Consider the following 144,179-nt stretch of genomic DNA (forward strand, 5'->3'; position numbering starts at 1 on the left):
TAAAAAACTTAAAGAATGAGTGTTATTCCATGTTTTATTATTGCCAACAAACCCCATGAACAGACCAAAACCAACAATGTGTTAGTCTGTTAGCCTCTCAGCCCCAAACCCATTGGTTCCTACTGAAGATGTAAATCTTTCAAAATGGCTTACAAATATCCAGTTGTATTATTTTAAAGGCTCAGTCATTTCCTGCTGCTCACTGTAGTTACTCAAACAGGAGGAAATAGAGCATTTGTTAGGGACTATTTTCAGCCTGCGGATTTCGGTGCTCTGGACAGCAGGACGGTGAATATGAATGGACTTATAACAAATGGCCCCACTCATGCTAGCTCCTTTAATTGCATTACTTACTGCGGATGTCTGGAACCCAAGAAACACCGTTTTGTGAAATGTGATCTCCCTCTCTAGCATCGATAAAGCAATGTCACTTTTTGGTGACAGTGGTTGTTTGGTTCATTATTGATGAGTAGGATTATGATGAGAAAGCCTCATAATTTGCAGAAATAATTAAGTAGTCTAAATGTATTGGGGGAAAACTATAAATGATGTAATTCACTGGTGTCAAACTCAAGGCCCGCGGGCCGAATCTGGCCCGCCACGTCATTTTAGGCTTGAAAGCCATGAAATCGCGGACCCGGTCGTCGCGGACCCGTTTTCAATCGTCATGGGCAAAAAATTAAATCTTGTGCTTTTATTTTTAACGGAATTTTTAATGCAGCAGAGTGCCGTTTATTCAATTCAATTCCTTGCATATTCATGTATTGTGCTGTAACTCTGTTATGTTATTCATTCTGGTCACATGACATATATTGCTTCTGTCCATCCGGGGAGAGGGATCCTCCTCTGTTGCTCTCCTGAAGGGTTCTTCCTCTTTTCCCCATGAAAGTTTTTTTTCTGTTTTTTGGGGAGTTTTTCCTGACACACATGATGACAGAGACATTAAACTGACAGAACATTTTAAATGTGGTAATTAGTGAACGACAGGTAGAAATGACAAGCTCTTATTCTCTCTTATATGGGCCATGATGCAGAATAAAAAGGGAAACTGTAAATTCTGAAAAGTCATGATAAGATGTTTTATGACATTAAAGGGTCAAAATTTGAATATTAGAAACTTTAAATTGCACTTCCATAGAGTTCCATGAAGAAGAGATATCCTGACTCCCTAGTATGAGTCTTTCTCCAAAACATTGCTTCATCTCCCATAATGCATTATTTTATATTGGACCCGGCCTGATAAGCACCAAAATCTTTCGAACATATATCCAACTTGTAAACACCAAGACCAAAAACAACTGTTTTTAAAGGCTGAGTAGCACTAACCAGTTATATTATAAACTGGCTTTTGTCTTGGCGAGTGCCCCTAAAAACAACAGGAGCTGTGTGTGGATCACTGATGTGTCTTTGAACAAGAGCTCTATGGCACAAAAGAAGAAGATCATCAGGCTTTGATACACACACAACAGCTGTTCGTAGCCCGATTCCTTGTTGGTCTAGATCGGCACAAGGGGTTTGTTGACAAGAAGAACAGCAGCCATCCGATCCCTTTAGAAGGCTTAATGGAGGACTCCACATGAGCACCTGCAGGACGAGGTGAGGGGAGATGGAGGCTGCATCACAACATCCCTCCTCTCTACTTTCTTTCTCAGTAGACACACTGTGTATACACACACACACACACACACACACACACACACACACACACACAGAAGTGGCAGCTCTGGGTCAGATAAATGTGAATGCACGTTCAGACCAACGCAACCAAACACACATTAGAAAGACAAAAACAAAGTCAGAAGTGGGAAGACAAAAGGCGTAAACAGACCAGCAGGGTGATGTTTAGCTGAATAAAGAGTCCATGGTGGTCCACACAGTCACTCCATTCTCTCTGTAACATTAATCTCATCTGTACGGTGGCCATTCTCCAGCTGAATCGGTGCATGTACAGCAGGTTTAGGTGGGCCAATCTATTAAATGCTTTGAATTTCTTGACTTTTTTCCCCAGTTCAAGCATGATTTGAATCTCCTATATGTACACATGTTTCTTCATAAGAGGCCTGTGCATGAGGCCCAAAACGTCCAAGATGCCCCCTTTTGACTCTGATTCATCTTCGCTGCGTCGTACCGTTTGTCACACCACAGCAGAAAAGGAAGGGTTCCATCTTTGGTCACAAAAAGAGCAAATGAAACACAATGTGAAGGAAGGAAGGAAGAGTGTCACAGCACGAAAAAAAGACTGTTCCATTTTTCAACAAAAAAGAAGAAGAAAATAAAGTTAAATCCAGTGATTGGCGAGGACACTAAGAGGGGGACCTGGACATCTTGATCAAAGGAAGTATACGACACCGAAGGCTTCAGGGGAAGATGTAGAAGGAAGGTCAGTGGAAGCTCTCCTCCTCCTCCTCCTCCTTCTCCTCCTCCTCCTGGTCGTCCTCACAGTAGCGTTGAAGCAGGCGGTGCAGGTGCTGCTGCAGGGCGTCGGGCTGCCGGGTGTCTGGGTGGTCCAGGCGCTCCAGGTGCACGTGCTTCCCCCGGCCGTCCCGCACCACGGTCCTTTTCTGGGTTCGCGACTTACGCATCTGGCTTCTGCAGGAACAAGAAAGAAGAGTCAGGCCCCTCCAGGATAACTCAGAAGGACGTGAGACTGACCAGATCTGGTCCTCCATACTGGTCTTCCCCAGTGGTCACTATCTGTGCTGCCAATATTAACATTACATCACAAAATCAAATTACATAAAATGTCATTTTACGTACAATACAAAACTCAAATAGATTTTATATAATTACATGGTTAAATAACATAATTACTGCTGGAGTGAAAATTAGTTGACAAAAATGATACAGACAAAATGTATGGAAAGCAGTATTATCAAATAAAACACTTATTGGTAAAAACGGCGTCGTAATTCTACCTGATTTCTCTTGACAATTGACAGAAAATTGTCTGTTTAATTTTAAACAATAAATGCAATTTGGATTTTGAATTTAATTTCATATCATTTGATTTAATGTGATATTAAATGATATTTAAATATCATTTAATATCACTATTATGAAATTTCAGTTTGATAATTTGATTTTAATATTGGCAGCTGTGGTCTTCTATACAATCCTCTCTATGTAAACTCTTCACCCACTGACCTGTTTCCATGCTCCATCACCTATTTGTCATTTGTCAAATTCAGAAGATAAAAGGAGACTTCTGCCATTTACACATGTGACCAGGTTATGTTTCCAAAGTCTCTAATCGGTCAGAACTTGAACACAAACCAACAACTGTGTCTAAATTCAATATTTAAAATCTTCTTCAAGTTTGGCTAGTTATCAGTTGTGAAAAAAATTGCATTTGTCAACTTTTTTATTAAGACATGATACGGCAGCAACACCCAGATCTCAGCAAAAAGGCTGGTTTAAAATTAAAACTACAATAGCCTTATGTAACGTTAGAGTGCATTCACGCCATGCTTCCACGGTTAAGCTTGCTAACTGCACACCAGTCTCTTTGTGTCATTTCTACATTCTACATTCCCATGCTGCTGTCCGACCTTTTAACCACAGAACCGTCGTCCTGCACAATCTCTTTCTCTACTACATGAGGCAGGAGCACTTTCCCAAAGCCCCCAGCATAACTCAATGCCTGGAGGGGAAAGAACGAGGGAGGAGAGACAGATCACAAGGCGGAAAGAGGAGAGACACGGGAAGTCTGACATAAAGATCAAGTCATCACAAAACATAGCAGCATTTAGTGAGCGCACTTGTAAAGATAGGCTGATTTTGGTCTCCAGTAGACGATCTCCAAAACACAGAGCACATTTTTTAAATCGACTTTTCATAGAATTACATTTTTATTCATTGTTGGACACACTGACCTTCTCAAAGTCCTGTCTGGCTGAGGGGAGATCTGCAGCCAATGAAGGGTCTCCCATCTGCTTCTCCATCCTCTCGCCTCTGACCACCGTTGTCTTTACAACCTTGCTGACCTTTCGACCTTGCACTGGCTCCACCTCAAACTCTGATGCTGTGGCAGCTCCCAAGGCCACAGGCTCCGAAAAGGTCAACTGGAGAGAAGACGAGAAGATGTCAAAGCACCGCCGACTATGTACTATGTAGAGTGCACCGAGTACTTTTATGTTGTATCGAGTGTTGTCATTTGGGCCAAACTTCAATCTACCTTTATCGCCCGATATCAGCAAAACGGTTTATATTCTCTCACAAGTGTGCTTTGTATTAGCACGTATTTGTTCGTTAGCTCAAAACACCAAACTGCGGTATTGAACCAAGTAACCTGCATGTAAGCATTGCCATTGAGAGGATGTTAGCATGCTGATGTTAGCATTTAGCTCGAAGCACCGCTGTGCTTACATGCAACCACACAGATTCTATGTGTTTGCGAGGTAATGCGAGTCTCTTTAAATTATACGGAGAATTAAGCAGCTGAATACAGATGAAATGATTAGCACACATTAAAAATACAAATATTTTGTGATGAATTCAGCAATTCAGTTAAAGTGAAAAATGTTAGCAACAATGCTGCTGTCCAACCTCTTAACCACAGAATGTTTGCTAATTAGCAACGTTAGCTAGTTAGTTTTTTGGTAGAACCTTTAAATGCATGGGATTGCCCATATGTCTCAGGTCTTCTGTAATGGATGGCATTTCCCTTTGTTTCACTATCAGGTGACATCTTGGAATCCTCAGTGGGCAGTTTTTTTTATTTTCTGGTCACAGCATTGCATTTTTTATTTTTGTCAGTAGTAGGTATTTTCAAACTTAATACAACTCTTGAATGCAGCAAAATAATTCTCTTCATGATCAACATATAACAAATACTAGATGCAGTAACACATTGTCAAGGATTATTAGCAAAAAAATATTTTCAAGATTATGGTTCAAATAATGGAAACCAAGTAATGATGTTATGATTAAAGTGGTGCTGCTTTGAAATGATATGAAGGTAGAAAGTAGATGACAGACCTCTTTTTGATCTCCCTCACTGTGAAGCACGGTTCTCTTTACCACCCTGGAGACGGCGTCTCCCTCCTCAATCTGCACCGTCTCCTGGTGTGAGCCCTCAAAGGTCACTTCCTGTGTCTCCATGCCATCTGCTGACACGTATTTATGAATCACTTTCCGAGTGATCTGGTGGGCGAAGCAGGGAGGTGTTCATTAACTTTGCTGTTAAAACTGTAAACTGGTAAACATCTTCCATCATGCAGGAATAGCAGTGCGATTTTAAGTGTTAATGCTGGATATCTTTGAATGAAACCTTACTTTCTTAACTACCATGTTGCCATGCTCATCTGTGTACTTCTCCTCTGTGACAGTGTGTGTTGGGATATCAGGTAGGTTATCCGCCTGTAAAAAGACAAAACACATACCATCAGTTCACTATTAAACTATGTTTTTTTGCTTGAGAAAAAGTATTTCAAACAGCATGTGATATAAAACACTCGTATGACCACTAGATCTACGGTCTATTTTAAAGCCCCTTCAGGTGTAACTTTGATGCATCTATAAAATCGTTCAAATCATTCTGATGGCATAGATTTGTTTAGTTTTTTGTAAAAAGGCGTTTCTCGTATTGCTGTCTTACAGTCTCTTTATTGACACTACCACTAGGGGTTGCCAGAATAACAGAATATACAACATTAGACTTTGGGGCTTTAATTTCTTTAACCGGACAAAGAAAATGACATAGATGTGAAAAAAGGTAAAAGCAGCTGAGTGTGAAGAAACAATTAAACAACAACAACAACAACCAAAGTTGTTCAAAAGACCTTTTCCACACCGCAGAAAGCAACTGTTGTACCAAGCAAGTAAGGGACATTCTGTACAATTTGATTAACCCGATGAGCACTAAACCCTGCACCACTCCACAGCACTGGGGATGCACAGCCAGCAGCTGATGCTTTTACCTGAATGATAACTCTGCGTCGGACCACCCTGGTGGTCAGCACCTCCTCCTCTGAGCTATCAGAAGACAGCAACCCTAGCTCCTCTGCTATCTCCTGGGAGAGCGCATACAACCAGCAAGGATCAGCGTATCAGGTCTACACAGTGTCATACAGCACACTCCTGCAGACAGCAGCTGTCCCTTCTTTTCTCTGAAACTCACTTTTTATTATTCACGTGCCAAAAAGGTATTTACAGACAAATGAAATGTAAAAATACATGTACGGCTGTACACAATAGTGATGTGAGATGAAGAGAAGGCACAGTTATACAAAAAAAATGTACAACTGAAATAAACGTGCAAGGATGGGAAACAGTGTGCGAAAGAATGAGGTGTCCTGACAGACACCTCATTCAAATGAGGTGATCATTATTTTATCTTGATCTATACTTTGAAGATCTGTTGAAACTTTGATAAATGATGAGCAGCACAGGGACAGTGAACAGACCGCTTGTGCATTTGCATTATATCACTTACATTTAGTTTTCAGTTAAATAACCCTATAGCATTTGTCTGTACTGCTTAGCTTATAGCATATCTGATATAGGGTCGGGTTGCAAATTGGAATTTATTTAGAGATAGTTGAGGATAACAGCTGGATTGGGTCCAGCTGTGCCTGCCGGGTTTGCACAACTCTGGACAGGAGGCAAAAAAACCGTCCCCGATGTAAAACCCGATGCAGTTAGCCAACATGATTATCCCAGGAGCTACTTTTTGTGTTTACTTAGAGTCAGACGAGTGCTTGAATTCCCACATTTAAAAATAATTTGCAAAGCTCTAGGAGGCTAGTGCATCTATTATTCTGTTTGAGTCCTTGTTACTCTAAATCTCTACAATGGACTTCACAAATGCAAAGTTAGCATGACCTATAGACTCACAACAATAACATTTACGGGAAATATGCCCTGTCAAGATATACAGTTTTTTTCATTTCCTTTATACTTTGAAGGATGTGTGGCTGAAGACAATCTACTTTATTTTTCACAGCACTTGACCCGCCGATTGTCAAATAGTATTTTCGCACACTGATCGGAACAACACTAAGGAGAAATCAAAAGATGCAAACAGGTGCAAGTGTGAACAAAGAATCATATAAGAAAATTAGTTCTGCACAGCAGCTTGTAAATGTCACCAATGCTGACTTAAAAATGAGGAACTGCAAATACATCACACCCCCAATGGCAACCGCTTTTTCACCTACTGATGACATCACATTGTTAATTTGTTGTTATTTCCTTGAAAGTTTAGACACTCATGCACTCAAAAGCACTCATCAGCCTCATTAAAGTTAAGTGCCAATTGGCTTAGTTTATCTTCTGAGTCTTAAATGCACTACCACAGCAACAAGTCTGGCCAGGCTTGAAAAAAAGCCAGTGCAGCACTCTGCTCATGCTCAACCTCAACCCCTTACCCTTCCCGGGAAGTCATCATCATCATAATACCCTGCCTGATCTCTTGACGGCAACTCCTCACACAAGGGGATGTTGGCCTCTGTTTGACCCTCCTGTGACCCCTCCGTATCACACACAAATTCACTGAGACTTTCACTGCTAGAAGAAAAGCGCTTGTAATCTTGCACTTGGAGGAAAGGATGAGCAGTGTACTGAGGGTTTCCTTTCAGGAAGCCACGATCAGGGCTACTCCCAGGCATCGGGGACGGGGGTTCAGAAATATGATAGGTAATATCATGCTCCAGTTTCACTTCTTCTGATTCAGAGAAGGCTTGTCTGCACTCGAAGAACTCCACATCTGAGTCAGAGTGCTGTGGAGATTCCAATCTTTTACTGTGTTCCTTTGTTTGGACCTCTGGATCCTCGGACTCAAATTCAGAGACTGTTTTCTCACATTCTGAGAGGACTCTGGTAAAGTCTGGTGAAAATTCTAAATTTTCAGCATTTTCAGACTCTCTCTTAGTGGTGGCTTCAGTCACAACCTGAGATGAAATTGAGTCACTGAGCACTGGAGACTCTGGACTCAAATAATTCAAAGAGGCTTGGCTGCATTGAGAAACTCTCAGCGTTTGGTGTCCTAAAAATACGGCTTCATAATCTGGTGGTGCCAAAAACTGAGTTGACATGGGGGAAAAAAGCTCACTGGGCTGCGCTTTGTTACGGGAGAACTCTCTCTCTGGGTGCCCTTGTGATAAGCCCAACAGTAAATATGATATATTCTCAGACGCAGGTAGAATTGGAGTAACTGCTCTGTGGGTTGTGTATGAGTTTGGGTCATACACCTCAATGTCTGTTTGTAACTGTGTTTCCTCTGGCGTCTGAGTAGGAGCCTGTAAGGGAATATCAACATGATCTAAATAAGTTTGCAAAAATACAAATAAATCTGTGTATAGGTTGGCATGCACCATTACAATGATCTCAACATTTCACAAGGCTAGTGTCACTGTGAAATTATTTTTTCCCATACAGACAATATCTCATTTCAGGTTAGGACAATATTGTGAAGCCATGACATGCAACTTTTAAAAGGAATTCGTGTCAGATGAAAAAATAAGAACTAAAGGACATTTCGTAAAGTACAGACACATTTTATGCAGCTGCACTCCATTTGGTTATGAGTTCATCAAAGCCGTTATTTGCTTTATCTAAGTGACATGTTAATACATTTGGCCAAAACAAAAGGGAGTCTTTGCTTGATTGTCATGCTCTCAGTCTTACCCTTTGTGAAACTGTCTTCTTCTTTAATTCTCCAGAACTGATGTTTGGGATCTTTGTCACCTTTCTTTTTGCATCTTGAACTGGTGATGGTTTCACAAGTAAGTCTTTCTGAAAGTCTTCCTCACAAACCGCTGTTTGTAAAGTTGAGATACTTTCAGCTTGATATCCATGATTCATCCATTCGTATGGCAACACTTCTGATTGCAGTCCCGTCATTTTTTGACAATCAGGATTGACATGTCCTTTCTTAGATTTTGTCTCACTAGTTTGAATTAATAATGATGACTCAGCCAATGGCCATTTGTTAGGTAATGAAAATGACTGACCAGGTAATAAAGGATATGTCACATAACTCAAAAGTTCAGTACCTTCACAACAAAAGCCTAACTCCTCTTCTGACTCCACAGTTTGAGGGCTCAGTGGCCTTGGGCTATCATCAATCCAACAATCAATAGGTAGAGCAATAAACTCAGAGTCTGATGACAGAGACACTGGTGAAGATGATCTATCAACAAGGGGAGCATCCATAAAATAAGAAGACAATATTCTCATAAAATCTGGTACTGGTGAGTCAGGCAATAGTTGACTGAACTCATTGACGGATGAAATGGATTCACGTGAAGATGGTCTATCGGTCTCAGTGTCTCTTGATGACGTGACCATAAGCTCGCACTCTGAATCTGAACCAATTGATTCAGGTGATGATGACCTATGTGTAGGCGTGAACTCCAATAATACTGTAAACTGAGGGATGGGAGAGTCGGGAGAAAGTGACCTGTTCTCATTGAACTCAGGCATTGATTCTGGAGATGATGCTCTTTTGTCAGCCATTTGCATGACAGATTCAAGCGACATTGGTCTGTATTCAGGCAGTGGCTGAGAAGACAACACCCTTTCTCTCTCTTTCTCATATTCTGACAGTGCACATACTGTAGATGATGGCCTGCATTCTACAAATTGAGATTCCAAATTTCCGAATGCCACATAATCTAAATCTGATGGTACATTTTCAGGTGGCAATGATGCTGATCTCAGGAACGATACACATTCTGGCATTGCTATAGTAAATTCAGGTAAAGGGGAATCTGGGGAGAGTGGTCTAAACTCACTGACTGATGTAACAGATTCTGGTGATGATGCTCTTGATTTTATCACCATGACTGAACTGGGGGATATGGGTCTAAAGTCTATCATGGATTCTGGTGAATAGCGTAGATAATCATCCTCTGTGTCAGCTACTGATACTGCCACCCAACCAGCATCAGACTCAGTTTGTGCCTCAGGGACAGGTATTTCAAAGGTGTACTTAGCCTGTCTGTATGGAGCTGCCACTGAACACACAACATGTTCAATCACTGGTAATGGTGAAACAGGTACATCAGGTATTACTTGTACACTTGAAGTGCAAAGATAGCTATCATCAGCTGTGTCTGTTGAAGCAAATGTATGTGTTTCCTCTAGAGGTAGTACTTTGGCAGTGACATTATGCTCATTTGTATCTTTTACTTTAGTATCTTGATCCTCATCTTGAACACTCATCTCATGTTCTATCGTGCTAGCAATTAATTCCATAAACCCTGTTTTACTTCTGAAAGTTCCTCCTGTGTACTGAGGATCATGCGTTTGAGAAATTAGCTTACACAGCTCTGCATCATGATTTAGATTGTTTTCAGCTGAGATGACCGCTGATTTCTCAGGTAAGCTAGGTGCCATTGTTGTTGATGAAACAATGGCATTGATGGTTGCTTCATTGGCAGTGTCAACTTTTAATTCAGTTATTGATGATTTGGGTGGCAAAAGTATTTTTTCCTTATTTGATTCAAAATACTTTTGTAAAGACGACCTTTCTTCTGCACCAAACAGTTCTAAAGATTGTGACAAATCATCTGAACCAGGAAATTCAATGTGTGATATATCTCTCACAGTCATGACGTTTTCTTCAAATGTCTTTGTAAAATCAGATATTGGCGATTTAGATGGCAAAGGTTTGTATTCTGGTATGATTTCAACTGATTGTGGCCTCTCTTGTATTTCTGATTCTACTGATTTGGGAGAATCTGGTCTATCATCGATACCATAAGTCAAAGACATTAAAACGTCACTCAAAGCATACTCAATATCTGATTCAGAGGATTCAGAGCAGGGTGATCTACAACCAACATTCCCAATAACACAGTCAGGCACTATTGGCCTGTACTCAGGTATGGGTGAGTCTGGTGGCAGAGCCTGGTATTCATCTCCAGATGCCCCTGAGCCAGGTGAAGATGGTCTGTTGTCATAAACTAATGATCCAATGCTCAAAACAACGTATTCTACATCTGAACAGGTTGACTCGGGGGATGCTGACCTACGTCCACAAATAGTTTCAGGTAATCCAAACAATGGCTGCATGAAGTCAGGTAAAGGTGAATCAGGTGAAAGCCTGATTGATGCTCGAGATTCAAGAGATGAAGGTCTATTTTCCAAGAATGTTGCGAAAGAAAATTCTATTTCCAAATCTGACAACACTGATTCAGAACAAGACCTCAAGTCCATATGTGATATGGTTGACTCTTGTAGGGCCTGTGTAAATTCAGGAATGGGTGAGTCTGGCGAAAGAGGTCTACATTCATCGTTGGATGCCCTTGAACCCGGAGATGCTGCTCTGTCCTCAAAAAGCCAAGGGATATACAAATCTGTCTCTAAATCCTCATCTGAATATACTGATTCAGGTGATGTGCATCTGTATTTCACTCCCAACATAGTGGTTTCACTCATGGTGTACTGGGGTAGCGGAGAGTCAGGAGACAAACATCTAAGATCAGAGTCAGACACCCCTGATTGACAGGATCCTGCTCTGTTTTCACAATCAAACATCTGTGAAATAAAAGGAGCATATTCTAGTTCTGAAGTATCGGATTCAGGTGACCATGACCTGTAAGCATGAAACTCAGGATCTGTCTCTAGCAAAGCCTGACTGAAGTCAGGTACAGGGGAATCCGGAGAAAGTCTCCTGTATTCACTTGGAGATGTCAAGGACTCAGGAGAAGATCGATCTTGTAGAACAGTTGGGAAAGAAAACTCAAATTTCTCATCAAAGTCGGAAAACACTGATTCAGGTGAACAAGACCTTAACTCTATATGTGATATGGCTGACTCTTGTAGGGCCTGTGTAAATTTAGGAATGGGTGAGTCTGGCGAAAGAGGTCTACATTCATCGTTGGATGCCCTTGAACCCGGAGATGCTGCTCTGTCCTCAAAAAGCCAAGGGATATACAAATCTGTCTCTAAATCCTCATCTGAATATACTGATTCAGGTGATGTGCATCTGTATTTCACTCCCAACATAGTGGTTTCACTCATGGTGTACTGGGGTAGCGGAGAGTCAGGAGACAAACATCTAAGATTAGAGTCAGACACCCCTGATTGACAGGATCCTGCTCTGTTTTCACAATCAAACATCTGTGAAATAAAAGGAGCATATTCTAGTTCTGAAGTATCGGATTCAGGTGACCATGACCTGTAAGCATGAAACTCAGGATCCGTCTCTAGCAAAGCCTGACTGAAGTCAGGTACAGGGGAATCCGGAGAAAGTCTCCTGTATTCACTTGGAGATGTCAAGGACTCAGGAGAAGATCGATCTTGTAGAACAGTTGGGAAAGAAAACTCAAATTTCTCATCAAAGTCGGAAAACACTGATTCAGGTGAACAAGACCTTAACTCTATATGTGATATGGCTGACTCTTGTAGGGCCTGTGTAAATTTAGGAATGGGTGAGTCTGGCGAAAGAGGTCTACATTCATCGTTGGATGCCCTTGAACCAGGAGATGCTGCTCTGTCCTCAAAAAGCCAAGGGATATACAAATCTGTCTCTAAATCCTCATCTGAATGTACTGATTCAGGTGATGTGCATCTGTATTTCACTCCCAACATAGTGGTTTCACTCATGGTGTACTGGGGTAGCGGAGAGTCAGGAGACAAACATCTAAGATCAAAGTCAGACACCCCTGATTGACAGGATCCTGCTCTGTTTTCACAATCAAACATCTGTGAAATAAAAGGAGCATATTCTAGTTCTGAAGTATCGGATTCAGGTGACCATGACCTGTAAGCATGAAACTCAGGATCTGTCTCTAGCAAAGCCTGACTGAAGTCAGGTACAGGGGAATCTGGAGAAAGTCTCCTGTATTCACTTGGAGATGTCAAGGACTCAGGAGAAGATCGATCTTGTAGGACAGTTGGCAAAAAAAACTCAAATTTCTCATCAAAATCGGACAATACTGATACAGGTGAACAAGACCTCAAGTACATATGCGATACGGTGGACTCTTGTAGTGCCTGTGTAAATTCAGGAATGGGTGAGTCTGGCGAAAGAGGTCTAAATTCATTCAGAGAGCAAATTGATTCAGGAGAGGATGATCTGAAATGTGGCATTAACATCATTGATGCAGGTGAGAAAGGGCTATATTCTAATACTGATTCTGGTGAGAGTGGCCTCATATTCATTTCGAATGTAATGGAATCAGGAGAATCTAGTCTGTCTTGAATGCAAAATTCTGAAGAAAAATATCCTGATGAATCATTGAGAGCCGAAGCACCGGATTCAGATGAGCAAGATCTATATCCATCAACTAAAGCAAGAGAGCTCTGTAACTCTCGCCTGAAGTTAGGTCCTGGTGAGTCATGAAAGAAACGCTTTTGTTTGCTCAGTGATCCTTCTGATTTAGGAGATGATGACATCGACTTTGTCGTCAAAGCAGCAACATCAAATTGCTCAAGTTCTGTATCTGACATACGTTTGGAAGACTGTGCCCTGGGATTTTCCACTGGAGATTCAAGAAGTAAGACAGAAGGTTTGGGAATCAGTGAATCTGGACACAAAGGTCTATACTCATTCACAGAGTTTCCTGTCTCCTGCAAATCCGACCTCTTTGGGAACTTCAGGGCTTCGGGGGAGAGAGCTCTATAATCTGCCCCAAGATCAGGTGGCGTTGCCCTACTTGTCACTCCTGTATGTGAATCAAGGTGAATGCATTCTTTACTTGTCTCCTCATATTCAAACACTCTACTTACAAAGGCTTCTCCTAAATAATGGGGGTCATATAGTTGACATATCAACTGGTTTGCTCGAATTGTTGCGCAGGCCTTTGCCGATTGCTTTTCTTCAAGCATGGAAACAGCTGATTCAGTTATCAGTACCTCAGGTGATACAACCCTGTAGTCTGACACTAGGCTCTCTTCCTCCTCAATCTTTGTTTGCATTGCTTGTAGAACATCTGCATCAGAGGAATGTGCAATGTCCAACTTCACACCACCCTCTAACTTTTCCTCTTTCACCCATGAATCCTCCAGGACATACTCAATTCTTGTTCCAGCATACTCAGAAACACCGGTTTTACTGCAAACAGTTTTCCCAACAAAGTGAGGATCATGTATTTGAGAAATGAGCTTCCAAAGTTCAGCATCATAAACAAGTCTATATACTGGTACCCTTATTGCTTTAAGAAGTATGGTTTGACTACTACCACCCAATGGTCTCTCTGTGGTCTCCAATACGTGTGGTTCCGGTGAGTCAGGTCTCTGTTCGCAAATACTTATGTCAACACTTGATTGTGTATATTTGTCTTCAGAAACCACTGACTCAGGAGAGGAGGCTCTATGACCAATGACTGAAACTGATTCAGTCAGATCTGTTTTAAATTCTGGTTTTGGCAAGTCACCTCTATAGTCATCTGCAGAAACTACTGAATCAGGTGAGGACGGTCTAATTTCACAGCACAACTGAGGCAGATACATAACCCCATACTCTAAATCTGAAAAAACTGAGAAAGGTGATGAGGATCTTGCCAGTGTGGTCCCAGCAACACATTCTGGTAAACCCTGTCCAAACACAGGAATGGGTGACTCAGGTGATAGTGCCCTGTATATGTTAACAGATGTTACTGAGTCAGGAGATGCTGGTCTGTCCTCAATAAGAAATGAAATGTTTAAATCAGTCTCCAGATCCAGATCTGACCATCCTGACTCTGTTGACACTGATCTGTGATAAACTGGAGATGGTCCAGAGAAAGAGGAAAAATACATAGGTATAGGGGAATCTGGCATTACAGCTTGCAGACTATCCACAGATCTCCCTGAGTGGGAGGAATCTGGTCTAAGTGCATCTGGTGCAAACAGCGATTGTGGTGTCATGGGTCTATATTCTGCTTCAGAATCAAATGAAAGTGATCTTTGGTCATTTTGGTATTGCAAATCGGCAGCTTTATCTTCATCTGTCGCATCTGACCTTGTATGATAAGACTCTATTCTTGTTTCAGCAAACTGAAACACTCCTGATTTATTAATGAAGGTTTCTCCTACATACTGTGGGTCACAAATTTGAGCGATCAGTTTCCGTAGTTCTGCACCATATGCTAAACTATAGACTGGCACTGAATATTCTGTTAAAGATAAAGGTATATGATGCTGAGGTGTAGAAACTGATTCTTGTTGAAACTGTTGATCTTCAGGGCAATTTATAGTCAAAGCCAATGAGAATGGTAGATCATCAGATGCAGTTTCTGGAGACAAAGGACGTGACAGAGCTTTAACAGATCCTCGTGGGGGTACATATGTAACTATTAACTTAGGTGATTCTGTTTGATCTTTTGTAACATTCTGTACAAGTTCATAATCAGTTTTGACTGATTCCTTAGATTTGTTCTTTCTCGGCGACTTTGTCTTTCCAGTTAAGTGATTGTTAATTTCCTTCTTTGAAATTCCCTCAAACAACTCATTAGATAATTCTTCTTTAATTGTAGTTGACAAAACAGTAACTCCTGCTGATGGTGTGACACGGATTTGGTCAGACTGACGACCATCAGGTATAACTGTTTGTATCTTGGGACCTTCATTTTCATTATGTTTTATAAGATTGTCCTCAGATTTTGACAAAGTATTGATAGAACCTTTTTCTTGAGTTTTTGATTTTTCTAAATCAACAGTGATGCTTGTTTTTGTTTTAAACTGCTTTTCAGCACATACCTCTTCCACAACAATTGCAGCTTGTGTCATGTACTCCTCAAGAGGCAGCCCAGTTACAAGATTGGGCCTATAATCACTTACATAACCACTAAAACAAGGAGATAAAGCCCTATTCTCAAAAGATGAAAGCAATGGCATGGCCTCATACTCTGTATCTGACAAGACAGAATCTGGTGATGATGAACGATATTTTTTTGTAACAGCATGATGCACAGACGGTGTACATTGTGGTATGGGATAATCTGGGGACATATATTCCTTACATGTCTCTGATTCAGGAGAGGATGCTCTAATGTCGAACATTACCGACTGTGGAGACATTGTTCTGTTGCCAGGCACTGACTTTGGTGAACGTGGTCTTCCTTCAATACCAGACATAGATAAGATGACCCAATCATCATCATCCGTAGCAACTGGTTCCACTGGTGATGGTAGTGTGTTCTGTGTATCAGATACCAATGGTTCAGGTGATTTCATTCCATAATCAGCTGTCTCTGCAATTTCAATTGATTCAGGGGAGAGTGGCCTATGACTAACGACAGGTAAAACAGTTTCAGATTCATCTCTAGATGCAGCTGCAGCTGGTGATAAAGCTCTACCTTCATGATTAACTAAGACTTGAGACATGGAGTTATATTCTATATTCAGGCTCACCAACTTAGGTGAAGTGGATCTCTCCCCTACCAGTACGATAACTGAGTCAGGCGAGCTGAGACTGAATCCAGGTATGGGTGAATCAGGTGACAATGCTTTATATTCATTTACAGATCCTACAGATTCTGGGGATGATGACCTCTTTTCAAACGAATTTGATAAAAAATGTGTAGTTTTAAATTCCAAATCTGATGACACCAACTCAGGTGGTGATGATCTACATTGACAAGTGGTAAAAGACTCTGACCTCGGGGAGTCCGGTGGAAGGCAACATTGTGCATTGATATTGCCACTAGATTCAGGAGATGATGATCTTATTTCATGGAAATAAGAAGACAAAGTCACATGTTCAGGGGATGTAAAAAAACACTGCATTGTTTCCAAAATGGCAGACTCAGGTGACGATGCACTGTCTTCTATGTCAACAGTGAATGATTGAGATGAGATGGATCTCTCACCACTACAATCGCTGCCAGGTGATACTGGACTTCCAAATGGTCTTTTGTTTGAAACCATTGGTGTCAAAGGCCTTTCCTCTGCTTCTGATGTTAAGAGCATATAAGTATTTGGCACACTCAGTAATGGTTGTACTGGGGCAGAAGCCTCAACATCACCACTTTCCCATGGAAAAATAGGTGGCGGTAGGGGAGACAAGGGCCTAAACTGAGGTATTGGAGAATCGTATGCAAGAACATTCAGCTCATTTACTGACGATGCTGATATAGGTGATGTGGCCCTACTCTCTGTCAGTAATATTGCTTCATCAGTCACACATTCAGGTGAAGATGATCTACTATAAACTAAGCTATGAAGTTCACAAATGGTTGTATCTGTGAATTCTGGTAAACATGATCTGGATGCTTTAATGTCAGGTTCAATCTCGACAGAGACTGCAAACTCATTTTCATTCTGTCTGAATGACAGTGTTTTCTCAAAGCTATATTCTGCTCCCAATATACCTGGCATAGCATTATCTACTGAATGAACATCTAGCTGTTCCAAATTTGAGTTATGTGACACCTGAATGAAGGCCGTTGAGCTTATGAGCTCTGGCATTTGAGACATTAAACCTGGATTGGTACAACTGACATCACAGGGACCTGCTAATGCCTGAGTGGCAGTGTCGATTTGATTCATGCCATTAAGGGATTTTACATTAAGGTCGCGTGAAATTGAGACATGGGAAACGTCAATCTCAAGCAAAGAGTTTGAAACATCTTCATCAATATTTGTGTGTCTAGCAGCTCCCTCAACCTCATCTGTTCTGACTCTAGCCTGTGTTGGGTCTTCAGAAAATGTATCCATAGGCACCAGAGACAAATCCTCACTATCTGAATCCATCAACTCAAAATCATATCCATACAATACTTTATAGAGTCGATGTGAAACTTCATCTATGTGTCTTCTGGCCATTTGTTTGGTCAGCATGGATTTTGTCACAGCATTAGTGTTACCAGAAGGAGGCCCAGAAGTAGGCGGAGTAGACAGTTGTTCACTTGTAGGTTTTGTTGAGCAAATCTTTTCAGGGATCTCATCGGTTTCCATAAACTCCATAGACAGTTTCCAGAAGTCTTGCTCAGCTTGATCACACTCAATCAAGCTATCCCCAAAATCGGTCATAGACAATGGTCGACTCTTGCATACATCTGTTGGAGAACTATTGGATGACTCTCGCCATGGTGACAAATAATGAGTATTGTATTCAGAATGGGTGGTTTGTAGACACTCCAAGCTCCACTCTTCTCCCCCATCTGGCCCCCCATATCCAGCAGCCCCATCATCCTCATCATCATCATCATCATCATCACATGGTTCAATAGTGGGGTAAGGCGGTGTGATAATCTGGGCGTCTAACATGGGTCCCCCTTTGATCACAGGGTCTATCACATGGGATCGGAGGTTGTAGGGAGAGGTGCGGTACAATGTGAAGAAAGGACTTACTTGTTGAAAACTGCCTGTTTGTACCGTGTCTGTCAATTCCTCGTATACTCTATGTGATGAGCTGTAAAAGAAAATACAATAGTCAATATTTGGGGCAGCTGTAGCTCAGGGGGATGAGTGGTCGTCCAGTAACAACGAGGTACCCGGCTCGATCTCCAGTCCCCCCCAGCTCAAATGTCGAAGTGTCCCTGAGCAAGACATTGAACCCCTAGCTGCTCCCCGGGCGCCTCACAGGCAGCCCACTGTTCCTTAACCAAGGATGGGTCAAATGCAGAGAAGAATTTCCCCAAGGGGATTAATAGAGGATCATTTCAATTTCAGTCACAGGATAGCTGACGAATTGATAAATAAATAGAAGCCGATAAGTCATACATCTAGTCAGAATGAAAAAGGAAGAATAAAAGAACTTTCAAGAAAAATCTGAAATGCTTCTTTTGAAAGAATATCTAAACCGACTAATGCTGACATTTGCATGTAGGTTTTTGTAGGTTTATGTGTTAGAGTGTATTTATTAATTATAGCCTGCAAACTGAAGTCAGCAGTTGCACTTTTTTCTATGGATGTTTGTTTGATAGGTCATTCGGCAATCTGAGGTGCAGTGCAACCCCGTATCCATGCTTGTAGATGATTAGAAACAGAAAAGTGAATGTAGCTATGGTCACACAAATTAAATTGTCCAGGTAACTTTTAACTTACTATGTTGTTTCCATCTCTTTTTGTAGTTTCTCTTTCTGGGCATTTCTAAGAAGGCCAGTTGCTGTGGAATCTGTTTCAGGTCGTCCCACTGTCTCGTGAAGTGATGACAAACTGGTGGACAGGTCCTCTGCTGACACCATGGGTACCTCTAGTCCTGAGCCTGGACTCCTACGTGCAGCCTCTGTACGCCTACCTGGCCTGGGGCTGTCAATGTCTTCATGAAGGGCAGAGAAACCTGACAAAGGATACAGTGCAGGCATACAGTATGAGTTGATATATCTGTTTGGTAAAAAAAACTCTGCTTCAAGTTAACATTGGCTTGTGTACCTTCACTATGATCCAATGCTATGGTCCGCTCTATTTCTGCATATGTATGTGATGATGTCTCCTCCTGAGTGGACTTGATTATCTTAGTTTCAATGAGGTGAACTATGTCCATTCGGTTGATCTTAGTCAGTCTTTTGATCAGTGTTGATTCTGTTGAAGCAGAAAACAGACTTCAAATTTCCACACTACATTTTAAAAAGAGCTTCTATTTTGTTAGTTACTAGAATTATTTATCTTAACATGTTACTAACCTGTGGAATGCTTTTCCTCACTCTCTGCCCAGAGTTTCAAAAGGGCATGGCTTTGGTCTTGCAGTGAGTTTGGGTTTTCAATCCTTATCAGGTTAATCCTCTCCTCACTGAAGTCCAGTTCTCGTGCTAACTCTGTCGAGAAAAAGAAGATATCATTATTATAATGATTATGATTGAAATGTTTAAAATTATCTTTCTTACTGTATATCTGATGTATTTTTGATAGCTTGACCCCAGCTACTAAGGTGTGACTCACCAGTCCAGCTGAAGCCCAGGTGGTCGGCTATAATGGCCAACCGTTGCTCTTTTCTCTCTGCCTCATCCTGTGGATCTACTGCAAATACCACCAGACAGCCATGAGCGGTCAGAGCCGCAAGTTATATTACATCACTAAGTCACATTCACAAATGGTATCCGAAAAAAAATATTCACTGGCTTTCTTAAATCTTGTAGTACTGACAGTTTGTTTGGTTAACTTATGATAGATCTTGTAGTAGGACTATGATTGAGAAACATTTCAATTATTAGAAAATAAATGACATTACATGTGATTTTTTTAAATAATGAATTACTGTTTAATGTTTAAAAATGTTTTAGTCACTAAGTTGTTTTCACAAGTTCCATAAAGCCTTTAAGTCAATCTTGAGATTTTCAACACACATAGAGGGAAAGAGAGACGTCATAACACACACAAACACACCTCAAAAGACACAACCACATGTATTATTCAACTACAAAGGGACTTAACTACAAGAGACAGAGAGGCAGCACCTTTACAGGTACAGTGTACTAATGTGGCACAAGAGATAGAGAATAGCCCCTTAAACTGGGGATACCTTGACTTTGGACTTTATCATCTGGGATTCGCTGCATCTGTGTCTCCACAGGGTTGTCCCACATTGGTCTAATAGAAAAGACGTCTCCTGAGGGCGGGAACTGCATCTCCGGGAAAGTTTCTCTTTCTATGATTGATGGATCAATGAGACTGCTCTCATCATCTGAGTTGGCGGCTGCAACCTCTTGTTCTTTCTCGGTCTCTGCCTGTGCCAATCTTGCCACAAGTTTTGCTGCTTCATCGCTGATCTCTTCAAAGAACTCAATGGACTGCTCACTTTTCTCTTTAGTGAGTGTTGATGAATGAGATGACTGACCACTTTTACCTCGGACTGGCAATCTGGACTGGAAGCTTTTAGATTTTGCTGACTCAGAACTCAATGGGCGACCTTTTTCTTTTTTAGCAGATGGCCTGTCAGACTCCCCCTCACAGAAGCTCTTGGCTTTGGAAGATGGTGTCTTGGTTTTGATATCCACAGAGGGACCTGTGTCTGTCTCAGATTTTCTCCTTGAATCCTTTTTCACAGGTACCTTCAGTTTTTTGTCTTTGGTAGATTCAGCATGTTTCACAATAGTCTCAGTCTTGGGAGTGCTAGCCTTAATGGGAATTCTGGATTTAGATTCAGAAATGAAGGAGGCCTCTTTTTTAAGATTGGTTGAAGAGTTTGCATGAGATTGAGAGGGAATTCTGGATTTACCCCGACCTTGATGAGCAGACTTAGCTTGTGTTTTGACTGGAGTCTTTTTACCACTAGTGGGAGCACTTTGTTTGGACTTGCCTGTTGGTTTGGGCGCTTCTATCACTGACTGTGGTTCTTCTGGAGATGAATCAGAGGACTCTTGGCCCTGCTCAGAGTAAACTGATCTAGTGACTGTAGTTTCGGCTGTCTGTACAGTTGTTATCATTTGGTCAGGGGAACTTTTGTCTAAATCTAAACATCCTTTGTTTACATTTTTGTCTAGACCTTCAGGGGATGTCTGATCTTTCTGTGTAGGTTTGGCTGAAGCGGAAATGCCCATTTTAGGGATTTTAGATTTGGAGGCATCAGCTTTAGAGGTTTGCTGATCACCTTCGGGTGGGGACTGAAGCTTAGAATCAGTTGCTTTGTTTGCTCTCTCAGTTTCCTCAGTCTCCTCAGTCTTAACCTCTAGTGTTAGATTGAGGCCAACTTCAGGTTCTGCTGCTGATCTCATACTTTCTTGCCTGGCCTCTTCTAAGAGAGGCTCATCTAAAGGCTGTTCACCTATCTGGAAAAAGGCAAATCCACCCCCCTCTTCCTCATAGCTCCTCTTAGTCATGTCAATAGCACCACTTCGGGTCATCTCAAAAAGCTTCCCTTCTTGGAATAGAAAAGGGTTGGGCTCACTGGTAGGAGTGCTCTCTTCTGTTGGGGTTCTGACAGGTGTTGTGTCTGGAGTTGCTTGCAGAGACTGACGGTCCACCACCAGATTCAGTATCTTCTGTTCCTCCTCTTTTACACGAGCTGCAAAAGCGGCATCATCCTCCCGCATGGCAGACCATGAGTCAGTTTCTACCCTTGCAGTGACTCCTTTTGACTCAGTTCTGGGAGGCTCCAGTGCCTCATCATCCTCCTCTGTGTCATCATATATGCAGACCTCCGGTTTGAACATTTCCTTAGTTTGACCTGTGGCAACAGCTGCACTGCATCCCGCCTTCAGTGCTCTTGGAGGGTCCTTTTTATCTCCTTTCACCTCATCTGTTACATTGCTAACTTGTTTTAGCTTAACACTTAGCTCTTGACCATCATTATCATCTCCTTTGTTGTCTCTTGACTTCCTTAAACTCTCCTCCTTTTGCTCATCAGTCCTGTTTTCAGTGTATTTTACAAGAGCCTTTTTGGCAGTACAGTCTTGATCCGCTTTTACAGATGGTGGCACTATTTGCTCCTGTGCAGTTTCCAGTTTGGATTTTGAATTGGTCTGGACTGAGACAGAGTGAGGCCCCTCTGAACTAACAGTGGCTGTTCTTGTTGTGCTCTTGACCTCTCTGCTGTGGGGTCCATCATGCAAACCTGCTGAAAAAGGAGAGGGAGGTTGTACTTTAATATCGGGATCAACAAAAAGAGCTAACTCTGAATCTCCAGTGGGTCTATTGAGTCCACATTCCCTTTGTGAAAGCTTCTCACTTGTGTGCTCTATTGTTTCATAGCTGTCATCCCCTAGTTTGGCATTTGCTGTGTGAAACAAATCTTTTCTAGAGTTCTTTTTGCTCCTTGCGTCTTGTTCCATTTCATCAAATGTTTTTATTTTGGCTGCCATCTTAAACATCTCTTCCTCTGGAGTGATTTTTCTTTTAGCTTCGTAGCTGTCTGAGGTATCCTCTTCTTCTTGGTCTTCAGGGATGACAGCCGGTTTGGATGGAACAGAAAGGAATGTATAGTCGGGGGGTTTGGGGTTTACCTCATAACTTACCTCTTCAGAACTGGGAGTATCAGGGGAGAGGGGACTCTTACCGGAACTTGTCATCTGAGATGTCTGCTCACAACTGTCATCATCAGCATTAGCCTCATGGTCTCGAAGCAGCCTACCACGGAAAGCATCTTGGGGGAAGTCTGTAGCTTTGGAGGGATCTGGATGGCTAGAGAATTTACACGGTGGACCTAGAGTTGATTGGAAGGATGGGTGGCTTTTTTGCTCTACAGGGCTACTCTCTAAGGAGTCATGGGGGGGTGATTCCTTGGTTGGGCTAGGTTCAATGGAATCTGGGGACTTATGGGAGGAGTTTTCTTCCATGAGAGGACTACCCTCTAGAGAGTCTCTGTGGCTTATTGTCAACGACTCATCAGCTAAAGGACTGAGAGAATCTGGGTCTTGTTTTAAAGGCAGCTCTAAGCTTTCATGACGCCGAGAAGAGGATATAGAGGCAGGAGAACCAACTAAAGACAATTCTAGCTGATGATCAGGGCTCTCGTCATCACTAAGAAAAGTTTCTACAGTCTCTGAAATTCTCTTTGTAAGCTTTTGAGGTTTAGATGGCTTAGACTCACTCCTCCTAACAGATATGGACTCACTTGTAGTGTGATCATCTGCAGCCTCGCTGGAAGAAACAGGGAGAGTCAATTCTGTAGATGGTTGGTCACCAGTTGTCCCTATACCAGAGTGTCCAGACTTCTCTGTTTCTATAAATTCTTTTTTGACTATTGTACCAGTTGCTGACAAAGTTGCAGAGGTCTGCTGTCCAGTTTTGGGAGAAAGACACAGACTGTCTGGGCTTGTGTCTGGAGAGGCAAGACCCTCATGTTTTTCACTGTCCTCAGAGCTCAAATGAGGGGTACCATCTCCAGAGCTGGCACTTAAGGAGTCTGCCACACCCTCATGTTTTAAGCTATCAGAGCTATCATCAAGACCACCATTTCCAAAGTCTGTAGTTTCCATTAGCTCAGAATTAGCTGACTTGGTTTCTATCTCTCTGTCTTGCTGAGTGGTCTCTTTCTTGCGAGGTTTGGAATCCAAAGATACTTCTCGTTCTTGAGAGACACGTGGGGTTATTGCTTTGGTCATGGATTTTGACTGGATGGTGTCTGATCTTGTGGTTTTCTCTGTTTTTGACGTAGACGATATTTTGAGCTCGAATAGACCAGACTTTCTTTTAGAGGGGTCCTGTCCTGTTTGGAATGCTTGCATCAGCTCTTTAACTGACATAGTCTCCTCAAGTTTTTCAGATTCAGCTTTCGGGGATTCCGTGGGACCCTGTTTTGATTTAGGGCTTTCTTTGGCTTTTGGAGAGGGTTTGCTCATAATAGGCAATTGTGAGGCCTTGCTTCCAGGGACCTTTTTGCTTTTTTGCTCTGCCTCCACTTTCTGTTGTAAGGCTTTGACTTTGTCCTTTATTGATCCAATGGGAGTTTCTTCAACAACTGGGGATACAGGTGATGCTGGGCCAGGAGCTGGCAATCTCAGAAGAGCACCTGCCACTGTTGATTCTTCTGCCTGCCCCTGGTCCTTCCCCTTCCTTCTGACTGGCTTAGCAGCTGTTTTGTCATGCACCTTGGTTGGGGTAGTTGGCTTTGCACTTTTGTGTAGTACAACATCAGTGAATTTTTCTTGGACAGCTGGCTCTTTTTTAACTTTTATTTTGGAGCTTACTGGTGCATCCAGGAGGTATTCTTTAAGGTCACCACTGTCCTTTATTGCTTTAGGTCTTGGAGCCCTGTTAGTTCTGCTTTCACGTAAGACAGGCTCTTGAGTTTCTAAGGCTGCCATCTTTTTGGCTACCTCTATCTCACTGTCCGAGAGGAGAACCCACTCCTCGACCATCCTAGCTGCTTTTGCTGCTTCTCCTGCTGCCACACCCTCATATGTTCCACTCCTCAGTATCTCACTGACTTTTTCTAGGTCCTCTTTGACTTTCTCTAAGTCCTTCTCCATAATTTCTAACGGCTCTCCAGAAACATCCTCAGTCCCTTTCTCTAGACCAGACCTTCCTAAAGAAGGGGATTTCTCTGTGGAGTCTGCAGTCAAGATGGCAGTCATTTTGATCAAATCTTGTTTCATCTCTGACACGTCGGATAGAAGGTCTGGTTCTCGAATCAGCTCTGATTTCAGGACTGATGTCGGCATCTCTTCATCTTCCATTTGGAAGAAGAACAAGTAAGGAATAAAGAAAATCAAAAATTCAAATGAAAGGAGACAGACATTGGAGAATGTGGTCAGGACAAGATTGGAGCACACTGCAGGGATCATAGGACAACAAATTCACAAAGGGTTTTACATCAGGGTATCAGAGGAATTGGGTGTATACTGTCATATGTCTCTGGGGAACTGTGGAAAAGCAAGAGCTAAATAATATCAATGGAAAAGGATATGAGCAGGAAATAACTTGCATATACACTCAGCTCACCCATACTCACAAGACACAACTATAAAACAAAACAAAAATACATAAAACAATGATTGAACAACCATGTAACCAAGAAACTAAACAGTACAATAGAGAACAAAGGAAACAAAGAAACAACATCAAGACATCTCAAGATTGCTCGGATGTATGACAAATGTCAATGTGATAACAGGCAAAAATGGCTTGAAAACAACTCAGATTTCTAGTTGTGTCTATCAAAGAAAGCCAGTGATACAAAATATAATGCTTTGCCATGCTTTTCATTGTATGCAAAGCAGATCATGTTTCAGGCGGAAAGAGGGTCTCTGGAATACTATATAATCTTGAATAGGGAGGAATAATATTCGAAATCCATTTGCCCTCCATTCAGAAATAGAACTATAATGCTATATAATGAAAACTGAAATAACAAAAACACAACATTCCAAAATCAGCACATCAGCAAAAGAAGAAATTAACTCTCATAAACACGACATAGAATACAGACATACAAGCACACACATACACATTTATGTAAGGCAAGTTATTTCCATGCAAAGCAAAGGGAAGTGCTGATGGAAAGGTCTTGGTGAAGTGTACATGGAGTAAATGTTCAGTGTAGTGATTTAATCTGCAATTAGTAGATGATAGGTGCTCATGATCAAGGGATGCTTATTAAAATGTCTTCATTCAGTAATGTGGTGAGTTTTTGGCCCATTACAAAACAATTTGTTTAAGTAAATTGTATTTGTTTCTATTTTTGTGTTTTACTCATTACTACATGAACAAGATCAAGCAGGGTAGAAAGGGAAGGATTAAAAAGGGGTGAAGAGGTTTACTATTAGCTTTACAAGAGGACTACAACTGCCTCTAATCTCCTGGAACTTGGTGCTCTCGCAATAACTAGCACCTGGTTTCAGGAACTCAGAGCCTAAGCACAAGCAAAAAAATTTAGGAATTTGGATGACGAGAGGTACTCGCACAACCTTGGCACAGTATGGCACAAGAGAGGCAGCAGCAGTATGAACACATTATTAGGAGGAGGAAGGCTGCATCAGCAGCTGAAGTTCAGAGGCCTGTACTACGAAGCAGGGTTTGGGAGAGGTAACTTCAGGGTAAACCCTGGATATACAGTCCTACAAAGGTGGTTCAATTCTTACTTGGTAAGTTCTGCTGCACACCTAATATGCTCTGTAGCAGGTGATGTTTGCGATAAGAGATCAACGCTTATAAACACTATAAAATAACTGACCCATCTAGAGCACACGGTCTGACTATAATTCCATGTGTCTATTCCATTTCCTTGATGTGTTGCAGATGTTCTTATGGTTAAGTCCAAAAGTCAACATTTATGGAAAAAGATTGATGTAAACATTTTCAAACAGAATTGTATCTTATGAAATATTATCCTTCAGTCCATATTTCTTGATGTTTAATCTAACAACACAACAGAAATAAATACATTTTAAATATGAATTTGAATATGGTAAAATCTATCAATCTAAGTATCCCAGAAGTGGTTGTGAAATACATTATTGGTAAGAGTCTCGTCTCGACTGCCTTAATATCATCCAAAGTTGCAATTGAAAAAATGTATATCCAAATACCTGAAAGGATTTGTTTGTTTTTTTGAGAGGTCTGATTTTGTACTCAAAGACACACAAAAATTTGTTCTTGAGGTGCGTGCGGGTAAAACTCCCAATACAAGTAGGCAAATTAGATTGCGCTGCCTGAGCGGCACACCAGTTGTGTCACTCCACCCACCTCAACACAAACAGGTTTAAAAACATCACCGCAGAATGAATGCATTTACTTTTTAACTCTTTCTCCAAATGTCAGATCTCAGATTGTGAGGGGGAAAGAGTTAAATGGAAGACAATCAGGCAGGTGTGAGATTTTGAAAAAAAGGAAAATAAAATATGAGTTCAGCTTCAGGAGAAACATAACTTTGACATGAGGAGTTTGTGTGACAGGACAATAATACATGAAGCTTAAAGGACTTTGAAAAGATGTATATAGTCTATGATTTAGCTAAAGGCTACGCTGGTCAGTGGATTAATCTGGTTATTCCTCTACACACTATGTTTAACACCATCTGATTAATCACTCACACAATATCATTGTTAATGTCATATTAGTTTGATCAATAAAGGCATGCAGTATTATTATAGATACAAACTATTTTAGTACACCTTATAGAGTGGAATGAAATTAAAAAAAATGTCTTACATTTCTGTAGTGTTCTGCCGGTCTGGAAAATAACATGAAAAATGGACCACAGTTAGTCTTGTTTCATCCACTCATATATGCTGAATATTCTAAAACTACTTCTACTATTACAGCTGCTACTTTAGAAAAATAACTCAGGACACACATAACACACCAGCAAAAATGAGCTATGCCAATGACAAATCATAATCTAGTATACTACAAAAAATATACAAAATAGATCTAAAATATAATATTTGACTACTTGTGAACATGTCCTATATTTAGTCCTCATGACAAGACATTGGACAGGATTGCGGAGCTAGTTAGTAGAGGGAGGGGGAAGCAGTGGCTGCTTTTACCTCTTCCTCTTGGTCTGAATCGGATTCCTTTTTGGAGCAAGAAGCAGCGTGAAGCAGAAAGATGTGCACATAGAAACAACAGCAACATCAACGGGAGAAAGAAGACAGTGGGCAATGTATGGTTACCAAAGCAACAACGACAATAAGTCAGTGTGATTTCATGGAGAGCTCGAGAGGTCTTTAAAGCTGCACTACACAAAGATTCTGGATATAAAACCATCATCCATGTAGCCTCAATTTGTTTCCAGCATGAAGCATCAGCAACTTGCCAACACAATGCATAACATCTGGGATTTTAAGTTAATTACATTTAGTTTTCTTCTGATTTGATTAAAGGCCACCGCCTGTAATGTTGAAGATGGCTCACTGGGTAGAAGGCACCTTTTAACAACACTATAAAGCAATAATGTTGGGTGCTTATAGAATCAGCAGTTAACTACTTGGGATGTCAAACACTTATAAACTAAATAAGTTATTAGTATTATTATTAGTATTTCAGTGTTACAGAGAAAATGACAAGATGAAAAATAAATATTTAATTGAAGTGCTTTTTGTGAACTAACAAGAATACAAAGCTTCTTCTTTTGAGTCAAACAGCCGTGTAGCGCCCTCCTTACCTTGCAGTATGCTGGGAGGGTGATATTGAGGTTGCAAATGGCATTTTGGGTGAGTGATCTGTAGTTCTTGGGTTCTTTCATAAAGGACAGACGGCCACACGGCTCCTGAGTGTTGTCTCTGATCTGCAAAAATCAATCAATTCAGCATTACTCAGTCAACTATTGGTTAGGGAAAATCTCATCTGATTAGAGCGTTTTATGCAATTAGAAGAATATCATATCATGAATTATTGTTGACACTTGCTTAAAACCTTGGTGGTTGTTTCTTTGTTTCATATAAAGAATAGCGCTCACTTTGATGAAGAGTGCTAGTCTGTTCTCCTTAAAGGCAAAGAAGCTGAATAGATGGTGCTGCCCACTTTTGGTGAGTGGAACAAGGTTTCCAAAGCAGTCTGCATAGATAGGTTTGCCTTCTAGGACCTGAGAAATATAACAAGTAGACGTATTAACAGCAGACAACCAACAAAACATTCAACTGTCAATTCCTATTTTTAAACCATGGTGTATCACTTTGTCTCCTCCATGTAGTAGAGCACCCATTTTCTCCAGAAATATAACGTTGACCATTGAATATACCCTAAAATAAAATATCAATGTCTTAATTTCCAAAGTCAAAGGTTTTATAACCATGCCATTTACATTTGAATGATATTTCTATTCATTTCGTTCACAGCGTACATGCATTAACGAGGATTCAACTATCCACAAGCACAACTACCAGTGTTATGCAGATGACAGATCGATGCCCTGCTGAAAATCTGTGAAGAAGGCAACTTTCGTCACCGTTCATCTTATTTCTCAAAAATCAAGAATGTGATGTCTCAAAACCTTCTGACAATTATAGCAAATCAGTTAATTGTGGTTGGTCCTTCCCCAAGTTAATTTCCACTCAACAGAGTAGTATCAATATCAAACCTGCAGAAACTATGAAATAATCTTTGACAGTAATCTCTCGATTGACTGAGTCGTCCAATCAGGTTACAAAATCAGGTTTTGAGAGGGTTATTTAAGCCTCTATATCACAACTTTGCATTATTCCAGTTCATTGTGTTCAAGGTGAAGCCAAAACACAATATATTAGCTGGTATGAAATGCAGATTATATACTTTTTAAGTGGAGTGAGCTACACCTGCAATCAATGTACTTGGGAAATGGATTTATTCTTGTTTAGCGCTTTTCTAATCCTATGACCACTCAAAGTGCTCGAACCATCGATCCTCACCTCCACATCTCGGCTGCGGGCCACCTCCGTGAAGTTCTCCTGCTGCTCCAGAGTTTTGTCAATTTTGTCGTCTGTCATGCAGAAGCACCGCAGTCGGGCCTCAATGGGATCGTGGGTCTTGGCAAAGATGACAAACTTGGCCATGTAAGGGACACAGATAATCTCTCGGTAGACCTGAGTGGAGAAATTGACAGATTCCTGGATTTGCCGACAGTCTATCAGCCAGAATCTAGAAAGCAGAAGAAGTTTGGAAATAACCAGTTAAGTTAGGTCTGAAGCTCTTTTAATCAGTAATACATTTAGTTGTCCCACACATTTTTGTTTTACCTTGCAGACACGTTGGTGGTGAAGGAGACGCAGTCATTAATGAATGTTAACGGAGTGGTTCCTGTTATGTCCTCCCATTGAGCAGGTGTTGTTCCACCTGCACATGGACACAAACCCAAGATTGACATATTAGAATGTGAGCATTTGTACGGTTGGTCTATTCACAGCTCGGTGTGTGTATTTGCAGGAGTTCTCTAACCTGTGATACTACAAAGCAGTCGTAAGGTGGGAGTGTCTCCTCCAAAGCCATTAAGGACCAGGTCTGAGTTGCTTTTGGGGACAGGGATGGTCATGGTGATGGGTTTATGGAACTTCCTCCTGCGAGGCTCCAGAGTGACAATGGGGCTGAACGTGGCCTTGTTCCCCAGGATCTTCCTCACTACATCCACACTCACTGGCTGGGACTAGGAGAGAAGAGAAGAGTATACAACGACCTTACTTTTTGTTGTTATTAAACCCTACACATGGGTGATGCCTCAGCTAAGGCAATATACTGAGGATGATCTCCTGATTTAAATGTTGGCTGCAGTGAACTTTGAATGAGGGTTGTCAAGCTATCACATTTAACACCCATCTCATCTAACGTTTCGGGCAAGGGCATTTTTATCCACATGGGATGGTATTGCTCCTTTAAGCAGAAAATAGTATGGACCATCTCCACCTTGACAAACAAAACTCTTCCAATGGATTCCAGACGCAAGCAGTGAGGCTATAGGGATAATAATGATGCTACATTGTCAGTTTGTTGATCCACCACTTCTAGCTAGACTGAAATTGTCTCTAAATATCCATCATCAGTATGAATCCTAAGGACTTTGCTTATCTTTTGACTTTTTATCACCACCAGCAAGTCAGATCACTTATTGACTGCAGTATCTACAAGATGGATTAGCATAGATGGAATGAAAGAAGACAGCCAAATGTAACAACTTTCTTGATCTCTTGACTATTTATCTGGAACCACCAGCAAGTTTTTGATTTAGAGTGACATTTCTTAACAACTATGAGATTAGCTGACATACAATTTAGTCCAGACATTCATGTTACCCAGAGGTTTAGTTGTAATGACGATGATCACCTGATATTCATCTAGCATCGTCCACTGGTTAAACTTTTATATTCTGTCTACTTTTTTAAATGTGGGATGGTTAGAAACCCAAGCATGTATGATATTCGAGAGATACAAAAACAGGTAATAGTACAGTAATCAAATGGTTCCATAGACTTTACTGATGCTTTTGTAAAATACCTGCAGTCCAACCCTGATCCTCTTGGTTAGAGCACCCTCAGGAAAAACTGCTTGTACTTGGGGCACAACAGTGCTGCTCAGGACACCTCCTTCAGGACCAATCAGATTACTATCTTGCTTGGTCCGTGACACCACCGCAAAGTATTGTGGGAAATCTCTCGTGATGATTCGGCAAATGCGCTTCCTCTCCAGCTCCTCTAGCGTGTCTAGCTCTGGTGGAGGGGGGCAGAAAAGGACATGTGTCAGGGACAATAAAGTAAGAATACATTTATTCTTGTTATGTCTGCTTTTCCAGAGTCATGGTGCAATCTACTGTTACACCATCAGAGACTGACCCTCGTCCATGCCGTTGAGTATCTGGTTGAGTTCCTCTTGAGTGTGTTCACAGTGATGCTCCTTCCAGCTTTCTCCAGTCTCACTCCTCAGAATCACCAGCTCCCTCTCTTTCCCCCGAAGGGCAGCAAAGTGGGGGATCTCCACAATCACAGGACTGGAGGGGTAGTAGAGGCCAGGTACAGTAGTGTGAATAAGTACAGCATGTCATGGATGATAACAATGTGTGCATAAGTGCATTTGGGCATGGTCTAATTAACATTTTACTTTTACTTCATTTAATATTGTAGTCAGGACCATTATTTGTCAAATACTTTAGATTTTTTTGTCTTTTAAATTGTGCTTGATACATTTTACAAAGGTCAGCGTTGTTTCTATTTCCTTCAGTACTACACACAATAGTTATGGATATAACTAAAGTTATGTAATTACTGGATGACTTTCCATCATACAGGTATCAACAGAGTCATTGGTTAAACAAAGACGATGTAAGCAACCTGTTAAGAACCTGATAGCCAGCAGTTGTCTCTTCATCTTTTTGCCTTTCTGTGCAAATTAAGATACAGCTAGAATTAACACTTTACTTCATTTCCTGCCTTTGTATGTTTTCCCGCCTTTGTAATTGTCTGCCTGATTGAATCCTCCTGTGTCTAATCACCTACACCTCCTCAGTCTATTTAAACCATGTGTTCCCCTGTCTCTGTGTTGGTTTGTCTGCTTTGCTTCCTGCCATGTTCCCTGCCATGCTTCCTGCTATGTTCCCTGCTTTTCCCCCTGCCAGGCTTCCTGCTATGTTCCCTGCCATGCATCCTGCTATGTTCTCTGCTTTCTTCCCTGCCATGCTTCCTGCTATGTTCCCTGCTATGTCCCTGGCATGCTTCATACTGTGTTCCCAGCCATGCTTCCTGCTATGTTCCCTGCCATGCCTCCTGCTATGTTCCCTGCCATGCTTCCTGATTTGTTCCCTGCCATGCTTCCAGCTATGTTCCCTGCCATGCTTCCTGATTTGTTCCCTGCCATGCTTCCAGCTATGTTCCCTGCTTTCTTCCCTTCCATGCTCCCTGCTTTGTTCCCCCCCCATGCTTCCTGCTATGTTCCCTGCTTTGTTCCCTGCCATGCTTCCTCTTATGTTCCCTGCTATTGGAAACATAGCAGTTTTTTTTATTTTCCAGTTACTAGTTTTTGGACTCCCCTGCTCTCTAAATTGTGTTTGTTTTGGACATTTCTTGTTCAGTAAAAAAATGTTCACTGTGTATTATCCCTCTGATCCCAAGTGTCTAACTGCATTTGGGGCCATCTCCTGTTGTCTTTTTGCCCCCCGTGGCACTTGCATAACACAGTTGATCTTTAAGAGAACAAGACAAACAAGACTGTGTATTGATTATTTGGTCTGACTTTAGAACTGCTTAAGTGCTCTGGTTGCATCAGCCATGCAAGTATGCAATCCCGGTGGATTAACTGGTGGAGTTTACTTTGTAGAACTGAGGTAACAGTGATCTTGGTTACTCACCACAATGTAAAATGCTAGTACAAACAAGAAGTGCATATGGTCATATTTTAGTGAGTGTTTTGAACATATCCTACTCCTGAACAGCAGAGAAGTGGATCGTGCTGCTTTGAAAACTATAGTATTGTAACCACTTTTGTCAAAATGCTCACAATGTTTTTGTAGATTGACTATATTCTATTTTTAAGTATTGAACTGTCACTTTAATACTTACCTGATATGCATAATCACGACAAACTAGCTACAACACCTATATATTACAGGCATGCTACAGGTACAATCTAACATGGGACAAACACAGCTATAAAACCTAACTGATAATATTTTCACGTGACATTTTGAGGGTCCTTTGGCCTGACAGTAGATGATACTAGATGATAATAGATGTATTTCTAATGTTGCCATTTGTATGCTATATCAAAGCTAGCACTTGCCAGCTTTGCACTTTGGTTGCCCCAAGTGGTGGCAAGAGAAACCTCAATATCTAGAACTCATTTAGTGGGTGTATGTCCTTAGACATAACTTATTTTTTCTTTCCAAGTTCTGGCTCAAATGGTGAAAAAGTAGCAAAGCATTCAACATGTTTAAGCGTTGTAGTTGTAGTAGCTTTCAAGATTGTAATTTTCCAATCTAAAATCATATCAAGGAAAATGGCCCAACAAGAGCATGCGTGACTTAGTTACACTACCATTTTGGGAAATTAGCCTGATCGTCAACTTAACATTTACATGAAAGACAGAAAAAAACTGCGAATCTCATCATATTGTCAAATTTCACCTGGTTCCCGAGCTACTTGAGTCAGCTACTCAAAGGCCCACACACCATTAAAATGTCACACAAAAATGTAAAATAAATCTTCTAACAGACATTTTTTAAAACAGCAAGCAAGAAAACATAAACTCAAAAATAGGGAAGGCTCAGCAAAGAGGGGGATTACAGAAAATAGAAACAGCAAAGTGAAGTCGCAGTAATGTGATATCGAGAGGGCCATAAGTAGCAGATGAGGTGGGGTACAAGACACCAGCGCAAACACAACAACACAATAACTTATGGACAAAATGTCATCAAATGGAAGGGTTTGTAACACTGAGACTGGCATCCATAGATTGTTTCATATGAAAAAATAATATTTTTTCCCACCATACCCGAGGAATTTTGTCCCCGGTGGACCGAGCTGGAGGATTCTGCTAACCAAACTCTCTCCCTCATTAAGAGGTGGAGGGGCAGTGGGGAGGTGGAGTTTACTGTGTGATCGACCAAGCGTCCAGACGCAGCAGTGAGGAAGAAAGAGCACACACAATGTTTTGGATGGCTGCAAAATAGAAACCTTGGGGACTGATTTGCAACACTTGAATGAGATGTTCAATGTGATAATTTTTAGCCGCTTGTTTATAAAGACCAAAATTGCTCAAAAGGTATAATATGGTTGTATATATATTCCATAAATATTGTAAAAATAGTTTACTGCCATGCTTCCTAACAAAAGATTTAAATAAAATAGCTGAAATTATGTATATTATTGTCTTTTATACTAGCATAAAATTCAATGAAATGTGAATGTGGGTTAGATTATTTCACAATTGCATATATATACATATATATATGTGTGTTTGTATTCATTACACATGTATTAAGTATTAATTATATTATTGAAACATAATATTTCATATATATTTATATTTGAAAGCTTTGGGTCTCTTGTGTCAGTTTTTATAGGCCACAAAAGATATTTTTTAACACGCTAAATTATAAAAATATATATAATTTACATTGAAAATAGGACCAATTGTCTCAGGATAAAGTCTCTTTTATAGTATTAATTTAAACCTAATAATAAGAACATATTTCAGTAGTTTTGGTTAGGGAGACTCTCCATGATGTCAGCAGTGGATAGTTAATGAATAATTTATAGCATTCTTATTATTACTTCACTTCTTCTTATTAAACGATGGAGAGTCATAATCATAGCATGAATGCTTTTATACTACTCTTTTTCAAACATTACCAGCAGAGGGCAAAATTTGAGGGCACATATCAAACCAATCATGTGCAATATTCTGGAGGTGGGGTTGATAAGAAAGGCCTTTCCATTAAGGGTTGGGGAAAAGGTTAAAACGAGTTGGACTGCAGCTGTTATAAAAGAAATCAGGGCATGCTGAAGAGCAAATAGTAACATTTCCCTGGTGCTGGGAAAAAGCAAGAGCAGATACAGAAACCATTTTAGTAATGCAGAGGCAGAGGTTAAATTAATCTGAAAGAAAAAGGGTAGCACGTTGTGAGATTGCCATTAAAAGGGATACAAATCAGTGTCAATAGCATGGATGTGGAGACAGGTCTGACCTCTTCTTCCTGTTTTACTTGTGATTTAGTAATTTACTTATTGCCCCCCCCCCCCCCTTACACTAGAGATGCATGCATGAGATTTTAAACACTTTGTACATTTTGTAAATTATTGTGACAATTGTAAAAACTTCAAAAGTACAGGTACCAGCACACTGACTTTTCAAAACTACCACTAACTAATAATGAAATGATACTAGATCCGATCAATTAATTTAACTGTAATTAAATAATAAATAATTGAATTCTCTCTTAATCCTGTACATTCACTCATTCCATCATCCATCCATCCCTGCCGCCTTACCCAAGGAACTGGGCTCCTGAGGGTCCCACCTCGATGACCCTGCTGGCCAGGCCCTCGCCCTCAACCATCGGGGGCATGGTGGCCAGACGGTGCCTCTTCACCAGCCGACATGTCACCCGTGTGGGAGCGCTGCACTTCCTGGGCGGGATGATGATGCGTAGACCGTTGTGCCGGCAACCACGCATGGCCCCGCCCCTGGCATCCACCATGAAGCTGACCAGGAAACTGACCAGGAACAGGAGATATTTCCACAAATTAAAGACATTTCTCACTGATCCCATTAAGTGACGAGAATATAGACACCAAAGCTACGTGGTAGATTGTTCGCTCATGTGGTAATCCTAGCAGTTTCTCAAAGGTAGGAAATGAAGAACTAGTAGCTGCCTCAAGTGATTACAAATCCAAAATGATATACACATGGAAGACAGCTGTCCATTTATCAATCAAATAGCAGCTGAGTGGAGATCGTTGTATCAACTGCTTTTCAAAACAGGGTCTCGGAAAACAGAAGGCACTGGGACCACAAGTGATTTAATGTAAAAGATGTCATTTTAAAATGACATGATTAACAGGTTATATATTGATGAATAAAACTTCCAATCATTCATTTGTAAGAACAGCCATGCAGACAGCGGGGTCATTTCACTGGCTTTGGTGTCTCTTTTCTCAACACCTAATGGTCATTAGATCAACGGCTCCCTCTCTGGGAATCTGGTCGCATCACAAGTTGCATCACACGTTTTGAATTCAGAGCTTGAGACTCTTTGACCTCGCTCCTCATGCAAATCGCAAATACTGGAATGTACATGAATCAGACATCGCAATGAGCAGGAGTATGGTGTGATGAAGTGACAATACAATTTGATCATTACCCGGGCCATTGCTCAAACCAACAACACAGTGTTTAACAAGCACACAAAGACATAAAAACATGTATTATTAAATTCACGCCCAGTAAACTGTTAGAAGACAAAGATGTATGTCCTCCACTCCTGAAAGTACTTCAGTGGTTTAATTAAATGTGTGAATACGAGAGATCATGAGAATCTCCGTGTACAAGATGGAAGCAGAAAACCCTGTGTAGTAAATGTATACCGAAAATGATATTTCTCTATTTTGCGGGTAAGCTGGTGATGTCATTTATGCAAGGTGGGCTGATACAATGTTGCACTGTGGGTTTTGTAAATGGTTATTTGCGACTGCATTAACTGTGTCAGTTTATTATTGTGACATAGAATATCCAAACCTGTGTAAAGAAATTGTAAAAACTTCCAAAGTACAGGTACTAGCACACTGACTTTTCAAAACAACCACTAACTAATAATTAAATGATACTAAATCCTATCAATAAACAGGGAGAGGGGGATGCTTTTTTTCCCTTCTTCTGGCTTCTGTGTGTGGATATCGCCTCGGAGTACCTCACGGAGCTGAACAAGATCATCGAAAATGAAGCTTTTCTGTTTGATGGACAGTAAGTATATCAATATTTTTCTGCTTCAGGAGTTCCAAGCCCATTTTACTGAATGAAGTACACACTAATACTTATCTCATATAATAATACTAACTCTGAGGTTGGTGGGTATGTTAGTGGAAATGCACAATAAACAAGACATTGTATGAAATACACAAACATGTCCTCAACTTGTACTGCCTCTATTTGTCCAGATGTCCACAATTAAAGGTTTGTTTTCCTGAACTTTCTGAATCACATGATCTGTCCATGTGGGGACATTAACTCTTGAACTCAGAGTGTGGCAAATTTAAGTCAGAATAAAATGATTTGACACATCATAAACCCACAACCAAGTTTATGAGGCAATGTTTGTTGAGGACAGTGACACATACACCTCTCCACCAGGAGAGCACACTGTGAGGGGAGGAAGAGCATGATGACGATGAGGAGGAGAATTAATTAATTATCCAAGGTGCAGAAGGTCACCTGCTGTGGTCTCCATGATCATGGCACGGAGAAGAATGGCTAAAAACAACAACCACATCAGACAGAAAGGATTTAAAAGTCAAGCAGTGCGGACAAGAGCCATTCAGAATAAGGAAAAAGAGTAGTTACATACTGTAGATCTTTAAAACACATTCAACAAGCGCCAACATGATCACTTACATTTCAATACTGCCTATATACTGTAGCAGAGTAGTGCATAATGTACAGTATGTTCACAAAATATGTTTAGGCAGAATCAGAAAAACATAATTGCAAAAAATGATATAACTTCTGTAATGTAAATTTTGTAAAATGGACAATATCCTATGCTTCCCTTTATTGCATAAAGGAATATAGTTCAACACAATCTCATGTCTGTGTGTTAAGTATAAAGCTGTAGTCAGGAAATTGCTAATCTATTTTAGCATGAATAATAATAATAATAATAATAATAATAATAATAACTTGATTTGTATAGCACCTTTATTTCTTGACAGTATATCCATCCGCCTAGCATCTCCGGCTCTACTGCAGGTTGCCAGACATTGTTGGTGAATATGGGATACTCAGGTGTCTTTACAGGCACAATGGAACCAAATCTGGCAACCTCACTGAAAAAAGGACGACTCTGTGAAGCTGCGTACAATCACCGGGTCTGGCTCTTGCTCAACAAGAAACCGTTTGAGCAAGTATCCACGAACTGTGTTTTTTACATTTCTGTTTGTGTATAGATTTAACAAACAAAATGCCAGACTTTAATTTCTGACCTTTAGCGGTGTGATAATATACATCGTATATATACGAGGTCAGAATAACAAATAATGAAGCGGTAGTTGTCTGTGGGAAATGTCTCTGAGAAATGTCCCTATCTCAAGGGTAGATACACAGTTTGCACTACAACATCCACGCATGGTATCAGTATATTTTCATTAGAGAAGCAGACTGGCATTGCACGCCCCAGTCTTGTGAGGAGAAAAGGTGAGAACATGGGATTCTCCTCCTCCTTGACAGGTTAGAGCCAATTAGATGTTAGGACGATGCGATGGAACCTATGACGGAACCTGTGCATGAAAGGACCGAACTTCCGATTGTTGGGGAGTTGTCCACTCTCAACCTGCGTATTGACTGGACCACTCCCTGCTCTTACAATTGCAGCGCTTGATACTTTGCTTGTGATCAGAGAAAATAAATCTACCAGAACGAGAGAAGTTGCTCAGCTGAATTCTTCCAGAGGTTCCATCAGGCATCCAATTTATACACGCTAACAGGTGATGGTGTGTATTTGAACGTTAAACAGAGCCAGGCCAGTTGTTTGACCCTGTCTTTATGCTAAGCTAAGCCAAGCTAACCACATCCTGACTTCTGCTTACTTTGCAAACAGACAGACATGAGATTTATATCAGTCTTTGCATGTCCTTCTCAGAAAGAATGCAAATAAGTCTATTTCCCAAAATACTATTTAGTTTGGATATTATTTCACTCTGGTTATCAAGAAGATATATTTGTGTAAACCCCAGAAGACTCAGACTGGTGCTCAATGATTGAGTGAGGCCACGTTTCACAACCCAATTCACACATTGCCAAGTAGCCTGTGGTCTGGGATGAACTTCTCAATGGACCCAAGTGTTATGACCCGGTAACATTTGTGACTGAATGCATTGGGAAAGAAGAACAAAACATCTATGCATTTATATGTTTTACAAGCCATACAACTTTTTTTTTAAAAGCCAATTTTGAGCCCACAGAAATTTGTTCACAATCTTCTTGATTTTGAGATGGGATTTGGATTAGTTTAATTGTATTTTCCCAAAAAATAATTCAAAATCTTACCACATTTGTGTTCAATTTGATAAAAGTATCAAATGTGTATTGTTTATGATATAATAAGTACCTACCCAGAGTGAATGGGGCTGGAGGATAAAGCCACATTGTCCAAGTTCTCGGTGCCCCAACTCAGACGATACGAATCCCTCTCACAGTCCCTGGCAAGGGACGAGACCTGAAATCCAACAAAGAACCTCTTATTTGATATAGAGCATACATTATTGTATATAGCAATGTGAACTGAAGATAATACATATATTATTTTACTTTTCTTGCCATTCATTGAAGTTCAATAATAAATCACCAAATGTCCCCTTAAACTCTAATCAACATTGAGTAATTAACTCTGCCAGGAGGATCATGAGACCGGTTGTATGTGTTATTGTGTTGTATTTTTTTTTTTCTATGTAAAATCTTTATCTTCAGATAAAGTAGTAACTATTACGTTTAGATAAATGTTGTATATTATAAAGTATATATTTCCATCTGAACTCTAGTGGAGTATAGTATAGTGCTTAAGTATAGTGCTTGTGTAAATAAAATATTACAAAGCACACAAAACTATGACTATGTCATACAAAACTATGTATTTCCTCTTCAATAGCTGTGACTCTAATTGAACATGTTCTTTACCTGGTGACCAGTGAGCATCTCATCCATGAGGCCTTCGTGTTTAGGGGAGTAGTAGCTGTGGTGGGTGGGTGTGAAGGACCTGTCTGAACTATAGCAGAGAAGAAGAAAAGCATTAAAGCCAGTGAAGCCCAGTGGTCAGGACAATAGCAGGTGGGAAATTAATGAGAACTACAGGGAAATTACACTTTTAGTAAATCCCACAAACAAAGGGTTTTTGTTGATGTGGACAAGAGTAAGTTCACTTTCGACCACGGAGCAGACTTGTATGAATGTAATTTAGGAAAAATACTTTGAATGGACTGTAAATGTTGATAGTAAAACAACAACAATGTTTTGCATTAGTGTTGTCTTCACATAAACAAAAACAAAATAGGAATATTAACAGCATCTAGGCTAGCATTGTCTCACGCCCGGTTTACATTTGACTAGCTTAAAGAGTCTAAAGCCACACTAGAAGGTGAGGTTAGGTTACTACTGTAAGGTTGTACAATAGTCCCTGAAACAAACCTAAACACAAGCGTGCTAATATGCTCACACTGTTAATGCTAATAGCTGATTTTAAGCAGCTATAATGTTTACCATTTTAGTTTGTTAGCCTGCTAACGTTTGCAAATGATCAGTAAACATAAACTATAGCTGAAGCTGATGGGTATGTTTGCCCAACGACACATTGACGTGGACTAGCGAAGCCGGGGTTCCAACCGCCGGTCCACTGACTGAAGGACAAAACCAACACTTACAAAACTCAAAGTTGTGATTTAAATAAATATCTAATTTCACTCACTTCAAAAACAAATGCAATACTCAGCTAAAAAAAGACACTTAAACTGGCTATTTCAGCAGTGATGAAGACGTAAAAGGCCAGCGTCAGCACATACCTTTGCATTCGACTATGAAGGCATGACAAGGAAGACCAACGATGAAGTATGAGCAGGAGAGGTTTCAAAACACATACACATACAGGTGGTTAGTGACTTTTTGTCCACAAGAGGAATGTTGATGATAAAGTTTGAACAACCATACACAGAAAATATCAAATTAGATTAAAAAAGAACTAGATCAGAGTTTTACATTTTATATAAATGATAGAAACAACAACAGCTTCATTTACCGTACTGCTTTAAAAAACTGTTCGAAACACAAGGAACAAGCGCCTGCTTCATGAACATTTGCTGGGTTAGGTGCAACCCATGCGAAAATGAATTCCTCACTTGCAGGCATAGTTTTAGTCAGTTGGTTCACCCCTGAGCGCCAGTCAACTTGTTGATTAAGTTAAACATGTGACAGAGTGTGATGTACCTGTCAGTGCGTCCCCCCTCCAGGCTGAAGCGGAGGTAGTTCATTCCGTCCAGATACTGTCCTGGTAGGGAGTCATCTCCCAGCTCCCTGAGGTCCTCGGCCCTCAGATACTCCCCTCCGTCACCGGTCATCGTGTCATCACCTTGGGAGAGAAAAGAGGACGGGGAGGTGAATGAAAACAAAACAAACTGATTAAAGAAACACTCCAGGTGTTTGGGTCCAGTTATCATTGAGTGACATGAACATAGGCATTCAATAGCAGTTTGTCATTATTATTCTTTATTAAACTAATTATTATATTTGATAAATTCATCCTTGTCGCCTTTTATTTTTTCAAAACCTGACTTGGCACCAAAATGTGAGATGTATGATTTTTTCCTTCTTAACTCACTTAGAAATCTCAGCCAAATTAAAAGGGTGCTGGATTTCATAGATACCTTGAAACACATGCCATTTTGCAGTAATCATGGCTACTGGGCCTGTTGACAATTAAAGGTTTTTATGTTGAGAATCAGGGACAGGGTTCAGCTGAGTCAGACATCTCACTCAAATGGCAGGTGACCCTGGCGTTAAAAATGTACTGTCGTTATACAGAGATGTTCTGTTGCCATTAGTATATTGGCTACATGGAAAAGGCAGAGTTTAAGATGGAGATAAAGCACATTTCAAATGGAAAAATACAATTCTATGAGTTATCATGTTCATGTTTAGTTGAAGGCATTTCAGGCATTAAGTGAGTTTCCCTACTCCTTACTAAAAAACATACAGCCCACTAATTATTCCTATAGTCACTCTTATTCCAATGCTGCCCTGAATCTACACCAACAAAAAGCATCTTTGGGCAATTACATCAAATAAATAGTAATACTAATGCTAACACCCACATGAGAAGCAAAAGCTTGTGCTGAGGTGGGTATTGTTTCAGCAGCACTCCAGGGAGTCAGTATTTCCTAATGTCTTATTGTGGGCTTGGATATAAGCTTTGAAGTGACAACTCTTTGGGGAAAGTATTTTCAGTCTAATTTTCTCTGAACTCTGAAAATACCAACTAGAAAAACAACATGTGGTCCGATTCTGAAGAAACATATTTTAAAATAAAGTTGATTTGCTTTCGTCCAGAAAGGGATACAAAAAATAGATACCACTTTCATATGTGTACATTATGTGCGGTGCTGGAGTTGCCAGGCAACACGCCTAGCATAGCATTAAGACCAGAGGACTATATGTACCATCATGAACTAACTCCCCTGTTTTTACATTTCTATTTTAAATACGGGCCTGTGTTGTGGGTTTTTCTCTGGGTGCTCAGGCTTCCTCCCACAGTCCATTACATTACATTTCATTTAGCTGACGCTTTTATCCAAAGCGACTTACATTTGTATTTCTTTTCTATATACCGTAGACACAGCAATGGGGAGCAATTCGGGGTTAAGTGTGCCGGGGCTCGAACCACCGATTGAAAGACGGGCATGCTAACCACTGAGCCCCCACAGTTCAAACACATGCAGGTTAAATGGTGTACCTAAAAGGAACTGCCTGTTGGTGGGAATGGTTGTCTGGCAACTTGTCCAGCCCAATGTCAGCTGGGATCGACTACGGATCCCTGTGACCCTCTATAGTTTACCATTAGCAGGTGTCTCTAATGGATGTATGTTTAAATGACATCAAGATGCAACATGTTTAGCAGTTAGATTTGTAGGTGCTGGTAGGAATATTTTTTCATGTTTCACAGAATCAGACTCGCTGTTCCCAGTGGCTTTATGCTCATTAGCCTATCCATGTCCTGATTGCAATAGCAGAGAGAAAGCAGATAAGTGACAATCATGATGCTTTGAGCCTTCTAATAAGAAGACCCTCATAGTGTCCACAGACCACACTACAGTTCGTATTGTAGCATTTAACCTGACAGCAAGTGGTACAGGCTCGTTCTCCATGCATTACACACTGCTCCACTCCTCACACAAAGCACCAGGCTGAGTACCTTCCTCGTCCAAGGGGTCGTCTGACATAACATCATCATCAATGGTTTTCAAGGCTGTAGGTTGATAGCACAGTCACTCAAAACCTGCTGAAATCTGATAATGTCAGAAAAGACCTCTGAACTGAAATGCACAACACAATTTGCGCTTGAATTAAAATTGAGCTAAATGTACTGTAGATTGTTTAAGTCTGATACTGATGTCAATATCAAATATTCAGTCTTGACCAATTTCCTGAATATATGAAATGAATGTATAACAGTGAAATGTCTTGTTACTCAGTCTGCATGTGCGGCCCACTTGGAGGGAGTAGAACAGGCTGTAAACACAATATTTGATGCATTAACACTATATGAAGTTGTAATGGCTAACATGTCAGCATTAACAAACAATAACCCATTAACACATCTTTCAGACATGGAGTAACAATAAAGTGTATTTGGAGTTCCTATCATGGCAAGCTGACGAATCCAATATTTACTGGGAAAGATTCAGACTGGGAAATGTGACCAATGAATCAATGAAAAGAGGTCATTGGTCATTTTACAGATGTATAAAGTTCCCTACTTCCAGTAATGCAAGCATATTCACTAGCAGGGACGTCAAGCACTGACCAGTTAGCTTTAACCACAAAGTCAAGCACAGAAACAGATCTTTGTTGTGGGACCAACAGATGTAGTTCACTGACTCATCACATTGTTCTTGGACACATGGTCAGAATCCCACGGAGGGATCCACACAAGGAACCGTTCTGGCACCATTCCTCTTCACTATATACACCTCGGATTTCAAATACAACTCTGATAACTGCCACATATAAAGGTTTTCTGATGAGTCTGCAATGGTCGGCCTGATCTCGGCCGACGATGACAGGGAATACAGAGAACTGAACCTTCAGGAGTGGCATCAGCCATCTTCTATTGAGTGGTCTGCTGGAGCAGCAGCATCACGACAGCGGACAGGAAGAGACTGGACAAACTGGTAAGGAAGGCCAATAGTGTGCTGGGGTGTCCTCTGGATACTGTGGAGGTGGTGGGAGACAGGAGGATGATGCTAAGCTATCACCTGGTGGAGGTGGTGGGAGACAGGGGATGATGGCTAAGCTGTCATCCCTGATAAGCAACACCTCCCACCCCATGCAGGACACTCTGGCAGCTCTGCACAGCTCCTTCAGCCACCAGCTGATTCATCCACGGTGTGTGAAGGAGAGGTACCACAAGTCCTTCCTTCTTGCTGCTGTCAGGCTGCACAACCAACTAAGGTCGCAGTACACCACAAAACACTTTAATTACTTCATTATTACAATTATTCTGTCTGTATATATCATTTTTCTGTTTTGGATTCTTTACTGTTTTTATTACTGTTAATTTATATAACTTTTTTATTTTACTTTACTGTCTCTTGTGTGCACTTTACACATCTGCTGCTGTAATCCTGCAATTTCCGCTCTGCGGGACTAATAAAGAAATATCTTATATTATCTTTCCTTTAGGGGGCTCCACTGCGGGTTGATGTAGACAGGCTCTAATGTACAATATGACTCACCCTCTTCATCCGAGACATCCAGCACTTCGGTCATAGTCTCTGGCACGTTCAGCTTGTGTTTCTCCGTCACCGTCTGGCAGCATGGGGGGAAAGGGATCCCATCAACTCTACTTCACACCATACACACAGTTGCCTGTTTGTTTGGTAGCAAACCTGGCTGAAACCAGTGGACAGTAACACAACAGTTCTGCAATAAAGTGATTTCAAGCTGACACTCTTTAAGGTGTCGTAAAGTAATTCTAAATGAAGTAACTTCAAATATGAGTTCTTAGTTTTAATTCATATGGAAATGAAAAGGGAAATAAAAATAACACATCTTTAGAAATGTATTTGGCAGACCGGTTGGATCCAGGAGCATAAGGACCACTGTTCATTGATATAAAAGGTCAAAAGACTTTTACAGATCTAGATTAAACCTGAGCTAAATTTAGTTAAAAAAGAAACTCTCTCTAGCCTGTGTTATGTTTGACCACTGTTTCAACTGTATTTCAGTGACTGTTTTTCAAGCTGTAGTTGTACCTGCTTCACATAAAATAAAGTCATTTAAATTCTGTTGAAAAAAAGATTCTAAATGGAGATGCGAAAAAAAAAAGACACATTAAAGACCTCCCAATTAGATCACCTGCTGGGTGACATTGGACCACAAACAGGAATTACCATTCCGGCACAGATTCTACAACACAGCCTGGAACTTGAGCTGATAACGTTGTGGGACGTACCGTTGTGGTGGTAATGATCTCCTCCGTGACGACTCTCAGCGTGTCCACCACAGAGATGTAGCCCAGCCTCCGAGCAATACCCAGGGCGGTGTTACCATTCTGGACAGGAACGCACGGCGGATGAGTTGTGTGTCTGTGTACTGTTAACTGTGTGTGTGTGTGTGTGTGTGTGTGTGTGTGTGTGTGTGTGTGTGTGTGTGTGTGTGCACGCTTTGTGGCTGTTCACATACCACAGTGATAGCGTTGGGCTTGGCACCGTTCTGCAGCAGTACGTTGATGACGTGTGTGTTTCCTTGCTGCGCTGCCTGGTGAAGAGGAGTGTATCCATTCTGGAAAGGAAAGAAAATCGTTCAATAAATTAATTATTCAAAGTTTGCTTTGATTCTAAAATATCTTATAACATTCAGGCAGCAGTTATGAAATTGTTTATGTGTGAAATAAAATGAACCGGAAAAAACTTGTGTCTCTGATATATATGTATATGTATGTAAGTTACCGGCTTCTAACTAGAAGAGAATATATGTTTAGTTTTAACGAGAAAGGTTGGAATGAAGTTAAAGTTTCACATATTTTCACAAGCTACATTTTTTTGTGTTACAATAAGAAAAGTTTCTTATCAAAATTGAATCAGTAGATATTAATAACATGAAAAATATATTGTTATGTTTTAAAGATCTTGTTTTAATGAGAAAACTTGGACTCATTGAGAATAAGAACTATTATAGTGGAATATTATAAGTGCATATTTATAAAATAATGAATGTTAAAATGGTATCCGGGCGCTTTACTTTAGTTTCAGTACCTTGGTTTTGGCATTGACATTGGCTCCATTCTGAAGCAGGAAGCTGACCATCTTGCCGTTACCATAGTGACACGCTACAATTAGCGGGGTGTATCCCAACTGCAAAACAACAGGGAACATTGTAAGAATACTGTTATTGAAGCTGTTATCAGCAGGATGGGAGACGACTGGATGACATCATCCCATAAGCAGACAAATACAGAACATGTAGATACTTTGGTCTGCTGGTCCAGGTGGGCTCCGTGTTGGGACAGGATCTGGCCAACCGCCACTTTGTCCTCCTGGGCCGCCAGATGGAGGGCAGTCAGGCCGCTCTGCGAGGAACACACACAACACTTACCATGTCGCACAGACAGTCAGACCACTCTGCCCAGTCAAAGAAGCTAATGGGGCTACTTTGACACTGGGAAGAAGAGTTACTTTGTCATAAAAACAGTTTTCAGTGTTTGATTGATCGGGTGATTAAAGTCAAACCGAAATGTTAGTATGTAAATGTTCTGTCAAATACTTTGACTCTCTGATATCCCAAAAGGTTCAAAAGTGCGATTATAACTTTAAGAGTAATACAAGAGCAGAGGTGAAAACTCCTGCCACGTGGGTGAAATTATTTATAGCCTCTCAAATGATACTAGTGGTATGATTAATGGGTTGTTCAATGGGTTGTTCCTCAAATGAATAAATACTGAACAAAAAAGACTCTTTACAGCAGGTCTACTTGTGATGCTGGTGTCTTGAGTTGCTGTGTTTCTCCACAGTACCTTAGTTTGGACGTTGACCTGGGCTTCCTTGCTCATGAGCAGGGCAGCCATGTCAGCGTGGCCCTCCTGGGCGGCCAGATGGAGCGGGGTGACCCCCTGCTTGGTCAGGATGTTGGTCTCGGCGCCGTACTGCAGCAGCACCGTAGCGATCTCCATCTGGTTCTTCTTCGCCGCGATGTGGAGCGGAGTGTAGCCGTTCTGGTCCATGAGAGAAACTGTGTCAGTGGTAACGGAGACTCACATGTGTATGTCTTCAGCATGGCAGTAGCACATTACTGAGATACACATCTTTGCAAGTGATTTGACTTGTGATAGGGGAAAAGGCTGGCTATATATTCACTGTCAACAATATGTACAACACTGTGTATCAAAGCCTGATAGGACTTCTTCATTTGTGCCGTAGAGATCCCTGTGAGCCACACTGTTGGACATGTTGCGTCATCATTATGAACACACACACTGTAGTTTATTTGGACTCAATCCCACAAACACCCTCCTGCTGCCCCAAATACTCACAGCAGCAAATGTGTGTTAATCCTCCGCTCAAAATAGTCACTAACAAATCCACTATTTTCTCCTGGTTGAGTAACGTTGGTTAAAGACTACAATGTACAGCTGTTTCAGGAAAAACGCCTAATCAAAAATGAAACTACAGTATATTTGTAAAATGAAGCAATCAAAATAAACATGATATTGACTTGGAAACAGTTGATTATAGCGGGCCTCCAACTACATCCTGAGGAAATGGATCTCGCTCAGTTGTCATCACTCGTGCTAAATGTGGCGCTTTAAGATGACGGCCAAGAATTCCATGTTACCTCCTTTTCCAAGACCCCAAGGTTTGATGTGTCTTAATAAAAATATAAAAATAAGACGATCGTTGACTACAAATATAAAATGACTGTTTTGCATGTACTTTGAAGAGAGGTCCAGACCTCAGCTCGCCGTGGTCCTGTGTTACCTTTAGGCTAAAGTGTCCACTACCTGAACCACCTGACACAGAGCTTTCCACTCAGCAGTTTCAGCTCTGTACATGGCGGCTCTCACCTTAGCCATGGTGTGGGGGGACGCTCCTTTGTCCAGAAGCAGCAGCGCCACCTTCTGGTTATCGTAGTGTGCTGCGACATGAAGCGGGGTGAGGCCATTCTGTGAGGGCACAAGGTTTAGACAGCAGTTAGTGCAGCACACACACACGCACACCACACACACACACACACACACACACACACACACACACACACACTCACACACACACACACACACACACACACACACACACACACACACACACACTATGACGTAGAGAACATATTCAAAATAAAAAAAGGCATTTTGATGTAAACAGGCTTCCAAATGAGGGGATGTTTTTATTGAAACTCGGCTTCCCGCTGCTCTTGTGGTCAACTTAACCTCATTACAGAAAAATGGCAACACACGTTTTAAAAAGAAATTAAATTAAATTTGACATTTACATGTAAAGGGTTCACCAAAACATTTAGAGAGTGGACATGATTTTATATTTTATATATTAGATATTTATATTTTACATCATAAACAACATATCATTGTACTCCAAAATCTATAAAGATTAAGAGAGCTTTTATTTTGAATGCTTACCTTTCCAGCTAAATCTGGTAGAGCTTGACGCTGCAGCAGAAGTTTGGCCACATCCAGGCTTCCGTACTTGGAGGCCACATGCAGGGGAGTAAAGCCTTTCTGTGGAGGACAGACGGACCACGGAATGGGTTTCAAGACAGCAAATAAAGGTCAACTTAAATATGCTCGACATAAATATTATTTTTTCAAACCAAACTTAGTCTTACAAATTTGTTATTATTGTATAATTATTTCCTACTTATATCCATAATTAAGCAATAAGGTACTCGAGGCAGTCCTGTATCTTCAATAATGTACAGTTCAAGGGTGTTGAACCCTTGAACTGTAAGCCCGTCGTTCAGCACAAAATAGTTGTAGCCACCAAACGTTGTGTATCGCATTTCAGCAATAGAGAAAATAGTCCCGTATTTCAGCGATAGAGAACATACACACACGATAGAGACACAAACACACACACACGAGAGAGAGAGAGAGAGAGAGAGAGAGAGTCTCTGATTTACTGACCAGGCTGGTTGAAAACAGGGTGCCTCGCGTCGGGAAATTACCGACGGTAATTATCTCTCACTGGAAATCATCACGATTTTGTGATTACCTATCAAACCCTTTTAATTCCTCATCTTAGTTTAGTTTCCGGACAATAGGTGAGTGACATGAAACAATAGAAAGAACTCCCAGCTGACTGACATTCTGATGCAACGCTCGGTAACCTGAAACCAAAAATATCAAAATATGAAATAGAATCCTTTCCCAATAAGACCAGCAGAGGGGGCCCTTTAACTATATGTTATGGCTCGTCCGAGGCTGACAGAAAGCACATGATCAGTGTGTTTATGACCAAGCCCTGCCCATGGATGGAACAATCCTTTGTTTGTCAAACCCCGGATTATATCTGATGTGTGGACGCAGGAAAGAGGATAAGGCTTCCTTAAATTGAGGCGTAGAAAAAACACCAAGCAAATCAAGGATAAGGACTATTATGACAACGCTTGAATTGAACGACAGCGTTATGCTCGCATGAAAACAACTTTTCTCTGATTTGGTTTCCAAAGCGACAGCCACACCCTTCCTCCCCAGAGGGGAACCAACAAGAGAGACATCAAGAGAGGGAGAGAGGAGAACCACTGAACCCTGACGAACACGCTGCACCAGCTTTGTCTCGCCCTTATGCCGTATGAATACATTAAGGACTAATCTGTCCTAGACTAGATGCAAAGAGCCTGAGCAGCCTCCTCTGGTGAACACCTCCACAGTGAGGATGATGAATCACTTGACTGCGTTCACCTGAAGTGGGTCAGACAGAGACCTGCACAAACAGTAACACTGAGCCTCTCTGCTGTTCCTCCAGCTGTACATCTGCTATTATGAGTAACAGGTGTTGCACATTTGTTCAAACCTGCTAAGATATTAAGATCTATCCTGAAGTGGATGTGTCTATACGCCTTTGTTCTTGTGAACACATCAGCCATCATTTCATACTCCTATCTGTATCCTGTTTGTTACCGCTGTGGAAACCAGATTGTTCCACAGCAATAATTGCTATTTCAACCTGGGTTATATTAAATCACCAATACATGCAACACAGGAACATGTTCTTTTGGGGAGGATTAGCAGATGTTGACATACATGTAACTCTCCCTAAAACCACAATGTGTTGTTTGTACATGTCTGTTGGTGTGGGGATTAAATACATGAAATACAACATTTAGGAGGTGTTTCCCCTTCTTTATGCGAAGCTAGGCTAACAGTGATTGATTGATGTTAATGTTCTCATTATAAGTGTATTCCACACATGGCAAGGTGGAATGAAATCCTCAATCATTGCTGCACAGTAAGGGTTGCAAGGTTCCTATTGGCAACCATTTTGAGAAAATTGTTGTCCTTTGGTTGCCATCCATGCCAACCACTTCTTAACATGGTTAATTAGGGACAGCAAACAACAATACCTGCCCCCCAAAATGAATTAATATTTCATATTTGTTGCATCAGTGACTTAGTTGTTTTCTCACGTACACAAAGGCATCTCTTTTAAAGAAGATAGCAAAAGTAAATGTAAAGTATTTTAATTACTCCAAATATAAGGTGAATATAAATGGCATTATATTTTTAGTACCGGCAAACCAAAAGTTGAGGTGTCAGACATTTTTTTCTTCTGACTGCTCTTGGAATGCTTTCGGCGTTAGTTGGAGTGAAAAGTCTGATTTCAAGACAAAACGTGTCTCCTCAACCCACCTTGGTGGCCAGTGAGTGTGAAGCTCCGGCCTCGAGCAGGACGGAGGCGGTCTCCACCTGACCCTCCCTGGCTGAGATGTGGAGCGGGGTGTAGCCGTTGGTTGTGGCAGCATCTGGATGGGCCATGTGTTGCAGGAGCAGCTGCACAATCTCGGTTTTCCCCAGACGGGACGCAATGTGGAGGGGAGTCTGGTCCTCCTGGAGCCGGCACAGTGGAATAAGAATGAATGAACTCTGTAGCTTATTCTGCATGGTGGCCCAACACAAAGTACAAAGTGTTCCCTGGTGTGCTGCTACAGATAACAGTTGTCTCACCCGTGCCCTGGCGTCCACCATTGCTCCGTTCCTCAGCAGACACCTGACCACCTCCACCTGGCCTGCCCTGGCTGCCATGTGTAACGCTGTTTCCCCACGCTGTACACACAACACACAGGTCAGCGGGGGCACTTCACAGATATTTAAGCATGATAAAACCAGCTGACCGGTCACTGTAATATTTCTAGACACTATTCACACGTGAAAAATAAGACTTTCACTCACAATATTGCTGACGTCGGGCGAGGCTCCGTTCTGCAGCAGCAGCAGGACGATGTTCAGGTGACCCATGAAGGCCGCAACGTGGATGGGAGTCAAACCAGACTGGACACAGGAAGAGAAGCCAAAGAGGGGCAATGGGACAACAAGTCAGTCATGTTGAACATGTGTTACTCAATAAGAGCTATGTGACTTAGTACATGATGTCATCAATGGTGGTGATTTTTGGTGATTTCTGACCAACCTGTAGCTGCTTTCCAGAGAGCAGAGTTGGCAACAGTGTTGGTAGAAAACAGTGTTCCACTTCTAACAAACTAAATAAAGGAACTGACTGGCATTTGGGCTCCAACTATGTTTCCTACAAAATCCCATTATCATACAACTATCCTCAAACTATGATTACAAACATATTTGTGGAACAACAAAAACTATGTAAATGATTAATGTACTCTTGTTAAATGGGAATGCAATTTTTAGGGGACAAGGCTGCATTTTGGCTACTGTATCTATTTTTATGGCGGACAAATGTTTTCCATTTGCTTAGATTGTACTTTTCTTATAGTGCAATGTTACATTATCATGCATACTATACAGATTGTTGCATCAGTCAAAGAATAATTTAAATAATACATAATTAATTAAAGGATCTAAATATGCTTGAGTATAACCAAAAACAAGAGAGAAAACTGTTGAATATATGAACAATTAAATTATAACACCTGATTTAGACATCATATTATAATTAACTAAATCTACATGATTTACTAAAAAATAATATGTATTTCGTAATTTAGTCCATCAGTTAAATAGTCCAGTACATCAACTACTTTTAAAGTATGATAGAATTACATGATATAGATACATTTTTATATCTGCTTTTTATATCTGCTCTAATGTCCAACGTAACCTTAAAATGTTATCCAATTATTATGGAAATAGAAGAGAAGGAAATGCAGTTGAGGTAGTTGTGACTCATTTGAAAGAAGAACTGACACATTTTCACTCTTTCAAGTCAAAAGTTGAACTTATTAGTCATTAAACTAACCTTTACTCAATTCAATATACTCAGGGGTTTTCCTGTACAGCCTCTTTTGGTCTGGTATGGTGGAAGCTTATGGTGGCTAATGTGAGCTAACGTTATATTGCTGCAACTTGATGACTACTTGTGCTACCTTTAAGCTATTAGCATTACCCCATAAGTATCTCTCCCAGTGAAACATACATAGTTTACTGAATGAGTGTCTACTCATGCTAGTTTCAGGCAACTTTAGCAGTACGACTTCAAAGCTTCTAGTCAAAAAGAGTGTTGTACCTCTGTAATGGCCTGGATAGAGGCTCCGTATTTGACCAGCAGCTCCATCACTTTCACTCGGTTCTTCTTACAGGCTATGTGCAGCGGTGTGAAGCCATTCTGTCACATGGAAACAGTAAAGGATGAACCCAGACAACATTTAACAGAGCTTAAGTTAGTCATCAGAGGCTGCTCAGTGCTCCACAGGAGGGTTGTGATCATGTTGTTTCGTACCAGAGCCCTGGCGTTGGGGTTGGCCCTCTTGTCCAGCAGCAGCTTGGTGACTCGGTAGTGACCGCAGTGGGCTGCCACATGTAACGCTGTCAGGTAGTCCAGTGTGACATCGTCCACAGGAGCCTGGTGCTGCAGAAGATGTTTGACGCATTCAACATGGTCGCCTTGTGCCCCCATGTGAAGAGGAGACAGCCCATTCTGAAATGTGAAAGAGAGATCCTTTACTTTGATGGAGACGGATACAAACGGATGAAACAAAAGTTAATAACAAGCACAACTTCAAATGACGGCTAATGTTGTTTTGGGTCTGCTGGCTGTGAGCCATCTGCTTGCTAACACATTAGCTATAATCTATATAAGGCTACAGTATGTCAAATGTGCCTGTGATGTTCACATTGGATTTAATCATATTGTAATTGTTTTGTTTTTATTATAATACTGTTGAAATTAAGCATTATACAACTTAAATGCATTCGAACCCAGAATCCAGAACAAATACAGCTACAATAAGTATTGGATATTTTTAGCCTAAATCAATAGACTGATAGCAGGGAACCAAAAAGGAACTGAGCTGTGTGCTATGTCAAAGGTGCAGAAATATATCTGTCAGCAACTCCAAAGTTGTCCTATTTATATGTTGTATTCTGCTAGTGAACACCATACCAACACTAATCAATACATCCAGGAGTTCACAGTAGAGTTCCAACAGTAACCGTACTTACACATACTTATTATATGAACAGGATGCTGTTGTTGGACTTATAGTTACACCTCTATTTCTACAGCTGTATAATGAAGAAGAATCATTTGTACAGTAAAGATGTAATTGCTATTAATCTTCTCGTCTTACAAGGGTAAATTACATTTACCAAAGTGTCAAACTGTACCTTCAAATATTTTTTGACCGCACCATGAAGAGGTTTATAGCCTAAAGAACCACATTCTGTCGATGTGTAGAGAACTACTTTATGTAGAGAACCTCCTTTTAAGCTCCAAGCCCGTTTTGCCCTTTTTTATGAAAATGAAAAAGGTGTTTTTTTAAAACTAAAACTTATCTCCTCAATAACAAAGTCCATTTAAATCATTTAAATTGATATAATACAGTAAGCCCTGTGAGAGTACGTGTACATGTGTAAAAAACAAATAATTTCATATTTGGATCATAACTTGGCCTCTGGATTATAACATTTCACCAAATGATAAAAACCCCTTACAAAGTCGTATTTCAGTCTAAAACACATCCTTGTAACCATATGAGCCTGTGGGAGACGTTTAAAGCAATACAAATGACTAGTGAAGCCCATTTAGTCATTCAAAGTTGAGAAAAGTGACCAGAGTCAGAGTTTGAGGTTTTTTTTCTCGCGTGACCTGCTTTTACTTTTTGCCTGGACCTTGAATGCATCTAAAGCTGGCGAGAGCGGAAGCAGACGCGCAGTTTGGTATGAAGCAAGGTCGGGTGCTACATCGTCTCAGCATAATGTAGGTAATAATTAAATTTTTGGCCAAAAAATTTGCCAAGATTTTGGTCGGCAATGTGTTTCATAACATGTGAACGCTTTGCCGGATTGTGCTTTTTATGGTCTTATTCGATTCAGTAGATCAATACGAGTCCGGTAAGGTGTGCTGGGGGCCCATAAAAAGGTTTTAAGGAACGTAACTTTGAGGAAGCTGATGGCTCACTACTCACCACTTTTAATCTGTTAACCAACAAATAAGATACTGTTTGAATAAGTAAGTGAAACACATGCTTCTGTCCCTTTAAGTGTATAAAAGGTGCATGCACAGGTGACACACCTTGGTCCTGGCCAGCAAGGGTGCCCCTCTCTCCAGCAGCAGCTCCACAGCTGGATCATGTCCACTCCGGGCCGCACAGTGTAGGGGAGTCAATCCATCCTACAGAGCACACAGACGTATCAATAGTAATCCAATACATACTGATATTGACTTGGCTAGAGGCTGAACAACAACACATGTAATTTTTCCCTTTTTAACCAAATTGGCCTTGCCTGTTGAGGTCAATGGCTTACCTTGGGCTAACCCTTCATAACTACGATGACATTAGCATAGTCCGGCTTCTTACAATACTCACCCTTGTTTTAGCATCAATCTGAGAGCCACGGTCCAGTAACAGGCCCACCATGTTGGTGTTGCCACGCTTGGACGCCACGTGGAGAGGAGTAATCCCATTCTACAGAGAGAAAAATAACCTTTAGTTACAAGCATTTTGTTTTAGTAAGACACATTAGAACTATTTGTGAAAAGGTTACTAATTGAAATGTATTCCACACTCATATAGTTGTGTATGACGGGTGATTGTCAGTGTTGTCAGTTCTCAGAATTCAATAAAATCAACTTTAAAATCAAATAACATATGCCATGTGCAAAAGTAATTTAACAATTGGTGAAACTGAATTTATAGTTTAGCATCTATTTTAAAGGTAAAGTGAGTATTCATTCTTAAAACAATTAACTGACTAATCAACTGAGTGTCTTAAATATATATTTTTTCAAAATAAAAAAAATATATGCATTCAAATGCTATCTTGTGCTTTTAAATGCTATGTTAAGTTGCTATTCACTGTTTGCTTGTTTCCTTGAAATCCTGAAAGGGTCTCATAGAGGCATTCTCTCAAACCTTTTCACCACATAGGATTTAAAATCTCTGCAGCCTCCATGTTAGCCATACAAGCAATCCCATGAGGCTTAGTAGAGTGCAAGGTGAGAAACAGATAAGCTATTTTTAGCTACACTGCTCAAATGGCTGAAAATAGCACATCTGAATTTGCTTTCTGGATGATATTATTAAAAACTGAAAGCCAGAAATTAAAGTTAAGAGAGCAGCCGGTAAACTACAAAGAGGCAAATGCTAAAGTTTTCCAAAATCACTAATTTGCTACAAAAACCAAATGCAATTTGTGTTCCAGTGGAATGATACTGTATTTCCATGCCCTATCAGACCCCAAAAACAGGGCTTATTCGCGAGGCCTCCTACCCTCGCTGTGAAGTCTACTGCTGCCCCTCGGTTCAGCAGGAGTGTGGCCACATTGACGTTGCCATAGTGGGCAGCGATATGAAGGGGGGTGAATCCGCTCTGGAAGACAGACAGGAAAGAGACAGACACACAGAGGTCAGACATTGACCTTTATTCTTGATCTTTAGTCTTCCCAGCATGCAGCAGTCGCATCAAGCATCACAGGTGAACAAAAACTAAACTCAAAAATGAAATAAATCAATTATTTTTAAAATGTCACAATCTGTAGCACCCATACACACAACCCCAAAACACACTCAGAAATGTCACTTCCATGCATGTTATCAAACACAGGAAGAAAAGTCAAAGAGGGCCTTTTCTTGGCTTCAAAAAACAATTTGAAATCAAAATAACAAAAACTGAAGCATAACAAGTAGATGAACAGTATACAGATAGTCATCAAGATTGACGTGAAGATGAACAAACAATATTAGCTCCCCAAACAACATCAAATTATAGTAAAATCATAAAGAGGGAACATTTCTGATCAACACCAAAGTGCACTATGCCAACTGTACATCATAGAAGAAATATAGTTAGCAATGAGAAATATATGAGAAAAGTTATAGATTGCAGAGCAGGTTGGAGTAGTTGTGAGATTCTTGCCTTACCTTGCCATTCTGTGAGTGTGGTCCGATTTAATGTGAAAAAGTTGTTTACAAAAGTGTGAAGAATACAGTGACTAACGTGATGGTTTAAAAACTTTACAGTCAAAAGCTTAGAATGGTGCAAATGAAGGTAGCGTTGATGCAACATGCGGTTCAATGCCAAGTCGGTGGCCAAGCAGAGCTTTACACGCTGCCCATGTCATTATTAAGGAGTATTGTTGGAGCAGTAGAAGAGAAAACGTCAAATGGCAGTCATTTGAAGACCTAGATAAAAGCATGCATTTGAAATACTTGATCAAGTTTCATGTTTAGAGGACCAGGATTGCCAATTTTAAAATAAAATGATTTCATCAATTAAAATGTTTCTATTTGTGTGCATGAAGGATTTCAGAAAAAAAACAATTGCATATTAATTAACAGGTTTGAAAATGCAAAATGGATATTAGAAGGTACGTTTTCTCAAGCCAAACAATGCCATACTGACTTAAATTGCATCCACTACATTTCTCAAAATGACAGACACTATACAATCTAATTAATCTGAATTGTGTCCTTTTTTTAACTTATATTGTTATTATGGAAAGATCTTCTCTGGCATCCTTTATAATATTTAACAAAATGTTTAAATTTTCAGTATTTACATAGACTGCATATTTAAAATGAAAACAGAGATCAATTACTTTACTTTTAATTTTAATAATATCCTGGCAATGTTGCGCTTTGTAGTACACTATAAATCATTGATCAATGACATTTTTGCTTTGACAGTGGCTGATTTCATGCATTTTGAATATGAAAATACAAATCATATTTTTTTTTGCATTTTTAAGGGCACACAAATGGAAATGAAATTTATATTTGATTACATTATTTAATTTTTATGTCGCACTTTTTATTTTCAGCACTGGACTTTAGGTAGTATATTGTATGCTAGAATGTAACCAATACTTTGTTTAAACTAAGCAGTTCATAGTGCATCCCTAAAAATCATGCAGCACAACATCAACAGACACAATTAAGAGACAGACTTGTGCACAATATACATTCATAGCTGTTCACAAAGATGCATGAGCACAGTATTTATCAAAACCTTGCAGGAGATAAATCATTCAAAAATAAATCAATAAACCTTACATCTCAATAATGATGTGGTTTAAAGCTATTTGTTAATGTATTAAGGGTCAGATATGACAGAAACAAAAGGGTCGTCCTGAGATGGTGACAACATTTGAATAAACTGTGGATAAAACAGTGAAAATGTATCAAGACAGAATGAAATAAGATCTAAAGCTGGAAATTAAAGAGTTGCCAACAGTGTGCAGTGCCTGAGATTAGGACACACTGATAACTTGGCCATTCGTGTCAGCCGTGCATGTTGACCTCTTATTAAACCAAACCAACAGAAACTGTAAAATGAACCAAATTATCTTTTTTTACACCATGCAGTGCTGTGGAAGTGAAATATATAAATGGTGATGGGAAAGAAAAGTGAAATAAGAAAAAGGGATGGTAGTGAATGTGTGGAGCATCAAAGGAGCGTGTGTATACCTCAGTAGTCCTATTGACCATCATCTGAAGCAGCAAGAACAAGGGAGGGAAAGATCAGTTCAGTTAGGATGTGGAACACATTACTGCACTGCAGTCAGATGCACAGCAAACAGCTGTGCTGAGACTCAACTGGCTGGTGACGTGGCTGGTGCGGCTCGCTTCCCTTTGTGGGCTCTTACATGTGTAGTTGACACAGAGGTGATATGTCAAAGCTTGAGGTCCTGTGGGGGTGACTATTTCCATTATCAATTATTTGGTTGTTTGCTTATGTGATTAATTGTTGGATCCAACATTTTTTATATATAAAATAGTGAAAAATGCTGATTGCAACCTCCCAGAGTCCAAAGTGACATCCTCAAACAACCTCTGTTTCCCAAAAGCAACAATCTAAACACCACAGATTTTAAAGTTATAATGTAGTAAATCATCACACCTAAGAAGCAAGAACCAGCAAAATGTCACATTTTATGTAGATCAACCAATTTGAGCTTGGGTCTTATTTTTTTGTAGCTTTGGCTTATGATAACATTTCATTCCAATAAAATGTCCCAATCCCAGCACGGGATAGTTTAGTTGGACCAAGAATCACAAACAGTCAGACAATCAAACAAGTTGTAAACAAGCTAACAGTTTGCCTAGATCAGGGGTGCCCACACATGTCAAAAAGATCTACCAACATTAATAATGCTAAATATCTATTTATATATAAATGTAGCATTATTAATGTATACATATACCGAGTATACTTTATATTTACAATATTGCCGTACCTTGCATAACTGCATGAACCCTTATGACACAATACAATTCTGTACATTCTTGTTCATTACATATTACTCTGATGACTTCACTGAATGGAACCAGCAGGGTTGCATAGTCCGGACAGTAGCTGCTGGTAGCCAGCCTCAGGCAGACCAAATGGTCATCAGTCATGGTGGAATGGTGTTGGACTTAATATTTTTTAATGTGGGAAAAGGCTGACTCACATAAATAAACTCTGACAGACACTTGTCAAGCTGCTCTGTCAAGTTGCGCACACGCCTTCCGTTGCATCTCCAGCTCTGACGCAAGGTTTTGGAAGTTCCTCAAACCATGGCGCTGCAGCTTTGAGGACAGATGTTGCATTTTCTGTTTGAAAGCCTTAACTGAGCTGATCATATCAACCACGGTTTTGGCTTTCCCTTGCAGCTCTAAATTAAGCTAATTTAACAGATCGGTTAAAAATGCCAAGTCTAGCAGCCACTGATCGTCATTTAGTTGGTTGTATTCTTCATGTTTAACAACATGGAGTAACTCCGTTATCTCTGGACAGAGCTCTACTAAGCCATCTCACATCAGTGTGTAGAACAGTCGTCTTTGAAGAGCTCTCGTTTGAATAGGCGATCTTCGTTGCTACATCCATGATCTCTTTCATATTTAGCATTTTAGCGCATAATGCTTGTTGGTGTATTATGCAGTGGTAATTAAGGAAGTTGGGGAAAACATTGTTCTCCCTGTACTTAACAATAAATCCGTTCAAGCGACCGACCATTGCAGGCGCAGCCTCCGTGGTGTTTGACATTCATTTGCACACCAGGAGATTTTTTTTTTAATGGCATGCGATCTACCCCCACTACCTCTGCGATCGACGTATTGGGCACTCCTGGCCTAGCTTATCCGAATGAGGAACACAGTGTATGCTGTAGACTACAACATCTATGTCAAAGGTGAAAGGTAATCATTTACTTTTTCCTCTTGTTTACATTTTCAATAATGTTTGGCTAACCTGGGCTGAACATGTCTCTTATCATGTCTCTTTAACAGTGTAAATACAATGTTATTATTACCGATGGAATATCCCTTTTTTGTTTGGGAAGTTGTGAATGCAGTGATCGTACTCTGGTATGGGCCGAAACAACCAAGCTGCCTTTACCGTTTCAAAGCAAACCCGAGTGTGGCTCAATTGCAGTGGGAACTTACACTTATCGAATAGCAAGAAGTGAACAAAAAACTAAATCCACACTAACCAAACGGACTATGGCTTGTGAAATTGCTCTAATTGATTATAACAGAATGAAGTGACTGGACAGCTGTCTTTTTCAATAAGATTCTTGGTTGTATGCAAACCAGTTCATATAGTGGTCACTGGACTGGTTTTACCAGGTATTTGACTAGATCTGTGCCATGTGTGACAGACATATCTCTTCCATGTGTCCATCTGTGTTTGAGTGTGACTGTTCTGCTGCTGTTTATAGCCGTTCTCCTCTGGGCTTTTCCTAATGAGTCATATTGAGCAGGGCGGCATCACAACAGTTGAACCACATATGGCATGATACAAAACGCATGCATGTTCCCTGAGTTGCCCCACTGTGTTTTACATAACAACATAATTGGTGCCTTGTTGAAATATATGGCCGTTACTGTATAAGCAATATTTAACATTCAGGTAGAAGCATAAACGACTGCGTTGTGCAGTAAATCACCTCCACTCAAGCCACGTCACTTAAAGCCACTGTCAGAGGAACAGTTAGTTCCCACATCAACAGGTAACCCCCCCACCAATTGATTGCATGCAGCTTTGACCAACACCACTATACAACCTGCAGACAGTGGCACACTCCATGCAGTGGACAGTGCTACACTTAGACACCGGTGCGGCGAGGTAGGAGGGGTGATGGGGAAGTGTGTGAGAGGTGGCATTTAAAGAGAGAAAGGAAAAAGAGGGAGAGACCGAGTTAGTGGCAAAACCAGGAGGGGCGTGGCAGGCACAAAGACACTGAACGAGAGAAATAGAGAGATGCACAGACAGACAGATGGAAACACAAACACTCAATACACAGGAATACAGCTTTTGGACAAAATCACAACAAGTTAGTGGTCTGCTATCATACACTAAATCATAATCATAAAATTGGAGGACCCTATTTACACCTGCAGTGATTGTCATCTGGATATTTCATCTTGATAAGAGACATGAACTAACACCCAAACAGTTTCATACTATGACACTCAATCTGCCAGACCACCTTTAAGTTATTTAAACATTTTCCCGTTTGGCTGCATAAATCTGCATGTCTCGGGTAAGATAATGATCAGGGTCGTAGTTAAAAGAAACAAAAATGACAAATATAAAGGTTTATTTTGCTATTTAAAGTGGTTTTGTTGAGTTTGATTTTAAGATTCAAAGTTATTGACTTTGTTGTTTTGTTCATTATTTATGCTTAGCATATTACTCTTTTATTTTACATTAATGCTGGTATGTTTGGCACTGCTTCACACTTTCTACAGCTTAGTAGTAAGAAGAGTGGTTACCAAAACGATACCAGCCTAGAATGCTGGAACGGGTAACGGTGAGTACACAAATCTATGCACCGGTCCGACATTTTGTTACCATCAGCCCTGGAATGTGAGATCCCGGCACAAAGGATATCGTACAGATTGCTAAGCCCTCTGAGCCAAATTTGTAATTTGTGATTTTGGGCAATACAAAATAAATTGAATTGGAAAGAATTAGCGCGGGTAAAATACTTTTCTATGCTTCCTAGCTCAGCAGCCACCTATTTCCAACACGGATATCATATGATGACTGTTCCTGAAGCTGTCATGCTGTCAATAAGCATTTACCCAGAAAGTATGATATCTATAGCTGAGGTGACAAAAGTAGTTCTGGTCCCCAATAAATGGAGCTGCACTGCTAAAGGCTACTGATTCGGTCAGCAGCATGATTCCGTTTAATCAGATCGGCTAGAAGTTTCTTTGTTAAAGACATGTTCGTACATGTACTGAACACCTCTTGTTAGTTAACAGTTATAGTTAAGTCTCACGCCTTTGTTGACCTCCACCTCAGACTGCTCCCTAGGAGGTTTTATGACACCACAACAACATCAAGCTACATCTGCGATTGCTCTTTGTCACATCCTCTGCTCTATTGTATCCTCTCTCATGGCTCCTCAGAGATCCTTCCTTTCTCCTCAGATCAGAAATAAGAGTTTTGAAATAGCGGACAAGGATCGAAGAGATATACATAGAAGACTTGGGAGGTAGCCAATGTTGAGTAATGCTACATTGATCTAGCTCTAACTTGTCAAGAATGACATGGAAAATGATACCAGGACGGTGTCCTATCAAGACTGTCAAATGATGACAGGGGTGCATTCCTGAGCCTTGGTTTTCCTCTTAACTCTCATTCCTGATGAAACATTGGGGCCCGTAGGATTTCCCATTTAAATGTCTAGCACCGACTGGGTAAAACAGGGCAAATGCACTGTGGGTAGAATTATAGTCATCTATGGAGAATATCAGTGGGAATCTTAACATTTCTAATATAAATCTTTGTCATGGGCTTAAATATCATCGGTGAACACAATCATTCTCCCTGTGGGCCAGAACAGATTTGCCTGACATAGCAACATCCTCCCTGTATTTCATTATATCACTAAGCACCTATAAGCATAGGTATAAATACACATCACCAGTGTTGGGGTAGTTACTCAGAAAAAGTAACTAGTTACACGTTACTAGTTACTTCTGAAAATTGTAACTAGATTACTTTACTAGTTACTGCATTTGAAAAGTAACTTCACTACTAGTTACTTTACTTTCCATTTTTTTAAGCAAATGTCCAAATTAACTGCAAAGATACATGGACAAACACACGTGTCACACGACACTTCCTGCGTGAACAATCTACCGTAAACGCCGGGTTACGAGCCGCTACTACCTTTGGTCAGAGTCCCTGTTAGCTCCCCGCTGTAGCCGGCTGGGGCTCCTGTCCCGGCTAGCGCTCCGTCACTTCCCCGCTAACTTCCGCTAGCTCTCCGTTAACTTCCGCTAGCTCCCCGAAAACCACCGAAGGTAGCGGGACCAGACTCGACACCCGACTTGGCCAGAGGGGTCGCGGGCAGTAGCAGCAGCAGCGCTAGCTAGCAGCTTGTTGCTATTGTTCATGCAGGAAGTGTCGTGTGACTCGCGCGCCACTAAGAGAACTTTTCGGACTGGTAAAAATGGCTTGGGTAACGCAGGAAAGCGCGTTAATGAGGTGTAGTAAAGTAGTGTAGTTACCAATATTTTGAGTGTAATGCGTTACTTTACTTCGTTACCTATAATAGTAATATCGTTACTGTAATCCGTTACTTTGTAACTCGTTACCCCCAACACTGCACATCACATATTTGTATTGAAATGCCAAGAACCCAGGTAGGTAGGAATGCCATCGCTATGGGCTAAAAGATCATCTCTGTGGGTAGAAACCTCATCATTGAGGCTTCTAACGTCATCATCAGCAGTAATATCATTACTACAACTACAGCTCAGCCTACACATTACTACATGTTACTGGTGGTAATCACCTTTCATGTAATTGCATGTTGTCCACCTACTCATCTACTTTGCACAATTAGCATGAACAATTAGACCCTGTGCATTTGAAGATAAGATCAGAAGAACGGCGTGATCCGATTGTTGATTATCGGGATAACTTAGATAGATACAACTTACAATTTAATAGCAGATGTAAACAAGGTCTTTCCATCTAAAGACATAGGACATAGGACCATGAACCCCGAGTGTTGGTGTGCTAGAAACATTGACATTTAAAAGAGAACTAGACTGGTGTTCAATGCTTTACCTTCTACATTCTGTACTGTATATCATATTTAGCCAAACCTACTACAGCCTTATATTTCATAAAAAAACTCCTGATTATGGACACATTGGCGCAAACAAATAGAACCGCATTAGCTTGACTTCCACAGATGCCAACCTCCACAACTTACCTTCGACTGGACATCAGCATTGTGGTCGTTCTGGAGGAGCAGGGCGGCTGACTTGGTGTCGTCCTTGCGTGCAGCAATGTGCAAGGCAGGCAGGCGGACCTTGCCTTTCGTATCATTCTCCAATAGGACAGAAACTACCTGGTTGTGGCCCTGCTGGAGGGCAATGGCCAGAGGGGTGAATCCATCCTGGATGAAAGAAGACAAGTTAAGAGGATTAGCTACATTTCGTTTTCTATAATCCATAATTTGATCATGTTAAGTAAGTACTCTAAACTATAATCTCCAAAATTCTAACTTGTTTGGATGAAAGACATTCAATGAGTGCTGAAGCAATACATTCTCAACAAAAATGTGGTTTTCAAATAATTACCATCTCAAATGAAAGCAATAACAGAAAAAAACACTCATCAACAACAATAACAAGGTTGTAATACAACAGTTGACAAGTTTAATTCAGAATAATGTCTATTTCCCCAGCATTGAGTCCATCAATCCATCACAGCCATGTCATATTCACCATTCTGCGCTGCTCTCACTCAATCTTTTAAACAGAAAATGTTGTTTTTATTTAATAATTATTACAATTTGCTTTCGCTTTAAAGCTTTTCCTATCGCTGCTAAGCTTCTACCAATAAAACTTAACACGTCCTACATATGCTTCAAACTGGAAGCCTACCAGGACAGGGAGGGACTTTATTGGTTAAGCCATGGTTAGTTCTTAATATGAAACCTCTGTGCAGAAAGATTCACTCACTGTAGTAAAGAGTGATCACCCAGCAGCGGAGCTCAAGGAATGTCAATGTTTGTCAATCAGTGAGTCAAGCACTTTGGTCAAGACTTAAATGTCTTGACGAATACTAAACGGATTGCCATGGCATTTTGTCCGAACATTTATTGTCCCCAGAGGATGTATCCTAATGACTTTTGTTATGTCCTGATGGTGGTGTTGATTCAGCCGACCACTATGTGGTCATGTGCCATGAGATTTCGACATTTGTCATCATGATTCCCACAGGATGTTTCCTAATGACTTGGTGGTTCCATTACCTTTCCACTAGCGCTGACATATTTAAAAGTGGAATGTCTCAACACCTCCAGGATGGATGCCATGAAATGTAATAATTAGATTTTTCAACCAAATATCTGCGAAATAATGCAATTTGCACCATCCTTGTATGTGCTTTGTGTTCAGTCCAAATGCATTCATTGTTTCTGATGTAGTCTCCCTAAATACACAAACTCCTCTCACCTCAGTCGCAGTGCTCTGGTTGCCTCCATTCTCAAGCAGGTATCGCACCACATCCATGTGATTCTCCTGGGCAGCCATGTACAGAGGAGTGAATCCATTCTACAGCGCACATGCAAACAAGAGAGGTTACCGATGAAGTCTAGGTCATGAACATGCACTGTACTTAATCAACCAGACGCAGACAAAAATGAAATCAATTCTCTCTAGCATGATATTAGTGATGAGAGATACAGGAGATGATATTGCCATTGCGTCTCAAGAGGATAGTAGCATTAAATGACTTCAACAGTAGAGTACAGAGGCTCACCTGAGACTGTGAATTGATGTCAGCTCCTCGTTTGACCAGGAGCTTTACTACTTCAGCCTGACCAGCTAGGGAGGATATGTGAAGTGCTGTGTTTCCTTTCTGGATTAATAGAACATATAAAAGGACAATGAGAAGAAGCATTTCCTTGCACTCAGTAGTGTGCAGATCTCCGCCAGGTGTGTCTCCCCTTTCCTTTCCGAAAAGGTGGACTCCTCCACATTGATTTTTTTCATCTCATATTGTGCCTAACTTTAGTGGAGTTTAACATATTGGGTATGGGATTAAGCTGCAGATGCTCAGGTTCAAAATGAGACTAAACTTTTCTATGGATGTCATTTTTTAGCCAAAATGTGGCCTGCATCGGACTGGGTAAGGCTTGTTTTTAGCCTAGCTGCCAATGACGGTATAAAACAGTGAATTCAATTGTTTTGTGAAAATCACTGAGCTCCTCTCTCCTCTTGTCCTCTTCTCTTCTTCTTTCTCTCCTCTCTCCTCTTCTCCTCTTATTTCTCTCCTTCTGGATCAATTATTGTCTGTTCAATGCACATTACTAACTCTACTTCTTTCCGGGAGGCTCTGTGCTTCCTCGCATCAAGTTCCCTTTTTCCCTGTGAAATGGTTTTTACTATCTTTATTTGGTGGAGTTTTTCCTGATCCGATGTGAGATCCCGGAACAGGGATGTTATGTATACAGATTGTAAAGCCCTACGAGGCAAATTTGTATTTGTGATTTTGGGCAATACAAAACAAACTGAATTGAATTGTTCCAGCTTCCATACACCTTAGCATAGATTCTGCTCTCTACGACTCCATGCCTGCTTTGCAACTCTACAACGCCGTCAAGGTTCAACAGCTATAGCTTGAGGACACATACATAAATCCTGCTTGTCAGGAACTGAGGTCCACGCAGTTTCAAGCTGAGATGACCTACCTTTGTGGCCGAATCCACTGCAGCACCTCGCTCCAAAAGCTCCTGGACCAGATCCACATGGCCCTCCTTGGCTGCCAGGTGCAGTGCATTGAGACCATTCTGGAAAAAGACAAGGGAAGAAAGGTCAGGCCCAAAGTTCAACAACCCAACAGCCAACACCAACAAAGACTAAATACAGGTACAAATGGAAAGAGAAGGGATAACCTCCTCCAACAGGTCCATAACGAACAGCCTCTTTCTCAGTTTCTTTAATTGAATATGTAGCTGTCCCTCACTCTTACATGTGGAGGGACAGACCGAAATATCAAAGCTTTGGCAATCAAAGTTGGGTCAGATGTTGTTCCATGTTATGCTGGTGTGGAGCAGAGCCAGTCCATGGAATGAAGATATAAATAGGTGTAGGTGTGTGTGTGTGTGTGTGTGTGTGTGTGTGTGTGTGTGTGTGTGTGTGTGTGTGTGTGTGTGTGTGTGTGTGTGTGTGTGTGTGTGTGTGTGTGCGTGTGTGTTTGTGTGTGCAGGTCAAACAAAAATCCTCTTATTTTCCATGGTGCCGTGTTGATCCCTTTTAATCAAATATCATTGTCTTTGCTAGTGATTTGTGATGGTAGAAAAAATAAATTAATTCTTAAATGCCAAACTAGCTAGAAACACATTTCAAAAAAGCTGATTTAAGCTAGAAGGCTAAATATATTTCAAATTACAGATAACACTAAGGATTTCCCTTAACTTAACAAATGTAGTAGTTCAGTGGAGGGATGTTTGAAGTTTAAAGTTATAAGTCACTCATGATCGCTATTAATATCTGTATTGGGCTCTTCGGTGTCATGTACTGCTTGGTTGGCAGGGAAGAGGTGTTACATGCTTGCTAAGCTGAGAGATGACAAGATGAAAGAAATAAGCTTGATAACTTTACATTACATTTAGCTGACGCTTTTATCCAAAGCGACATACATTTGTTTCTTTCTATACACCGTAGACACAGCAACGGGGAGCAATTTGGGGTTAAGTGTCTTGCTCAAGGACACAACGACGAGGACTAGCGGAGCCGGGGCTCGAACCACCGATCCTCTGATTGAAAGACGGGCATGCTGAGCCACAGTCGCCCCGATAACTGAGAGCTTGCCAGCCAAATGTTTGAGCTCAAATGGTTTTGTAATAAACCGACTGAAGACTAATTTAAAGGGGATAATAGGGCTTATCCTTTGTGCTTTAATGAAGTCTTTTTTAATGAACTAAGTACAAATCTGAGCATTATTTCAAAGCCCATGTACATATCCAGCAGACACAGAGACACAGAGACACATTGTTTTTATTAGGTGTAGGGTTTCTGTGCACCTGATGACAAAAACTAAATATTCACCATCCTTTTAGTTCTGGTTTGTTCCCCCCAAACTCTGAGAGATACATATTTGTCTCTCTAGGTGCTAAATGTCTGTCTGGCTTTTGCTTCTGGTCTGGTCTTGCACATCGTTTTAGCAGGAATCACTTTCCCGTGTCTGCTAAAAACAAGGTGATTGAGAACCAAAACAATGAGCTAAACTGGGCTGAATGGCTCAAGGAGGAACTTTGCAGGTGTGTATTCATTTTCTGTCAGGTTTTCATTGTGGGCATTGCATAGTCATTTGATCCATTGTTAATGTAAATAATATTGATTTGTGCAGCTTTATTAGTAGAATTAAAATGATGACAACAGCCTCCCGTTTTCTTTCAGATCTTTAAGCAAAAGAATGGAGCTGAATGCAGGGTTGTTCCCTACAGTTTGCCCTTCTTATTTTCTAAGACCTAGCACTGATTAATGAACCCTTTCAGCAGCACTAGCATTAGGCTGCAGCATAAAAACAGTCGATAAGTAATTTCCTTTGTGACAAACTAACCCTCATCACAAGGCCCCCTGAGGCCGATGGCCCCACCATACTCCTGGGGACCCTACAGAGGCTCCCTGTGGGATACCAAGAGAGTTTTTTCTCACCCTAGAATAATTTCACTGTGCTTCAATTGTATTTGCCCAGATGTAACCCACAGCTGGCAGCAGGCATCTGCTCAGTAACAGAGCAGAAAATGTTTTTTAGACAAACCCAGATTTTTTTCTTTAATCAGCTGATTATGCACCTGCCTGCCTCCTGTTGGCCTCATATCACCCAATACAGCCAATGTGTTGGTACAACTGCTGTATCTAAAATACTTGTTCAAAGAACAGAAAAGCTACCTTTTTATTGAGTTTATTGATGGTTTTCTGTGGTTCTGCCTTTTTATTTTTCATGGAAATGTTCAAAAGCATAACAACATGACTGTGACCTTGTTCATTTTAAGTATGTTTTTGCAGCCATGTTTCTCAACGTCCAATGCCAATACTCAGTGCAAACCCAGGAAGTAGTGTGCCCTTTATGTAGCAAGGCGTAAACCAAGGGTGTGAAGATCTGGGTGATGGATGGGCATGGAGTGAGCCGGACCATAATCCTATGTTTCAATCTTCTTGCTTGGCCTTGGAACTTGATAACCATGTCCGGTTGTCCAATCCGAGCTTCGACTCAAAATGTGTTACGTCATCCTCAGATAGGTATATTAATTAATGAAAAAGAGCAGATCCAAAAGATAAAGCATCCAAGTAAGTTTATAAAAAAGCATGTCAAGAAAATGTAGGACAAGTGTGGGACATCAGGGGAGACCATAACTTCCAACCCCCACCACGTGGTTTTTGTTCAGTTCTTTATCCCAGAACAATCTGTCAGCAGTCTGTTTGAAGTAGCACCTGCCACTGTTCTCCCATAAAAGACCAGACAGCTATTTTTCAGCTCTGACAACTGCAGAGATGAAGTTCCTGTGTCTTTTGTCCCAAAGGACAACAACAGTCAGAGGGTTTTGGATGAAACAAGTTCTCCCCATTTGGTCAGGGAAGGACTTATAAACGAACAATCTCCAATTCGGCCATACCTCTCTGGGGCCCTATTCATCGTTGTATACCCCCTCCCCCATGACCTCCATTCACCTCCAGGAAGACACTAACCCCTTTATCATCCTCCATGCCCTGTACGCCCACTCTCCCATCCATACAATCTGTTTCCTCATTCTGTCGACCCACATGAACACAATCACTGAGGAGACGTTTCCTAATTATCTGTTTGATCTATTACGCAAGTATTTTAAAGTGGCAAAAAACTAATTTAGCAGTACTTGAGTTGTCTCAGGGGAGGGAGGTTCTTATAATCAGAGTAGATACCACCTCATCAGTGCAGTATGTTATTGAGCTATAATCAGCTTCAGAGAACACTAAAACACTGATGCCCATTAGTCACTCAGGGGAGGTTTTCAAGGAAATTAAAAGATTATCAATAATCTGCTCAAAACTAGGCTATTTTTTTAAACAACATGTTTTAAAAATATTTCTGAGCTTCTTTGAAATGTTATGTAGTCTCTACAATGTCCCCCCTAACTGATCTAAGAATACTATTACTGCATTTTTAATGTATCCATGGAAAATGCAGTAATTGTATTCCTCTTGGCTAGCTACCTAAGCCATTGAACCAACACAACATCTGATGTATTATCAGCGTAATACAACTGTTATAGCTAACATGGTAGCTACAGCAGACAGTTGTCCATTTACACACTCAACAGTGGAGTTGTGTTTATGTCCACTGTAGTGTTTTTTAAGCTTAGTTTGTCACATTTACAGAGCCACTAGTATGCTGAGGGTCACATGGTAATTTACACACAGACAGTGTTTGAGGGTTTTACAAAGGAGCATTTGGTCTTAAGGAACAAAGAGAATGGACCACCTGTGGTTCGTCCTGTGGTTTATGACACGAGATAAGGAACTGGAGGGGGATTCGAGCCAGCCGAGATGAAAGGTTTCTGGGGAAGGATGACTGTAGGCTGAAGTAAGATTCTCATAAGTTGTAACGTATAGAACTGAATAACAATTCCTTCTAGGTCAAATATTGCATTAGCAAACACAGGAGGGTGGAGTGAGGACTTCAGGTACCGGAAAACATTAATGTTATGGAGCCATCTTCAAAACCTGTGCTAAGAGAGACTCCGCCCCTGTGGGACTTTTAGCCAATCGCATGCCGTAGAACTAACCAATGAGTGGCCTTAAGCTCTGTGAGTGAGATAAACTAAAACGCGAGACTGGAAGGGGCTCTCTTGAACCACGGAGGCGGCAGGTAACTGGGGGACAGACTGTGAATCTTTGAGCAAGAGAGGGCCTCAAGCGACAATGCATACGCTGTTTTTGTGATGAACCTTTTATTAAATACTTTTTAATTATACCTCATCGAATTCCGGACTATTACTTCCCATGATCACCCGGGATTTAAAGAATACATTCTCACCACCTGACATATGTAAGTCCAATAATCACTCACCTTTTAGCTCTGGTTTGGTCTTCACCAACTCTTGAGAAATAAATCTCATGCTAAATGCTCTACTATGTTCACTACATAGTTCGCCTGATGGTTGGTAATGAGCATAGTCCAGTTGTTAAGACCAAAACCGGTGCGCCAGCAAACCAAAACAACGGGCTAGAGGAGGCTAAACACTCTGTAGAGCTGTGGGAAACAGCAGGTTTTAGGAAATATATTTGGTGTGAAAGTTCATTATTGATCACCAAAACACAACAATCCTATATCAAGGTCCATTTGCCACTTTGCTCAAAGCTTTCACAGACAGCTCGTGGCAGTGAATGTTTTTGGCAGTTGTCATCAAGTTACCTAAGTGTGGAACGTCTGTCATGTGATGACAAGTGGTCATATACCGATATAGCGTATCAGTAATGAAGGTTTAAGAAGGTTTAAGAAATGTATAGATATGTCACACAAGGAATCTCCCATGTTGTGCTCTGGTGCCTTGATGCAAGTATCAGTACCATTATGATATGTGGAATGGAAATGAGTTAATGTCCAAGGCTAAATAATAAATTAGTTAAATATAAAAAGGCATTAAAAAACAACTATCTTAATAACTTACGTCCTCTTGACGTCATACTTTGATATGTGACAATTACTGTGATTTCTTTTTAAACCTTTTTTTGCATTTCTACTCTAGCGAGACAGAAACATAGCTTGAGAGAAACACATGCAGGCACAGGAGCTCAAAATATCTTGATGGTGCCAACATCGGTTGATCACCAACAATGTCGAAACATATCACAGAGCCACCAGCAAATCTTAAATTTCCACTCCATGTGCCTTTTGTTTACCCGGCTAGTCATCATGACTGTTGCCAGGAGAGGACTGTTTACCTCCTATCAGGTTGCATTGCCCGTCTCGTCCATGGCTGGAATGCTGACCCTAACCCTGGCTTAGAGGAAACTAGATAATGACTGGGCCTAACTAATGAAACACTCCCAGATCAAACACAGTTCTCTCTGCTACTGGAATGTAGAGCCATTTTCATATGATATGATTAGTGGCGGACAACATGAGCACATTAGCTCCTAGAATAATACATTCTGTGGAGTGTATGATAAGCCCCATTGGACTCATTTAACAGGCACACATGTATCAAATGACTATGCAATGTTAAAGTTGTCCCTTGTTGTGTCAAACCCATATATTATTATCACCTCTGCAGTTCCCCTCAGCTCTAGATCAGAGCCATTTAGCCTTTTCAGCTCATGGTTTTGGGGCATCAGTCAGAAGAAAACGCTCTTATCAGCCTGGTTTCTAGTAGCTGTTTTCAAGCTCTCATGAACCCACTGTTCACCACCTGCTGAGCATAAAACAACAAATACACATTTAGCTGTGGTACATTTAGCAGCTAAAAAATGTTTTCCCTCAGGAGTTGGTGGAGACCAAACCTGAGCTAAAAAGATAGTCGAGGTTCATCAGGTAGACACAAATACAACTCCAAATGAATTATAATCTTCCTAGAGTCTTAAGAAGGAGGATGGGAGCCAGAGCCTTCAGTCATCAAGCTTCTCTTCTGTAGAACCAGCTTTCAGTCCGGGGGGCAGACACAGTCACCTCATTTAAGAGTAGACGTAAGACTTTCCTCTTTGATAGCGCTTAGAGTTAGGGCTGGCTCAGGTTTGCCCTGGTCCAGCCCCTAGATATGCTGCTATAGGCCTAGACTCCTGGGTGACATCTTAGGATACACTGAGCTCCTCTCTCCTCTTCTCTCTCTCCTTCTGGATGAATCCATGTCTCTTCAATGCACATCACTAACTCTACTTCTTCCCGAAGCCTTTGTGCTTTCTCGCTTCAAGTTTCTATGGATCGTGGCTGTGTCTGAAGCCGGTCCTGCTGATGTCCCTCCTCTCTACCTCCTTTTGCTTCATGAATCGTGGTTATCTGGATCATGGTCCATGCCTACTACTCATTATATGAATAATTTCTGTCATATTCATTGAATGTGCTGTAACTCTGTTACGTTGTTCATTCTGGTCAATGATATCTATTGCTTCTGTCCATCCGGGGAGAGGGATCCTCCTCTGTTGCTCTCCTGAAGGTTTCTTCCTTTTTTCCCTGCAAAAGTTTTTTTTCTGTTTTTTGGGGAGTTTTTCCTGATCCGATGTGAGTTCCTGGGACAGAGATGTCGTATGTGTACAGATTGTAAAGCCCTCTGGGGATCAATTGTAATTTGTGATTTTGAGCTATACAAAATAAACTGAATTGAATTGAATTATGTGTCTGCTGAATGTTTCCAGGCAACTGTTTGCTAATATGTTGTCCGTAAGAACTTCACAGATGGAAAGTGGCCAAAAATCACTGACTGCAGCTGTAAGGAAATTAAGCTATTCGGTGTCTGAAAAGTATAACAATGCAGTAGTTCATCCTTATGAAGAAGTATTTGTGTGAGAACTCTAAATGAAATGTAGTCACAATGAATAATAATATTTACCCCTGTGTTTGTCCTGCAATAAGTCATGTTATGTGATCTGTCTCCTACCTGATTGCAGGTGCTGATGTCAACTCCCCCTTTCAGATATTCCAAAACTTTGTCGATGTTTCCTGCTCTCGCCGCTCGCAGGAAACTGGTGTTGCTGTCCGACTGGAAGAGACACAGGAGAAGGACATTGTAATAAAATCATCGACATAACGTCCAAAGCACATATACATTTCCTCATTGGCTGTCGATGACGAATAGTTATCACATAATTCAGCCTTCTCAGTTGAATGAGTCACATTATTTCTCAAGTAATAGAATACAAAAAACAAGTCACAATCAAAGCATCCAGTAGGGAGGACGGAATTCTACAGTCTTCAAAGTTTGGTCAAAACTCTGTTTTAGTTGCAATAGTGCAGACGGGATGTGGAGTTCTTTACGACTGAGTTTTACTGAGTTTGAAATCAGCCCCCGCGAATCCGCGGGCTACGATGTTTACGTTTTGTAAATATTAATTTATTCGCGATAATTCTGCACAGAAATATGGTTCAGCTTCTCCAAGATTCAGTAGAATTTCCGCTTCCACTGCCTTCTGCCCGCGAGATCGTACGAGATTCACACAGCAAGATTAATTTGAAGATGGGTAAGTGTATTTACTGAACTTTGCAATAGCATATTTACGTTAGTAATGGTAGCTGGAACTGAGGTGACCATATCCTTAACACCAAAAAGGAGGACACTATGCGGTATTTTGTGAGGCTGTGAATAATTGCATAGGAGGGGTGCAGTTTGATTTTATTAAGTGTGAAGAGAGGCGATGTGAGCCCTTTTTACTGTAATTGATCTCCTTGGAGCATACCCTGCTTTATCAATTAATTAATATGTATTTTTTATTTTGTATATGTAATATACATATATATATCTTATATATATGTAATATATTATTAATATGTAATTATTAATTGTAATTAACAATGAATTAATATGTATTTTGTAATGTATTTATATATATATATATATACTTATATATATTTGTATATAATTGCAATCAATTCGGTAAAAAGTAATAAGACACCACTGTAGTTCAAAGTAAAAGTTCAATTAAAATCTTAAGTTATAAATCTTAACCTTTCCCTCCGTCAAACTGATGTAACATTCCTTTGAATAAATAATGAACTAATTAAGATTGCTCGTTAGACCCTCAAAACAGAATTATATCTCATGTTTAACCGCTACGGAGAAATTGGAGCCAGCGGATCATTTCAAAAAGTCCTGCCGAGATCAGGCTGCTCTCAGCGGGCAGCAGAGTGCTGACCGCCCGTTGCCGGCGGGACTGACCGGTCCCGTGAGCAGGACCTCAACTCGTCAGCATATCTTTTTAAGTAGGCTGATTCTTGACTAACGGAGCACATATTTGATGCTTAAACAACTAAGTAGTGACTCAACAACAGTAGTATTCCGAGAACGTCAACTTTCAGTTATGAGTTTTCTCATCAAGTACAGAGAAGAACGCGTATTGAGAAACGGCCGCTGTAGACATCTTAACGCTGATTGGCCAAGACTCGACACATCAAAGATCTTCTATTTGTGAAGATCACAACATCAGATTTTCTCCGTTTCTCATTTCAATCTCAGAAACGCTGGCCGGCCAGTTCAAATATTTTGATTTCAAAACGGCGAATTTTGCCGAAAGTTGACAAGTTTTCAGGTATGCAAAAAGGAGGACAAAGGACAAAGGACAGGGCATTGAAAATCCGGACTGTCCGGCCTAAATCCAGACATCTGGTCACCCTACCTGGAACTATCAGGGAGCTAGCGGGAGCTAATGATAGCTGGATACAGCGTGTCTGTAAGACTGAACGGTGCGTAATCAACTTTTGTCACTATCACCGTTAACTTTCTTTCAGTGAACTTAGTATGACCAGTAGTGTTGGATCTCGGTTAAGTGTTTGTAAGACTGCAGTGGCGGGCTGTCAGAGCCTACTAAGCCTTCTCTGGTGGCCTAAACATAATCACAAAGTTATATCTATTTTATAATTAAATAAAAAAAAATATATATTTTTTTATAATTAAAAGTTATATATATTTTATAATGTCATTGTTTTTCACAAATACACTACATGTATTATAATTATTTTTCCCTATTAGCTTATTTTCTCATTGCACACCTCCTGTGTTCCTCTGTTGCCTTCAGCTTGAGTCTGCTGCATGGCGCTGCGATGCCACTGTTGAACAGCGCTCAACCAATCACATTTCACTTCTGTTTCTCTATGGAATTAGAGAGCTGATTAAACTATATGAGAAGGCCTTCTAGCATCTGTTTGCCACAGGGCCCGCGTGACCATTAACGTGTGCTGTGATTGGTCAGTGTGTAGGTACACACCCTGGAACTGAAGCGCACAGATAAACCTAAACTTTTTTTCAAAGGAGAGTGGATGACTTTAATGAACAGCATCTGGTAAGTTTTCTGCTTTTTGTGTTTTTTCATCTGCGGTGGCGTTGTTTTGATGTGTCTATGGTGCTGTTTTAAGGGGTTGGGCTGGTCAGGTGGGTCAGTCAGGACGCACAACATCGCCGAGCCAGTTTACTCTTGGACCAATGAACCCTGTGCACTACTTTACATTGTAAGATTCCATGCCGGGCACAGACAGAGGATGAGTGGACCCATTTCAAAGCGTTCTCTCACACCGCAGGGTCTATCTCTATATTAAGATCCTGATCTTATACTCTTAATTGGAAAGTAATATTTTGTTTTCGGGTTGCAATATTGATGTCTTGCTGTGTTTGTTTTTAAATTGTAATGTTTTAAATTATTCGTTGACTTTGTCAACCTGCATGTCATTAAACACTGGTGGCCTGAGCCCAGGGACTACAGGCGGAAAGTAGAGTCCCACAATAAATCATGATAAAAAATGAATGTGCATCCATAATTAGACACATACGGTTTCTTTGGTGGAGGAGGGTGTGTATGTTTGAGGTTTGGGAAGGACATGTTGCCCGTTTGTTTTTGGATGCTGACTGCGCTGCAGTTGGAAACAGACCAGGACTGTAAGGTGGCAGAATGATTCAGCATTTTCCTCTTGGTGTCTTCACTAAAGCTAAATGCTGGCTCACATACAGCTTGTTCAAAGCTCCAAGCTCTCTGTTCTTCCTGTGGAAAAACACTGTGTGATGCTTATATTCACTGCATTCAAACTGCGCTATCCCTTCCAAGAGGAGGTCAGTTTCAGAAGTGCCAGCATTAGCACTATACTGGAGGTATGGGTCTTGTTTGTTTCAGGGTCTTGTTTGTTTCTTTTGCAAAGGTCACAGTTTTCCTCAAATTTTCATTAGCAGGCTCTTTCTGTGTTGACAGTTTTTTGAGTCAGAGTTTCCCTCCTCCATTCCTTTATCACAGTCCGTCATTCAGTCCCCAACAGCAGTCCCACAGTGCACATTGTAACATGTAGAATACAGAGATCAGCGGTACGAATGCGGCCCTGATGATGCATGAACTGAGCAGTGACACTGCAGCATTGATGTCTACTTCACACACACACACACACAAATAATTCTGGTCCTATGGTTCCGCCTGACCTGCAGTCAGCTGCTGTCTGGCTGCTGCAGAGAACTGCATTGCATCACTCAGACTCACGACTGCTGGAGCTTTTTGCAACACTGCAATCACCTCAAAGAACCATATTAATGCAACGCATAACATTACAGAATGCTTCATTGAAAAAGACTGAAGTCAACTTGCAGAGACTAGCGCTAGCATATAGGGCATAGAGGTATATGTATCCCTTATTCATCATATCTTTTCCACTGAAAGCACACCCTATAGGTCCCTGTATCACATAGTCATCATGTTTTCTCTACTGGCAGGGCACCCAAGCGGTACCTGTATCCCTTGGTTTTATCTACCGAGCATCCAAGAGGGCAATTTTTATAGCCTGGAAAGACGTATTCATGCATTCTCATACGTTGTTACAGAGTTAGCATTGTTTTCTAGCAGCAATGCACAAAGCAGCCATTTTCGCAATCAAGCCTGTCTGATAATATCCTCACATTCCCTCCAGAGCTGCAGAGTCACATTATGCTAGCTAGACCTTGACCTAATCATAATTCTGCAACTGGCGGGTTGCTATAGTGACAATTAGACTAACAGGACTCACAGACAAGTGGGGCTTTTGCATGGATGATACTTATCATTGGAGAGAAAGGGAGAATTGTGGCAACCAGCTTCCTACAGAAATGGTTTTATAACTCCTGTTTATAAGGAGCTTAGTCAGTTTGTCACTCTCTTTGATGGCACACTTTTGGAATATCATCAACAACAAAAAACCCAGTTGCTGTTACATGAAGGTCATGTTTGGGGTGAGTCCGCAATGAATAGGAACAGAAAGGTCATGAAAAGGAACCTTAGTCAGGCATCAAGGTCATTGCTGTTCTGCTTCTTTCACCACAGTTAGTACATTTTAGAATTGAGTTAGGTATTTGATCAAACATAAAATGTAACCAAACTGAATAATATGTATCATTTCTCTAACTCCTCAATGTTCCTGCTTATGTTTCAGCTAGTGTCTACTCAAGACCATTACTTCATGACTTCATCAAACCTCCCCAGCATGACAAAGCCCAGCCCGAAATCTCCTCCTACATCAAACATTCATTGAAAAAAATCCCTGTCCTTATCTGTGGAGAGCTCGGAGCTTCATCAATAATGGAAACAATCTCCCATGCCCCTGCACACATGATGTGGAAGACCAGTGCCCAGGCTGGGAGCATCATTGCCCCTCCCAGTTTCCATGGTGACAAGCACTGCCCTCTCTGGAGGTAACCATGACAGCAAGGCGCTGTCTTTTCAGCAGAGCTAGCAAAGTGAGCACAAATTACATGAAGGACATTGCTTCCTTTAGAACTGTTAACAGCCATTCGCCCGGACGTCATTCACATGTGAGACATACTGGGTCTTTTGGTGTGTGCGATGTGTGCATGTTTGAGTGATCCAGTGTGGACAAAGAAGAGTGAATATTGAATTTACATTTGTCAGGTGGCCTGAAACACCACAAACACATAAACTCATAAGACATGAAAATATGGCTTTGTGTCTGCTGAATGTCTAAATGGTAAGTTGTTTGCTGACAGTCTAGCCAAAACAATTTTCTTATTGTGTATCTGTCAGCTTGTTTAAAAGTTATTTTGCCCTCTAGAGGCTAAAGATGTATTCCTGTTGCTGTAAGTCAGTCAATAACCTTTTATGGGAGGATGCTCATTATTTCCACCGAAAAGAAAATGTATACCCATTAAACTGGCCTTTACTATACCGCTCATTTACAATGCATTGCACCTAACCTTAATCCAACTAAAAACATGTATATCCTGAAGAATAGCTTAAAGAGGACCATTTGATCCACATAAGAACAAGAGTATAAGAACATACACGCACACATATTGATTGCAACTGTGCCCTTGTTCCCTATTTGATTGACGCAGCACATTCTATTCCTAGCTGTCCACACAGACTAACAGCAGCTCTGTTTACTAGCAACGGCACCTCTCCCGTTGGTGCTCTGTCTGTGTGTTTCTGATTATTAAACTCTCCTTTTGGTTGCCTTGCACACATTAGTCCATGAACACACCCAGTGTTTATGAGATGACAACAGCATGTCATTCAGTGCAACCAATAATAATCATGACATCCACAAAAACCCACATTTAGCAAAATAAAAAGCAGTTTTTCTTTTTTACTTGGAGGTGTGAGGTTTTCACCCCAAAGCAATATCAATGATGTAATCACATACGGACGTTCATGCAGAGTATAAATAGCCTGTTCTGATGACATAATTGTAAATACAGTAAGTCCTGATATATACGCCACTTTCATCTTCCATTCCCTTCATTACCATTATGACCAACAGCAGTACAGAGCTTTGGAAGACGACTTAGAAATGGCCCAAGCAAACAGAGACCTGAGGGGTTATTGGTTTCAGATCAATTTAGATGTAAATGCTTCAGGCTGGGGGAGCATCAGTGTAGTGGTGATACAGTATAGAACTGCTACAAAACAGTTGTATTATATCAGAGAATTTAAACTTTTTATGCAAATGCTGTACATTATGTAGGAAAAAACATCTAAATTGTGCTACAGCAAACAAACTGAGTCTTTGCTATCATGGGATGTCTAGTTTGGGGCATCGAGTCAACCCCATTTGTCTACAGGTGTATGACAATAATGATGTATGCAAAATATCTGATGAATAAATTAATTTCCTTTTCCAATACATGCTTGAGGAATATCCTCCCTTTGAAATTCTTGACTAAAATTGAACTCTTAAATATTAGTCCTACAGCATTGTATTTATTAATATCCCACTAATCATTTGCAGATTTTCTACAACTCATGGTTAGGATGACGTGACTTTTAAAATGCACACGACTGGTTGAACGTAGAGCGCTCTAGATTAGACCATGTCTAATCATCCACTCAGTGTTTCTACACTGCTTTTCTTTTTCTCTCCTCTTCTCTCTTTTATCCTTTGAGATAATAGAAGCTCAGCTGGAACCTGTGCTGCCAGGATCAATGCAGGCTGTCCGGTCAACATCTCCTGCTACACACCCAATCATAGCTGTCTGGACCCTCCTGAGCCAGTCAGGTCAAATATACACCAGACCTTTGTAGGTAGCCGTCTTAACCTGTGCAGTATCCAACTCACAACCCAACCGCACTATGAGGGATTTGTCTTGGTTTTTACACTGTATGCGTCGGTATCGGACGCCGAGAGGCATGACAAAGTGTGTCTGTAATAGCCGCCCTGGGAATGAGAACGGGATGGCCTATTACAAGTTGGTGGCATGAGATATGAGAACATTTTGACAAAGGAAGTTGGATGTTTTTAACAGATGAAAACCAGATTTTAGACCTTGGGTTTACCATGGCCGACTACTTTATGTATTATTGCATGTGATTGAGATTTAGAATCCATTTATTGGACTGTATGGGTCATTTTCATTGTTTTAGCTGATTAACAATAAATCATGAAAACATGGCTGCCCACCATTTTAGAATGCACAGCAAATGTTTACATTTATTTCTTATCTTGCAGGCTGAAATTGGCTACAAAACATGTAAATTGACACAAACTTTTACATTTGCATATTAACACATCCAGAAGAAACAATATTAGCAGTAATTTGTATACAACAGTCACTCTCCGGTTAGTTCTGGTTTGATCTCCACCAATTTATGGGTCTCTTTAGCCGCTAAATGCTCAAAACGTGTGCTGAAAAAAAACATCTTCAGGGTTGATGATTATTGTATTTTTACTACTGTTTTACTGTTTATTTATATTACTTATTTTTTATTTTACTATATGTCTTTTGTGTGCACATTACCCGTCTGCTGCTGTAATCCTGCAAATTTACACTCTGTGGGACTAATAAAGGAATATCTCATTTTAACAATGTTCTCATATATTTCACTATGGTGCAGCTTATAGTTTTTTGGCCAAGATTACGTTACTTTAGATGGTGGCAGCTACAATAAAAGAAAATCTCACCACGTACAAAATCCATAATACATACGGATATTAAGCAGGTCTTAGTGTGTATCATAAAAAAAGTGACAAAAAACAGTCCAGAAACCCCAAATATTGCAGACTAAATACGGTCCAATGCAATGCACAAAGGATATGAAAAAAAGCAGCTCACAGTGGGAAAAAAACAACTAAATAATGGGTAGGTGGGAGTGAAACCGCTCCGAAAAACTCTTGGACGACAACAAATAAGTATTAAATCTGAAGAAAAACATGCAGTCTTTATAAAATCAAGCACTTTAAATATATACTGTATACTATATAGGGATAGTTTAGGTTTCACTCGTTTAAATGGTCTGTAAACTGTAGACTTCCACAGGGCCAAATTAGACCAAAGATAATGGGGCTTCCTGTTTTGCATTCATGCGAATAAAGTGACTATTACTGACTGAGCTGAAAATGGTCTTAGTAAAGAGAATCAGTCTAACCCTACTACATACACACATACTAATAATAAGCCAGAGAGTCCTGAGGCTCCCTTAAGGTATCATACTACCAGTGTGACCTGCTTCCACGGGACCTTTTCCTAAATGCCTTCACCCAGACAGAAAACAAAGCCCTTGGAAGACTTTAAACATGCAAAGCCACCAGTATGACATGTTAATACTTATGAAGCCCTGCAAGCAATGTCAGGATACCGTGTGCATGCATTTGTATGTGTCATGGTCATCCTGGTACATTCAAAGACAATATATCCAAACTGCTGATGCCCTTTAATGCACTGAAACGTGTTCGAAACCTACACTTTGAAGTCATACATGAACTGATCAGGCTTTGTGTTGAACAATAACTGCCCCTTTCTATGTTTAAAACTTTTTATTTTTAATTAATCTACTGCCAAATAGTAGAAGATGAAGCTTTGCAACTCTGGGATTAAAGAAAGAAAGTTCCACCATCTTAAAGTCAGGTATGAAATACCTCACACTGGCCTCCGAAGTGTGAGGAGAGCAACGACACCTCATCCCACACGTACACACGCACACACGCACACACACACACACACACACACACACACACACACACACACACACACACACACACACACACACACACACACACGCACACACACACACACAAGCTCCTCAAACCCTGAACACCTCATGTATCTCCTGCTGCTAATACCTTTTGGAAGACACCAATCAGTGCTGATTCTGAAGTCAGAACATTAAGTCCAGAAGCAGTTTAAGTGCGTTCAATTAAAACAGAAACATGTATCAGCTACATGCAAGCTGAGCGTCTTGTCAGTGACAGATGCAAAAACAGTCCTGTCATCAAGATTGTGCCCAAAATAAAAAATACCTGCGGCTTCAAAAGTGAGATCTGACACTTACTTCCAAGTTTGCGCTTTGAAAAGGTAAATCAGAACCTTCTTGTCTGTAAACTCTCCTAAAAAGAGCACCCTGCTGTACCTGCCAGTGTGGGCTCTTACCAGCGTCAGTGGAGGCTGCTCAGGAAAGTGTTCCACACAGTAGTAGTCTGGCAAAGCATTCTGGTCCAGGTAAGACTGGCTCCCGGCAGTCCTGAGGCCCTTGTCCGATCCACACACCTTACACATGGCCGCGTTGCCCATGCTGCAAAGCTTATAAGTCTATCCCATCCGAAGGTATGGGAATCCCAGTGAGTGCATTTAATCACTCTGATAATCCCTGTCGCTGCTCCCCTCCCCCTAAAAACCTACAGGCTACCATCCAGGGGGCGACCCCCTCAGACCCGGCCGAACCTCACTTCTCTTTGGCCTCCAAGGCCCTCCGGTCCTTGTAGCGCCGCCACCTCCAGCAGAGTGCTAGCTCTTACTCATTGGTAATTCCATTGACCAACACCCCCCCAACCCGGCTATTTTTACACCCACCAGCCGAGCTATGCATGTAGAGAGGAGGAGAGCAGAGAGAGGGTGGTCGGCATGCCAACACAGAAGGGGGCATCACAGACACAGTGAGCATGGACTGATGTGTGGCCTATATGTAACAATGACTTGGAACAATATGCAGTCTTTATCAAATCAAGCAATTAAATCATTTGTATCTATATATATACATATATGTATATACAGATAGTTTAGGTTTCCTCAGGGTCATCAACTTATGTCACGTTCACACCAAAAGAGTTGCGAAATATTCGCGAGAGTAGATTACATGTGAAGTCAATGCACAGACGCGAATGGTTGCAAAAAAGCAATTTTTTCAACTCTGGCGAAAACTCTGGCGAAAAATTCGGCCAACACTGAGTTGCGAAAGCCAATCAGAGTTGAGAAGCTCTGCCCGTCGTCACTGCCGTCCTGCCGTTGCTGAATCAAACTGCTGCTGGTCCGCTGAAGGAGCGATGGAAGCGTCTTCATTCAGAAAACTCGTCCTGGAGGAGTCGGAGCTGTGTGCGACTACGGGAAATATTATGAACCCAGACACGGGGGCGTTTGATGTTCCAACGTTTGTGGGACTTCCACAACAAGTATAAAGCAGAACTAGTGGTTATTTCAATGGTGAATGGCGGAAATAGCAACAGTAATAGTTTTCACGGAGTAAAGCCACGGAGTTATTCCTTCCATGGTGGATAGCGGAAATGAAAACTGTTATACGGAGAAAGCCGCGCACCCTTTCCGCTGCGAATGGTTGCGAAAAAGCAAATTAACCACATAAAGTCGAGCGACTAAAGTCAGGCGTAAAAGCGTTGCGAAAATTCACAACTCTTTTGGTGTGAACGTGGCATTAGACCAAAGATAATGGGACTTCCTGTTTTGCGATTGTAAAGTGAGTAAAGTGACTATTACTGACAAGCACTTTAAATATATACTGTATACTATATAGGGATAGTTTAGGTTTCACTCGTTTAAATGGTCTGTAAACTGTAGACTTCCACAGGGCCAAATTAGACCAAAGATAATGGGGCTTCCTGTTTTGCATTCATGCGAATAAAGTAACTATTACTGACTGAGCTGAAAATGGTCTTAGTAAAGAGAATCAGTCTAACCCTACTACATACACACATACTGCTAAATAAAAAGCAGGAGTGTCCTGAGGCTCCTTTAACATAGTGTGACCTGCCTCCACGGGACCTTTTCCTAAATGCCTTCACACAGACATAAACCAATCCCTGCTTTTAATAGCATGCTTGCTGAACACCTGCTAAAGTGCAGCTTTATCTCTAAGAAGAACTGCATGGAAAGAAATTTGAATATATTATTTTTTAGCTCGAAAATGACTGAAGGAAACATTGAATATTTGTCACCATCTGGCATTAAAGTCTTGGATGGAACAGATGGCTATTGACTGATTAAATCTACAAATACAAGTATGAGTTGGCCTACTGGGGGTCATCGTAAGAGTTGACCCCCACTGGTGACTGGTGTACAACACCAGCAACATACCAAGCTTTCTGCACTGGTCCAGACTTTCCTTCAGCATTGTGTTCACTTCACCTCATGTTAATGGAAGCAGGCATGGTGATTTGTTAATGCAGATGTGTGTCAGACTGTGCCCCAGAGCAGAGCTGTATTGATTCAGTTGGACTGAATGCAAATGACATTCACACAGACCTTTTTATGGCAATTGATTTACAGCACTACTGGTCTGCTATAAAAGGAGCTCCAGACATCAGGTCCCTGCGGTCTCTACATGTCAGTGAGTGTCTTGTCCACTGTCAGATGTATGCTCGTACACAACCCCGTGTGTGTGTGTGTGTGTGTGTGTGTGTGTGTGTGTGTGTCCTTGTCTGATGACATCAGGGAGGTAAATGTCCCCATTCTCTTTGCATTCTTCAAGTTCATGACGAGCACAATACTTTTACTGTTGAAAACCCAAACTATATTCATTCGCTGAATACGTTGACCTGGGGAGAAAGACGACTCATTGTTGAGAACCACAGAAACCACACAAGAAGGCCGCTTTGGAGTTTTCTATGAATGAATGAATATAAACTGGGTAGGCAAGCACATCATCATCACATTTAACATATCTGACAAAAATAGAGGGTTTTTAGTGGCTTCCTTTTTCTTTTACGAGTAGAACAAGAAAAGAAAAGCATTTGGAGTGTTGCAATAGTCAAGAGATGAGAAAACAAATGCAATCATCATTATTTCTTTGCATCATGAAGAAGCAGATACGACTTGACTATTGGGTTAATGGCACCAACCGTTCCCCTCACATTGGGCCTGTTTTCCAGTTTTAAATCCACTTAAAATCCTATTACTTGCATTGATAACTATGATTTTCTCCATTTAATTCAAAATAGTTTTCATACATCCAAATTGTAATACTTCCTAAGAAGTCTGTTTACAATTTCATTGCGGGTCTTGGTGGTCATTGGGTGCTTGAAGTGAACAGCTGCAACAGTTTAAGTTTTCTTTCTTTTCAGTTGAAAATGTATGTCGTCTGCATAGCTATGAAAACATACCGCATCATTTGGCTGAGCAGAAGTATGAGTATTGTCGGTTAAAAGAGCTGGTGCCATATTGGATCTAGCTGCAAATTAGTAAAATATCTTTTCTTATCTATTTATCTTCCTTTTTATAAGCAAAGAGTAGTAAAAAAGACAACAAAAAAACATTCCCGGAGACATTTAGCAAATATGCATATATATGTTATATAATTAGGCTTGGATCATCTTAAAATATGGCAAACTGCATTGCTTAAACCATAAAAGTCTCCCAATACTCATTATTTTTTAGGTAGTGCAAAGTCTTCTGAACCAACATTCATAATATCATAGGATTTATTAAAAATATCATGCAAAGTAAATATTGTATGATGGCAGATTTTACAAGCTGAACTTTCTGAGCTGAACAATTTCTATTTAATCAGATTTAACTATAATTTTATAGTAATTTACTTAATGTTGCATAAACTGAACATGTTCTGTCATTTACAACATTTTAAAGACATTCATGGATAATCCCAACTATCACTCATCATATTGCTATTACACCTAATTACTGGTGAAGTAACATGGTTATTAGTTTTGACTTCACAAAATAAGCAACACAATGGAATAATGGTTGAACAAAAATATCCTTTGAATGAGCAGACATTACGTCCTCAGAACATTTTAACTGGTCAGCCTGAAACACATGATCAGTGGTTTATAAAGTACCCAAAAGCCGTACTTTAGTAAAAGTAAAGATACTTTACTGGAAAATTACTCCAGTAAAAGTAAAAGTCAGTTGAAAATAACTGGGTTGGCTGTGATCCATCCATATATATTATGTTCAACATAATTTATTGTACCTAAGTATACTTTTGCATCTACTATGAACTTATCATCATAATTCTCCAAAAAGCAATATGACACTATGAAGGAGTTGTAAGTATGCTCATTCCGGCTGGTACCGGTCCATGGGTTCCTTGGTACCGGGCCACACAGAAAGAATAAAAGAAAAATTTAAATGAAATCAAAAAAATCAAGGCCGGAAAAATCCGTCTATGGTAACCTCAGACGAAACCTCTTGACACATGTCAAGATGTTACGTTACTCTAAAAATGAAATTTAAGTCTGTTTCAACTCTGTCGGTGGTCTGGATTAAAACCAAGGCAAAGTATCCTGAGATCGCCAAAAAAGCGTGAAATCCTGCTTCCATTTCAACATCCTGTCTTTGTGCAGCGGGTTATAAATCAAGCAGTAGACTGGACTAAAGGTTTAGTTAGGAGTAGAGTCAGTAGACTGGACATAACGAACACACGTTGGGTGTCGTTGTCTCCCGTCCCTCCGAGGTCGGACCCGGTCCGTGAAAATATTGTCTTCACGTAACCGGTCCGTGGCGTATAAAGGTTTGGGAGCGCTGGACTAGAGGATGTAGAGGCAAATGCATAATATTGTGATTCGCAAAACCTGCTTCGTGGAGTCTGTGTTCCACCACAGTCCCAGATGTGTTTTTTTTTTCTAAAGATAGATTTGATTTTGTAGCGAGCAACGAAGGTTTCAGGGGAAATGTATCGGAGTAAAAGTACCAGTTTTCTTTGCAAAATGTAGTGAAGTAAAAGTAAAAGTCAACAGAAATATAAATAGTAAAGTAGAGTACAGATATCCCAAAAAACTACTTAAGTACAGTAACAAAGTATTTCTACTTCGTTTCTATACACCACTGCACATGACCAAGGTCTGTCAGGTCATGTGGCCTGCTGCATTTGACCATCAGCTGAACTGTTAGCTAAACTCAGATATCACTCTGGTATCCAAAAACGATTGAACTTAATATATATATTTTTTATGTAAGTCTATCTAATGCCTTTTGTTTCAAAGCAAGATGTTTGCAGAACAACACATTTGGCACATTTTCCTGATACCCCTAGATTCCCTGAGACAGCTACGTCGTGCAGGGCAAGGGTCACATGACCAACGGGTGTAGCGGAACTAGCACTATCGGCAGCTAGCTAATCTGCTAGCATGTTTACTACATCCGGTGTGGATGTGGGTTCAACAATGTTGTTGTTGTGGCATTGAGCCAACTGAACGACCAAGTAAAGTTGTAGCAGCTAACCAAAGAGAGTATTTGATTAAACAACGTAGTGTGTTATCACTTATGAATTACACTTTTCATCTGTAAGAGGAAGAATGTGTTAGTTCTTCTTTCAGATCTTTAATGAATCATGTTTTCAGAAAAATACCATTTAAAGGGCAATTTCTTCTTTTCATTTAAATTGATGTCTGTTCAGTCACTATATATCGCATATGGGGGCCTACTGATGAAAGATCTGAGCGAACGCACATGTTGCAAGCACAGTTACAATGAAGATAGAATAATCCCTTATTGGTCCCACAGTGGGGAAATGTATTCTCTGCATTTGACCCATCCTTAGTATTTCAAGGAACAGTTGGCTGCCCCTAGTGAGGCGCCTGGAGAGCAATTTAGGGTTTAGTGTCTTGCTCAGGGACAATTTGACATGCAAACTATGGGGAGACTGGGGATTGAACCGGCTACCTTGTGGTTGCAAGACAACCTCTCATCCCCACAAGATACAGCCATCCAATAGCATATTCCTCCATACAAACACACACCACTTCACTTCAGTTTGGCAGCATACAAAGCAAACAATTAGGCATGGCCTTCCACTGCTTTGTCACCTAATGGGGTCTTTTTAGTTTCATTAACCTTCTCCTCGACGTAATTTACTTAATGTCTCCTTCCATTTCCCCTCTAAACAGCCATCCTCTGCCAAAACACTCATCCAATTAGTCTAGTCAACGAATGAGGCCATGGGTGTTTGTGTATGTGGTTTAAAGAAACAAAGGTCAAACCTGGCCTTGGACGAGTATGCAATATCATATCTGGAACTCGTCCCAAGTTTAAACAATGTCTCCACAATGCCCAGAGCAATCCACCCCCCTCCCCCTCTCACCCCCTTACCCCCCCTACCCCCATCCCTAGTGGTCCCTCTGTGGGTCGATAATCCACTGGGCGGGGCCGGCATAGACAGCAAACCCTTTTAATCTGGGATGGACCATATGGCTGACTGGCTGCGGGAGGGAGGAGGGCTGGGTAAAGCCACTTGTATTACTGTATGTTCCCGCTGTGTGTGTGTGTGTGTGTGTGTGTGTGTGTGTGTGTGTGTGTGTGTGTGTGTGTGTGTGTGTGTGTGTGTATGCAGTAGTTGTTTGAAAGGGTTTACTGGCAGGGGAAAGGGAGGAGAGAGGTTTTTAATATGTCAATTCAGGGGCTTGTACAGGAGCAGCTAAAGGCGCTAACAAAGTGCATCATATATCTTTTTTTCAATTGTGTCCTATATTTTCTTAATTTTAGTTACAAATCACAAATATTTTAAACACTAACATAAGTACGAGCTACCGCTAGTTTAAAGCTGAACTGGTGCCTAGATCATTTATAGGGGACAAAAATGAAGTGCAGCCATGTCACAGACTTGTGATGAAGTGCAGTCAGTTTTCCAGGCAAACACTTATCTGGGATTAAATATGAAACATACAGTATAAAGCATGTTACTGCCACATGTAGATATATGTATTAATGAGTATTAAACACATAAGTACACTCGGCAGCCTATCCAGATGGAACAGGTTACTGTATAACATGCTGTGCTATGAAAAAAGAAAAGAAATGATGAATTATAGAAGTTGGAGGCCAGGTTTCTATGGAAACACAGATAAAAAAAAAAAAAAGATCTATGCTGGATTGTTAAGGATCCAGTGACTGAGATTGTTGCCCTCCCCAGGCTGTTCTCAAACACTGTTTGTAGCTAAACCTACGTCATTTATGTATAACCAACTAAATCATACGTCAACGTAATTGATGTCATTGTGAGTCAGGACTGGTGATGAAGACAAGGTGTGCCATGATTCTTCAAATACATGATTCAATTCAACTTGAAATTTCATATTATATGAAATATGATGTCAAATATTTCATATTTGACATCATATTTCCATGACAACTGTCCCTTAAATTCTATTTTGCCAAGATAAGTTTGGTATCAAGCGTGAAATCCCTGTCACGCTGTCCCCGGACAAACAGTGTGTGATAGGAGAACATACTCACACTTGTAGGTAGCGAGGTTGGTGCCTGGACTGGATCCAGTGGGGCAAATTATTCTCAGTGAGCCCTGTTTAATTGTATTGGTGTGGGTATGGCCTTTTCACATGCCTCACAACCCGAGCATGGAATCTCAGCAACACACACAGGGAAGAAACTGTTGTTTGGAGGAATGATGAACCTAAAATAGCAGACCAGACACCCACGAAGCTGAATGAGAGATGAGATGAGAATCGACTCCGACAAAGAGCCAAGAGAAGCATAATGAGTAGAGAATGGAGAATAGCTTCACAATATAAAACACAAGCTCAGTCTCCAGGTCTTAGAAGCACCTCGCTCGGTCTGGGGTTCAGACACTGAGTATTTGTCTTGACTTGAATCCGAATGATCCCTGCCTCTACTTCCCATAACTCCCTTGCTCCATCCATTCGGTCATACTACTGAGCAATCTACTTTACTGACGTCAGGTCCCCACTGTGGACACAGTACACTTGTCCAATTCCATAACTGTTCCTATACTCTATATTTAAAGCTGAACTAACCATGGGCTAGTATTTGTTAAATCATGGGGCTCTCACTAACTTAGAGACCAGTGAAAGTATTCAGTCAGTGTTTTTATTTCAATCGTTTTTTGGACTAGGACAATGGTGAATGGCAATTCACTGTACTCTGAGAACCTGCAACATCAGCTCTCAGCAAGTGACTATGATTCTGTTTGGAGAGGTCTCAGGCAGACAAGCCCACTCCATGAATGACCTCCGCCTGGCAGACGAGTTGAACGAGTTCTACTGTCGCTTTGAAAGACAATGGAGTAGTCCTGACGCCATCCCCCACAGGCCCATCAACCAGCCCCAGACCATCAACCCCTCCTCCCCCAGCCCATCAGGGGCTCACGCCTCTGTACAACCCTTGCCAAAGACAATGATGGTGCACTTTTACACTGCCATCATTGAGTCCATCCTCTGCTCCTCCATCACCGTCTGGCACGCTGCAGCCACTGCCAAGGACAAGGACAGGCTGCAGCGCATCATCCGCTCTGCTGAGGTGGTGATTGGCTGCAATCTGCCGTCCCTCCAGGACTTGTTCGCTTTAAGGACTCTGAAGCGAGCACTGAAGATTGTCGCCGACCCCTCTCACCTTGGACACAAACTGTTTGAATCCCTTCCCTCTGGCGGGAGGCTGCGGCCCATCAGGACCAAGACCTCACGCCACACAAACAGGTTTTTTCCCGTCGGCAGTCGGGCTCATCAACAGAGCCCGACTGCCACCCACTGACTGACTCAGTCACCCCCAGACTATTTCCTACTGGTCACTCCCCTGCACATCCCTCCACACCTCATATTTAAATACACTTGCCACTTTATCACACACTTGTCACTTTCACATAACAGTTACATTCCATGCATTTTATTTTAACTTTAAAATTAAATACTCGTGCTCCCATTTATTACATGTAATAGTAATATGTGTTCATTGTTAAATGTTCAGTGTGAACATAATGGACACTATGTAACATAATGGACAAGTAAAGCATACATTTACTAATAAATCATTTCATTGTATAATACCTGGTAATGATCTTAAATCCAATTTCTAAAAGAGAGACAAAAGACACTTTCTTTTGTGAACACTATACACTTTCTTATGAATATTATAAACATGTATCCTTATGGGCTCCTCTCCACCCAGTTTAATTCACCTTTATTGTATTGGAATGGGGCATAGATCTTGGAAACAGACAAGTAAAATCCTAACCCTTCTGTTTTCTGACCAGAAAGATTTTTTTTTTTTGCATACTAGGCAGAGCAATCTTTGTCACTGTTCTATAGTCAGAATGTTCATGCCAAAACTCAATGGTCAAATTCCCCAAAAGTGAGTGTTGTCCATTAAAGTAGCTAAATCTTGACTTCTCCGAAAAGATGTTTAGGCAGATAGCGCTCAAGCTAAGCTTCTTTGGGTGATCTTTCCCCTTGCATAACTAAGCCAAACTATCATCTGCTATACTGAACTACACATCCAACTTTGGACCACAGCACTGTGGCGATAGGGTCTGACACAGCTGGTGGTTTTATGTATTTCAAATTTAGAAATCACAGATTGATGGCACAAACTAAATACATCAAGATATCAAGGAGAGTTGGAAGTCCAACAACCACTGGCTCCTTTGATTATCAGAAAGGCATACAAGAATAAGTGAGAATTGCTTTAAATTTACCCGAGAACGGCCAAGATGCAGATCCTGCCATCTCTTAAACCGTGTGTCTCTGCACTTCCAGGGTAGACCCTGCTGTTACTCTCCGTAGTGGATGCTCCCTCTTTTGGTTGCCATGGCGACATGATTGGTAACTCTTCTGAGCTGCAGAGTCCCATAGTGCTACGGCAACCAGATTATAAATGCTCTAATCCAGGATTTTGCCAATCCCAGTTCAGCATCAAACAGTGTTGCATGCTCAACATCCATGTCCCATGAGTGGGGCTTTGTGAGGGCTGGGCTTTGTGGTGGGGGGCATCATGAAGCCACGATGAGTAAAGAGGACATTTTCTAGTTTAGAATACGAGTAAACTACTTTTCATGTAAACTAAATTTACATGATCTGTTTTATGCAGCACCAAACCGGGAGTAAACCTTTCTTTAACAGTACACATTTATGCACATACATGTTTTCAGGAAAAGCTAAGGATTTTAGGTTTCCCATAAAGCATTTCAATGCAAAGGCTGCGGAACTAAGTAAAATCATTATCAGAAAAGATTACTGTAGAAGAATGATTGAAAATCAGAAACACACTGTGAACATATTCTGTCTAAATCTCCAGCACATCAGAAGATAGATCCATAGATAGATGGAAAGGAGTGGGGGTTGGTGAAGTCAGTGATTAACATCTACACCTCTAACATTTCCCCCTAAATTGCATCAGTTGAGCACCCAGCTGTGGTCTGAGATTAGATGTAAAAACAGACAAGAGCGTGGCTTTGCCAGCAAGACAGCTAAATAATGTAATGAAAGCATACTTTTTGCTCGTATTTCTAAAGCAAATTTTGAGACGTCCGAAACGGCGCATTAGATTCGAATGTAATCATTCATTGGGGTTCAGTATCTTGCCCAAGGACACTGGACTGGACTCCGATTTATTGGTTACCAGCTCCTGACTACCTCCTCAGTGACAGTCGTCCCCATACACCCAATAATGAAAATCCATAGGAAACCGTTACCCAAAACCCACTTTTGTGACTTTTTTGGATCAGATTCCATTGAATGCCAATGGAGAGAATGGCTCTGCGAGCTTCAACCGTGTGCCATACCCTGATTTTCTGCAAGGCTTTGTGGCCAAAGTTCAACTAATTTGAGCTTTGAAAACCAAATCTGCTGACCTCCATGCCTCACGTCTAATGGTATTCTGTATGTATATGAATCATCCAGCATTCTACATTCTACTGTGCAATGATATTAGTTGACTGGCAATATTTTTGTTATATCTTGGAATCAGAAAATGTTCATCAATACCTAGTTAGCTATGTAGGATGATGACCCTAATCCCACCTACTTTTGTTTGCTTGTGTTTTTCCAACCAAGAGGTAAACAGCACTTAGTAAGCACAACAACAGACTTATTTCAATCGTTGACTAATTTTGAGAAATAGGCATTGATTCAAAGGTCTAGAAAAAGCTTTTCAGGAAGTTTTCCAAAAGTCTTAGTTTTTGTCTGGATTTTCTTCCAGACTGCATACTGTAGTCAAAAGACCAAATGTGCTCACCGACCCATAAAATCTAAGTGGGACGTGGGTTAGCTACCTTAACAGAAATGTGCTTTTTGTAAATTTCTTCCACTTTTGTAAGATCCATTCATTCAGACATATGTGAGTAGACATTTACATCAAACCCTCCAGGCTATTGGAAGTGATCAACTACAGTGACACAAAACGCAGCATTTTCGAGGGAAACACATCAGTCAGTCAACGTTTCATGTGTTTGTTCTTCAAAGTGCCCACTTTTTCTCTACACACCGAACACAGGTGTTCTAATGAGTCACACATACAGATCGATGCTGCACCTGGTAAGCCTTTCCAAATAAGTATTTATTTCTCTTTATGTTTTTCTACAGCTTTGAAGTCTATCTGAACTAGATATTGTGTAAGATCCTTAAAATTTTACGATTTGCATCAAGTCTGCAAACAGTATATCAAGCCTATTAACAAAAAAAGCTGAAGTCCATTTACTCAAAACCTAACCACGAATACTTTGGAAAGATTGAGACTGAAATGCACTGTATGAAACACAAATGGCCACAAAAACAACCATGGCAAAAATGGCAAATGATTACTACTGTGTTGGGGCCCTACGGGGGATTAGTATTGCCCATCAACTTCCTGTTATATTTGAGAGACAGAAAAGAAAGAGCGAGAGAACAGAATGACTAGGCAGGAGAAGATTATGGTGGAATTATGTAATCGTTAAATTAATTTCCGTACAACTCCTCTGGGTGAGTCAATCAAGTAATTAAGTATGAAATGTAAGAGCCAAACAGGTTTGTTAATACGTTTTCAGCTGAACAGCTGGCACAGTAGTCAAGGCAACAGCATTTGAGAGGTCCTTGCACTCATGCTGATGTAGAAATGATTTCTCATCAAACAAAAGTAAGCAGCAGAATTTTGCACTGAAGATACTGGAACAATCGTATCACTGTCTTGGGCATACACAACATACATATTGTCAATGTCACATTACGTTTTTCTTCCTTTTATTTCATAGAGTATTAGATCTGCTAATCATAATCCTGATATCTCTTCATAATCCATGTAGTACAACTACAATATGCTAAGTAATGGTCGAGGATATGTAACAAAAAACCCAGTGTGGATCTATAGGTCACTGTTAAAGGCAAATACTTATATGCAACCTACCATCCAAACACCCACCCTGGAAGCAGCACACTATCCAAATAATGGACTAGGTGCATTAGCAAGACGGCAAATACAACACCCGAAAACAATACTCGTCCTATTGGTTCAATACTTATATCTACCTTTGTAAAGGTATAAAATAGTATTAGAGGTACCAAAGTGTATTAGAGTCAAACTAAAAGCAAGGCTTTTATTTAGATATTTACAATCCAGTGACCAGATTTCTTCTACAGGGAGTGTAGACATACCACTGAAGCAACATTCACACTATCATGGGATACGAATTCTTTAAAGGAAGATGGTAGGCAGGTTGGCTTACTAAGCATCTGGAAACATACTACGTAATTAAAATAACAATTACAGGATGATGGTGGACTGAATTACCTTCATTTCCCCAAACCCCTCTGAGTCAGTTACCTTAGAGACATCATCATTAAGGCGTCCTGACAGCTGTGTTTACTTTTTTACTTTTTTTTAAAAATTTTATAATGATGCCATTGAAATGTTAATGTTACAGCATGTTTAAACACAGTGTAAGATTTGCACATAAAGTGAGCAAACTCACTCAGAAAAGACCATTATACAAAAATACCTAACATTAGCTAACATTAGCCACCATAGCCTACTTGTCAAACCAGATCAATTAAAGCTGTGCTGCTTTAAATGAGAATTATTTTACCAAAACAACACTTATCATTGCAGTTTTGCAGGTTTGTAGATGGAGACCAAATCGGTCGGTAGAAGAAACGGAACTGGTCGATATATCTGCTCCATGTATGTCTACCTTGCATGCGCATTGTGAAAGGCACGGAGACACTGGGATACATTTGCTTTGGTCGACTTCAGGATAGATCAAACGTGAATGTGCATTTCACAGTTGAGCAGCATCCTGCTGTACTGCAGATGTAGACAGCTGATTGAGAGAACAAGAGGGCAGAGAGAGAGGAAAGACCTACTGAAGGAGGAAGTGTGATGGGAACATGACGTAGAGAAAGAGATAACAGGGTGAAGGTGAGGGGTCGCCTCCTTGCAGCTTTTCTGAGTGTGTTATACCGGCAGGAGGAGATGCACTTATCAGAATTACACTGCAGTGCTGGATCACGTGCAATGGGAGACCAAGCAGTGTATGAGAGACACATACTGAATAAACAGTGAGTAAGATTAGATTTGTTAGAGGTGAATAATAAACAAAGGAGAGACAAGAGATGTGATAAGATGGATATATTATCTCGGTCTAAAGCGGCCTATTAACTAGACCCCTAATGTATCCTCCACCACATGTCAGCGTGGACATCCTTTTAGTTTGGAGGATCAGCTGTTCCAAGCTGTCCTGTTGTGGTATGAGCTGCCCCTCCGAAACAAAAACACACAGATGGAGACGAGAAGCTGTTCGGCGAATCATTTCCTCCATCGATTATGTAATCAATGTCGAGTCAAGCTGCCAGAAGAGAAATTAAGACAGGAATTATTATAATATTTCACAGGAAGAAAATTAGCAAAGTTAGCAAATACACCAAATGATGAACAGAATCAAATATAGTTGATCCACAAAGATGCAGTAGAGCGAGAGAACACCGACACTGGATGTGCCATCAGTTTAAAGTCGGACTCACCACTCTGAAGCTAACTCAGACTAAAGGAGCTTTAGCAGGCGGGTTGCATCACACACACAAGGACAGTCTTCACAGATGTTCTTCGCTCTAATTGCAAACATGAACATGTCGGCTTGTCTCTCATTAGCTATGAATCACAACAGTATTGTGGAAGACTTTGAGAACATCGGCAAATATTGTATCGATACAATATTTTATCATATGATATGTGGGATTTGAATTGTACTACTGGATAATAAGGCTGACTGACATAAATACACCCTGACAGACACTTGTCAAGCTGTTCTGTCAAGTTGCGCACACACCTTCCGTTGCGCCTCCAGCTCAGACACCAGGTTTTGTAAGTCCCCAAATCATGGCGCTGCAGCTTTGAGGACAGATGTTGCATTTCCGTTTGAAAACATTAACTGAGCTGATCATATCAACCACGGTTTTGTCTTTCCCTTACAGCTCTAAATTAAGCTCATTCAACAGATTGGTTAAAAATGCCAAGTCTAGCAGCCACTGTCATTTAGTTGGTTGTATTCTGCATGTTTAACAACATGGAGAAACTCTGTTATCTCCGGACAGAGCTCTACTAAGCCATCTCACATCAGTGTGGAGCAAGAAGTCAGAGTGGCCGCAGTCCTTCTCCAGATGCGCACAAAACAGCTGTCTTTGAAGAGCTCTCGCTCGAATAGGCGATCTTCGTTGCCACATCCATGATCTCTTTCCTGTTTAGCATTTTAGCGCATAATGCTTGTTGGTGTATTATGCAGTGGTAATTAAGGGAGTCGGGGAAAACATCGTTCTCCCTGCATTTGGCAATAAATCCAATCAAGCGACCATTGTGGGCGCACCGTCCGTGGCGATTGACATTAATCTTCACACCGGGATCTGGGTTTTGTCGATAAAGTTTAGGCCCTTCATAACAACATGCTTCAGCCATGCATTGTCCACGCCAAGCCCTCTGATACCCACTAAGTACCATTTACATGAGGTTAATCCGCCTGACCACTGGTGGTAAAACAGCCGTTTGATAACAGTGTGCATTCTGCTGTGATGTAAAGGTCTGTCCTCTGGCACTGAGTGGACAATCCACCACAAAGAAACTATTAATCACGTCTAGATGTGTGTGTGTGTGTGTGTGTGTGTGTGTGTGTGTGTGTGTGTGTGTGTGTGTGTGTGTGTGCGTGCGTGCGCGTGCGTGTGTGTGTGTGTGTGTGTGTGTGTTGAGAGGGAGTGAGAGACAGGAAGAGAGAGAGCGCACACCAATAATCCCATGTTATAATCTCTCATGCAGTGCAGTGAAGGGACAAGAGACAGATAAAAAAAGATAAAACACAACAGCTCTTTTCCGAACATGAACAAAGATCATGACTTGACTTTAGTTATTAAGTATGTTATTTTGATGCCAAGTGATGGTCTATATGAGAACCATTACCCATGATTTGCTCTATCGCGAGTCAAATAATAGACCATAAAGCAGAGAATGCTTGAGGGCGTGTTTACCTTGTGATTGACAGGTCTTATGTCTTATGTGTACAGATTGTACAGATTGTACAGATTGCCCCTCCGAGGCAAATTTGTATTTGTGATTTTGGGCTATACAAAATAAACTCAATAGAATTGAATTGAATCATTATCCATTTCCGTGTAGTACAATGTTGGCTCACTGAATCAAGCTGACGCGCCTTTACGAATCTGTCTGTTTATTATTCTCAAGACCAAAGCGAGTGGAAATTCTACATTTGTATTTTTATTGAAAGTTGAAGATGAACTTTTAGTACCCCGTCTGTTTAACACCTATGACGTACATATTTGTTTGGAGTTCTAAAGAATGCAGCAGCTTCAACAGCAAAGCTTGTTCTGTTGAAGCAAACCACCTTCGGCTGTGCAGTGATTCTCAGCAACGACGTCCATTACAACCATTAATATCATAGAACGTACAACTTCACAGGTGTTAAATATCACAAGTTGGAATATAACAGGGAAGCCCATTCACTCCATGCTAGTTCTACTGCCCTAATCAGAGTTCCTGATGCCATCATGTATTTCCATTTCATACAACAGTAGTATGCAGTGATCCAAGCTAATACCACTTAACTGCCAGGTGTGTCTCTTTAAAAAAAAAAAAACATAACAAGGTAGAATATGACATGCCCATTCCCAACATACCAAATGTTACTCGCATCAAAATAAATTGTGCCATTCACATAACTTTCTTAACAGTACTAAATCTCTGAGTGTATCCAATGCCTGTGTGCTGGAATGTGCTGTGCTGCTGCTGCTGCAAAAAAAAGAACAGTAATCCTGCACTGAATGTGGGCGAATAGAACTCCCTGATATGGCACCATAAAGATACAGCATATCTCAGCAGCACACCTTACAAATAAACACAGCACAGGATTCTGTGTTTGCATGAGTGGATGTGTCTCTCCACGAGCAAACACAATGAACACACACTGCGCAGCCTAGCAATGCACCACAGACTGAGCTGCGTAGATGCATCTACAGGCAGACGAGCGGAGGTATTTGCAGGACTTGGACTGTGGGAGTGTATTGGAATGGTGCCCACCCTGAAAAGGTTGGTGCTGGGAGACAACAGCACTGATTGAGGGATTGATGACTTGTGCAGAGGTAATCTGATGATGACAGAATGAGCAGTGGAATGAAGGATGGATTGAGGAGGATCCTTTAGCAGTGTATAAGATGACATGAGGACAAGCGCCAACAGCAGCAAGGATCAAGCAGAGTGCAATCATTACGGCCATGTCCTGCTTGAACCACAGCTTACTGTGATTCGTGTTTCTTCTGGTTCTGCGGGTGACAGTGGACTGATGGCTCTGATCACAGAACACAGTTTAATGCTTTAGATCTTGCCTCTTGTGTAATAGAGTTTTCTTTCCATCTAAACAAGATTGTTTCCATAAATGAGTCCTTTGCCCTCCCACTGTTTGCCCCTTGATGATGCTACCCAAATGATACCACAAGATGATAATGCAGGTACAGGTGGAAACAGTAAAGATGAAGACATGGGTAATCTTTGGTCAGCAAACTCTTCCACTGTCTTTGATAATGGACTCTGAAAACGTCCAAAGTGAGACTTTGATGGAGGGATGACTGGTAGTGGGATGACTGGTAGTGGGATGACTGGAAGTGGGATGCAGTAATCAGTAAAAGACTGATTGGTCATGTAAAGTGGGAGGCGATGAATTGGTGGGCAATTCCAGTGAGTCTGCCCAGTACCTTGCGCTTGCGTTCAGCCCGTTCCCGGGAACGCTTTCTTCTCTCTTTGGCTTTCTCCAGAGCCTTCAGGTCCGGAGGTTGATCCATCTCAGACCTGGCCTTCTTAATGTGAGCCGCGGCGTGAGCCATGGCTGCCCTCTCACCGCTCCCGCTCGAAGAAAGCTAGCTTTTTAAATCACTTTCGGAAGTCCTCCAAAAACGCTTGTCTCATTGGCAAAGGTGCCAGTCCACGGTAACAAGCCCCCACCTCACCAGCTGACTTTCTTTTTATGCCAAAGGACAAATCACCACAAGATGAAAGTCGGAGGATCGAGGTAGAGCTGATATCCTCTAGTTCTCTCACTCACTAGCTCTCCTCACCCATGCAGAGACTGACTGTAAAGCCTCCCTCCCTGCTGCCTGGGTAACTGCATCTGAGACAGGAATAGAGAGAGAGAGAGGAGGGGTGGGCTGCTACCACCAAGAGGTAAGACTGGAGACCAATAGAAAGGCAGAGAAGCAAGAAAGAGACAGAGACGCGAGGAGAGAGCTCCTCCCCTCCCTTTACCGCTCAGGCTGCGGAGGTAGCAGCAGATGCTATGGAACCTGAAAAGCCTCTTATTTGGACTCTCCAATTGCATGACTTCCCCACTCATAATGTACCACAGAGGGAGACAGGAGGAGGGGTGTGTGGGGATTATAGTGAGGGAGGAAACCGTGTGTGGGAGGGGATACAAGACACGAAGCATCAGTGACTGTCCTTTGGAAAAACAGCAAGGCAGGTACCACTTTTACTGGAGTCAAAGGGAGTGTGGGGGGGGGGACTTGGACTCCAGTCAGTGCCTACAGCGTTCCCTATCAGCAGGTCTGGAATGGTACAGTCTGCGTCAGTGGCTGGGAGATTTCACAGCTCCAGAGCACTCACACATAAATACACACAGAAAAACACAGAATTATTTTTTTTTCTTGAGTTCACAGTTTTTTTTTTGCATGAAGTCATGAAAATAGTAAAACGGTATGAAACTGTAAATGTAGGTGGAAAAGGGGTCGAGGCATGGAATGTGCAAAAACAAGATATCTAAACTGCTGGTTGCATGTGTATTTCAGCCATATCTGGATGCAGCTATTGTGTGTGTCTCGAGGGCATAGAACCTGCGGCATGACCTGCAATGAAATGTACTGTGACCTCCAACATGTGTTCATAATACAGTATGTCCTGTACTATAAGGCAGGGACTGAAGCAATGACTGACAGTTCACATCAGCAGAACTGACATAAAAACACAAACCCAGTGCACCACTCCACATAATCCCACTCCATGGTGCTAAAAGGACACTGCTGCCACGCATTAAGCCGCTAAAGACAGCAAAGAAACCCATCCAGGGTTACTACCAGTGTTTACGCGCTACCGGCATTCAGAAGCACAACGTTGCTGCAATATCTCTGTGCAGACAGCCTTTAATACAAATAACTCACCATGAACCATCACACATACATTTCCACATGACATGCTTCCATTGGTATCCAGCTCCACATAAAGTCCTCCCTTAATACTACGAAGACATCGACTGAAATGATGATCTTTTTCAAGGCCTCACCCTTTTTGCTTTGTAATACCATGGCACCACCTTATGGCTTGACCCAACATTACAATTCAGAAAAATGGAGCAGTAGTCCACATGCTGAATACTGCTTATTCCTTAATACCTCGTTGTCCCTCATTATAGGCTGTGGCCTATGTATTGTTAGCCTAAGTATGTTGGAAGCAGTTAAAAAAGTGATTGAGTTTTTCCTCTCAGACTGATTCTTAAAGGCTTTTACTGAAGAGGTGATAGTAGACAGCATTTCACAAGACAAGGTAGACGTTTGATAAACACAAGAGTAAAACATTTATTTTTTACCGTTTACTTATTTGGTGACCCCTTACATTATTATTTGGACCCTTTTGGGTGTTCCTGACCCCGAAGTTGGGAATCAATGGCCTAATGGGAAAAATATATCTGGTTTTCATATGCACACGGAATACTGTGTTACCCTCTGGGTATTTACAGATTAGATTTTCTTGTGTATTATCACAACATTCAGCATATTTCCCCACAATAAAAAAAGGTATTGTAAACATTTGTATTATGTATAGCCTGTAAGGCTAGAGGCCATTTTAGGACATTATGGATTGCATTGCATGAACACACACACACACACAAGGGTGTTGTTTTGTAAAATGTATCCTTTGTTACTTTTCTTTTGACTTGCTCAGATGGAAGACCTTAAAAGCCAAACGGTCCAGTCACTTTATTTTGAGCTTGCCATAAATATCAAAATTCAACGTCTCTTCCTCCTCACTTTTGAATTACAATTAATGATGTAAGAATATGTAAATGCAGCTGGTGTATACGTCCTGAATATGATATATATATATATCAAGCAGTTTGCATCTTACATGTGTTTTCTCCATAGAAGCATTTCTCTTTCGACCCATTGAGAGTCCCTATGAGGACAAACAGCGGCAATACAACAGTGATATACAACCGGCAGTGCTGAACAGTGAGGCTGATTTACTGTGATGTTCATACAATGAGATGAAGCACTGCAATCCCAAACTGAACCACCAGTGCCCTTCTCATCATGGGTCTTTAGAGAGCAAAGCTTCAGTTGAAAGCCTCCAGAATATATTTTAACCTTGTTGGTTTCAATGGAAAGTACATGTCAGTGCAAGACCTGGTTTAACCGTTCATAGAAGAAGAAAAGCAGTCTGCCTGGTTCCTAATCTGGTACAGACCTTCACTGGCAGAGAGGCTTTGTTGTACCAGTAATCTGCTGAGGGTCTCACAGATTAAAGGACCTCAAGGTGTTTCCACCTTCCCATAGCAATCCTCAACAGTGGGGATCGCAACCTGCACACTATGCAAACACTCCTCACGTCTGGTGGGGGGTGACCCACAGAGCCTGGTGGGCTCACAAGGCTCGGGGGTACTTAGCTCAGGTAATTGGCTAAGAGACGACTGGAGCGACGGACAGCCAATTAGGAGCCCATGTTACTTACACGAGATAATTCTGAAGCCGAAGTGCAAAAATATATATAAATATAAAATGGTGAAATATGTTGTTTTTTATTGGTGGATTGCTTTAGAGAGTCTGGGTCAGAATCAGCACGACTGCTCATGTGAGAATAAACAAGGTGACAGGTGTGACTGTGTGTTTATGATGACAGCAGTAATGGATTAGCTGCGGGGTTACATGGTAGTCTCAACTAGAACTGTGCAGCGCACGCACACGCGCACGCACACGCGCACGCACGTGCACGCACACACACACACACACACACACACACACACACAGACACACACACACAGACACACACACACAAAGAACCAGCAGACTAAGGGACAGCTTCATCCTCCAAGCCATCAGGATGCTGAACCAATTTCTTCAATAAAGTTAAACTACAAAGTGCTATCAGTAAGTGCCATTTAAGTGCTACTAATGTGCTACTGTGGTGCTACTTTCCTTATTCAAGGTGTAGTCGAAAAAAGATGTGTTTTAGTTCAGCTGAAGATGTGCTTATCCAATTGTTAAGATCAATACATGCTGTATGGCCAGAGCCGGAGCATCTGCGTCCTGCACAGTGAAGCTGAGAAGCAGCTCAACAACACCGAGAACAAAGCCGCGCTGTCAGCGTCTGTCGCCGTCCGGAAGAAAAGACAAGAAGACTGCGTCAGTATCAGCCAGATGATCTGTGATAAACATACAATGTGGACCTGCATTTCAGTCCATAAAAAAAATGGGATGATATCCTTAACACATGCATTTCACGACATTAATGTTAAGGGCTGAAAGATTATGATTATTTTGTATCAAATATAGAATATGACCAGGACATCTCTGTGAGTCTAAAATGGTATTTTAATAAATATTGCCCCTCCAGTGAAATTTTTTTCGTAGTACATATTGTTGATGATAGTACAATTTGGGTTAAATCTACAGCCCTAATTATAAAATAATGTACGACTCAGATAGCAGATGTCTAATAACTGTATTTCCCAGTCGAAAAAAAAACCTCTGAGATCCTCTTCTCCAACTTAGCACCGGGAACTGAACCCATCAGCCGGGTCTGTGCAGATCTGTGCAGTTATATCAACACAATGTTCTCATAACTAACACAACCATTGGCCCAAATGATTAAGTGTTAATAAACTTCAGTTCAACTTTCATTGTATTCTTAAGAGTTTAAAGATCTGCAATTGGCAGGCTCTTATCCCAGTGATTTATTTTTCAGCTGCAATTCTGCATTGGTGTTGCAAAGCCAGTGCCTAGATATCATAGAACATGTTGACACTTAAGGTGTGTACTCCTCTTTACATCTCAGATGAACTCACACACACAAACACCCCTCCAACCTCCCAGAGGGCCTTGCTCTCCAAGACACCGGTGTCCTTTTGGGGGCGGTCCCTCGGGTGCAGAGCAGACAAAGAGGCCCCGCTAACCTAACCTAGCCACGCCTTAGCCCCTCCAGCACCGGCACACATCCTTATTAACGCATTCATCATTACAGCGCCGTAAGTCACAATCTGCATTTATAGTGATCACACACATGTGTCACATGGAGTGTTATCTGTTCCCAGTGTGTCAGTCTGTGTAATGTGCCGCTCCTCAGCGCCATTTAAGCCCCACACCGATGGGGGTTGGGGATAGTGTGTGTGTGTGTGTGTTCATTTTGTTATGCATATATGGGTGTTTTGTTCAGAGGCCCTGTTTAATTTATCACCACTGTCACAAACAGCCAAATGACTGCGCTGCTGCACAGATTGAGCTGTGAAGTGTGTCAGTGGACTGTTAGCTTCCACACAACAATGGAGCAATGTAGCGCTTTGGCATGTTCCAGTTTAATTGTCGGATGGAACCCGAGGGACGAACACAGCACAGGTTGACTGGGCATCATGTTTTACGGCTCTGACTGACATGTCACTTAATGTGTCGGTGATTGTATTACAAAATGATTCCATTGTATGTTGTTGCTGTTGTGGACACAGATGATCATAATGGGATATTGCAGTTGGTGTAATGTGGAAATTATACCCTACACATTTTTATTGTAGTTTAATTTACTAATTTAAACAAAGTAATCTATCCTATTTAAAACTTATTCTTCATATATGTTTACAATCTATAATTTTTTAATTTACTTTTGTATATGGCTAATGGGGAAAGTTAATCGGCAAAAAATTGCCTGTTTACAAATCCAGCAGACACATATAACGTTTAGAGTAAATTGCTCCTTAAGTGTCCAGAAACATTCACTCTTCTTTTCGCTCTGTTCTGAAACATAACTGTGTTCTTTACATCTGTCTGCTGTTTGGCGGACAGATGCTGTAGAGCAGCGGTCTGTGCATTCCAAAGAAAATGTTGGAAAAGAAAAGTCGTAAAGATGTTTTCTATTGAAAAATGACCGGATACATCCATCTGTGTGTCTGAGTCTCTTGACATATGTCAAGGTTTAAGTTACGGAGTAGACTGGACATAAAGGTTTAAGTCACGGAGTAGACTGGACATAAAGGTCTAAGTCACGGAGTAGACTGGACATAAAGAACCCCGAGATGGAACCGGCTCTTAGCAGAGAAACTAGCTCAGGGCTCCCACTAATTTGGCGAAATGGTGAGTTGAATTTTTATGTACTTTATAATTGTCTTTATGCCCGCCTTAACCTTTTATTACATCATATTTATTATGTCATATTTATCGGTCACACCGTGAAGGGCGGTCCGTGTAAATATTGTCTGACACGAAACCGGTCCATGGCGGAAAAAAAGTTGGGGCCCGCTGCTCTACAGTGTCTTTCTTCCAATTAAACAGCTGCCGGCTGCCGGTGAAGCAAAACAGTAACGTTTTGGGCTGTAAAACCAAAGTCAGGGTAATGCACTTTGAATTGCCTTCAACCTGCATTCTCTCTACTGGCCATCAGGGGGCGAATCCTCTTTTTCGAAAAAGACATTTGGTTGTATAGAAGTCTATAAAAAATGACTCTACTTCTCTCTTGAATTATTCCCTCAGTAAAGAGTTTATGGTCTCAATCTCTTCTTCAATATAGCATGTGTTTTCGACTTACAACTTTTACCCTTTCACATTTTGTTTGTAGCGTATGAAAATTAATTGAACATGATGCTCGCCTGAAAATGAGCTTCACCCTCTCGCATCACGTCTGCTTGAAAAAAAAACAAGATAGCGAGGCTCGAGGCTTAAAACGGTAATGCACCTTAGCCCCTCCCATCAGTGTGTGAATGTTAGTTACTCCTGATGGGCAGGTGCACCTTAGCCCCTCCCATCAGTGTGTGAATGTTAGTTACTCCTGATGGGCAGGTGCACCTTAGCTCCTCCCATCAGTGTGTGAATGTTAGTTACTTCTTTTTGGGCAGGTGGCACCGTAGCCCCTAGTTATGATACAAACACATGATCATCCTTGATATTACGTTAATCACATTAATAATGCAACAATTTACATGCATCTTCAATTCTTTTGTTGGACTAGCATTAGCATGAATATCATCATAGCATCATAATGGTTTAAATCTAAGCTCAACCTCTTCTTCCTCGTAGTAACACTCAGCGGCTGCTGCCCATTGCCTAGCAACAAGGGTGTGGGGCGTAGTTACTGAACAGGCTCTCCATGGGGTTAGTGTGTGTGTGTGTGTGTGTGTGTGTGTGTGTGTGTGTGTGTGTGTGTGTGTGTGTGTGTGTGTGTGTGTGTGTGTGTGTGTGTGTTGGTTAACCCGATCCCTTGGGTTTCATTAGTACAAACAAATGGGCTCACATACTAACACACACACTGAGAAATGAGAGGCGGTACTTCTGTGTGTGTGTGTGTGTGTGTGTGTGTGTGTGTGTGTGTGTGTGTGTGTGTGTGTGTGTGTGTGTATGTGTGTGTGTGTGTGTATGTGTGTGTGTGTGTGTGTGTGTGTGTGTGTGTGTGTGATGGAGAATGAATATAATTGAATTTATTAAGTGTTCCCATCTCAACTGATAGTGGACACAAAAGGGTGAGGAAGCATAACAGACACAGGGAGACAAGGGGAGAGCGAGTGAGGTGTGTGTGTGGGGGCTGGGTCAATCCATCAGTGCCCCACCCCTCCGGACCAAAAGAGCCGCCCTAAAATTCCCCCGAGGTCTTGATGACATCATCCATTGCTGCTCCACTCGCTGCCTCACGCATTATTCATCTTATTCATCACACACAAATCTTTAGGTCGTCCCACTTCCTGCTCTAATTTGGCATCAGAGGGTGTGTGCAAATAACACAACTTGAATGGTGAATATTAAACACGCAGCAATTAAAATCATTACAACCACAGAGGCTTCAACCCTCCTGCATAAGCACAAGAAATACTGGAACACCTTAAGCTGCGTATAAAAAGGTTTGCACATTAATAACGTGTATGTTTCATGGTTTACAGCTGTGTTTCCCAAACCTTTTGTTTTCAGGGGATCCACCTTTTAAAAGGATGGACGATTATTATGAAAACAAAACAAACATTCAGGCTCTCTCATGTGGCTCAAATGTGAACTGCAGATACAAAGCTTGAACAAAAGACTACAGAAGAAATTCAGCCAATGTATTTGGTGACCCTAATAATCTCCTGCAACCCACCTGTGGGTACCGACCCGTGCAGTCTTTGGGAAAGACTGGTCCCCATTAAAGCCTTTGTCACGCCCCACACAAATGTTCATGCCCCGCCGCTCCAACAAAATTGTAACAAAATGGTTCATGCTAAACTTTTATTGAAATAACGTTTTGTGACTCCATCTGTGTTTTTAAAATAATAGAATAAAGAAAATTGCAATCATTTTCAAGTAAACCAGATTAACCATCAGACAAAAACAAATACAATGTGCAATCACTTTGTTAGAACAATGTAAATAAAGTTCTATCTGTGCTTATTGTGGCTGCAATTAACCTGTTTCACACTGAATATCTTTTCAAGATAATAACAATAACGCCCAACCTGTGAAAAACTAAACAAATATTTGGCAACAAAGTGAGTTTTACTGAGTTCTACACTGAATATCTTTTCAAAACAACAATAACAAGAGCAACCTGTGCCGAACAAAACAGAATTAGTGCAGATATGTGAGCCATCACGTTTCATCAGTATTAGTGGTTTATAAAAATCTTTTTAAAACGGGGTTGCAGGCTTGACTCTCAATTCATGCTCAACATTGAACTTAGATCTGAACTTTGTTTTGAGAGACACAACAGCAGAAAAGCTGATCTCACAGAGATCTCACGGCGATGCTTTTGGCAAGACGCCAAGAACCAGCGAGTCAAGCATGCGCAAGCGTAACCTGTTAACGGCGTAGCGTAAACATTTCCACAAAAGTACAGGCATTTCGCCATGTTCCCCCACTAAAATCCCTCTTAAAAGCCCCACAGTTTAAGAACCACTGCAATGCCACCAATATATAGCTAGTTGGTTGTCGCTGCTTGGAAATGGGATGTATTGGAGGGGGTCTTTACTACTTCTCTAAGAGATTGCTGCTCAATAATTATTATGGCAAAACTGTACACTGTTTACATTCACACAGAAATCAATATAAGACATATAACTTGTGTTTTTCGATGTTTTTGATACCAATAAAGAAGCATTTATTGGAAATTATAAATCATATGATGAAACAAAAGTGTTCTATATGAAACTGTTTGGTTCCTAGTTAGAATAATGAAATAATGACGAATGAAATTAGTTAAAAACAGGTATCTGACTGATTCTGACAGACGACCGTAAAATGCGGGTTATAAGGCGCACCCTTTTATAAGCCGTCGATGTTTCCGTTGAAATTTCTACTAAAAAGTCGTATTTAATAAGCCGCTGTTGCTGCTGCTATTGCCCCGTCCCCGCTGCCCGAGTGTTGAGCCGGGCGTCGAGCCGGGTCTGGTCCCGCTACCTTCGGTGGTTGTCGGGGAGCTAGCTACTGCAGCTAGCGCTGACAACACTTTTTATTTTGTGCAGAATTTTTGGTGTTGTTTACTTGAGGTCAAACAGTGCAGGGTAGCAGCGAGCACTCGCGAGCAGTCAAGCTCCCTGCGGTCCGACCCACCCGAGGAGGCGCAATGGAAAACGGGTCTGATGGCGAGGGAAGCCCTGCCTCTCTCCCTAGCGCTGGCTCTCTTGCAAAAACCTCCTTAACAGCTTTTGTCTGGCTAGTGAGTGTCTCCAATTTTAATCCAATGGGGATCCTGGTTCTAGGGGGATTAAGGGTTAAAAACCCAGGAAGTACAGAGCGGTTTCTCTATGAGAAGGGGAGGGGCATCACACTGACAGGTTTAATTAGAAGGCTTCAGGCAACGTTGAGCTTCGAAGCAGCAAACAAAAGACAGTAAACTTCAGTGAAAATACTTAAAGCCGGACAGACTAGCAGCTGAGGTCTGCGGAACACATGAAGCAAACAGAACATCATCTCCACCAACCAAGCCATTTGTTCTGACACTAAATGTGCTGAAGCAGCGTTATCTTTTTCTTGGTTTTACATCAACGCACAATAACACCTTTTCACCAATTTGAAATTCTTCCACCAAATGAATTATTTCTTTCTTACAAAAATGTAAAAGGAATTTGTACTCTTTTACACCAGAAAACCAGTTATAGATAAATAAAGCTTCATAACAGTTCCCTGACATAACGGAGCACAGAGCTCAGCTCACCTGGCCTGCTCCTCCCACCACCATGCTGCTCAGGGGCTCCCCAAGAGCTCGACACCCCGGGGAGAAATATATCCAATGCGTGTATGACTTGCCGCGTCTGAGCCAAGATGGAAGCGTGCGTACAACGCTTAATGTGTGTGTGTGACATGGGGTGGGGGGGGGGGGAGGACCGTCTTTCCGACTGTGAGTGGATTAGTGTGTAACGTTCAGGAGGTATTAACACACACACACACACACACACACACACACACATATGGATGTGTGCACAATGAGGGGTGTGTGCATTCTTAGAGAGGATTATGTGGACACAAATAGAGGAGTATTTTCTTCTGACCTAGAATCAGAATCAGAATGGTACTATAAAGACAAAATGGAGAGTGGACAAGCCAGTGCGCACACAGACACACACACACACACACACACACACACACACACACACACACACACACACACACACACACGTACAAGTGTGGTTTTGCCTGAAGGGGTCACAGGGTCCCTGGAGTCCTGGATGCAGAGCACCTGGCCCTGGAGCACCTTGGGAATGAAAGCCTACATCCCTGTTGCTCTGGTCTCTCTCCTGGGCCCCGTTCCTCGTACGTGGTTCAACTAAGTCGATCAAATGTCCTATTATCCATCTTAAATTACCCCGATGATTGATAAAAACAAGCCCAAGTATCTAATTGATACGAATTAATATATACTTATGAGGATATATGTACTGCATACACGTATGTATCATGTACTATATAGATGTATGTGTAGATTACCATATAACTAGAAGTTTGAATATGTTTATGTAATATGTTCATAATCAGAAATTCAATCAATTGAAGCAGTGAAAATAAATTGTGTGATTCTCTGTATTCTTATCATGAGTCCACCTTAATCTATTCTACAATAATGATATGTATGGTGTACTAATAACACTATCATATAATTATGCTTATAATTGTGCAACACATCCATAAGTTTCTGAAGCGCTAAATAAACGTTACGAACAGCACGGCATGCAGCGGCTTTCCCGATGTTCTCCGCATCGCCAGAAGTGTACTGTACACTGTACCACTCGCAAAAAAGCGCAAGGCTGCGATCTAGTCTGTGATCCAGTCTATGCATACAGTATGTGAGACGGCCAATGCTCGGCTGCGCCGTGTGGTGTTCTATGTTGTCATAAATAAATGATTCCTTATCGGCAGAATCAATAGCGCTCATACAGGAAGTCATTATGATGTGAGTTCTTCGAGATCTTGGCGATCTCGAAGAACTCTCTCCCTATAAAACTAATCTAACTAATATCGCTCCTTCATATCTGAGGAAGGGAGCTGGCATTTTTGTCCGGTGGGAGTGGCCATTTTATCTAGTGAATTTCAGTTAGCCTGCGCTGGAGCAGGTTAAGGGATTTGGATGTGTTGCTATCAGTGGCGGGTCTACATGTAATTACGGCCCAGGCGAGACCCCCTCCGAACCCCGGGCCGCGCCCGGTACCGGTCCGTGGGTAAAATGAAAAATGAAAATGGAAATTATCCAGCTAACTCAGTAAACCAGGTACGAGGAACGGGGCCATGTTCACATCTTTGTTTTTGCTCACGTTCACATCAATGATGTAACTGACTGACAAACAGTTGTAGTCTTTTCTTTACTTCATTATAATAAATTGGGTCCTTTTCCATATTTGGCTCGTCCGTCTTTTTCCTGATTTGGGAAGGTATAGTTTTCTGCTTTTGGGCATCGGTACCTCGTCATGTTATCGTGATTGTACTGGATATTATTTATGTTTATTCAAATGTATGCATGTTTTGTATTTGTACCAATATAAAAATACCGGGATTACATTCTATGACTTTAATAACATATATAAACTGTTGCAATGAAATAGTCACGTGGATCTAGTATAGTATAGTGAGTAGGAATGAGGGATTATTCCTACTGTAAATTCCAAATCTCAGTGAGAGCCTGTGAAAATGTTATTATTTTCCATATCTCAGGAACAGAATAGAGGTCAGCTACCCTGTTAATCAAAACCCACCCAGAGGATTTATAGGGTTTAGAAGGCGTGTTGCATCATCTGCTTATGGCATCATTTTGTTTACTTTTTCTTAGAGATATCACCGGAGGAGAAGAATATCATGCGGCTTGATTGATGGCATATTTATTGTTGAGCTGTCATTTTTCACTTTAAAACACATGAATGTATTTCCTTGGTGTCCGTAACATAATGAGTCACTGCTGCTGAACTGAAACTATAAACTTTAAGGGCTGATGGACTCAAAAGACACAATATCTTTACTCAGAGACACTCGCTAGCTTAGCAACATTATGGCTAAAACAACCCATAATGCAACACAAAAAAATCTAATATAATGTATCTCTATCTTTAATTTGCCAATGCAAAGAAATGTGTTTCTCATAATAACCCACAATATTGGGGCCAGGAGGTGACATAGTATAAAGAGCAACAAAGTATTGTATAGGGGAGCTAGCGGAGGATGATGGATGGGTTAAACAAACACAGGACTTTCTCCCAGGTCACCGCTGTTTGAGTCCCGTGTGAAACCAAAAGTCAAAATGAACTTATTTTACCTTACTTTGTTACTTACAGAGTTCACTAATGCAACCTAACTACGTAACCAATATGGTGCCTCGCAATGACAGAACAGGGTCACACGTTCTCTTCTTCATCACCGATACAACGATGCATCACAGATGTTACAAAGACAGGTAAAAACATTTAAGATAATTCACTTTGCAGCTCGAAGGCAATCAAGTAAAGTAGAAGATTCCCTCTCAAAAGCATGCACTCAGTCTGTCTCATCGAGTGCAGAGGCCTTGGGGAGAGGAAGAGCCTTTTCAGTATCAGTCAAATATTTTTTGACTGATACTATCTTCCACTAAAACCACAATATCACAAACAGGAATAGAGTAGATGAACATTGGACTGTTTGCCGTGGTATTGTGACTAATGTCACTGGGGCCGTAGAGTGTGGGATGCCGTCAGCGATATGTAAACATAAGTTAACATGTTTTATTAAACCTATGCCACAGGAAAAACTCTGTTATGATGCAGGTATGTTCTGTTTGACTGTTGGCTAGCGATGAGATGACATGCTTTTGCAACATTCAGTCTTTCATACACAGATCTGTGTGTAACCTGTTTCTAAAAACTGACATAGTAGTCCTGTTATTCATGCATGATGGGGAAAATGAAACTCTGACCCATAGATGTGCTTCTATGTTGATGTGGATGTTTCATTGCAATGCAATGTTCTTTATTTCCAGTCAGTCTCGCAAAGTTACATTAAGAGATGAAGATCAGACTACCCTCCTTTATGCAAAACCCCCAACAAACTATACAGCCCTCCCCTTTCTTTGTAATAGTTGAAAAGCAGTCCCTAATCTATGAAAACACATCATGTATGGGCTATTAATACCTATCAAAGTAATAGGTAGATTGGTTAATGCATCCTGTTTGTCTTCCTGTCCTGAAAGACATTTGAACTAACTTCTACTATTCCCTAGTCTGGACTCCTGTAGTGACGAGTCTCTGGCAGCAGGTGCCGCTACAGCTGAAGCAGCATCAAGCCCCATACTCCTCATGTTATTGTGCTTGGTGAATTTCTGGGGTGTCTCGTAAAAAAATTAGTAAACTGCACCTCTCAGTGTATTTCAAAAAAGCTAATGATTATTTTAACAACCTCCGTGAGCCACAGCTCAACTACAACGTCCACAGACGGAGACGTTTGGCCCCATCATCCCACATCAGCCTGTAGTCATGTGAGAAACGCACACATATATTGTATGCACACACACTCTAACACACATTTCCCCTCGTGCATATGCAACAGCATGCATCCAACACATATACATAAAAACAGACAACACTGAGAGCAGACAAAGCTGATGCTAAGGTACATTAACAGACATACACAGTGTGGCCTCCATAGGGTGTTGAATAATGGATGCAGGCTATAAGGGGGGTGGGATGTGATTATTCAGCACCGCCTCAGGACACTAAAGGGGGGGGTGCAGAGGAGCACACACTCATTACACATCTTCATTTCCATTTGGTCTTGGCTGCAAACACACAATCTCTGTCTTTGGACACGTCAGCTGGAGCCGCACTGTAAAGGTTAAACCTCCTCACTCGTGTCAATCAGTGTTACTGTAGGCAGGTGAAGTGTGTGTGTGCATGTGCGTGTGCGTGTGCGTGTGTGTGCGTGTGTGTGCGTGTGTGTGCGTGTGTGTGTGTGTCAGACCAGGTAAATATGATGTTTTGGATAGGAGGAGGGGTCAAAGGTGACTTGATAGCGATTCACCAAGGGATGAAAACCCAAAGATTACTTCTGCATTCATTTCCCATTGGCCATTACCTGCCAACATTTTGTGAAATATTACACCAGACACAACTAGGTCTTGATTAAAAGGTTAACACTGTGACACTTCATATACTGCATGTTATTCTGTTAAAGGTGGATCTATGTATGAATACAGTATGATAAGCAGTCACTTAAAAATATGGAGTTATATTTGTGTGAACAAGCAATGGGACATTCACCGAGAAATACATTGCACACTTCTCATTATGCAAAGAATAATGACATTTTACAAATAGCACTGTATTCTTTGCTCAAATGTATTTGCATGTGTGCTATTAATTACAAATGTTCTGCATGCTAAACCTTTTTTTGCATAGAAAGATGGAGGTGGAAATCTCTTAAATGATTTGCAGTATAACACATACAAATAATAATTTGCAGTATAAAAAACAAAAATTATGATTTGAAGAAAAGGATACAAAAGGATGTAAAATATATTGATCATTTTGATTGTTTATTCCACAGAAAAGGATTGTTGTTAAGAGCACTTGAGAGGTGGGCTTTCACGTGAATGAGTACAAAGGGGTAATAACCTTTCTGACGAAATAAAGTCTGAATTTCAAACTCAATTGGGCTAGATGCTTTAACTCCCACCAGTGTAATATACACTAATGAAAGAGAATTGAAGAGGCTAGTTACAACTATAAATCAGGCAGTTAATGTGGAAATGAAGCTGTGTCGGACCAATTAGACAGTCTGTTTCCTCTGGCTATGCAGAAGACTCCACACCAGAGCTCTTATCCTCTGACCCCTCTATTGTATTAGATTAACTTCTCATTCAGTTCCTTCATTTGAGCACGGACACTGACCTAAACATCAACAAAGATCTCCACGATACAGATGACAGCATCGCCTTGTCTTTCTTTCCTCTGTGTCACTTCTGAGAAGCAAAGGGTGGAAGGACGCGAGGTGCAGTGGAAGGCCTTGCGTAACAAGGCGATCTTTCTGTGCCGATGAATAGACTGGCCTTTTAGCATTTGGCACTCGCCGCTCAGTGAGCTGCCATGTCTCCAGCACTGCTCTCACATGAGTGACTGGCCTTGTCATTTGAAATGGGCTTTAATTCATCCCCGACCAGGCACTTCCTATGAATTTAGCCTTGTGACATGCACAAATTCTGGAATGTGAACGCCCAACAACACGACTCAAAACACGTACACACATTACTGCTGACAATATTATGCGGCAGCAGAAGTTTTATGTACTTAGATATCCTACTGATCAACTTAATGACCCAGGGTCAAAGCTGGATGTTTAAAGCCGGATAAGAATTATATTTTTATCTCTATATTTTCTGTATATATAATATTTGACTTTCAGCTTTCAAAAATGCTGAATCTATACGGCCCAATTAGGTTAGATGGATCTTTATTCATACATTATTTAAATGGAGGGTGTGCTTCAGGAAAATGCGGTTGATTACAAACTTGGGTTTTATTTTCATAGCTCTGGCCATCAGTTCTAGAAGTTATAATAACATTTGACTTACCAATGGGACGGTGGAGATTTATTGTCTAAAGTAGGGCCAACCAGACAAGAAACCAAAAAATTTATTTGGAAGTGAGCAAAAATGGTCAAACTATTAACTATCTAGTGTAAACATTCATCACAGCAGATAAAGACTTCCTGGTTAATTGTGTTTACCCTACTTGGCTTAGTTGTGGGAACTCATGGTTTTCCTGTGCAAAAGGGTAATTTGTGACATCACGTGTACGCTCACTCGCTTTGTTTCCAAATAATGTTGCAACTAAGTTGGCAAAATTGTGATTGTTTTTTCCTCTCTGTTTTTATAACAGCTCATCTTTCTTGCCCCTTTGTACCTAATAATCAGTGATGTCATATCACAGCGATTTTTTCGGTGAGTACAGTGTTACTATAACTGAACACAATTAAACCTAAGCAGTCATAAACTGTAGTTATCCTTTAACTAGCCTGTTACTACTTCAGTTTGTTCACTGCTCATCCTTTGTTACTCTCCGTCTCTATCTTAGGCCAGTGGTTCTACCTCAGTACATGCTGGGACACACCACTAAACTAAATACTAATCACAAGACAGGCCTTCTAGGGTTCCCCTGGGCTCTAATCAACTCTAACTTTCAGTGAGTGGAAAAGCATGTTCTCCCATGAATCTCTGAGGGGCAGCTCAGCTATTTAGCTTCACACTGTCTGTAAAGTTAACATGTTGTGAGCCAGAGAAGACCCTGAAGAGCAGAAGGAGTCTTTTATTTGTCTTCGGTAACACATTTTAATAGAAATAAATCTACACTATCTCCATCCGTCTTGAATCTTAATTGCTGTAATATAAAGCACTATTTTATTTAAAAGTTGTATCTTATCTCTATCCTGCCTAGATTGCCTTATCTATATAGCAATTCTGAGGATTTTCAACAAATCCTTTTATCAAATGGTCAAATTGGCATACATGATTGGTAAAGAGATGCAAGGTGGTAAAGTGTTCATTGTTTCACATGAGCACAAAAGAACAGAATTCCTTTTGTTCTTCGGCAACAGTCTGGACTCCATGTTACTGAAAAGTTGTAGACGTGCTGGGTGAGAAAAGGCCAAAACATTCTCACATGGCCAGTCAGGACCTTGTGTTGTGTCCCAGATGCTGTGTCGGATGACTTCTGCTATGACACACTAGCACACAATGCTCATTTTCATTACCAACACCATACAACTGATGGGTCGGGCCATTATCGGGCCAATCCTAGCATTAACAATTCAAAGTGTGGCTTGAGACACGGTCTAGCAGTGAGCACTAATGGAAAGCTTAGAAATCTTCTAGATGGTAAGTTCCATTTTGGCTCAATTTGAATTTGGTAAGCATACTCAAAATGGAGTCCAATTTTCAGTCCACAAGCCTTGACTCAACACCAGCATGAGGATTAAAGAGAGAACATCTGCCACAGCACTACCAACATCCATTGATGGATGACTGACATTGCGTGTAAGCAAAATGATTTAAAAAAATCAAACAAACGCTTTTTTTAATTTATTTTTATTTACCCCTTGCCACACTACTGCTTTATCATGTTGCACACCAGGTGTCACTCAAGCATTCCTAATCCACAAGGGGGAAATGTAGTTTCTACTACAAAGCAACAGATTTAGCAGGACGTCCTGTCTTACTCTGTGTGCGACTGTTCATATGTATGAGAAAGGCGAGAATAATATTGAGGTGCAACTGTATAGACGCCTGTGTGTGTCTGTGAAGCGTGTGGCGAGGCAATGCCAATGGGATTATTGGAAACAAAAACTGATGTTGGTGGTGAGGCACAGTGAATGGGACTCGCTACAGAGCCGAGGTAACTGGATTAGCCCAACCACTGTGGGCTAGACATTCATTAAGGCTTCATGGCTTCATGCCTCCAAAGATACAGATGGACTACAAGGGGAGGAGGTGGGGGAAAGGGAACGTGCAGAGACGGATGTTGAAAAGACGGATATCAGAAGATTATGCAAAAGAAAGACTAGGCCAAAGAAAGAAAGATTCCTTTCGAATCCCTAATTTAATTTAATTTGGTTTACCTTACAGCATTTTGCAAGTAACTCTAAAAGGTTAAAATACTGGCAACTCACTTACATTAATGGCTGAATATAGACACCAGTTGCCAGATCTGTGTTGATTTGCTACAGATTATCTAATCCGTCATTTTGACCAGTCGGCTAAAAGTGAGAATTTGGTACATCTATGTTTCCTATGGATCTTTGATAATAAAAGGAGGGGAGATAGAAGAGATTCATGGCATTGGAGCAAAACTGGGTATTGTGTAGATTGGGAACCCGATCTAAAATTAAATCGGAGATTGGACCTACTGCAATTTTTTTTATTTTTATGTTTCAACATAAAAACAAAAATCAGCAATCAGAAAAATGTTCGTCCAAAAGGAAAAAGAAACACTATTGTACCAAATATATAAACCTTAATAATGAGGTCTAAAGATTAAAACCAAACTCTTTCTTTTTTTTACCGGTACTTCCACTTTAATCAAACTCAAAGGGTGAATTAGGGAAGGAAAACACACAGCACCTCTGTTGGGCCTTTGAACGTAGCGGCCTAGGCTTTGGTGGGTAAAGAGACACACACAAGTGCACAGGAGCAAACACACAGCTAAAAGGCAACTAAATCAGAAGAGACAGAAGCTGGCGGTTTCTGATTGAGTTCAAAACACTGCAAATAAAAACAGGAAATGAAAAGATACAGGGCACTATCAAAGCAGAATGGCCCTTTAAAAGCCTCCAACTGTATACACCCAGCCTTTCAGTCCAATAGAACAGCAAATCTCAAATCCCCAGCAGACCCCTCAGCATCCACAGAAAGGTCAATCTTCAATCAGGAAGTCGGTGGGAGACGAAGAGTTGCAGAGGTCAGAGCAACAAAATGAAAGTCTTTTGAAGCAGTATTTATGCCTGGAAACTGTAGAGAGGCCGAGGTCAAACACCAGCACCCGTAAGCACGGTCAGAGGCTGATTTGGCATGAGTGGTTACATCATGTAGCTCAGCAGCACAGAGGGCTACTTGAGGCCAAGAGTCTGACCCGAAAATGTGCCATTTGACAGTTACCGGTAGAAACAGTAAGGAAAGATGAACAAAGCGAGAAGGAGGATTTGCAAATGTCACCAGCCAGAATTGTTCCGGGAGAATAGCAATGATAAGGAGTATCTTCAAACACCAAGCAAGTGGAATGTCTATACATTGAATGAATTCATAAACTCATTGCAGAACAACACATAATGACTTCACAATAGATGCACTTTGATAATCTTTTTTGCTTCTTTGACCAGGTGACTTGTGAGAGGCTTCGGTGGATTGTTTGGTCATGTGAATACAAAGGAGACAAACAGTACAGTGGGATTGAGTTTGAGGAAGATGCACCAATGAAACCCAGAAACAAACTCTGACAAAGCAACAAATGAATATGAACCTTTTTTTTCTGGCTGAAAGTCAGCATAGCAGCAAAGTCCCTTTAAAGCTGGAGTGCAGAACATTTGTCTCCCCCATCTGGCATCACATGGGAGAGACCATAGCGATGGAGCAGCTATAAGAATGGCGTGGCTGCTCCTGGGGTGCAGAGGAGATTGTGGGCCATACAACCACGACTCTAATCAGCATTGTGTGAACTCTTCTGGCAAGGGTTCATATATAACAGTTGTTTGTCTATATGTACCGCCCTAATTAAATTCCCCCCATTGTGGAAACCCACTGACAGTGAAACGGCAGGTGAAGGAACAGTCAATGGGAGAGGAGAGAATTACACGTCACAAACATCTGTTTGAGCCTCCCACTCTGCTGATATTGACAGAATCCTTCATCAATTAAAAAATATAGAATGCCAAGATGCTGCTCCAATGGCCTGGCAAATTTATATTGCACAACTTAGGCTACAAGTTAATGTATTCACGCACAATGATTAAAACACATAAGTTCATCAAAACACATGTTCCGGCCACTGCAATGATTCAAATGTGAGATGTGCAGTGAAATTAGGCTCCTTAGATTGTATGAAATAGTCAAATATTCAGAGTCACCCCTAAAAAATGCATGACATTACTATCGTCTTTATACCTTCGAATCTTCCTTGAGGTGTAGAATCGCTCTTTTGCGGAAGTAATAATGATCATGTCCTCGATGAAACATTCAGAAATTGTGAGCAGCAATTTAAACCTCACTTCACCCCAAAACTCACTTAAGTCATTAGAGATTATAGCCTTTTCCGTTCTGTAAACAGAGGACAGATGGGTGGTTAGCAGCCTGCCATATGTATAGACTGAGGCATTCTGGACAATTATTCTGATTGGCTGCATTCAGTCTGACAGCCCACTGGGATAAGAAAGCACTGAAAGCGTTCTGAATTTTGTTTCCTTTCCTGCTGTAGATGGTCTGGTGTCTTCACAGAGAAGGAGGTGGAATGACTAAGGTTCCTCTCCATAGCAGTTGATGATTATGTGTCTGATGTGATATTTGACACTGTACAAAACGGCTGAGCAGCAGCTGTGAAAGTCGTTATTATCAAGATCATTTATGTGTCAAGGTAAACTGAGACACTGTCTTTTGTTTCTAGAACACTGCTGACTTTAACAACAATGCTGAGATGTTAGAGAAATAATAGACTGTAGAAGCAACAGACATTTCTAGATGACCTCCTTCAGTCTGGACTGCTATTTTCGAAAAAGGGCATCTGGTCTGACACTTCTTGTGGAAGAGAGTTCTGCTCAGGTACAGCCAAAATAAACATCCTTATTCTAAATTATTTTTTTTGAAAAAAACATAAATAAGCACACTGACAAGCCTTACTCAAACAGTTATTCAAGACCCGATCTTTGTTTCTCATGGGCAGCACTTGGCCAGATTCCAATCTACAGTCACCCTAATGTGGTCGCACATAAAATTTCAGATTTGCCCAGGGGCCGAAGACCAGCAACAGCATTGTCCTCATGATGCCCCGATTGGCCCTGGCACTAAACTCATTGATCTGGTCACTAATCCATCTTGCTTGGCTGACACGGCTGCTGTTTAGTTTAGTTTAGTTTCTTTCAGACATTTTCACACATTCACATATGCTGACATTACTGATTATTGACTCTCTGTGTTTGTTTAGTTAATGTTATCCTTTAAATAGATTTGTTTATTCATTACCACTATGTAGCAGCCCTTGAGCTGGGTTGTAACAAATGGACCATCAAGGCCAACTCAAGTCTCATGTGCAGTCCTAAATCATTGAAGAAAAATCTCAAATCAAGTGTCATGGCAAGTCTCAAGTCTCATGGCAAGTTTAAGTCATTCAAGTCTCAAGTCATTCAAGACAAATCTCAAAACTCTATCTCAATATAAGATTCAGCTTGTTGCTTTTCTATCATCTGCCATCTAGGTAGCATGTATTAGCAAATACAAACTGCTGTTGCTGTAGTATGTACAATACAAAAATCAAGTCTATCTTCTCCTCTTTTCTCTGCCTGCTCCTTCACACTCAGCTGAACTGACAACCTTCCCCCAGTATCCAATCTCCTTCCATCCATAGACCTACCCCCTTCGTTCTATTGTTGCAGCAGCTATATCACACCCAAATCATTTCCAGTACAGCCAGTCAAGTCAAGATCAACCATATTCAGAAAAAGGATTTAATTAACATGATAGCTTCATCTGGGTCAAAATAAGGAACTCTGCTCTTATTTCTTAACAGAAGGCCTACGGAGGAGGTTGGTATGGATGATTAGGGGTACAAAGGCGACTGTGGCTCGGTGGTGAGCAGGGCCATCCTTCAATCAGAGGATCGGTGGTTCTATCCCTGGCTCCACTAGTCATTGTTGATGTATCTTTAGGCAAGTGGCACTTTAGCCACTGCCATGGGTGTGAATGGGTGAATGATGACAAGTAGTGTTAAAGTGCTTTGAATGGCCAGTAGACTAGAAAATGTCTATACAAGTACATTTACAAAGCTCAGAACTTTGCTATTGAGCAATGGACAATTTTAGTTGCCGAAACATAAGAATTATCCGTAATCTTGCTTAAATTTAGTGCATAGAATGAAGAGAAGTGATTTACATTAACAGTGAACAGTTTGTGGATGTGTTCAATGGAACTGTTTCCTCTATGTTGATAGAAAAACTGAAACGGCCCGATCGATTGAGTAGAGGTATAACATTAAGTAAAGGCTGACCCACTAGGCTAATTTGTATACATTAAACATGTCTTGCCCAGCCTTGATGGCTCAGTTGTAGGCCAGGCTGCGACATCTGCCTCAAACCTGCATTCTTTCTAATGGCCATCAGGGAGTGACTCCTCTAGTTCTCCAGGACTCCTCTAAAAAGAAGTCTGGTTGCATAGAAGTCTATTAGAAAAGTATCTATCATTGTAAACATGAGTTTATGGCTTCAATTTCTAGCTTCAATCGAGTTTCAACACATGATGTAAAGTAAATTATGGTCCTATTTAGAGTCAAGGAGGCCATAAAGCAGTTTATGCTATAGGGCGTGGCTACCTTGTGATTGACAGGTTGTTACCAAAGATTTGTCTGGTTTGGGAGTTTTTGGCTTACAACCCTTTCTCATTGTGTTTTCAGTTTGTGAACACCTAAAATGTCTTATTCAGCCTTTGTTTTCTCTACTTCTGGTTTTATAAAAACAAGATGGTGACGGACAAGAACCAAGATGGCAATTGACAAAACATCAAACTTAAGGCTTCAAAACCGTAGTCCACAAACCAGTTGGTGACTACATCCATGTTTTGTATACAGTCTTTGTTGTAGACTCTACAAAAGAAAAATATGTTACCTGTCAAGCCCAAACAAAAGAAATACCTGAGCTCAGTTCAACAACTGTGCCTTCCAAATCCACACAGGAAATTCAATCTTTCACCGGAATGTTGGAGCTTGTCCAGTAATTCTTTCCAATGTCATGTAGTAAATAAGGGATTAGTTGGGAAGAGTCAGAGTGAGGAGAGAATGGGTGATAAAGAGAAAAACAGAACAGATTTTGAAACTTTATTTTCTATTCTCTAAATGATTTTAAGTCATCTTGCGTTGGCTTTTTTCATTCCTCTAATCCCTATGATGTTTTGTTTCGATCCTGACCAACAAGAGTATGAGAATTAATTTGTTGGATAAGAGCATTTAGAAAGACAGATGGAAAAAGTCAACTCATTCTCTCCAGGTCTCAAAAGAAGTCATGGCCTTGACATTGCATTGGATAGAAACACGTTAATACCATAAATCTAATAAGGCCTGCTGCACTTCTACAACATGAGCTGTATATTAGGAAGACATGAGGCCTGGAAGATTGATACCATGCACACACACACACACACACACACACACACACACACACACACACACACACACACACACACACACACACACACACACACACACACACACACACACACCTGTCCTCATTTTGGAAGGCAAAGGTTACACAGTATGCTTTTTAATCAAGCTGGATCAAGGCCATTTCTGCCATGGTGCTCTTTGAAATGTAGTCTTCGGGTTAAGATCCCGCTCAACATGCACACACACTCTGTTGTTACCTGGTAACCTTTTCTTGCTAATTATTTTATCTCGGTACACCTCCCAACAGTGTTACCCCTCAAGGGATAAGAACCAGAGACTAAAACTCAAAGTTATCAATAGAAAAATAAATATAGCTTGATTAATTCTGTTTCTTTTTCTTTTTGATTCTAGAATTCCTACAGAAGCTGATGAATGATTGAATATGCAGGAAAACACACACCAATAGCAGAGATTGGTCTCGGGTCAAGAGCCAGAAGCAGGTGCAGTAACTCAGTCATCTTTCTCTCTACACTGAAATGCCACATTCAGCATAAACTCTGTCTTGCCAAAACAGACTTGGACATGAAGACCAATCCTTTGATTGTAAGATAACCTGCTATGCCTCTCAGCCCCAGCGTCCCTAAAGCACCTTAAATAACTACTGTCTAAAACGTTTTACACCCTTTTGCCCAGCCTGTCCTGCCCTCACTACAGATATGTCTGAACAAGTCAGTGATGTTTGAACGCATATGGTCAAGAGCTTTTGGAAAATGACATTTGTTGAAAGGCAGTTAAAAACAGAAATATTCAATAAACAACAATAGACCATGAATAAAAGATAAGGCCACCCCAGCCTAGAACAATTGGATGAATGCACACAATACCACGTATGGCACCAAGAAAGGTAAAACATCAACATTTTGTATTAGTAGTCAAATTCGATTTTGAATGAGGTCCTCCTACTTCTGGAACAGAACCTGGAAGTTCTGGTTCCACTTTGGTTGTCTATCTGTCACATGTGGCTGATACACGAAAGTAACAAGATCTTTAATACTCAAAATATATATGTAAATGTATTTAGGGTACAGCAGCTGGGATTCTCAATGTCTCAGAATTACCCGAGAAGATACAGTATGTTCATTTGGACTGAAATTAAAGACTTCTGCAGGGAACAGCCTGGAAAGTGAAACCATAAATAACTACCTGTGCCCTGCTGGTCTTCAGCCCTGTGACCGGTCACTGAAACCCTCTGACTTGGCCAAACACCTTGCATCATCTGAACCGGAGAGGCTCCATTGATCTAGGAGCCACCCCAGAGTCTCCAGGCATTATTAATGTATACATCCAGTCATCAATAAATAATCCCTGGCCATCTATAAGTGAGATGGAAGACGCATACTTAGTGTCAGACTGAGAACTCCCAGCTGGCTTTCAAACCTGTCCCCCCACATAAATATAGTGCTAACGTGGGCCTGACTGGGTTTGGCAGTTCATCAGGCAAATAGTCACTTTGGTTTGAAGGTGTTTCTGCAGAATCATTAGGCTAATAAGCGTAATTTGAGTTATCCTGACAGCCGATCCAGCATTGAAATCACTAGAAAAGATCCAACTTTGAGAGTGAGAAAAAGACTGGCCGATATGAAAATGATAAACTAAAGTAATTAAATCCAGTAGAGCTGACACCCAACATGGTGGACCAGGACACTCAAATTATATTTTACATTAAATAAGTTAATATTATAAAAGTAAAAGAAGTAAAGAAACAGAACTTAGCTACTTGAGTCTTGTGAACTTGTCAAATAAAAAAAAGGACTTTCCCTGAGAACTGGAATACAGCTCTTATTCGTTCAATCTTCAAATCTGGTCTTGGCATGTATGCAATTATAGACCCATTGTCATCCTCCCAGTTGTCTCTAAGATACTGGAACAAAAATGTAGCTAAACAACTCAAAACATGGCATGGGAGCAGTTTTCTTTGACTTAAAAATGCCTTCAATATGGTTAACAGTGTGCTTGTATCCATACTTCCCAAATGCCTCACAATGGTTTGATTGGTACCTCAGGAGAAGAGTACAATGTGTTAGACAGTAGTGGAAAAGTCTACCCTCATCCCAATAGCTTGGGGATACCCATTGGTTCGAGGTCCATTATGATTCTTGTATATCAACGACCAACCTGAGAGTTGTCCTGGGAAGGCTGCCAAATATATGCTAATATTACAGTAATTTATAAATTTGCCAGAATTCAAGCAATGCTGCTGACCAGCTGACTGAATCCTTACATTTTGTGTTGCAATGGCTTGAGTCCTCTCTAAATACTAAGTGTAAAACATGTTTTATCTTCTTTTTATATACCTAAAAGACAATTATTTTTATTAAATCATGGTTAAATGAGAACCAACATGGTTCTCATTGTCCCCGTATCGACAGATTATGGTGACTGTGGCTCAGTGGTTAGCATGTCCCTCTTTGTTGCTTTGGATAAAAGCGTCAGCTAAATGAAATGTAATGTACTCTGTATCTTGCAATTTTATATTGTGTATGTATTTGTATCATTGTTTATGAATTTGCGGTATTTCTATTTTTGTGTAAATTGTGTATAACGTTTGAATTTGTTTGCCAATTGTTTGTATGTACTACCCCCTGCAAAAACAACTGGGTAAAAATATATTTAAAAAACCTCAGGAAGAGCAAGTTAGGAGGGATGGACACTGCAAAATATGTCAATGAACAACATGTTCGTGGATGTGTTTTCTCTTCTTTTTCTATCTTAACTATTTTGTATAATGCCTCCTGTTGACAGTTGTTGCACATTAGTGTTTATATAGATTAGTTGAGATTTAAATTAGCTTACGGTCAAAATTTAGGAATTCTAGCTGATACATGTAATTCAAATATATGAGCTCCCTGGCTGCAAGCATTTCACTCACTATAAAGATAAATATATAAATGTTTTTTATATGTATGTTTAGTTTTGTAAATCTCATTTGTGTCAATTATGCAAACTTTTATTTTATTACGGACTAAACGGTTATGTAGCCTGTAATGTCAAAGGAGCAGCTCGAAATGACAAAGACAGAGAATTATGAACAGCTCTTAGGTTTTCATAGGTTGTTTTTTTTCATAGGTTTTCTTGAATTTCTGATTTCAGCTCGTGTTTTGTATTTTTTCCACGTTTTTAAACTGTTACTAGCACATTTTAATTTGAAGCGCAACAGAAACTTTGACTTGATTTATATTGTGATAAATAATTGTGCATGCATTCTTTTTTTCCAGACAGAACAAATGTAAAGTGATTCAATTATCCATTCGCTATCTATCTTTAGAAAATTGGAACTATCTTGAAAGGAAGAACATGGTTTCATCTAAAGATTTGAACTTTTACAGCCGTCTGTGTAGCACTTTGTTCACTCTGCATCTGTTAGGCAGCAGGGGTCTGAGCAGAGGGAGGCGGATTGAAGTCCTTTCCTGATACGAGCGCATGTTTACCGCATCAGCGCGCACCACATTACCATGAAATGCTCATGAGACACATTTTTCTTTCATTATCCCCCACCTTCTCACTCAGCATCTCAATCTCATCTCTTTTTCTTCCTTTCCTCAGAATGAAATGGGAGCATGGACAGAAGAGCACAAGAAGCTTGGCCTCTTTTTAACCAAATCTTTAAAACAATGTGGATCACACAGCACACAATAAGCACCCCCTGACCTAATATCAAGGGAGTGTAGCAGCATCATAGTCCTGCTCCTTGTTGGGTAAAGTCAACTGAATCACACTTAACACATATCAGACAAAAAAATAGGAAGACTTCGACATCTGAGAATATTCTGCCAGAGCATGACATGACACCTCAGATGTTTTCAACTGAAGGTTTTCCTTTTGGCGTCAAGCCTCTTGGTTACTATGGCGACGTCTGGGTGTCATCATCACAGACCATCTGTGTTCTTTGCCGTCCAAGAAAGAGGCAGGATGGAAGGGTCAAACACAGACCATACACCACCATACTTATCAAAGCAGGCTTGAAAACGCACTTCAAAAATACACATATTAAGAATAGAAACGAATGCTCATTGAGATCCATAACAACATGAACACATGGCTGTGTGCTGGCACACAGAGACACACACACACACACACACACACACACACACACACACACACACAACCGCTGCTTCCTTACCCAAAAATTAAAGAGCTAATCATTTAGGAAATCAGTTCAAACATGTAAATTGTTTTGTCAAGCCTCATATGCTGCATTGTTAATACAAAATATGTACGTGCTTTACAGAACAAACAACATATTTGTGATGTTGCTATTCGGAGAGATTGAGTTGTACAGAGCACATTTAAAAATGTATCTGAAGGCAGTGCTTGAACAAAGAAAGAAAGAAAGTATCCTTTATTAATCCCCTTGGGGAAATTCTTCTCTGCATTTGACCCATCCCTGGATAGGGAGCAGTGGGCAGCCCTGGGGGGCACCCAGTTCGGTGTCTTGCTCAGGGACACTTCGACATGTGAGCAATGGGGGGACTGGGGATCAAGCCGGCCACTCATCCCCCTGAGCTACAGCCGCCCAAAAGCTACAGCTGCAAAGGGATGCTGTCATTCAAAAGAGTTCATCCTCTAGGGAGCATGAACACGCTCAGTAAATGCCAGATCAAATGGCACACTACATTTCTGACACCTCACCAGAACATTGATAGCATTCATGTTTTGTTCAAACGCTTCATAGGGTCTAGTTCCTGACACGTGACCTCTTATGGTCATGTGCACCATTACTGTTATCTATGGAAGCAAAGACAGAAGCAATAGGTTGACTTTGACAGTGGATACTGCTCTTCATATTGCATCTCCCAACGAGAGTCTACATTGGTGTATTTTAGCTGTGATCATGATCTTTCTCAAACCTTTACCAAGAGCAAGAAAGTTTGTCCAAAGTTCAGGAGATGACAACTTGACAATGCTGCTAGGTCAGAGGTTAACCAAAATCATTAGGATTCATCATCTGGGGGCCATTCAATACTACACAATGTGTCAAATGGCCTCCAGTCGATATATCAAACAACACATTATGCTTTAGGTGTAAGTGAAAAAAAAAGTGCAGCTAGTCAGGCAATGATGCTCACTGTTTTTATACATCAAACCATAGAAAGGGATGCTTGCTATCCTCCAGGATTGTTGGATTGTGGTTAGCCAGTGTGAAAAATGCAGAAAACACAATTGAGAATATTTCTATGTTGTAAATGAGATGTGTGAGGTGGTTGTGAGTTTAAAACTGTGCCCATCCTGCTGGGTGGATGGTCCATGTAGACGGAACAGGAAATTAGCCTTAATCAGCCAACTGATCAGCTCAGTCATGAGCCATTTCTAGTCTGAGCAATGAGAGTATAAGATCAGGTTATATGCAATGTCTAAGTATTGAGCCTCACAGTGGCGGGCCATCAGGGCCTGCTAAGCCTTCTCTGCTGGCCTTAACAGAATCACAAAGTTTTAATTAAAATTTAAAAAATGTAATTAAAATTATAATTAAAAGTTATAGCTATTTTATAGTTTCATTGTTTTTCACAAATGCACTATATGTATTATAATTACTACATGTGCTCATCCAATCACATTTCACTTTCATTTCTGTATGAACTCGAGAGCTGATTAAACTATATGAGAAGGCCTTCTAGCATCTGTTTTGCCACAGGGCCTGCGTGACCATTAACGTGCGCTGTGATTGGTCAGTGTGTAGGTACACACTCTGGAAATGAAGTGCACTGATAAACTGTACAACCGCGTCGCTGAACTTTTTTTTAAGGAGAGTGGATGGACTTTGTCTTTAATGAACAGCATCTGGTAAGTTTCCTGCTTTCCTGCAGTGGCGTTGTGTTGATGTGTTTATAGTGCTGTTTTTACAGGTTGGGCTGGTCAGGTGGGTCAGTCAGGATGCACAACATCGCCGGGGGTGTCCGCTGGTGGTTGAAGTGGCTTCGTGGGTCGGTCCACGCGCCCCGTGTTACCTCTCCCCGAGCTCAGAATGGCACTCCGTAAAAGCGTATTGCTGAACGGGAGAGTCGGCTATCTTTCTTTTCGCGCCGCGATCAGCTGTTAAACTAAACCAGTGGTTCTCAAACTGTGGGGCGCGACCCTCTAGTGGGGCGCGTAGGTATTATTTTCTTTTCTGCAGCTGCATCTCTCAAAACAGAATATAGATCTAAGCTCAACATTGAGCATGAATTAAGAGCGGCCGTATCAAATCTACCATCTCATTTAAAAAATATTTATAGAGGAAAGCATCTCACTGCAGCCACTACACTCATTTTGTTTTGCCCAGGTTGAACGTTATTGTTATTATCTTGCAAATATATTCAGTGCAAAACAGGTTATTTGCAGCCTGATGGAGCGATCTGGTTTACTTGAAAGGGATTGTAATTTTCTTAATTGTATTATTTGAAAAAGCACGGATGGAGGAGTCACAAAAAGTAGGACCATTTTGTTACAATTTTGTTGGGGTGGTGGGGCCTGAACATTTTTCTTCCTCCTGACAGAAAAAGTTTGAGAACCACTGAACTAAACAGACAGCGGGTGTAGATACCAAATCCACGGCCCGCCACTGGAGCCTCAATATTATTTTAGTATCAACCCAAATGTGTCACTAGCACAGAGCATTGAAAACTGTCAAGTACCAAAAGCCACATCACATGTGTTATTCTGACCATTTTACAGCATTCAAGTAAAGTTGTTTTTTGGCTGCTTGTGTTTGTTGAACTCAACTTGTTCAGTTTGTCTTCTCTACTGACATCAACCGTAAGTAAGGTTTCAAAAAACATGATGCCAGAGTGCAACACTGGTCTTGAATGATTCTGTAAAACTCTGGCTAACGTTCAGTGCAAACGTTTTGCTTTATATTCAGTTGCAAAGTTGTTTAATATTTAATGGCAAACATTTTTTACATTCAATGCCAGCTATTTATTTTGCACATTCAATGTTAACGTTTTCTATTAACTGCCAGTGTGTCATTTTCAGCCATGTTCAATGTCTGTGTTTGATATTAACTCCAATACCAATGTCCAGTAGCGTTGTTTTTATAATACATTGGTTTTACTCTGGTCTTCTGCAGGAAAGTCAGACATGCTACATGCCCACCACCCAGACCACCACACGTACTTTCCGCTGTGAGACATAATTCTATAATCAAGTTCCTGCGTTCACACTGAACATTAGTACTGGACAGTTTGTGAGGTGCAACATTGTCCAATATGGATTGAATGTCTTGCGTATGACCAGTTCCCAGTCCAACTCCGGTTAAGGCTTCTCAGATACAGCACCATGTATACTATACAAGTGCTTTCTGCTATTAATTGATCACATCATAAATAATAAGCAAACAAAAGCATGAAGCATTTTGTATCTTGTCTTTTTATTCCTAGATAACTGTGGCTCAACCGAAAAGCCAATATAACAGATTCTCTGTTATTTTGTTGAATACGACCAAATACGTGTTTTTATCCAAATGAGAAACTACTGAGTCACAAAAAAAAGAAGGGTTTAACTCTCTGTCTGTTGAAACAAAACGCCAATCTGACGGTTCCAAGCTGTCCTCGCCCTGCAGAACAGAAAGACACCAACCTGAAACCGTCCTGCGCTCATCAGAAAATAAAACCTTCATCTTTGTCATGGCCACAGTCTTCCTCAACATGAAAAAGCATAGACTGCGTGTGTACAGTGCTGTGAGGGGAGGTTTAACTGAGGCATTGGAGGATTAAATAACTCAGGGCTCTGATGGAAGAGCCAAGAACACACTGTATTAAACGGAGGCTTTCTACCAACTAAACATCAGCTCAAGTGTGTTTGTGTCCAAATATGAAGGATTGCCACAGCAGACATAAGCAGAGCTCCTCCCTCTGTCAATCACCCTGCACACAGCAAAGAGCAGCTCCTATCGGTCCCCAGATTGGTGTGTATTTGTGTGCCAATCTAAGCGTGGGGGAGGAAGCGTATCAATAATTCATCCATTGATTCATAATGCCCCCCTGCTGCCAAACGCTTCCTCTGCTTCCACCAACAATTCACTTTTGTATAGTCAGCAATACCGACTTGCACACAAGCGTTCCCTCTTTCCATCTCTCCCTCTCCCTATCCCTCTGTCCCTCTCTCCCTCTTTCACTCTTCCCCCTCTCCTTCTCCCTCTCTCCCTCTCCATCTCTCCCCTGCTCTTTAGAAATCTGTTTTGTTATCGCTACTCTTTCCGGTTTGTAAGTGGACAACTGCTTCCAATATCATTCATTATTAGTGAGATGGCCAATCACAGTGGAGGAGGTGAGACTTACAGTATGTAAATTGACACAGTGAATATAACTCAAGTCAGTTAACTTGCTTTCTCTGGAGCTTTCAACATCTTCATCAACAAATGTTTTTTGCTGATGAAGAGTGCGATGAAGACCTATCAGTTGACCTTAAGTTTAAAGATAATCGTATACTGTTCCCACAGTCAAAAAAAAACATTCACACTTAATCACAAGAGAATATGAATTTTCAAAGATAAAACCTGTCTGTGTCACGATTGGGGTGGTAAGTCAAGACTCGGTACAGAGGAATACTCAGGAATACTAGGCAAAGTCACAGATCAAGGGAAAACTAATATGGAAAACTACAGCTCAGAGGCACACAGGGGGTTCCAAAGACAACCTGGCCAACGAATATGAGCGGTAACCAGAGGTAGGGAATGAAACATCAGGAGACACACACAGGGAAGCAGGGGAAGGGGATGACCAATCAGGAAACACTGACGAGACCCACACATGGAATAAACAGGTGTTATAGTCTGCTGGATCATTTATCACTTAAAATACAATATGTTAAGGTCATGAAATGTAATATGTTAAAACCCATACACAGCAGCCACAAGCGTCAGCAGCCATTACTGTTGGAAAGATACAGAGTGAATTATTGCAATCAGGAACAAAACACTTCAATGTTGTTGCAAATGTCTCATTTCAGCCTTGTTAACACAGCTATTTTAAGCTGATTGGATGTGTTTTACCATAAAAAGTCTAATCAGCCATGGACGTGTTTTCTCTCCTGAACTTACTGTCGGACATGTTTGCAACTTAACTGTTACTGATTGCTTAACTGGGGGATTCATCCAGTATTGTATTGCTCTCTGTGAGCTGCAGAACAAAAGGAAAGGGATTTAACCTTGAATCTTTCAGATTTATATGTATATTCTTATTCATTTTTGTATATTACCAAATGTTAGTGACGTGTTGGCTTCACAAACAACTAGTTAGCATATCCTTGCTCTTTTTTTTAAGGATTCTTTCTGGCATTAAAGCGGCAGACACGCCCTCAGGCAGCAGGCCTTCTGGTCTATGAATGGAGGCGTGGCTACGTGCTAATTGCTGTTGTATTTTGTTTTCTATTATTTTGTCTGAGTCTTTGCTGGAAAGTAGTCATTACTCTGTGTCTGTCAATTAAAAAGGATGTTTGGTGTTTATCGGAGTGAACTAATTTCGGTCTGTGGTGGTGGAATTGTGGGTGGAGTTTTGTCGTTTGACACCCTTTTCTGTCATTTTAAGGTCCTCGCACTCTCTAACCAATGGGAACAAAGTTTTGCAAAGTCAACTTCCAGAAATATTCACTTCAATACTGGCAGCCAATAACATGTTAATGCACATACATCCCTCTGTTGGCTAAAGAAAAGACTGTCAGAAATATTTTGGCACTTCTTAGCTGCAATTCCAATACCTTCGTTATTCAAATTGTTATGTATTTTTTTCATATCTTTGACTGTTAGTCAGACAAAAGAAGTCGTAACCTCAGGCTCTAGGAAACAGTGATTGTTAATTTGTCACTTTGAGTCACATTCTGACATTTGTTAAACAAACAAAATTCCTAGCCCTACATATTATGATCATTAAATATAATAAAATATATTGAAATAATAATAATTCAAATATTAATGTAATTATTGTTTTAAACCTGTACAGATAATGTCAAGTTATAATATTCTGTGTCTTTATGAACACAAAATGTGTGGCTTCATTGAAAGCTGACACAGAGGCTGAAATAAAAAAAAAAGGCGTCAACGATCTGTCATGATGTCTAAAAGACTTCCTATGATGAGGCTGGTAGGAGAAGAACAACCTCCTGAGAGCTGAAGCTGAGTGTGACGTCGCCCACAACAACAGGCACACAAAGAGTGAGCGGACCCACCCTGTCAGCGTGCGAGAGCAGCCTCCTCCCACTACTCCCCACCCAGAGGTGTTCACAACAACAACAACACACTGAGAGACGGAGAATAAGAGATGGGGGGGCGGGGGGGATGCGTGGAAGCAACAAGGAGCAATGTATCGAGGGGGAAAGGGTGGAATCAGCAGAGCTCCCTCTGGGAAATAGCTTTACTCCAGTTGTTGAGGTGGAGGTGGAGATGAAGTGGAGATGGAGGTGGAGATGGAGGTGGAGGTGGAGAGCAAAATCAGCATTAGCAGGTATAATAAGATTAATCTGAAGACCACTCCCTAACACCACAAAAAGGAATCACAAACACTCCCTCTTCCTACACTGATCTCCACCTCCACTAACCTCAGCTGCTGCTCTCTTGCTGGGAGGAATTAGGCAGCACCCTCTCTCTCTCTTTCTCTCTCTCTCTCTCTGTCTCTCTCTCTTTCTCTCCAGATCCAGCTCCCTCACACTCCTCATGCTCTCTGAACCATGTGGCTCTCCATCCAGTCATTTACCTTCTTGGGTCTCTTTCTCCTCTGTCCCAGTCCGTTGAGGCGGTCACTGGGGTCCAGCCTGTAGTGGGAGTGGTTGTCCTCGCTCATTCTCTCCCACTTTATTTCCTCCTCTTTTGCTTCTCCTCTATATCCACTCTTCTCGTCTCTCTCTCTCCTCCTCAGTGAAACGAAGTGAGTCGACCTCTCTCCTCTCTGGTCCTCACTCTCTGACTGTTGTGGAGTGCCGAGCCAGGCAGAAGGGAGGGGGAGTGGTCGGCCAGGGGGAGGAGAGAAGGAGGAGGGAGGAGCACAATGGTGTTGCTATGGCAGCAGCTGCCGCCAGTGTTTATCTGGAAACCTCGCTGGCGAACCAAAATAGTCGCCAAACACACACACACACACACACACACAACCATGTGTGTGTGTGTGTGTGTGTGTGTGTGTGTGTGTGTGTGGATGGCAGATTTTCTGGGGATATCTATGGCCCTAAATTGAGTTTCTTCTAGTTCTACCTTCAGGGCATAAGGTCTCTACACATCTATATGTGAAAAAACATATATCTATTGAACACCAATCAATGGATAACCATGACCATGGTCATTTATCAAGAACATGTCAAACATTCTGAATTTCTTATATCAATGTAGATGTGTTTACCACCATTGGTCAGAAAAACAACCACTGAAGCCATCACATTGGATTATGGGAACATATTGATAATTTCTTCCCCTTCTAATGGTTGATACCTTTAAATAATGTTAATTGCAGCCCTACAATCAATTCTCCAACCCTGCATTCTTTCAGCTGCAAATGTGCCACGACCATGTCTACAACCAGACCAGACCCAACAAGCTAGGAAACGTCATTACCATCGTACAGGGGCATATATGTTAATTGTACACCTTATTAGCTCGACACCATCTGCACCATCACATTAACATCTTCCTGGGGTCTTACAGAAGGAAACATTCAGGCACTGCTCTGTAGCTGAACTGTTCACTGCCACACTATAACCACACTATAGAAAACAATATCAAGCCTACTTTTACAACATGTATTGTCCTTTCATTCAGTCAGATGAGGCTGATCATTCCTGAGTGTCGGTTCTTAAAACATGCTCCCTTGGGTCCTCTCTCCTCGCATGTTTCCTTGTGTCTCTCCATGCATCTCTGGTGGGAGGGACTAGGACTAGGAAAAGACGCAAGTGAGGGAAATGTGGAGCAGTTAAGAGACTTGGGAGGAGTGGCAGAAGAGATGGGAAGCTGAACTGTGTCAGGGTCGTTCAAATCAAAAACGTGTCAAGGTGTCATGGGAGATGAGTCAAATCCTCACCGATGGCCATGAGCTCTGGGTAATGACTAAAAGAACGCGATACAAGCGGTCCAAATGGCATTTCATAGCAGGGTTGCTGGGATTACTCAAGGACAGGTTGAGGAGCGTGGACCTCCAGAAGGAGTAGAAACACTGTTGCACTATTTGTACTGAAAGGAATCGCTTGGGAATTGCTTTCTGGGCACATCCCACTGGAACATGTGGCCCGGGAAACAACTCAGGAATCTACAGGAAGGGCTTAAGGATGAGGCTGAGAAGGCTTACATGGCTGCATGGATGGGATAGATAAAGTTATTACATGGAAATGTGCCCAGCAATTTTTAAAACGACTAGTGTGCATGGTGTTTAAAAATGTCATCAAAACAATAAGGACTTATCCTCTGGGGACCTTGAATACCGAGACTGTTAGTAAATTTTAAAAAAAAAATAGGTCTACACAGCCTGCGCTCATGACACAACAAACAACCTTGTGCAGATTCCATAGAAATCATGCATTTTGTCACAATGACCTCTTTATCAATGAGAGCACCTCATCCAATGATGATGTCACAATATTGCCACTTACAAGAGGCTTGAGGTCACTGTAGATGAAGTCCTTCTGGCCTTTTCCCTCCTTTATGTAGCAGTTTTATGGCATTCCTCCTGCTGTTGGAACATAGCTGGATCTCTTAATGCTGCATCAAAGCAGAAGTCAACCACTGAAGCATTAAAAGAAAAAACATGTGTATCTGCAAATTATTTTGCCTACAAAACTCCTGACTGTGTAACACATGACAGAACACATACAGTATGTGCTCATGTATGTGTGATCCTTGAAGATTTAATGGGTTGTTATGGAAGACACAGCAATACATTTGTGCCAGCAAACAATTATTTTCTAATGAGACAGCAATTATTCGTCTTTCTGGTTGATGTTTGCCAAAAGAACCAGGCATTCCAAGGAGCATCATCAAAGTCATCATCAATACTAAGCCAACCTCCATTTCTTTAACTCAGGTGTGGTGTTACTTCCCTTGTTACTCCCCATAGTAGGTACGCCGTCGACCTGACGGAGAACCATAAACTAGGCTTAAATCACTAAGGATGGTTAAATGCAGAGAATCATTTCCCAAGGGGATTAATAAAGGACAAGAAAAGACAGAGTCGCTCTATTGCCATTGGCTAAATAGTTTTTTGTTCTTCACTGTAAATGATGCCTTTCTTTTAACTGTTGGTAGTCAGTCCCACAAGTTCAAAAACACAAAGAGACTAAGTTTCAATCCACATCTTAAGCAGTAGTACAGAAGGATAGCAGAAGTATATCCTCAGCAGAGACCAACATTTTCTTTAAATGAGTATGTTTCCGTTTTCCTGAAGTCTGGTGATGTTGTTGAGGCCTCAGCACCTCAAGCAAGATGCTTCCAAACTAGTTTGTACTGTTTCATTAACACTGAAGGGAGAACATATTTAAACCTGTCAAAGACAGGCAACCTCCCTGATCTTCAGATAATTCAACTATTCAAGTGGATAGACTAGAAGTCTATGAGGAAAAAGAGGCAGTGTATGCTTTAGGGCTTGGCTACATTGTGATTGGGTTGCTACCCCGGCATTGGTCTGGGAAGTGTTCCACTGTTCATTGTAACGTTTTGGTCGGCTAAACGTGTTATTCAGCATTCAGTTGACCTTAGCTCCACCCCTCTCATGTCACTTCTGGTTGCTAAAAATCAAGATGGCGATGGAAAAAACACAGAACTAGAGGATTCAAAACTGTAGTCCACAAACCCAAGGGGGACGTCCTGGGGACAACGTCACTTCTTATTGTCTATGATTTACAAACCTGCATCTCAAACAGGCTTTGTGCATCATGTATTTAGGCTTGAAGATGTTAGCATGTGTGATGTCTGTCAGTGTGATGAGATTAGATGTGTTGTGTGAGCAATAATGATCACTATGGAGTTACACACACACTCATTGGCTAATAATCTGGAACTTAACCAAGTAAACGAACATCAGCTGGAACATACGTGTGTGTGTGTGTGTGTGTGTGTGTGTGTGTGTGTGTGTGTGTGTGTGTCCAGAGTTTGTGTACTAAAGCTAAAACAAGGGGATTCTCTGTTCTACTCCTATTAAATTAAAACACAAAGAGGAAACCAAGATTCTTCACTTCATGACCCGCAGAAGAAAAAGTCTTTTCAAACGGTTTCGCATACCAACTCTGGACACACACACACACACACACACACACACACACACACACACACGCACACATGCACACATGCACACACACTCACAGAGAGACCTCAGTGGCATTGACCTGGCCTGACACCACTTCCATTAAGATGGAAGACAAAAGGAACTCTGCATTCCACAGAGCCACTGAACGCCTCCCAACACACACACACACACACACACACACACACACACACACACACACACACACACACACACACACACACACACTAGCAATCGAAGTGATTTAGCAGCTAACGGCTCAGAGTTCTATAAGCAGGGACTTTGACACTTTAACAAGAGCTTGAGACAAATATGCAGCGACATGCAGGGAAGAGAGAGAGAGAGAAGTTAAAGTCAAAAGACAGATTCAAGTCAAAAACAGAAAAGATAAAAAATAAAACATGGAAGGAAAACCCCCACATGAACTTGTTCTAGTAATATCAGTGAATCTCCTGCTTCCGAGCCTCTCCTTCAGTAACACTTGGAGTATTCTTCCAGTGAGCAGGGAGGACAGACCATGAATAAGCACAAGTGTGGATCACCAAAAGGGCAAGTGGGGCAAACGGCCCAGGGCCTTGGACCATAAAGGCCCTGGTAATCTGTTGTTTGAGTCCAGTCTCACAAGGAGTTACACTCATATTACACAATTCTGCAGGTTCTTGTTCGTTTTTGTAGCATAACACATTTTTGCAAAGGGACAAAACCAGTCAGCTGGCTCAGACCCAGAACCCTCTCCACATTCATCCAAATGCATAACAACATGACAGCAACGTCTCTGTTGAGCACCACAGTCCAACAGAAGTGAGTCAATGACACATTGCGGCAACAACTTGTGTCTTTTGATCTCATCACCAGACCTTCAGAGGACAAGTTGCATGTTGGAGATAAAAGTTTAACATAAATTCAGTGTCTTTGGTATTATATAACACTTGCTTTCTATAACGCTTTGTGAATAACATTTTCATTTGGGGATTTCTTTTGTGTTAATTCTTTAATTAATTAATTAATTTTTAAGAACATTTTAAACATCCATTAATATAACTACCTACTACTGTATAAAAGCCTATCAACATCACAGCACCATAAACTACATCCTGCAGAATGACCCTCATCAACACCTCTCCACAAAACAAACTGAACATTAGGAACGGGAGAGCGGGAAGCAGAGCCGACGCAGCCGGGGAAGGACAAGGCGGGTGCGCTCAGGGGCGTGGCCGGAGAGCGCACACCAGACAGCCAATACGAACATAACTGAAATGAATAAAAAGCATTAAGAACCGCAACTTCAAGCGTGTTGCCCTCTTTGTGCTGCCCAAGACTAACGGAGGATCGTTATTATGAGATTTCAAACATTTAATGTGACCGTGTCTTCATATTTACCTTAATAACAATCTTTCCCAAAGGAAATATCTCTTCATGAATTGATATTTTCTAATAACATTTAGATAAATTACTTAATTAGGTATAAAAGGGTTTCCCAGAGAAGTATCAATATATTTAGTTCAGTCTCACCAGCAATTCAATTCATTTTGTATAGCCTAAAATCACAAATCACAATTTTGCCTCAGGTGGCTTTACAATGTGTACACATACGACCTAACATCCCAGCAGCTGTCTGAGACAAATGACAACAATTCTGCATCCCCCCCATAACAAATAAAAAACAAGCCTGTTTGGCAGGGCTCCAGACTGCGACCAAATGGTCGCATTTTGCGCCTAAAATTAGACACAGTGCGACTAAATGTTTCATCTACTCGCGCGTGCGCGACCAGTAAATTAGCTTTTTTTTTTTTTTTTTTATTAAATATTTTTGTTGCTGACAAACTTGTTCTACACTTCAGCCCACTATAGTTAGCGGTAATGCCTGAATGACTGGTTTGCCAACCAACATTAAATCCACAGATTTCACATAGCGTTGTCTCCTGTAAACGATGGTGAAGCGGACAATCAGTTCGTACTTTCTTCCTAAACATAATGATCTCGAGAAGACAAATCCCGAGATTGATCGTGGCGAAAAAAGGCAGGAAATTCAGCTTTCGCGATGTTCACCTGGCTGAGGTGTTTCAGGGAGACGAATTCAATGAACTGCAAATTCTGCCGTCGATACCGTTACAACATGCGGGAACACGAAATTTGCTGATAAGACTGGCACTACACAATTAAAACACGACACGCTGATCAAACACAACGCCTGTCAGAAACATAAAATGTGCCGCGACCTGTGCAATGAAAGTGCAGCTCCACTCCCAGTAGCTAATTACAAGGGCTGGCCAACACAGGCACCTCAGGAAGTGTTAATGCACAAGTTATGTCTACAACTTGTTCTGTTGTTGTCAGTAGAGCATAAATATTAATTTTGTATTTTTAAGCTGTACAACTGGTGTATGTTATTAAAACTATTGCACAAGTTTATAAGATTGTAGTTTATGCATTTATTGTCAAAGTATTTATCAGTAATACAGTGAAAAAACACTGTGCTCCTAGTAAAAAAAGTTAGTCTGGAGCCCTGCTGTTTGGGCATTTATATATGTGCAAAGATACAGTTAGCAACGATCTGGTGCAGAAAGCTGAGGCTTGTTCTGGAGTTATTCAACCCCCAGGTAGTCAAAATCATCTACTAACAAGTGATTTGATTTGTCACACCTCGACCATAATGTAGTTGCTGTGTGGAGACATTCAGTTAATAATGGAAAAAGGGAAAAAAATTGAACAAAACGTCGCCTTTGAACGTAATCCAGGCTATTATAAATGCATTGTTGTGGTCAATAGATTGGACCTTTTAATGCCTGGGATCAGGATGAAGTAGGGGCACATGAGATGTTTGCACCCCAGAGTCACCTAATCCCGACTCTGCATGTGATCAAGGATTTAGGGAAATGAACCATTGTATATGGAGCAATTCATTTTATGATGTGAAGACGTGGCACTTGTTTCATAGTCCACAGCCATCAGGTTCACAGTTGGTGAAGGATAGGATGAGGAAACCGCCTTCGTGAATTGGTTACCTGGTTCAATAAAGCAGCAAAATCTTCCTGTTCTGCATTTCAAAGCCCAACCTGCTCTTTGTGTCCACGCCCTTTGTACCCCTCAGTGAGCCACGCGCCCCGTCAGCTGGCTGCCTGCCTGGCAGAGAGAGGGGGGCGGGGCATCTGGCCAAGCGCCATGTTCTCTGAATATTTGATGAAGGGTAGGGGGGCGTATCAAAGGAGGGGTGAATGAGGAGGAAAATGAATTGGAGGGAGATTATCGGGAGGAAAATAGCGGTAAAGTCAAAAAGACAACCCTGGAACTATAATCTTCAGATGACCTTCTGTATACACATACATTCAGGTGAGCAGGCACTACTAAGATGTAATAAAGATTGAAGCCCTTTCCTTCATTTACATCCTGGTGTAATCCTCTACAGCACATTGAGATGGGCCTCCTACTTCCGGTCCAAACCCATCTTCAAAGACTTCCTTCATGTTGACCTCAACTAAACGCATGTAAAGTTTCATGACTGTGTCTTGCACTGTTGTGTCACAAAATCAATCCACATACAGACAGAAATGTAAACGCCTGGCAAAGTGCTCCAGGTACAGAAGGCGTCCCCAGGACGTATGAATGACAACAATTCTTAAAGTATTTATTCAAGTCATCATGCGTGAAATAAGAACGCCATTCTTATTCTTCCTGCAACATGAACGGAGAACACACCAGGTATCACATGTGAGGAAACTGTCACTAAGGTGGATGGATCAAACAAACACAGAAGACCGGTGTTTGAGACCCGTGTCACAAAGAGGATTTCATGAAATGTGTAATAATGGCACAAGGAAATGTTGGAAATTACATGCTATTTATACGCCTTCCCATGAGATCATGCTGGAAAACAATATCAGCCACATGCTGTTGTAGCTGGTAAATATAAAGCTGCTTCTGGTTCTAAGTAACACCAGCAGCAAGGCTTGATGGGTAGCAGTATTGGTCACTCGCTCGATTAGCTCCTATGAACTTTTGAACAGATATTCATGGTCCCCAGAGGATGACCGATGGCTTATGACCAAATACCTGCAAAACTGCCTTGGCTGCACTTGATTTTTACTGCTAATTAGGATGTGTTAGCATGCTAAAACGTATGGTGACCATGGTAAACATTAACGGCTAAACATTAGCATGTTAGCATTGTCATTGTGAGCATTTATTCCTGCAAACATTAGCATTTAGCTCATACCACCGCGGTGCCCAAGTACAACCTGCTAGCATGGATAGACGCAACCATGATGTAATATAAGAACTGGATGCCTGACTGGATATATGAGCCCAAGACGACCTTTAAGCTGTCATGAGAGTTGCTCGCCTGGTGCATATGTCAAGTTTTCTAGCTTCCAGGATCAGTATCTCTCCGACCATAGACTTTATTATAAATATTATTATAATTTTGTTATTGATTAGTGGAGCTTTATGCTCATTCTATGGACCAATTTCAATGTGATTCTATTCTCACACTGATTTACTTTACTTAAATCTCACAGATGTTACAGTTGTTTATTACAACTCTAGAACTCAACAAGGTAGTCATTTGAACTGGATGTAAAACACTGTAGTTCTATACAGTATGCTTTACATCACCACCCAAGCTGTTTACATACACTGTTTGTACTTGTACTGTAATTTGTATATAATTCAAATAATCAATTCATATGTAATCCACATAATGGTGAGCCAGATGGTGTAGTATAAAGAGCAATAAAGCCCACAGAGGAGGTCTGGGTGGATGGGTTTTCCCCCAGGAAACCAGAAGTCAAAGGTGACATTTGTTACATAACTTCCATACTTTTTTTAGTTATATTAACCCAAAAAAAGACATGTAATACAAACTCTTGCATGAGTATAAGTTGCAACGACCCACTCACACTAAGTGAATGAGACAGAGAATAACTATCAGCTGCAGGCTCTAATGAGGCTATTGGCAGCTGCTGGTGAGCAGGACAGGACGGTGGGTAAAAGAAGTGATGAGGGATTGATCAGGCGAACAGGATGGTCCATAGCGTGACCATGTGACATCGCAGCTGGGACTGATGACGTAGGGACAGATTGGACATCTATTGATCCTTCTCAGAGCACATGAAGGAGACAGTGATGATCAGGATATCTGTGTCTGTAATTCATATTTAATAGTTTTGATTAAGAGGGTTGCAAATAAGAACATGTATAGACAGCAAAGTCAAATGTCAGTGCTCTCTGTTTTGTTAACAAAATTGGAAATGAGCTGACTACAATCAGGAATGTGTTATATGACCCTTTGGGTAACTTTAGTGAACTCAAGTTATTAAATGTTGAACGTCGGAGGTCAAAGTTTCCATTCAGGTGCAAACATTTTGTCGTAAAGGTTGTTTCTATAAATACTTTCCATGGGACGTTGCAGAAGTATCTTTCAAGCCCTGCGTCCTGTGCACGCCGTGGTTAGAAATAACAGACAAAAGCAAACCTGACTGTATCTGCAAATGTAGCTTTGGAGAAGCTTTGAGTTCAGAAGAAACACTGCATGGAAAGTCCTCAGTGGCACACCAACTAAACTGTTCTTTGTAGTGCATGTGTTTCATGTGTCTCCACCTGGACTCCTGCTGAGCCACTTCCTCCCAGGCCCACAGAAAAAGCGTTGCTATAGTAATTGTATCTAAGTGAATAACCATAGCAACCGTAGAGATGCTTTTGATGGCACAGTGGTAGCTACTGGTTGGGATCAAACAGGCCTGATGTGGTTTGAGGAGGATGAGGAAAGGGAATAGACGAAAGCAGTGAATGGAGAGGCAGAACAGCAAGATGAAAAGACAAAGCACGGAAAGAAGAGAGGAAAGGAGGAGATTGGAAATAACAAGTAAAGAAGGAAGAAAGGAAGGAAAAGCAAAGTGGAAATGAACAAAAAAGAAGGTACTCTCTGAAGGCACTGCCACCCTTTCCAAATCCCTCTGGTCTAATAATGGCCTCCCTGTCGGGGAGCAGCACCTGGAGGTGGTGATAAGTATGCTACGTTTCATTTACGTTTCTGCAAATCATGTGGCACGTTGAAAATAGACCTTCTGAACCGAAAATAAATGTAATAAATATGTTTCATACCAGCCTTATATCACGCATGCATGCAGAGTTGCCCCCTGGTGGACTTTAGAGAGAATACAAGTTTAAGACAGGCATCGTTTTCACTTTTCAGAACAAGAGGTTGCTGCATGGTTTATTTAAACAATGGATCAAATGTGTAATGTGAAAGGTGTCACAGTGAGGAATCATCAGATCTCTGCAATTCAATTCAACGTTTCTGCATTGTTCAGCTCATTTTCTTTTTAAAATCTTTACTGTTTTTTTCCACTTCTTTATCTGTAACAAGTGCAGTCTAAAATGCATATACACCACTTTGCCCCTCATAGTATTGGGCAAGTGGTAAATGGTGTTTGTTAAAGGAAGATAAAAAGGAAACAGCAATATTATAAATATACGCTATACAAAAGGAGAGAACCGCAGGACATATGATGAGCAGGCTTATGATGAGTTGGGGTCATTTTGAAAGGTGTGGATTATATTACTGTGTGGCTCCAGCTTCCCTTCAGCTCTATGGCGGTTCCCTTTGCTGTATGCCAGTGTCGGTCTTGATACTACCACCAGACGGCACCAAAGTGAAACATCTGGTGGTTTTGTTTTATTTGAATCAGACCTTCTATTTCCAGGTTAGTTCTTTGCTATTCCTCTGAACAGTTTTGTGTCTGTACTGAGATTCAGAGACAGCTGAGATTCAGAGACGTGTGATGTTCTTAAATATGTTTAATCCTCACTTCCCCTGCACCCTTAATGTCCTAAAATCCAAATCCACAATCTGCCATACAGTCATGTGTTACTGTGCTCACAAACATGACCCATACTCACAAAGCAAAAATATGTGTTTGGACCTTGAGCCAAATCTGCACTGTAATGTCTTAGAGCTCTCAGCTTGGACAGTCAAACATAATAAGATAAGAGGGGGGAAAAGTCTCCAGTTTGTATTTATCATCGAGATCAGATTTCTCATTCACATGTCAGACCAGGGGGGTGCGGGGGGGTGGGGGGTCCCGTCTCCAAGGGAACCCTTGGCTAGGTGTATGTCTGTTGTCAGGGCAACGTGGCAAAGTGGAAAGATGGAGAGGGGGCCGGAGGCTGATGTGGAGACGACAAAGACAGGCGTGGCTGCAGACCTTCTGTCTGCTGAAACATTCACCATTTCATCGTCGTTAAAAATGTACATACATGCTCAGACTAAATATGAATGAGCAGCTGAGTAGCAGGGCATATATGAATAAGATGTGTTTTAATACCAATATTGCATTCTCTGCTATAAGACTGAAGAGCCAGATCTTACAAAATGTACAATTAGCTTGAATTCAATGTATTCTGTCCACGTGTAGAACAGGTTTAGGAGCAGCAGCATGAAGGAAGGAGCTGGTTGGCCTAGTTTACAGAGAGTGAAGAACAGGAAGCCATTGTTTTTCTATGTTCATTAACAGACGAGTATCTGGCAAATAATCAAGTTATTTATCATCTTGTATATTTTATATCATACCTGTATTATATATTAATCTTATAGGTCTGTATATTAGTGTACATTGCAAATGCAGTTTGGGTTGTTTTCCTCGTGATATTGCATACTATGTTATGTTTCGTAATGTTATAAAATAGCCTACTGGTGTTCATTGTCAGTGTGGTAGTATAATTTATATTGATACTATTTATGTAATTGCCTCTCATATGCATTAGTTTTCATAGTCTACCTTTGCCACACACAAGTCATTCACAGGAAACAATAACTAAATGTAAAATAAACTGCATTAAAAAAGCATTTGCATAAATACTCAGTCAGTGAGACTGCTTGAGGAAAGTAACGTAGAGTGTTTTGCACCTCAACATATTTAGAGAAGACAGCTCCTCCTGGCCCATGTCAGAGTTATTCAAATACAAAACAACTCATACGATGTCTAATTTTCACAACACAACTTTACATATGAGTTCATTTGTTAATGTGAACGCCAACTTGGCC

General features: G+C 41.0%; 1 protein-coding gene across 1 annotated transcript; it reads right to left on the reverse strand.

Moving 5' to 3' along the window:
* Nucleotides 1–2,381: 2,381 nt before the first annotated feature.
* Nucleotides 2,382–82,438, reverse strand: ank2b (ankyrin 2b, neuronal; the record flags this gene model as incomplete). Its single annotated transcript, XM_079215674.1, has 53 exons — nt 2,382–2,589; nt 3,549–3,640; nt 3,873–4,061; nt 4,978–5,142; nt 5,275–5,358; nt 5,919–6,011; nt 18,223–18,283; nt 18,919–19,153; nt 19,246–19,395; nt 19,497–19,628; nt 19,753–19,830; nt 20,333–24,919; nt 27,400–27,421; nt 27,741–27,767; nt 28,358–28,480; nt 28,652–28,777; nt 29,580–29,808; nt 29,907–30,003; nt 30,106–30,310; nt 31,156–31,367; nt 31,491–31,645; nt 34,141–34,239; nt 35,640–35,864; nt 37,579–37,617; nt 39,474–39,577; nt 40,036–40,123; nt 40,914–40,925; nt 41,335–41,476; nt 43,316–43,369; nt 44,859–44,931; nt 45,578–45,676; nt 45,808–45,906; nt 46,380–46,478; nt 46,595–46,693; nt 47,138–47,335; nt 48,185–48,283; nt 48,755–48,853; nt 50,984–51,181; nt 51,299–51,397; nt 51,524–51,622; nt 52,830–52,928; nt 53,043–53,240; nt 54,837–54,935; nt 55,132–55,230; nt 56,035–56,133; nt 56,685–56,693; nt 58,230–58,253; nt 63,983–64,168; nt 65,232–65,330; nt 65,539–65,637; nt 66,470–66,568; nt 73,358–73,459; nt 82,298–82,438. 53 exons carry the CDS (start codon nt 82,436–82,438, stop codon nt 2,382–2,384), a joined length of 10,647 nt encoding a protein of 3,548 aa, XP_079071800.1.
* Between the last annotated feature and the right edge of the window lie 61,741 nt (nt 82,439–144,179).

This window comes from Taurulus bubalis (genome assembly GCF_910589615.1).
Source record: "Taurulus bubalis genome assembly, chromosome: 3".
NCBI classification, from domain to species: domain Eukaryota; kingdom Metazoa; phylum Chordata; class Actinopteri; order Perciformes; family Cottidae; genus Taurulus; species Taurulus bubalis.